Below are 144,179 nucleotides of genomic sequence, written 5' to 3'. Positions count from 1 at the left end.
CAGCTAAGTTCTTGGAGAGAACTAGCTCTTGTATCAAACTTAAGGCTCACTAAATTTGTTTGATTTCTCTGAGCCTTGGTTCATAGACTTGTGACTAAATCTCCATTAAGCTATTTTTTAAACCTTACTACATAGTCTTTTACTTGCAGTACTAGCAACACTACTAAAAACCCCGTGCACCTGGATGAGATAAGAAAAGGATTAGGGCAATATGAGAAACGAAATAGGGAGCTTTGTTAATACAAACAAGAGTAAATGTAAACTGTGTACATTGAATAGGGGTTTGGATTTCTTAGGCAAGAACGGTCCTTCAGGCAAGAGTGTCGCTACCACTTAACATGCACACCTCTCCACGTATCAATAAGGGCATATGCATAAGATTGGTTCGTGGTGAATAGAAATGGACGATGAATCTTAATGGGACCGATACTCCTTACAATACGATAATATACAGGGTGTGTCTAAAGTTTTACCAGCTTGCTCTGTAGGCCACGCAATGCATTGTTGCATAAATTGCCTAACTTGGCTAGAAATAATCGATGAGTCAATGTGTATTGTGGTTATGTTGTATGCTAATGCATGATGTTATTGCACAGTGTGCATGGCATGTATCACATCCATTTTTCGAAGTCTCTGATATTATCGAAATTCCCCGATATTATCTGTATCTCTAGCTCGGTGATACCGATAACATTGGTAGTATTGGAAATTCCAAGTATCGACTATGTATTGCTAAGTATCGCCAATATTTTTTAATGTGTAAATTCCAAAGGTCGCTTGTATCGCCAGTGTATCAATGATATTTTGATAATATTGCCAATGTATCAAGGATTATGGGTGCATGGTTATATGCAGTGTTCAAATTGTCGATGATAATATCACGATATTATTGTTATCACAACATGGGCAATATCGAGACCACAATCCTTCGTTTTCTTTCGAGTTGTCAATGATTTCTTGGCAAAATTTCGTGTTGTCGATATTCTGAAATATCTATGGATGTTTGGATGTAAGGTTGGATGGATAAACGGGACTGATGGGATGGTTGGACTGGTTTCTTACAATATAACACATGCTTTTAGGCCCTATTAAATGGAAACTTATTATGTCTGCATTCTTTTTGCATTTTTTTTTTTAAATTTCTAAATATGCAAATATTTGTATTTTAGCATGTTCTGAAGTTTCACTTAAAAATTCCACTGTTTTCCCCATCTTTCCCCACATTCCGGTTATCGGCCATCTCGATATTGTTTTTGTATCCCGGGCCAGCGAAATTTGTAGCAATACCGATACTTCAAACACTGATCACATTAGAAAGTATTTTGAAGTATTTGCTTTGATGCACTTTTGTAATCACATTTGCGAGTATTTTGTGTGGAGGGGTAACGCTTTTATTTACCCGATACTTGTAGCCTTTGTAAGACGGGCACTTTATAATCATATAAGAAACTTCCCATCTTTCATTGATACGCTTGTACTATGCTTTTGGTTCTTTTCTTGGATGCTACAACAAGCCTGTTTGTTTTGATGTAATTACATGTATTTTCACGTAATTTCTCTCAAATCAGCATTAAATGCATACATCAAACAACATCACATGCATTTGAAAGTGAAGAGGAGTTGCCGCGGATCAAATTTCATGATAATTCGAAGCCAAAGCTTGGTGGGCCCCACCATGATATTTGTGTGTGTGTTATATCCACTCCATCCATTCATTAGTACAGATCATTTTAGGGCATGGGCCCAAAAATGAGGCAGATTCAAAGATCAAGTGGACCACACTACATAAAATACTGGAGATTTAGCACGCTAACCATTTAAATGTCCTTCCCACAGTGTGGTCCACTTGAGCTTTGGATCTGTCTCATTTTTGGAGGCATACCCCAGAATGATCTGGCCAAATGAATGGACAATGTGGATAAAACATGTACATGATGGTGGGACTGATAGAGTCTGTATCGTTTTCCGTACCTAAAAGTTGCTGCTGTCAATGTCATACAGCATCCCTTCCACCGCAAATTCCTGTAGTATGTAATTAATGCTTAAAAAGTGCAAAATACACTGCGATTCCCCTGAAATGCATCCAACCAGCAGGCCCTAAATATCTAGTATTGGATATCACTACATGATTTCCCTATATAGACCAAAAATCTTTCGGTTGTGGAGTTTAGCATTTCCCTTTTGGTTATCTCTATTTGTTTGTTGGCATTGAGCCACTGACCTTGAATGCATCACCAATCATATAGGTCTTGCTTCAAAAATCTTTCAGTTGTGGAGTTTAGCATTTCCCTTTTGGTTCTTTCTATTTGTTTGTTGGCATTGAGCCACTGACCTTGAATGCATCACCAATCATATAGGTCTTGCTTTAGTGTTGTTTATTATGTTATGATCCAAATTACACTCTTATTAGTTTCAAATTTTAAAATAAATTTTTTACTTTGTATATCTGCAGTCTTGCTAGGACAAATAGTCCAGTGATATTCATTGGTACTGGAGAACACATGGATGAGTTTGAGGTTTTCGATGTGAAGCCCTTGGTCAGCTGTCTTTTAGGTCTGCTACTAGCCTACCAGGCCTGATTTCTATAATAACAAATTTTAAAAAGAAAATTTTAGTGTATATCTTCATACTATCATTCACATCCTTATTTTACTTAGAATATTTATGTTTCGCTTTTTTATTCTAATTAGGCATGGGTGATTGGTCTGGATATATGAACAAGATTCAAGATGTTGTGCCTATGGATCGACAGCCGAAACTTCTACAAAAACTTTCTCAAGGGAATTTTACTTCAGGAGTTATGTCTGAGCAATTCCAAAGCATGTCCAATATAGGTTCTACTGACCAGGTCTGTTATTAAAATCCTCTCTGTTCCTTCACCCTTGCTTGCTAACAGAGTGATTTGTCTGCTGTAATTTTTAATCTTGTGGCTTGTGATAGCGGCTCTTCATCCATTTACCCCCTAAGTTTTTCTTCAATGCTTTTATACTTTTTTGTGAATCTAAAATCTTGTAGAAAAACTTTTTACTGTAAATCAAACAGGCTACAGAAGATGTGGCAGCAATGACTTTCAATTAAATTTATGGTTTTAGAAGTAACAAGCCATGTGTTTTTTGTTTTCTATTTGCTTTCCGCACATCCTGAAATTGTTCAAGTTAAAATAGACTTTGAATTGCCACATTGTTTGTTTCTTGGTTGTCATTCCTGCTAAAAGGTATATCGATGCTATCTTCTAGCAACTAGATGATTGTTTGTTACTAATACTAGTCTTTATTGAAAATGTGTCACGTTTAGAAAAGACAGAAAATGATTCTCCCCAATATTGTTGTGTTGCTGCTGGAAGTTCCCACTGATAAAGAGCTGAATGTGTTCATTAATAGGCATTTTCATACTGCCTTTGTCCTTGCTCACGATTCTCAACCATTTCAAATAGTTCACCAGTTGTATGCCATTTTATGATGACACTTCAAACTGCGTTTCCCTTGTCTGAATACATTCGGTATTGGTTCCTCTAATTAAGCCATCATTCTCCTCATGTATTTAAAACCTTAGTATGGTTTTAAATCTGACAATTATGTTAGCCCTTCATAAAATTATTTAGTAGGGATAAGGACCAAATCCCCCTTAGCCTCTAGTTTCGAGACTGGCTGCTCTCGTTCTATTTCTGTTCTACCCCACACCCTAGGTTTAGTAAATAACCTGGCATGCGGTATCCCCAATGTTAATTTTTGTGTTCCGACTTGTTCTCTTTCGAAAATGCTTGTGTGACTAAGCATTTGATGTAGGACATGAAAATTAAATATGATATGCGAGATTTCAGGCTTAAGATCACGTTAGTTCAGAAACAATTACACAAATTCCATATCCCACATGAAAGTCTAAACATTCAATTAAGGGGAATCTATGCGGGTCCAGGCCTACACATGATAGGGCTGGATCAATAAAAATTATGAACCAAACAATACTCAAAGATAAGAAATAATCATCCACGCATGCATAGTAATCAGTCCCTAATCCAAGGGATTCAGAAATTTCAATTCGGGGAACCCTAGGGTAAGAAAATTGGCAAATAACTTAGGGAAAACGTAATCTAGGGCTAGGATTCATGAAAAACAGCTATGAGAAGATAAAAGAGGATAAAAACCTGAGCCAAAAGACGATCTCGCGTGTGGACAGCAACAATGGCCCAGACGGACAGGCTTGTGATCCCGGCCGCACGTGTGTGAGGCCCACTATTCAGAAAAAGGCCACCTTGGCCCTGGTCGGCCAGGGATGGTTTCCAAAACCCCCAAATCTCAGCTCGATCCGATGTACGGTTTGTGCGTGGTGCTCCGCCAAAGTTTTAGCTCGCCTGCGGGCTGAAATCTGGAAACCTGCTATAATGAAGAAATCTGATGCAACAAAAGAATGAATTCGAAGTACGGATAGTGGGGGAAGATAGAAAAAAAATGGAGGATGGGGGTGAATCGGGATCGATGTGGCTTCGCACCACGGTAGTTAGCCCTTCGAAAAGGGAGGGTTTCGCACCCACTTTTGAATTCTTCCACAACACACGAAGAGAGCAAAAAAATAAAGCAGATTTTTTTTATTAACTTTAATGAATCAAAAGAACTACAAGGGGTGTCTATTTATAGGGAAAATCCTATACCCCAAAACTCGCACTATGTGCGCAACGTATTACTTGGCGATGAAGTAAACTAAAATAAAAACCAAATAGAGAAATCTAAAGCGTTTATAATGTTCTAAATAATAACAATAAGCAAAACCTAAAATTTGAAATCAATCCGACGAGTGGGCCACGATCATGAGATCCCGTGATGGGATTTTCTTGATTATCGGGCCCAATCTTTTGAACCAAACTTCGTCTTCTAGGTAGGAGGCCCTCCCTCGACGTCGTCATCGAGATAGATCGATGGTGGGGCCCTCCTACTTTGTGCGTACGTGATTAGGTGAGGCGGCGTGCGTGCTCGTATGCGCGAGATGTCCCCATCAATTCTCCTCGGCTGCGAAGATTTCACCACTGGCGAAATAAAACTCCTGAACCACTCCAGGACGTCAAGATCAAGTCTCTGAAGCTCCTCCGCAATGAGCCACGTGCTGTCTTAAGCTGGGCGTGACTTTCACTTGACCAGGTACTTCTGAAACTTGCTGTCCGACTTTAAAACTATCTGATGGTCCAGGATATCCTCTATTTCCTCTCTGGGTATGTGAAGGTTAGGTATAGGAGGGAGTGACTGAGAAGAAATGTCAGGAAGAATAGGTATGGGAGGTAGAGGCTGAGAAAATGGGTTGGGACGGGTAGGTATGGGAGGTAGAGGTTGAGAAAATGGATCGGGACGGGTAGGTATGGGACGTAGAGGCTGGGAAAATGGGTCGGGAAGGGTAGGTATAGGACGTAGAAGTTGAGAAGATGGGTCAAGACAGGTAGGTATGGGAGGTAGAGGCTGGGAAAATGGGTCGGGACGGATAGGTATGGGAGGTAGAGGTTAGAAAAATGGGTCGGGATGGGTAGATATGGGACGTAGTAACTGGGAAGATGGGTCGGGACGGATAAGTATGGAAGGTAGAGGCTAGGAAAATGGGTCAGGAGGGGGCCATGGATCAATGCAAAGGTCTGATGAATCAGGATGGTTAGGCAAAAGGCTAGATAATGCATCAATGGCCCCTTGAAATGCAACTAGATCCTCCACATTAAATGTGGAACTATTTCCCATGGAGGGTGGAAGATTTGCCACATACGCATTGAGACCGTTTCGTTTTATAATTTTGATGGGTCCAGCACTACGCGCGTGTAACTTACGAACGGCCTTCGGAGGATACTGCTCGGGTCTAATGCGGACCATCACAAAGTCCCTTACATTGAATTCTTTGAAACATTTATGCTGGTCTGCAGAAAATTTGTAGTGTTCACTACTAGTAGTGATCTTCTGCCTGATTTCTTAATGCCATGAATGAATGTGATGCACAAAAGACTCTACAGGCTCTGACGGCCTATGGGACAATGACATAGGGACAAGATCAATAGGTTTCTCAGGTTTATAACCAGTAACGACTTCATAAGGACTGAGACCTGTGGACCTATCGACGGAACTATTAAACGTAAATTTGGCTATAGGTATTACAGTGTCCCATGTTCTTGTGTGCTCTATATCCCTCCTGGGGGGAGACTCATCCGGTAGATCATTAGGAAAGACATCACGAAACTCATCTACTACTGGAATGGCCTCAGTGGGTAACTCTATACTAGCCTCTGGGGCACTCTCTCTAGCCACAAGGCCGTATGTGTTATGCCACTCAAAATAGTGGTCTTGATGCCCCTGTTGGGGTGGGTGCACGGGTGCATGCCCATGACTGATTCCTTGGCCACCTTCATTCATTGGTCTATCCTCCTGGCCACCTGCCTGAGATTGGACATCTACCCCAATGCTGGGATTTGTCCTGGCGGAGGCCTTTAGTTGGGTAATGCGCGCATCAAATTGATCAAAGCGTTGGTCTATATAATGTTCATAGCACTTACCCAAATACTCGATTTGCTGGGACAACTTGTTCATTGACTCTAGCAGTTGCTCCATGTTTAGTGTAGGGTGCAAGCCAAAACCATGACCCGTACGTGTGGGCATACACTGGCTAACTCAACCTAAGGACTTTCTATGACGCTATATGCGTCTAAAAACTAAATGACCCTACGAGATTCTATATGAAGGAGACTACACACCGTTACGAAAATTCAGCTATATATATCAGGGACTGCGGTTTTCTAGCAGCTATATATGATGGACTGGATGCATGAATGACTCAAACAAACTAAACCCTAAATATGTGGTGAATTCCCCTACAAGAACCCTAGGCTCTTATACCAAATTGGATGCAGGACATGAAAATTAAATATGATATGCGAGATTTCAGACTTAAGATCACATTAGTTCAGAAACAATTACACAAATTCCATATCCCATATGAAAGTCTAAACATTCAATTAAGGAAAATTTGCTGGTCCAGGCCTACACATGATAGGGCTGGATCAATAAAAATTATGAACCAAACAATACTCAAAGATAAGAAATAATCATCCTCGCATGCATAGTAATCAATCCCTAATCCAAGGGATTCAGAAATTTTAATTCAGGGAACCCTATGGTAAGAAAATTGGCAAATAACTTAGGAAAAACGTAATCTAAGTCTAGGATTCATGAAAAACGGCTATGAGAGGATAAAAGAGGATAAAAACCTGAGCCAAAAGACGATCCCGCGTGTGGACAGCAACAATGGCCCAGACGGACGGGCGTGTGATCCCGGCCGCACATGTGTGGGGCCCACTATTCAGAAAAAGGCCACCTTGGCCCTGGTCGGCCAGGGATGGTCACCAAAACCCCCAAATCTCAGCTCGATCCGATGTACGGTTTGTGCATGGTGCTTTGCCGAAGTTTCAGCTCGCCTGCGGGCCGAAATCTGGAAACCTGCTGTAATGAAGAAATCTGATGCCACAAAAGGACGAATTCGAAGTATGGATTGTGGGGGAAGATGGAAAAAAAAAATGATGGAGGATGGGTGAATCAGGATCGATATGGCTTCGCACCATGGTAGTTAGCCCTTCGAAAAGGGAGGGCTTCGCACCCACTTTTGAATTCTTCCACAACTCACGAAGAGAGTAGAAAAATAAAACAGGATTTTTTTTTTATTAACTTCAATGAATCAAAAGAACTACGAGGGGTGCCTATTTATAGGGAAAATCCTATACTCCAAAACTCGCACCATGTGCGCAACCTATTACTTGGCGATGAAGTAAACTAAAATAAAAGCCAAACAGAGAAATCTAAAGCATTCACAATGTTCTAAATAATAACAATAAGCAAAACTTAAAATATGAAATCAATCCGACGAGTGGGCCACGATCATCAGATCCCATGATGGGCTTTTCTTGATTATCGAGCCCAATCTTTTGAACCAAACTTCGTCTTCTAGGTAGGAGGCCCTCCCTGGATGTTGTCATTAAGATAGATCGATGGTGGGGCCCTCCTACTCCGTGCGTACGTGCGTAGGTGAGGTGGCGTGCGTGCGCGTATACGCGAGATGTCCCCATCAGCATTGTAATGTGTAGTCATGACAATTTGTTGACGTGGATGGGGGGACTTCATATGGATGAGATCCACCTATTAGGTGGGCTGCCTTGTGTTTGGGGTGGGGCCCAAAAAGCAGGCCAATTCAAAACGTAGGTGGGCTGCACAATTGGGAACATTTGAGATGGGAATTTCCACCATTAAAATCATCTAAATTGTGTGTGGGGACCACCATGGTGAGTGTTTGCCATTCAACCCACTCATCTAATGCACCACACCAGGATGAATGGATTTTTAGAAAAGGACAAGAGTCATGTGTGCCACCACGTAAATTTAGATTTTTTAGGCATGATTTTTTACACCATTACCTATATTGTGGACCACCGAAGTCTTGTATTGGGCTGATTTTTAGGATCCATGGTGAAAATGTGGTAGCACATATAATGGACAGTGTGGATCTGATGGAAATTCTCCTCCACATGGTTGTTGGTAAGTTGTAGGCGGTGATCAAAATATTGGTATCGCGTTACGTATTGCATCCTTGGGATATAGATACGTATCGATTGTATCGGGAATTTATCACACGTTCTGGGAAACATTAGGGAAATGATTGAATTTCTCAATGAAACTTTAGAGACTGTTAAAAAGGACCTTAATACACACTTTTAAATCTTAACATCTCAAAAAAGAAGTGCACATACTAGGTTTCCTTTGTATAGGGTCTTAAGTTATGCATTGTCTGATTGAACTGAAGCAACTATATTCAAATTGAATGCATAACGTTTAGGGTGTATGTTATGATCATTTCATCAAACACTCCCAAATACTTCGAAATTAGTCTCAATTGACAGTTGGATGAAGGGGAATTTTGAAAAAAAAATAATATTTTAATAATATTTTACTAATTTTTAATTAAAAATGATTTTTATTTTTCAAAATTGACAATGACGTAACAAATCAGTAGATCAACCCTCATACATGCTTGATTTCATGTTTGGAGTGCAACATTGCAAGCAATTTGGGAGAAACTGGAAAATTTTTGAAAATTTCCCAAATCGGACCACTAACACTCAGATTTCGAAATTAGAGTTTACGTGATGATCTTTTCATCAAATACTCTTACAAACTTCGAAATTAGTCTCAATTGACAGCTGGTTGGAGGAAATTTTCAGAAAAAAACATGGAGAACATGAAAAACCAATGGATATCGAAATCAAAGCTCCATCTCCATTATTTTCATGCAAAACATGAAGAACCAATGGATTTGTAACCATTTGACACTGATTTAACATAATTTCAACAAAAAAATGGATTGGAAATTGAAAATGCTCACTGGATCGAACATGTGAGATATATCGGCACTACCTATTTGGTATCGTACAGGTGGGGGATACAAGATACATCGGCCGATATCTTTGATATTGATATTTAAAACATTGGTTGTTGGCACACCCTCAATATGACTATGCTTAGTCAACTAGTGCAACCAATTGGCTTCAATTTTGCTTTTCTTTCCCTTCTTGAGGTTTGCTTGAGTACTTCCCGACTTATTACAATAAGATATGCCAGGACACTATCGGTTGGATTTAGGCCTTTTTCAATGATACAAACCATTTATTAGATAGGGTTCCCCCTGTTTGTGGATGCCCAAAAAAAATAAAAATAAATAAAAATAAATCTCAAATTGAATTATTTCAATCCATTGATTATACAAAGGTTATGGTGACCATTAATGTTCAAATCAAAAGAGCCAAATTATCAAAAGCTGGAAATAATCAATACTATGAAACTATGTATCTATGGATTCCAACATCATGTGAATTTGTGGTTCCTTTTATCCCTATGTCCTCAGAGTGTGTGTGATTTGACAAGTTCTGAAAATAGCTTCTCCACCTTTCGTTGATCTCATTGACCTTGACTATTTTTACCCTCTATTCATCACTCTTAATGCATTTAACATGATCTACGTCCCTACTCTTATTGTCTCATTTTTGCAATTTGTAGACGTTTTTCTCACCTTCTCTTTCCCCCAATCTATTGTAACGATTATCTCAAGCCTTTGGTTTCGCCCCACTTAGCAATCTTTTTGGCATTCTTATATTGTTCAAAGTTTGCATCATTTCTAGTCCCTTGTCATACTTTGAAACATTAAGGTTTCTTGTTAATAGCGTTTGTGCATCGTCATTGCACTACCTACTTTCCTTCAATGATTGTCTTTCCCTTTTGACACTTCCTAAAACATCTTTTATCACTCTTCTAATGCACTCAACCATCCCATTCTACATAACATTTACTTCTTGACATTCCACTTTCCTTCTTCCATCAATTTATTAATGAAGAACATTGTTTTTCTCTTCTTTTAAATTCCACCACCTAGTTTTTGGATACCAATTAATTTCACTCCCTTTCTTCCATATATTAATATAAACATCCATAGCTAGTAACCCATGTTGTGCAATCAAAGAGTTTCCTTGTATAAACTTGCAATCGTTACATATTGATCGTTCTATCTTTTTAGTTTGAAAGAAATTTATTTGGCATTTTGGCTTGGTATATGATCCACTTTTCAAAGTTATTAAATGTTCATCTCTCTCTCTCTCTCTCACTCTCTATCTCTTCCTCCCCCTGTCTCTCTCTGAAAGATACTGATTTTATTCAATCTAAGAAAAAAAGGAAAATAAGGCAACAAGGAAAGGAAAAAAGAGAAATACAATTACAAATAAACAACCATTTAAGACACCCAATCCTAATACATAGGAAAACCCTTTCAATGAACCTTTAAGGAGAACATTTCATGTTTCAGAAGCTACAGTTATGCCTCTTGGACCCCCACGTGCCATGAACAAAAAGGATCAACAATTGAGTTAGGCATCACCAGTTGACTCCAAATGAAAGGACAACGTTGCGTCTTCTAGACTTCGCTCATGAAGATGCATTGAATAAAGAGATGGTCGACGGATTCAACATATAACATAGAAGGAAGATGTCAGGAAGGACCATAGCCCTTCTACAAAGGTTATCTATGGTTAAGAGCTAGTTCCTTTTGACAAGCCATGCAAAAGCCACCACTTTTGGGGGAGCACCAACACTCAGGGTGGGTGACCCATGTGATTTGGGGCCCACGGGGGAGGTCTCGTGTTCAAGACTCCTTACCAGAGGTGATTAATGTGCATTTCACACCGGGCTCGAGTGGGGTAGCCTGTAGAATGCAAGGACACACTCAAGGTGGGCGGCTCATGTGATTTGGGGCCCACGAAGGGGGTTGGGCCGAGGTCCTAAACCCATGAGATGTGGGGCCTGGGCTATGAGATAAAGGGATTAATTTGCCATACTCTAACAGTTCGAGCTTTTAGAGCAAGTGGTTAATTGTCCTGCATCAAATTGATATCAGAGCGGGAGGTCTCGTGTTCGAGACTCCTCACCAGGGGTGATTAATGCAGAGGCATTTTCACACTGGGCTCAAGTGGGTTTGCCTGTGGGATGCAGGGGCACACTCGGGTTGGGTGACCCATGTGATTTGGGGCCCACAGAGGGGGTTCGGCCGAGGTCCTAAACCCATGAGATGTGGGGCCTGGGCTATGAGATAAAGGGATTAATTCGTCATACTCTAACAGTTCAAGCTTTTAGAGCAAGTGGTTAATTGTCCTGCACTAGAGGCTGGGTCATTGGACGAGATATAAGAGAAGATGTTTTTCGATGGTGCATCAATTGCAGAATGTACAAGGCTTAGTTTTTCCAACTCCTGAGGGATCCGTTCTCTTTCAAGCTTCAATTATACAAACAAACAAACACTTAAGCTGAATATCAACGCTTTCATCCTTGGATTAAAACTAGCCCTTGAGATGGGTATTCGTGACTTAACAATTTTTGGAGATTCCGAGTTGGTTGGGCGCTAAATTTCTCTTCATTACAAAATGAGGCAGACAAATCTCTAAGAGTAGTGATCCGAAATAGGTTTAGAGAAGTGAATTTGACTCCGTCGAGGGGGAGATCAACAAGCTCATGTTTCATAATCCAATCGGAGAACCCTTGCATGCTACAAGTCACAGGGCTGGCATGAAGCTTTTTAAACACAAAGCAAACCATGTTGAAATCCCTAGTAACACACCAATGAAGGAGCCATTTGCTAATAAGAGTTGAGAGCTCATCCCATAAGAGAGTGTTGAGGGTCGGAAGGTTTGGTTTGTAATCTCCTGAGAGAACCCATTGAAAACCAAAAGAAACCCCGCAGAAGACCTTAAAGATGGAGAATTGACTCAAACAGGAATCTTCCTTGATCCAAAGTTAGTAGTCCTAAAGGATTTTGATTATGTAACCTGCAGATCCAACTGCATCAAGGGAGACCCAATCCACCCGCTTGTGCCCCCAGATAAACTCAACTATGACTTGATCTAAGGATTGAACCTTGGTTTCTTGGAGGACAATAAGGCGGGATTTTGACCACTTGTAGACATTTTTAATCAAGATACATTTAAGGGGACACGAAGGAGCCATTTGCTAATAAGACTAGAGAGCTCCTCCCATAGGAGAGTGCAGAGGGCTGGAAGGTTTGGTTTGTAATCTCCTAAGAGTACCCAACGAAAACTAGAAGAAACCCTGTGGAAGACCGCAAAGATGGAGAATCAACTCAAACAGGAATCTTCCTTGACCCAAAGTTAGGAGTCCCAAAGGATTGGGTATGCGACCTGCAAATCCAACTGCATTAAGGGAGACCCAATCCACCCCCTTGCACCCCCAGATAAACTCAACTATGACTTGATCTAAGGATTGAACATTGGTTTCTTAGAGGACAATAAGGTGGGATTTTGACCACTTGTAGACATTTTTAATCAGGATACATTTAAGGGGACACCTGAGCCCACGAATGTTCCAACTAAGAATCTTCATTAGGTAACTAGTCTAACTCCATGCCCTTTTCTTTCACACCTTGGAATGGCTACAACCATAACTAGCTAATACTCGCCAAGTTAATCAGTTCTTGACAACCCGTGGATGATAGGCGTCTATGGAGAATCTCATTGGATTCCATATGAAGGCCTCTCGCTTCCATCAGCTGGAATAAAGCAACTTAATCCTCATCCCTATCCCAAGAGACTGCCCTAAAGAGATGACCCACATGATATACGACATCTCGAATCCACCTCTTTACCCTGATAGCCACGACCAAACCTTCCAAAACCTCTAGAGAGAGATCCAAAGGATGATACAAACGGAAGGATGTTTGAAGAGGAGCCAAGGTCTCATCCATTCAAGTAGTTTCATCGATCGATGAAGGCCGAGGGAGAGCCATTTCCAAACGAGGGATAGGGGGAGTCATGGGAGGGAATAGTCACCAAGGCTAGACAATCAGAGTTGTCCAACAACTTGGACTGGAGAGGATCGACAAAGAAGATCGGCGATGGGAAGAGGAGTGGGGAGTATGGAATATTTCAGGGTTTGAAGAGGAGGGATATCCAAGGTCTCATCCATTTGAGCAGTTTGATCAATTGAACAATGTCGATGGAGAAGCCTTTCCCAAAGGGGGGGGGGAGGGGAGTCATGGGAGGGAATGGTCACCAAGGCTAGAGAATCAGAGTCTTCTAGTGACCTGGACTAGAGGGGATCGACAAAGAAGATTGGTGAAGGGATAGAGGAGGTGAGGGGGGGAGGAGTGAGGAGTATGGAATATTTTAGGGTTGGATGGGGAATAAGGAATGAGGTTGCATGCAGTGTTGTATAAGTAGACCATTTACCGTGGGTTGGATTAGAATGCAATAATTGGTAATGATCCATTTACCATCCCTAGAAGAGAAGTTTGGAAGAGTTTAACAAGTTGTTGGAAGCATCATTGATGGTTTATTGTTTAGAAAACCAGGGTATTATTAAGCAATGTTTTAAATATCAATGATATCGGCCGACATATCCCACGATCAATGTTCAAAATATCGGTATCGCTCAATGTATCACAACCTTGGGATACATATATGTATCGGTTATTGCACGGGATATATTGTTTGTATCACGTAATTTATCACACTTTTTGGGAAACATGGGGAAACATTAGGAAAAAGGTTGAATTTTTCATTGAAACTTCAAGGATTATTTTTAAAAAACACCTTAATACACACTTTTAAATAATAAAATCTCAAAAAAGAAGTGCACATAATATGTTTCCTTTGTATAGGGTCCCAAGCTATGCGCTGTCTGATTGAACTAAGGCAAATATATTCAAATATGATGCATAACATTTATAAATGTAGCAAGACATATATGAAAATACAACCAATGCATTCAACCATTTTTAAATGCAAAAGGTACAAAAAAGAATATATATATATATATATATATATTCAGGTGGACCATAATACAGGAAACGATGGTAATTAACCATTACAAACTTTTCATGGGCCACAAATGCTTTGGATCAAGTTGATATTTGTGTGGTCTCTTCATCCAGGTCTTTGTGGCCTTACCAACACGTTGGATGGCGAATAAAAATTATGGTGGACCCCATGATGTTTTAATGGTGGGGATTTAATCACTACTGTTAACAGTGTTGTGGTCCATCTAAGGCTTGGACCTACTTCATTTTTGGGATCATGCCCCAAAAATGAGCTTTAAAAATGGATGGACGACGTGGATGTAAGGCACATGCATTACAGTGGGCCCATAGTTTGGGATCCACTAAAATAAGGACGTTAATTCCCTGGATTGCCTAGCGAGGTGGCTACTGATAATGCTCTGTGTGCCCCACCATGATGTACGTGTCTTATCCGCGCCATCCATCCATTTTTCCAGACCATCTTATGGCATGAACCTAAAAATGAGACAGATTCAAATCCCATGTAGACCACGCCATAGGAAAGAGTGGTGATTGAACACTCATCGTTAGAACTTCTTAGGGCCACAAAAGTTTTGGATTAAGCTGATATTTGTGTTTTCTGTTCACATAAGCATGCATGACCTAATCAACAGTTTAGATGAAAAATAAACATCACAGTGAGCCCTAGGAAGTTTTTAATGGTGGACATTCAATCGCCACCGTTTTCTTGTGATGTGGTCCACTCGAGATTTGGATCTCCCTTGTTTTTGAGCTCATGCTCTATACTGATATGGAAAAATAGATGGACAGCTTGGATAAAACACACATATATCATGCAGGGCCCACATAGCACTACGCAATCTGCATCCCAAAACAGGGGCGCGAATTAGGTGTTACCCAAGTAACAGCTTAGTGGGTTTTACCCCTACATAGGGCCCACCTTGATGATGTGTTGTATATCAACACTGTCCATTCGTTTTTCCAGCCCATTTTAGGATGGGATACCAAAAATTATGCAAATCCAAATCTCAGCTGGACCACACCACAAGAAATAGTAGTGATTGAGTGCCTCACCATTAAAAAATCCAAAGGGCCCATCGTAAGGTTTTCGTAATGTTTATTTGCAATCCAACCTCTTGATAATGTCAAGAAGATATGGATGAATGAAAAATAGAAATATCAGATTGATCCAAACCTTTTATGGCCCAAAAAAAAAAGTTTTTGATGGTTATTCATCACTGTTTCTATTGGTATGGTCCACCTGAGATTTGGATTTTCTTACGAGTTAGGATCTCATCTTAAAATAAGATGGAAAAACAGATGGACGTTGTAGATATACTAAAAATACATCAAGGTGGTCCCCACACATCCGCTCTCCCAAAACAAGTTCATGTGTTGAGAACCTAGATGGGGCCCACCGTGATGTTTTTGATGAATCCATCCTGTCCATATGTTTGGCCTGATCATTTTAGGATATGGGTCCAAAACTGAGCTGGATTTAAGAGTGAAGTGAGCCACATGATAGGAAACAGTGGGGACTGAGAAACTACCGTTGAGCCATTTGTATGACCAGAAAAGTTTTGTATCAAGCTAAGCTTACCCCAGTGGGAATGACCTTATAAATGGTTTGAATGTCATATAAACATCAAGCTGGAGCCCAGATAGGTTTCGACGGTAGGAATTTCTTTCCCCAGTTTTCCCTCTCGTATGGCCCACTTGACTCTTAGATCTGTCTTAGTTTTGGCCGCATGTCCTTAAATGATCATGAAAAATGGATGGAAGGGGTGGATTCATCATAAAAGTCACAGTGGGCCCTGCATAGGTTTGGTATGGTCCATCAAAGGACGGGGTTCCAAAAATTATGCAGATCCAAATCACTGTTTCTAGTGGTATATTTGGATCTTCTTAGGGTTTTTTGTCACGTCCTAAAATGAGATGGAAAAACAGATGGATGGCATGGATATAAAAAATAAAATAAAATAAAATAAACATCAAGGCGGGCCCCACACAGTTAGGGTAACACCTCCTAAGCCATTCCTGGGATAACAACTAATCCACTCTCAGTCTGCGTTGCACAACGGATGAGTGATGTGAGTGGGACCCTGACCGTGGGCCCCATCATGATGTATGTGTTGTATCCACACCATCCATCCATTTAGAGATCATTTTGGGCATCGACTAAAGAATGGGGCCGATTCAAAGCTCAAGTGGACCCCACTACATGAAACAATGGGTACAATGACGCCCACCATTGAAACTTTAAACGTTCCTAGGGCCCATCATAATGTGTATTTGTGATCCAACCTGTTCATAAGTCCAGGTAGATATGGACTAAGGGAAAACACAAACTTTTGTGGCCCTCGAGAAGTTTTGCTACTCAATCCCCACTGTTTACTGTGATGGGGGCCACTTGAGCTTTGCATCTGCCCCATTCTTTGTCTCATGACCTAAATGGATATGTACAAACGTATGGACGGAATGGATATAAAATATATACATCAATGTGGGCCCCACCGTAAGGGTTTCACCGACCTAAATACACCAGAGACGCACCATATCCACTCCTTAGATAAAGAGAGAGTCGACGAAACCCTCCCGACTCGTTTTCTTCTCCGCAGGCTCTGAAAGGTGCTGCGATTTCTAATTGGTTCGAAAGCCCCAAAAATCTCGCTCGAATTCCATCAATTTTCCAAAACCCCAAAAACCTCTGTAGGAATCTGGTTTTTTCAGAGAATTCTATTCGGAAGTAAGAAGGGGGGGGGGGGGATCCTGCATGCTCGACGTTTGGCCCACCAAATTCGGTTGAAGATGACTACCTGATGCAAATCTTTAGTTAAGATATATATATATATATATATATATATATATATATATATAGATATATCGAATTTGTGGGGTATTAGAGAGGATTTTACCTCATACCACTGAAAACGATGCCTCCTTTATCGATAGAAGGGGTAGTTTGACTACAGAAAGATTCCATTTTTATTTTATTTTTTTATTTTTTTGCAAATGCATTCATGAAGGTGGTTGTTTTGGGATAATCTCGTTTACCCAATACACTTGATTCCTGTCTTGAGTTGTTCTGATTCCTTCCATCTTAGTAAAATTTTGTTAGTTACTTCTAAGAATAGTGTGTACATGGGTGCTACTCTGTTGTTCTATTGTCCTTATTTAGCTTAAATCTTGGTGGATTGACCTAAGGAGAAGTTGCATGGGTCCTCCAAAACTTCTCACTTTGTGCCAATTATAAAGGCCCCAAACAGTCGGTCTCTTTGAGTCGGTTAGGGCTTAAATTAAGATAGATGCCTACCTCCATTAAAGTGATTTTTACAACTAGTGGATTTTAGCTTTTACCTTTCATTAATTTTCAATTGCAAAGGAAGTATGAACACTGACTAGACTAAACTGTGTAACATTTGTTAATATTCCCATTTATTTTATTCAGCCATTTTGGGAAGATTACTTGGATATTTTATACATCCTAACCAATGTTTTAAATTGCGCGTGGTGTATTGCCTAGCGTTCAATCCTCTATAGTGTGTAGCGTAAGCTATATGATACATCTATTTTTGTTAAGTTAAAAAGTAAGGAAAATATGATAAATATTAAGAATAATGTTTTTAAAAAAAAAAAAAAAAATTTAAAAAAGAGCCTAAAAGAAGCTCAAGACAAGAAACAAGTCAACCACCACCATCATCATGTGGAGCAAGGTGTGCCGTAATGCTAGCGGTGGGCGCAATGATGGCCCCTCTACCTTTACGTGTAACGGCCATAACGGAGAGTGTAACAACAGATACACCCTGTAACAGTAATAAAAATAAATAAAAATAAGTGCCAAAAACTCCCGAAAATGTAGGAAAAAATCAGAAATATCTAGAGGATTCTAAATATGTATTCTTTTGTGGTTTTGAACATGTTTATGATGGTGTAACGGTCTACTGTTTGCTAAGAAAGCTGTCATGACGATGATTTTATTAACATGACAGGGTTAGATTGATCCCAAATTGGCTTAAAATTTTCAAGCAAGTCATGGCACTATCCCACTAATGCACATCCCTAAACATTTGACATATTCCCCCCAAGAAAATTTACCAAAAAATTGGACTTAAATTCATGTGAAAAATGTCACCGATTTAGGGAGCCACTCGAATGCCCCCAAATAGTTCTGAAATTCATGTACCGTGACATTCATCCACTAATGTGTATCCCTAAGCGTTTGACATCACTTACCCTAAGTGTGTGTGTGTGTGTGTGTGTGTGTGTGTGTGTGTGTGTGTGTATAAATTTGGGTGCATAGCGTTGTGAATTTGGGGGGCCACTCAAATGCCCCCCAAATCAGCCCCAAATTCATGCAAGCTATTAGACCCATCCCACTAATGCATATCCTTAACCTTTTGACATAATTGCCCCCAAAAATTTTAACAAAAATTGAACTTAAATACGGATGAACAGTGTCGCTAATTTGGGGCGGATTCAGCAGACCACTCGATGCCCCGAATCGGCCTCAAATTCATGCAATCTATTGGCACTCATCCTACTAATATAATTGGCCCCAGATTGGTGGACATTTATTGGATGGTGAAGAATGAAAAATATCCAATGGTCCTATTTCAAAAAATGAGTGTCGGCAAATGAGCGGTTAGGATTGTTCAAACAATTTCATTTTGGGATTATGGTTTTGCAACAACAGGTTTCATAATTTAATTGGTTAATTTTGAGTTAAGATATGCCGTGTGTACAATTTCTAGAGTGCAAAGGTATACCACCGAAGTTTCATTTTAGGAAAAGGTCTCAAGTTAAAGTGGTTGGACAACAAAGTACGGTCCACCCAGCAGAGAACTTCTAACTGGCTAAGTGCATGTGAAATCCCACCTTTCCAATAGATTTACCCTAAAATGAGGGTCACCTACTGCAAAAATCGACAATATATCTACTTGTCAAATGGGCTACACACAAAAAAGAAAAAAAAAAAAAAAGCCGTTGATAAATATAAAAGCACAAGTGTGGTCTACTCAATGGATGGATATATCTGATTTTTGCTAAAAAAGAAAAAAAGAAAAAAAAAGTGATCCTTGTGATGGGGCCCACCTACTGGATGGATTGGGTTTCTCACACACATAAAAGGTTGGAATTTATCTACTGATGGACTGTAACTTACAGTTGGAGGATTCAACCCCTGCAGTGTATGCTACAGTGGAAAGTTCGTTATTTTGGTGAGCTACATAGCAGTGTAGCTATGCTATTGGCGCTATTTAAAACATCGATCATAACAATGAGGGAGCCAGTTATGTAGACCCACTCCTGACTGCTAAATGCAACTGCCCTTTCCACTAGGACAAAATTTGTACAATGGCATACCAATAGTGGAAGGACTGGTGCACTTGGCCATCAAGAGCGGTTTGCCAATGGCATTTCCATAAAAATTATCTTCCGGTAGTTTTTGCTATCTTTCTTATATTATCAGCATCCCATATAAATTGTTAATGTCATAGCCTCCTTTTTGACATCCAAAAATGGTTTGCTGTGAAGAGATTTTAGATCAAGTCAGGGTTGAGATGGACGGGGGTATTGCCTTAGCTGGGGCTTAATTTCTGGGAGAAGGGCTAGGATGTTGGCGATGATTCTTGTCTACCCTACCATTTATTCTTTCAAAGAATTTGCTGTGAACTATGGAAAAAAAAAACAAGGGTGTATGGCTAATGTTTTCAGTATTGGTATCGATAGAGGTATCGCACCCTTGGGATACGGAAAAATATTGGGTATTGCATGGGAAGTATCAGATGTATTGCTTTTTTTGGGAAAACATTGGGAAATTGATTGAATTTTTCAACTTCAGGAATGTTAAAAAGGACATCATTACACAGTTTGAATTCATAAGATAATAAAAATCAAATGCATATAATAAGTTTTTATCATATAGGATGCTAAACCATTCACTGTCAAATAGAACTAGAAGTGATGCAACTGCATTAAAAATCAATTCATATAAAAGAAATCACTGATATTTCTACAATTTATTTCACTTAATAGCAGATCCAATGTACTAAATACCTACATTAAATATGTTCTACAATATGTGTTGCATTTATTTAAAAATATATTTTTTTGAATTATAATTTTTAAAAACTTAATTAGTTTTTGAAATTTTTTTTTTTTTTTTAAAATGTGGCTGATGTTAGGATCAATATACACTTCATCAATACAAAATATTACGCAGACATGACATCTCGTCATTCTACTTGTTTTCAAATAAATATATTTTTAATTAATTTTTTCAACCTCTAATTGCAAGCTAAATGAGTGAAATGAAGGAAATTTTAGATTTCCCAATTTCTCAAATTTTGAAAATTGGAGTTTATAACCCTTGATTGAACATACAAAACATGCAAAATTATAAATTATGAACTTCATTCCATTGATTTCCAAGGTGTTTAGATAAGAAACAGAACTTTTCAAATCTGCAAAAACTCACCAATTTGGGTTCCGGTGTACTCTCTTCAATCTCAATTTCTGCACCCAAATCCCTTGAGTGATCAAAATTTCTTAAGAATGTAATGAAAACAAAAAAATTCAAAGAAAACAATTTTTGGGGGGGAGGTTTGGCAATTTTCCCAATATTTTCGCATAGGTCATCACACTTAATGTATCATTGATACCTTGCGATACATAGCAGTACTTTATGATTGATACATTGCGAAACATAACAAAGTTTCCCAACTGGGGCCCAGTATCGTATCGGTACTGTGTGATATCGATAATATTGGCTGATATATAGGCCAAAAGTATTACTATCGCGAACACTGGATATGGAAGTCTGGTAAAAGAAAAAGAAAGTGCCAGTGGGTGCTACATGTTGCAATTCTCAGGTGATTATTCGCATGTGATATCTTCATCTTGTCCAGACAAAATATCTGTTCATAATATGATGGTGCTATATTGATATTTGCTCCCCACCACCCTTGTTTCTGTTGGAAGAGGACTTTCTCATCTGACTCCCTCTTTAATAACATTGCAGAGTTGGACAGCTCAAACCTGAAGCCTATGAACAACCCACAGATCCTGTGTATAGGGCAATGTTCTGATCATCCCAAGGAAGAAATGAAGGAGATGGAGCAGCAGAAGCCTGTCACCAAGAACATGAGCACAATTAAGAGCGTTAAGATTCCAAAGAAGGGTGAAACGATTGCATTGTACTAGAATATGAATGTGCAACACATGAGCGAAGTCCTTCCTCCTCAGTTTCTCAGGCAAATTGGTGGCATGGGTGGCCTTGTAAACTTGATGAAGTGAATGGCCCTGAAAGACATTAAAGGGATGGTTGGAGCATAGTTTACCTGTTACAGTTTGGCCAGTTCGATTTGAATTTGCAAGTGGTGGTTGTAGACAGTTCATTCGGGTAGAGACTCATTCAGTTTAATTTTTTGGTCACCAGAATTGGTTCTGTGATTCCTAGTTAGTGACCCATCTATAAAAAAACGTATTGTCAACCAATGTGTATGGATGATCATACACTGCCTAATTATCAATATTATCCGTAATCCAGAGGAAACACCACCATTTAAAAATTGACAAAGCTGGGCAAAATTGGGAAATGAATTCAATAACAATTTGGAGCCTGGAGCACAATGAAACAGCTGACTATTTCCTTGCCATGTGGTAGTTGCAATGCCTGCTGGTATATTGATGTTCATCTGGGACCTAGAATTTTGCTTTGGATTCTACCGTTTTTCTAATGCTCCTTCCACCATTAAAATTTAAAAAGAAAAAAAAAAAAAAGTTGGAGACTAGCGTGGCTCTTTGCCCTTGGGCAGGGGTTTGGGTAAGGTTGTCAATGGGTTGGGTTAGGGCTAGGCCAAGCCCTCTCCATGCCCAAGCCTGTTCTGGCCCGCCCTGTGCCAGGACAAAATAGTTTGGCCTGAGCCCAGCCTGTGATACATACACAGGGCTTTGCCCAAACCCTCTTCATTCAGAGAGAAGGAACTGGGCATGGGCCCACCTGAATAGCTCATGTTGGGGCTCACCGAACAATAGTATACTCACGTGAAAGCAGGGAGATGCTCATGGTGGGACTCACCCAACAATAACTCCGACGACAGATGTGAACTGAACCCCATGTTCTCAGCTGCATCACTATCATACATTCATCATCCAGCCATCCATGTGTACAGAGAAAAAGTAAAATCAATGCCCAGTTTGCCATTGCAGAACCGTCCAGTAGGGTAATGACCCACAAAATCCCTGCCGTAGGGTAGGAAGTCCACCTTCACAAGCGTTATGTTGTTGTTTCCCACATCTGTTAAATCTCCAAACACCATCAGTGCTGGTAACGTCCTTTGGCTACCATCTCCATAGAAATGAAGAGATCGGCTATCAAAGCTCCTTTCCCAAAACCCTTCTCTTTATTCTTCTTTCCTCTATGCGTGCAAGTCCTGAGATTTCCTGTTTTCTCTTTGTTTGTAATGTTGTTATTTGGAGGCGGTATTAACTCACATATCCTATTGCAGTTGACTTGGACTTGCCACTAGCCTAATAAATTTTAGCCTAAACCACATAATGGTTTTTAGCATCGGGGATGCTAAGTAAGGGTATCTGATGGAAAAGAAAGGGATTAGGCACCATTTTTTGCCTACACATTGTGGGGTCTCCACTTTACAGGATTTTAGAAATTTTAGAACATTCGGGAGAATTTTCACACTACTACATCCATCCATGTTTCACAAAACCATTGGGTTCGAGCAAGCAAAAAGTAAAAAGAAATTTATCTAGCCTTGTTGCTTTGGGCAGGCAAATAAAGGAAATGCAGATCTAGCCTTGCTTTGCAAAACCATGGGCTCTAAACAGGCAAATAGAATAAAGTGGAATACTAAACTTGATTCATAGAGCTAAGAGATCCAGGTAGACAACTAAGTAAAAGGAAAAAAGCAAGGAAAATGATATTGGTAGAAAAATCAAAGATAATATTGCAGGTGATTAGAGATGTGTGAAGTGGAATGCAATTTGAATTAATTGAGATGTGAGAAGGAAAATGAGAGACTAGAAATCTTTTTTTTTTTGTAATGCAAAAGGGATGCTAAGTATCCTCGATTTCATCCTTTCTTTGAGCTTTAGTAGTTTCTTATGCTATCCTTGCCTTCATGATTGGACAGTCTATCAGTGCTTGACAGGAGTTTTTGGACCCTCCAAAAACCTTAACACTTCTCCTTTTTCTGACTCTCTCTATTTCTTTGATCCCCTGACCCCCTTAATGGCAGCAACTGTGCGGGATTTATACCATTGGCCAATAGTTCTGTTCGACAAAAGTAAGATATGTATCGTTGGCCAATCGTTGGTTGATGGTTTGTTTTGTCCTTTTCCACAGTTGTTCCTCTTGTCCAGCAGATGCATAGGATTTTTGGTAGGTTTGGGGTTTGGCTAAGATCTACTTTGCTGGATTTGGGGTCTACCGATTGGGTCTGTTGGTTGTCTCCAGAAGGTGCCAAGTACTTTCTCTATTAGAATAGTTAGATTCTAGACGCTTTTTGAGCCACTTAGCGACAATTTTATCAGAGTAGGACGTAATTCGAGTTTTGAGAGAGTCCGGATCAGCCAGGATTTGATTTTTCAGGTTCTGAATCGGCCAATTAGGTTTATTGGTCATTTTTAGGATGTGTTAGGGACCTTTCCCACTAGACCTATTCGAGTTTTCAACGCTCACTAGGTTTACTAGAAATAATTTAATCGACCTGCTGAAGTTCCAAGAGTCATTTTTTCTCATTTCGGATGGAGTGTCTATGAATGGCCCTCTTTAGTAGAAGTTGCGACCAATCAAATGCCAAAGCTGGTGGACACCTTACTCTCTATGCTAGCTATAAATACAGTGTAATGCCATTCGGACTGTGCAATGCCCCTCTTTGCTTACCGAAGAATGCCATTCGGACTGTGTAATATCCCTGTCACCTTTCAGTGATGTATGATGAGTATTTTTTCTGACATTATGGGGCAATATCTAGAGGTCTTCATGGACGACTTCTCTGTCTTTGGTCCATCTTTCAGCGATTGCTTAGAGAATCTTAAATGTGTGATGAAAAGATGTGAAGAAAGGAATTTGGTACTCAATTGGAAAAAGTGTCATTTCATGATTCGTAAGGGAATTGTCCTTAGACATATCATCTCATCCAAAGGAATTGAGGTAGATAAGGTTAAAATTGATCTTATCTTTAACCTACCTCCACTCAAGAACATAGAGACATGCGATCCTTCTTAGGACATGCTGGTTTTTATAAGAGATTCGTAAAGGACTTTAGTCACCTCTCTCGTCCCTTATGTAATTTACTTCAAAAGGATGCACCATATGAGTGGACTGAGCAATGTCAGGAAGCTTTTTCTAAGCTCAAGGGCATGTTAACCACTGCACCTATTATGCAGCCACCCAACTGGATCCTTCCTTTTGAACTTATGTGCAACACGTCTAACTATGCTCTTGGGTGATTTTAGGCCAGAGAAATGAAAAGAAGCCCTATGTTATTCATTACGCAAGTAAAACTCTAAATCCGGCCCAAGTGAACTACTCTACTACGGAAAAGGAACTCTGAGTCGTAGTGTTCGCTTTGGACAAATTTAAGTCCTATTTGATTGGATTCAAGATCGTCATTTACACAGATCATGTGACACTTAATTATCTTCCTTCTAAGAATGATGTTAAGCCCCGCCTGATAAGATGGATCCTCCTACTCCAAGAATTTGATTTGGAAATAAAAGATAAAAAGAGAGTAGAGAACGTAGTGGCTGACCATCTTTCCTGCCTTGATCTCTCTGATTCTCTTGAGATGACACATATAAATGACATGTTCCCTGATGTAACGCCTCATGTTTTCAGGACCCGAGTATATGACTTGTTTCCCAAAAACATGAGTGTTAACCTTAAAGGATGGTTAAATTCACATTTTTTTTATCAGAGTAAGTAGATGAGAGTAGAGTGGATAAATCAACATAAGACCAAATCTTAAAGAGATGTGTGCCAGACAATAAACATCAAAGTGTCATCTCCTTCTGTCACTCTCAGGCCTGTGGTGGTCACTTTTCTGCTAAAAAAATCATGGCCAGATTCTGCAGTGTGGCTTTTACTAGCCCACCATGTTCAGGGACACTCATGAGTTTTGTAAAGCTTGTGAGCGTTGTCAGAAGTTGGGAGCATTGTCTCATCGAAATATAATGCCTCTGAACCCCATTCTGATCATTAAAGCATTTGATTGTTGGGGCATCGATTTCATGGGACCATTCCCCCAATCCTTTAAGAATTTATATATTTTGCTTGTCATAGACTATGTCACTAAATGGGTTGAAGTGATTTCGTGCCTGAACAATGACCATCAAACGGTCATTAAATTCTTAAAAGATAACATCATTTTCCGGCTCAGAACGCCTCGAGCCATCATTAGTGATGGGGGCTCACATTTTTGTAATAGGCCATTCGCGAACTTAATGAATAAATATGGCATCTCTCACAAGGTAAGTACTCCATACCACTCACAAACAAGTGGGTAAGCTGAGATTTTTAATAGAGAAATTAAACACACATTGGAAAAGACGGTTAACCCTAACCGTAAAGATTGGTTAATTCGATTGACCGATGCCTTATGGGCTTACCGTACTGCATTTAAAATCCCTATTGGAATGTTTCCCTTTAGACTTGTCTATGGGAAAGTTTGCCACTTGCCTGTGGAGTTGGAACATAGAGCCTACTGGGCGATTAAAAATTTGAATTTCGATTTGGACAACGCTGGCTCGCTATGCGTACGAGAACTCGAGAATTTATAAGGATAGGATGAAGGTATTTCGTAACCAACACATTCTTCAGAAATCATTCACACCAGGTCAAAAAGTCTTCTTGTATAATTCTCGGTAACATCTCTTTCCGAGTAAGCTTCGATCTCGTTGGACCGGCCCTTTCACTGTTACCAATGTTTATCCTCATAGGGCTGTCGAGATTCGGAATCCAAACAATGGCAATGATTTTAAAGAAAATAGACATCAATTAAAGCCATTTGTTGAGAAATTTAATTTAAAGGACATGTCTATACTTCTGAATGATCATGTTTATCAGGATTGATCTCCTAGTCTGACGGAGGTGTAGTTAAGATAGTTTGCTTCTGTCGTTTTAGGATAGTTTGCTTTCGCCTTTTTAGGTTAGTTTATTTTTTGTTAATTAACTCTTGTGTTAACCCAGCTTCACACTGAGATCCTTTGGAAAAAACTTCAAAATCTCTTTATTAGATACTATCTTTCCATCACTTCTCTTTCAATTACGTTGTCTCTTTTGTAAATCATGCTTATTTCTTTTGTATTAAGGGCAATGTAGATTTTAGGTTTGGGATGGGAGATTAGGTAAACTAATCAGTGTTTTCTCAGTTTTGAGCAAAATTTTTGAATTTTTTTCAATGTTTATCTGTTTGGAAAGTGACAAGTTGCGTATTTAAGACTATTTTGAGCATGAAAATAAGATAGAAACCGAATTTGGAATTGTTGGAGTGTGATCAACTAAGTAACTTATCACTTATGGTTCTTACATTCAATTGATTAGGAAGAAGTTCGAATATTATGACATCCAAATTGTTTTCGGTGAATAGTACTAGATTTTCTGATTGTTAGTATGATGATCATTGAAAGATATTGAGAACTGAGTCTGGAGAATTTTATCCGCCTTAAAAGAAGAAAAGAACCAGTTAAAAAATAGGAGATCGACAAAAAGAGTCATGTATGGTGAACAGATTGAAAATGTCTGAAAAAGAATGAACAATATGAAAGAAAAGAGAAAAGATGAAAAGATTAAATGAATACAAATGATCGTCGATATAAAATCAAAAACTGGAAAAAGAAGAAAAATGGGATAAGTTCGGAATCAGTACTTAAGTTTTCAACCAAACTTGAAGTGGTGAGCATGGCTAACATTTTGAAAAGATAGTATTTTCACGGAGCACGTTGAAAAACTTGATATACGAACTATGCTTTGACTTAATGAATAAAGAACTTATTTGATTGATTGCTTATATGGTTCGGCTCTAGGTTTTCAAAATCTCATTTTCTCATCTTTAATCTACTCATTCATTCTTGATCACACAAAAGATTGTTTTCTGAAAAGGGTTCAAATATTGCGCATTAAAGTTCATTTTTCGCATAATTTGCTCGGGACTAGAAAAATACTAGTTGAGGATTGTGTTAAAGGTCAAATATTGCATATTATCCCCCATTTATATCTTGATTTTATGAACATGATAATGCTTAATGTTCTATTTTACTTATGTTTATGTTGTAAGGTGAATTTAAGGTCTTGGATTGAAAGGGGTGCTAAAAGCATGGATTTGATGCTCAAGAATCACCAAGGCAACAGATGGATCTTAGGAGATCAAGATTGAAGAATTCAAATGTTAAAAATCTAAGAAAACCAAGTGAGGAATGAAAAGAATCAAGTATTTGAAGTGAATAAAAGGAATTCTGAAATTGTCCTGAAAACAAACATATTCCTGAAAGTGTCCTAAAGAAGCATATTCTGAAACTTTGGAAAATTCTGTGAAATTGCTCAAAGTGAAGTCTATTTTGGAAAACTGTGTAAATTTGAGGCGGTTTTGCAATCTATGCGGACAAGGCTATAAATATGGGTTTCCTATGAACTTTTAAGGATATTTAGGGTTTGTGGAGTGGAGCAAAAGCATAGAGAAGCCATCGCCAAAAGTTTTTCTTCCATTTCCTTAATTATTTTTATGCTTTTCTTAAGAGATTTTTAGTTCAATCATGTCTATGGTTGGCTAAACCTCTTAGTTAGGGATAAGAGGTGAAGCTTGTAGCGTGATGGGATGTTTCTATTGCTTTGATTCATGTTTATAGTGAACTCTTTTTTATTCTAGTTTGATTATAAGGAATACTTTCAGTTTTTAATGGTTTGTTGTGACTCAAATTACAATGGATTTGCGATAGCTTTGAGTATGTTCTTTTTATGTTTTGGGATTATGAATCTAGGAAATCCTGTTGTTCACCATCGTCCATTGGGCATGATTGGATGATAGAATCCTCCCTAACTTTCACAATTCTCTCAGATTAATTGTAGGATTGGTAAATCCTATTATAAGCCATTGTCTCATGGGCATGGTTTTGTGATGGAATCACTTCTAGTTCTCACACCGCTCTTCCATTGAGAATTAGGTCAAAGGAAGTTCAGATTTGATTTATTGAGATATCTTCCGGTTGAATAAGACGGGACTCTGATTCCAGTTGTGTTCGTAAATCAAGCATAGATCTCCCTGATCTCTACAAGTAGATCCTTGGAAACCCTAGTTTCCCACCTTTGAATTTCTTAAGTTTCTCATTAAATCTCTCACAATTACTCTTTATACTTATAGATTTAGGTTTTCATCTTTTTCTAGTTCTTCTTCTAGTTGCTTTCAAATTACTCGCGAGATTAGTCCCTGTGGATTCGACTTCGGTCTCACCGAGATTATTACTGCATCGTGACCCTACACTTGGGGTTGTGAACAGATAACCAGTGTTCGAATTATCTCCGATATTATCTTTATCTCCGGCTTAGCGATACCGATAACACTGGTAGCGATATTGAGAACGCTAATAGTATAAAAAATTTCAGGTATTAGCAATGTATCACTAAGTATCGCCAACGTATCAATATCGCTAATGTAATCGCCGATATTTCCAACTATGTAAATTCTAGGTCTCTTGTATTGCTATGGCATCAATATTGCCAATATTTTCAACTATATAAATTCTAGGTAATGCTTGTATCATAAGTGTATTGACGATATTTCAATAGTAAATTTTTATTTCAAAATTTTTTCATAGGCACATGGTTGTATGTAGTGTTCAATTTGACATTGATAATATCTCGAATATTATTGATATCACAACATGCACAATATTGAGACCACAATCTTTCATTTTCTTTTCAATTGTTGATGATTTCTCGGTGAAATACCATGTGTTGTTGATATTTTACAATGTCGATGTATGTGTGGATGGAAGGTTGGATGGTTAAATATGTCGTATGGGATGGTTGGACTGATTTCTCACAACAATACATGCTTTTAAGGCCTAATTAAATTCAAACTTTCTATGTATGCATTCTTTTTGTAATTTTTTAATTTCTAAATAGGCAAATATGTCTATTTTAACATCTCCTGAAGATTCGCCGAAAATTTCACCGTTTTCCCCATATTTCCCTGCATTTCCGGTTATCAACAATATTACCAATGATATCGATATTGTTTCCGTATCCCTGGCCAACGAAACTTGTAGCGATACCGATACTTCAAACACTGCAGATAACCACTCCAAGAAAGAAATCGAAATTTTATGCTCAAAGATAGTGGTTACTAACTGGGTTATACAAAACAAATACAATTGCCCTATGAATCAAGCTAAACCTAATAAGGGTACTTGTAGTGATTGCTCCAAGTAAACCAGCTGGTAACCATGACCCTTTTTTTCTTAAACTCTTATACTTAATAATGGGTCAGTCACATCAAGAGGGAGCTCCATCATGAATAAGTGAGCAAGGAAAAACTCTTAAGTGTGGATTAACCAAAGATGTTGGTCAAAGGGCTTGAACTCAATTTACCTTTTTGCTCAAGGATTTATGTAAAAACTTGGAGATTAATGAGGATAATGCATGCATTATAGGAAAACTTGATAATCATTTCATTACTCCATTTAAGTCTCATATGTTAGGTATCATATTTGTTTTTAGAATCAACACCAATAATCACTCAAAAAAATTTGATAGCGCTTGGACCATAATTTTTTATCTTCATAAAACAACTAGCACTTGATGCATATAAATTTAGAAATCTTCGATCATCTAATGGAAAATATGCAATCTAATATGGTTTGTAGTCCATTTGCACTAACTATAATATCCAAGGATATATGGCCTTAATTTTTTTTTAAAACATGTGTATATGTTAAAAAAAATTGTGTTTTTGTTTCTCCTATAAATTTTGATTGGATGTACAGCTGATAAAAGTATATGTACATCCCAGATAATATGTCAAAGCATACTGAACTGGTAAATCTTATCTAAAAAGACTGATTCGATGGAATCGAACTGATATTCGATGGAATTAAAGGGTACTCGATGGGATCAAAAGTACCTCGATAACATCGAAAATTCACCATACCTCGCTGACCTAATTAGACACTTTTCGATAACATTGAAAGTGTTTTGATGACATTAAAGGTCATTCCTTGATGGCATCGAACATACTTCGATGACATCGAAGTATTGGGAGCTATATATACTGCGCGGACGGGATTTTTCATTTTCCATCTGCCCTCTATGTTAGTTCGTCTCCCGACTTTCCCTTGGAGCTCCGGTGACCGCTTTGCATTCCATCCCTCTTACAAGTGAGCCCCAAGATGAAGACTATGAGACCAAGAACTCAACCAAGAAGAAGTTCAAGAGCTCCACATAGGTAAACAAAACCTCTCTTCCCTAACCAAACCCTTAAGGTATATGACCTGATTAAACTTAGTCTTGCCCACAACGATTTTCAAAATATCCTTAGTAAGCTTAGTTTTAATCACTTAGAGTATTAGAGAAAAAAAACATAAACTATATAGGAAATATCACGATTACATTGATACGCATTCGAGGACAATTTCGATACAATTGAACATGGTTCGATTGCATCAAAAAATAGGCCCATACAGTCCAACAACAAAATGAACATAGGCTAGGTATTGTCAATTACATCGAATAAAGTTCGATGACATCGAAATTCAAATTTCAATGGCATTGAACCCATTTCGATTAAATTAAATGAGGGCACTCCCTCTACAAATAAAATACTCTCTAAGTGTTCCTCGGTATAATCGAATGTTCTTCGATAACATCGAGAGTAAGTTATCGATGGCATCGAAGAATGTTCGATTACATCGAAATATAACACCAGTTTTGTCTAGCAAGCTATCAAGGAATACCAACATTTTCAATCACAGTGAAGACCCCTTGATGTCATCGAACTTCAAAATTCGATAGCATCGAAGGTTTAATTGATTGTATCGAAAAAGGGGACAAAACCTTTCAACAACCAAAGGAAAATTTTTCTAAAGAAATCCGATGGGATCAAAACACGCCTTATTGATATCGAAGTGCACGTCGATGAAATCGAAGGGTGCTCGATAAGATTGAACAAAATCTATTCTACACGCAAATGAATCTCTTAGTGTATGTAGTCGATGCAATTGAAGAAGGCTCGATGACATCGAACTTCAAATTTCGATGGAATCAAAGACCATTCGATAACATCAACAATGTCAGATTTCTACCCATTTTTTACCGTTGGGATTCAACTTTATATAAACCCACGAGTTGCTTCTTGGAAAGATGAGCAAGATTTGAAGAGATTTTGAGAGAGTTATTATAATTGTTAATACCCTCATCCTCAAGCCCTCTTTCCCATAAGAGTTCATCATTCAATCCATATCACATGTATTTATTGTCATCTTCTTTACTTCGATTGAATTATGAACTCTGGCATTCATTGAGTTTCCATTAGCACTCTTTAATGGTAAATCACTGTGTTGAAACTCTTGAATGCTTAGCTCATGGGAATCTTCTCTAAACTCTAAAGACAAATCATTTATTAAAGAAGAACAAACCAACAACCTCATAGCATTGATTGGAGCATCGAACAGACGGTTGCGATTCAAGGGAGCTGAAGACTCGTCATCAACAAGAAGATCGTCTTCAACATGTGCTGAAAAGGGGCTCACTCACTTACAAGTAAGTATAAGAGTTTAAAGAGTTTGAAGCCTTTTCCTTGTGTAAGATTTGGTTTCAGAGTTTGTTCGCAAACTTGCTAAGACCTTTTGTAGGCCTCTGATGGGATAATACGTATAGTGTCTTTGTGTAGGACCTATTGCCTTGTGTAATCATAGTATGTTTGCCTTGTGTAGGCATAGTGAGTTGCCTTGTGTAGGCTTGTAAGGTTGTCTTACCTCTCGATTGCGAGTGAGATGGATTTGGTGGAGGAGAATGGGCGAGGCTAAGGCTTGATTGAAGGGAACTCATCAAGAACAATCCAAGATCTCCCTCCTCTTTCTCTCATTCTCTTCTCTTTCTCTATTTCTCTCTTTCTTTCTAGGGTAAATTCGTATGGGGAAAGGGGGTGTGAAATGAAATGGTATTTATAATGCCAAATGTTCCACAAATGGCTCTAAATAGCTATTTATTTATTGGAGGGGGTTATTTCCAACCAATGGGACCCGCTGGGAGGTGTACGGGTCAATCTAAGTCATGTGATAAGTGTCTCAATAGGAGATCTATATTTGGACACAACCATTTGATGATCAGACATGCTGATTAACCGGAAAGGCCCTAACTTGATCGATGGTCATGGATGATCAATCGAGGCCGTGGCTATACGGATATGTGTGGGGAAATCTCTTTAGTCGTCACCCCAACTTTAGTTGTGAATTGACAGTTCGAAAGTTACAACTTTGTGAAAGAACAAAAGGACTAGTTTCACTTAAGTTTCAAATTTTCATATAAGGTATTCGCACAACCCAAGCACTCGCCTTACGAGTCCAAGTTAAGTTATTCGGGGCGCGATCTCGGCTCGATATCCCATGAGGACGTCAAGCCTGCTAAGACGAACGTCTTTATATAGTCTCAGGTTTAGTGCCCCACTAATGAGCGGTATAAAGCTTGTTCAAATAATCAGGGGCATTTCTGAAATGAATTGGGTAACGAGATTTGTTACATGAAATGATTAGGGTCTAGGTTAGCTAAGTTCATAGTGTGACTTATTCGCAACTAGCAAAAATGACGATTCAATCATAATCACTCTAAACCATTGGTTCTTAGGCTAAAAGGATAGCTGGTTCATTTCGGTTTGTTAATTAGGATCTGACCACTAGTTATCTCAGATTTTAGTAGGTCTTTATTTAGTTGTTGTTGTCTTGATTAGTTAGCGATATGTTGGCTAGATTTGGGCTTTGTGTGAGTAAATCATGTGGCTAAACTCGGTGTTTAAGTGATCGGCCGAATTTGTTGGCTTCCTACGGTTGATTAATCTGATTTGTATAATTCTTTATTTGTACCACCCGCATATAGGCTAATATCGAGTGTTAATGGTCAGTAAGTGACGGTATAAGTTAATTATAATGAAAATTTCAAAGGTTTTTAGAAATCCAAAATAGCGAAAATTTGGGAGGATGGACTGTCCGTGGAACGCCCCGGATACTGATACTCTATCGGAAATATTCGACATTCCAACCTAGAAAAGAAAAGCGAAAAAGAAAGAAAGGAAGAGGAATTGGCCGGAGGGAGGAAAATGAGAAGAATTTTCGACTTACAGAAAATCGCCTACTCCGGTAGTTAAGGAGAGTAACAGAGGCATGGAGGAAGCAAATGAAATTGGGTTCGGAGGACCCCTCCAATTTATAATCTCCTCGACTGTGACATTGATTGCTTGCATTCATGCCTCCCTCTACGTGGCATCTACCTGTTCGTGGGATTGACCCGACTATAGAGGCAGAACCACATGTCCGCACTTACATGCCGAAAACCGAATAGGCGTCGTTTCGGCCCATGTCTCCTCGAGCGAACCGTCACGATCATTATTGGATCCGCCTTGATTCCCACACCTTCTGCCTTTCCCTTTTCCACCATAATGATGAATGTTCCTCGACCTCTCGACCTCCAAAGCGCAAGACCTTACACTCGAGTGTCAGCCCAAGTCCATCTACTTCCCGAGCTCTTGAAATGTGCTCGGAAGTAAGGGGGATACTGTTACCGGTAAAGTTTGGCTAACCAAGTAACCAGGATGAGAGAGAAAACAAAGCATGTGAAGGAAGGTGAGCTTGGGTATGATTGCCGAGCACGACCTCCATGAACACGTCGAGCACCAACCACCAACAATGACCTCGGCCTTGGCTGATGTCTTGCTATCCCGACCAACAAATGACTTTAAGGTATCGAACTGACCTCAGAGGTAAATCTCGATCATGATCGACAATTCAGCTCGGTCCACAGGACCTCTGTTGATCTGGTTTAAAGGTCGACCTTGGCCATCAATATCCTCAGATGCCAACCACTTGGAGATGTTCTTATTAAGGAAACCTCTCCCCGAATATATGTTTCCCTGAGATCTTCACCAAGGATCTCGGGAAAATACGCTTGATACATCCGGAATGATATCTACTATGTGATATGCATCCACCCAAGCAAAGATACTATCATATAGGCAACTAGTTCCAAACGACTATAAATGTAGACCACACCTATGGTAGAAGGTACACACAAGTATCCTTAATCCCACTAAATCTATAAAGCTTGCACTAACTTAGGCATTGGAGGGTCCCCTGTCATAGTCAAGGTCTCCATGGTCATTCGATTTTGTAGGTACACACCAGTTTCAAGGAAGACCAAATTTATGCATCAACAAGTTTCATGTTCTACATTGACATGTAAAACAGATGGAGAGGGAAGCAGTTTACGTGGTGTGTTCACGTTACCAAGTTATATAACCCACCATGATTTACTAGTTATATTCAAATCATGTGTCCATGTAGTGAAATTGTCCTGGGCTTGAGATAAAAAATGGGATAGATCCAAATCTCAAATGGCTTGAGATAAAAAATGGGATAGATCCAAATCTCAAGTGGACCATACAACAGGAAGCGTGGAGATCGAACGTCTCCATTGAAAACTTTATGGTGAAAAAGTTCTGGATCAATCCGATATTTGTTTTACCTTCGTTCAAGTTCGTGTGGTATTTTGAACAGGTTGGATGGCAAAGAAACATATTGGTGGCCATGGGAAGGTTCCAACAGTGGGAATCATAGTCTCTAGTGCTCTCTCTGGTGTGATCCACTTCAGCTTTGGATCGGGGTCATTTTTGGCCCAACGCCTTAAAATGATCTTTAGACGGTGCAAATATAATACAAAGATCATTTTGAGGCACACAGAATTTGATGACGTCAACACACTACTGAGGCTGGTGGCGTGTGTCACACATCCAATGAGGGGACGCGGAGTAGCTACTGACAGGTTGAGTAGCCATACTTGCTCCACCATGATGTATGTGTTGTATCCACACCATCCATCCATTTAGAGATAGAATTTTAGGGCACGTTCCAAAGAATGAGTCAAATCCAAAGCCGCAGTGGACCCCACCACAGAAAAGAGTAGGGAGAGTGACGCCCACCATTGAAACCTTCCTAAGGTCCACCATGATGATTATTTGAGGTCCAACCTGTTCATGTGTTAATGCATATATGAAAGAAGGTAAAACACAAGTATCATCTTGATCCAAAACTTTTGTTGCCATTAGAAGTTTTTAATGGTGGTCGCCACTCTCCCTCTTCTTTTCTGTAGTGGGTCCACTTGAGCTTTGTATCTGACTCATTCTTTGGATAGTTCTCTAATATGAAATCTCTAATATGAAATCTCTGAATGTATGAACGGTGTAAATACAGAACATACGTAATGGTGGGTCCACAAAGCTTGGTGACGTCACTTCAGTAGCTCTCGCTACTCAACCTGTAAGTAGATGGACGCGGATTTCCTGCGAAAGCCTTTCGCACGAAGTTCCTGCACAAGATTCTGTGTGGGGTCCACTACGATGTTTGTGAGAAAGCCACTCCGTCCATCCGTTTTTGGAGTTCATTTTAGGATATGCCACCAAAAACGAGGAGGATCAAACACTCAAGTGGGCTACACGAGAGGAAACAGTGGGGATTTAGTGACCATTGTTGAAACATTTATATGGCCACAAAAGTTTGGACGCGGATTTCCTGCGAAAGCCTTTCGCACGAAGTTCCTGCGCAAGATTCTGTGTGGGGTCCACTACGATATTTGTGAGAAAGCCACTCTGTCCATCCATTTTTGGAGTTCATTTTAGGATATGCCACCAAAAACGAGGAGGATCAAACACTCAAGTGGGCTACACGAGAGGAAACAGTGGGGATTTAGTGACCACTGTTGAAACATTTATATGGCCACAAAAGTTTTGTATCGGTTTAATTTCTTGGTCTTTTCACTTCATCTTAGTGAAAATGACCTTATAAACGGTTTGGATGGAATATAAACATCAAGGTAGATCCTGGGAAGGTTTCAACGGTAGGAATTCCTTTCCCCACTGTTTCATCTAGTATGGCTCACTTGAGTTTTGGATCCTAATAGTTTTTGGTCTCCTGTCCTAAAATGAGTTCAAAAAACGGATGGACGGGTTGGATTTCTAACAAACATCACAGTGGGCCCCATCCAGAATCTTTGCGTAGGAACTTCGTGCGAAAGGCTTTCGCAGGAAATCCGCGTCCTAAGTAGATAATCCGCGTCCCCTGTGAGGAGGAAACGGATTGGCTACTCCCATGTCGGTGCTCTGTGGGCCCCACAATGATGTATATGTTTCATCCATTCCGTTCATGCAATTTTATAGATCATTTTAGTGCTTGATAAAGAATGAGAGGGATATAAATTTCATGTGGACCATACCACAAGAAAATAATAGTGATTGGATATCCACCATTAAAATCCTCCTGAGGCCCACTGTACTTTTTATTTGACATCCAATACGTTAATTAGGTCATACAGGCAAGATGAAGGGAAACAAGAAAAATAAGCTTGATCCAAAACTTTTACAGCTCACAAAAGGTTTTTAATGGTCGATGCTCATTTAAAACTGTTTACTGTAATGTGGCCCACGTGAGATTGGGATATAGCTTATTTTTTGTCCCATGCTATAAAATGATCTGAAAAAAATAGATAAATGGCATGGATGAAACACATACATCATGATAGGGCCCACAGAGCACCGACCACCAGCCCTTGGCTGGTGGCAGGAGGGTAGCCAATCCATTTCACGTGGAGATAGTTGACTTCTCACAATTGTAAGGGTGCAAACAGAAACGGATTGGCTACTCCCCTGACACCAACCAATGGCTGGTGGTCGTTGCTATTTGGGCCCTATAGTGATGTATCCGTTTCATCGATGCCATCCATCTATTTTTACAGATTATTTTACAGTATGAGTCTAAAAATGAGGTATATCCAAATCTCAAGTGGACCACATTATAGGAAACAGTTTTGAACGAGGGTTGACCATAAAAAACATTTTGGGTGCCATAAAAGTTTTGGATCAATCTGGTCTTTATTTTTTCTCTTCATCTGGGCCTTTATGACCTAATCAACAGATTGGATGTCAAAAAAATAGTATAGTGGTCTTATATCCCTCTCATTTTTAGAATCAAGATATAAAATAATCGGTAAAAATGGATGAACGGAATAGATGAAACACATGCATCATAGTAGGCCCCACAAAGCACTGACCACCAGCCAGGGGGCTGGTGGCAGGGGGAGTACCCAATCCGTTTCCATTGGCTACTCCCCTGCCATGGAAATGACCGGCTACTCCCCTGCCACCAGCCAATGGCCAGTGGGTGATCTATGGGCCTCACTATGATGTATGTGTTTCATCAATGCCATTCTTCTATTTTTCTAAATCATTTTATGACAAGAGCCCAAAAATGAGGTATATCCCAATCTAAAGTGGACCACATTACAGGAAACAGTGTTGATTGAACGTTGACTATTAAAAACTTTTTAGGACCATAAAAGTTTTGGATGGAGCAGATCTTTGTTTTTTTTCCCTTCATCTAGGTTCGTATGACATAATCAACAGATTGGATGTCAAATAAACAGTACAATGGGCCCTAGGAGGATTTTAATGGTGAATATCCAATCACTATTACTTTCATGTGATGTGGTCCACCTGAGATTTATATCCCTCTCATTTATGAGATCAAGACCTAAAATGAACGGCATGGATGAAAGACATAGTTTATATTGGGGCCCGCAAAGCACCGACCACCAGCCACCGGGCTAATGGCGGGGGGTGAGGATTTGTTGGTGTACCACACACCTGTGATACACCTGATGAGTTGACGTCGGCAAATTCTGTGGGTCCTATCATGAGGCATGTATTATATCCAAACCATCCATTGATTTGGCGATCACATCTTAAGGCTTGAGCCAAAAAATAATATATATCTAAAGATCAAGTGGACCACACTGCATAAAGCAGTGCGGGATTGAACGTATACCATTGAAACCCTTTTGGGGTTACAGAAGTTTTGGATCAATATGATATTTGCTTTTCCTATTCATTCTGTTTTTGTGATCTTAAGAACAGATCGGATGGAAAATATCTGTTATGCGGGCCCCACGAATGTTTTAATGATGAAAATCAGTATCCCGCTGCTATATGTGTGTGGTCCAGTTGAGATTTGGATATGATTCAGTTTTTGATTCATGCTCTAAAATATCTCAAAAAATGGATGAACGGTGTGGATATTATAGATACATCATTTTGTAGCCAATGTAACTATGATATCCTCTGAACCGTTCGTACAACTAGCAGCTCGAGGAGCCTCTGCCCTCGTCCTCGCACGTACACGGGACGCGGATTTCCTGAGAAAGCCTTTCGCACTAAGTCCCTGAACTGGGAACTTATGTGGGGCCCACCGTGATTTTGTGAGACATCCACCCGCCCATCTGTTTCGTGAGCTCATTTTAGGACATAGATAAGAAAATGAGCCAGATCAAATACTAAAGTGGGCTGAAAAGGTGATAATTGAACGTCCACAGTTAAAATATTAGTGGGGCCGCAGAAGTTTTGAATCAGGATAATACTTGTTGTTTCAGTTCATCCCAACAGGAATGACGTTATTAACGGTATGGATGGCATGTAAACATCACTTTCAACCTTAGAGAGGTTTCAACGGTATGAATTTCCCTACCCTCCTTTTCCTCTGGTGCGGTCCAATTGAGTCTTTTATCCTGCTCACTTTTAAACTCTAATACTAAAATGATCCCACAAAACGGATGGACGGGTGGATGTCTCACAAACATCATCATGGCCCCACCTACGTTTTCAGCGCGGGAACTACCTGCGAAAGGCTTTCGCAGTAAATCCTCGTCCCACGACACGTACCCACACGTGGTACACCAGCCAATCCGCTTCCAAGATTTTGAGCGCAAGAACTTCCCATCGCAGGTATTCGGCGTAACCGTCTCTCCGTGCGCAGGTTAGCTGTCCACACAAAAAAATCGTAACCCTCAACTTCTTTCGATATTACAATTATGCCATTCATCTTATTCAAAACGAGCCTGTCTATTTCAGACACGAAACAACGGGAGAACAGAGAGAGAAACAAGGATCAGATAGAAAAATTGAGACGAAATTACATCGGTAAAATCTCTCTTTCTTTTCTAAGCAATCTTTGCTTAGTTTATATGACGTTGAATAGATGATCGTCTTCCTTTTTCGTATTTGATTTGATTCAAGTTGGAAGGTTGTGCTCTCAAGCCAATGGGTTCTATTATTAGAATGTGGGTCCCACGCCTCAGAATCATAACAGGACTCTATGTAAACTGGAAAGAGGCTGGGCCATATCATCCGATCAACGGATATGGAATAGACGAGTCATATTGATTACAATAGAAAAGATCTAATCCTTGACGTGGAACGTCCATCACGTGGGACCCACCCTAATGCCTTGCCCTCTCAAAATCACTTCGATCTGATGGGTCTAGCCATCAGATTACTGATGTGAAAATGTACCTGCATTACATGTGGGCCCCACTTTGATGCACATTCCTCTCAATTCGCTTTGATGGGATGAGCCTAACCATTAGACTAGTGGTATCGTAAATGGAAAATCCATATTGAGGTGACTAGAGAGGTCTAAGCATTGATGTGGATCATCCATCATGTGGGGCTGATCTTTGATTGCCCATCCCTCTCAAATCGTTTTGATCGGATGATAAAACCATCCTATTAGTGGTTTGGGAAATGTATGGTCCATAATAAGGTGGTTAGAGAGGTCTAAACATTTACATGGACCATCCATAATGTGGGTCTACCTTTGATTGCCCATCCCTCATAAGTCACTTGATCATCTCTGGTAGATGTTTGGGGAATGGACAGTCTATATTGAGGTGGTAAAATCAAATGGGGCAATTTACATAGTAAAGTGTTTCGTCATTGGTAAGCATGAGAATGGGTTGGGCTGCCCGAATACCGGGCCATGCAAAAAAGATATGGGCCCGACCCGGCCCCTAGGCCCTAGTGTATATAGTAGGTTATGAATCTTATGATTCATGAATGTGCTGTATTGTAGAGACTAGTTTGATACTCTGCAAAGTGTGCTAGCTGGTAAACAGGCACATATACATTACTTAGATTCTATTTATGATTTTAATAAGATTTGTTTATGATTTTGTTTTTTTGGGTTTTGACATACAACACCCTTCACTTTGGCCCAAACAACCACCCTGAAAGAACTATGTAATAGTTGTTTTAGTTGATTGTTCACCACAGAAAAATACCTCTTTACCCTTAAGTTGGGAGAGGGCAGGGTTAGGCTTGGGGTTTCAGAGAAGAGATGTTAAGGTTAGGTTTAGAATTTTGGGATTTGGTAGGGCAGTAACATTGTCATTTATTAAAAAAATTACTGACCTAATCACCATTAGTTTTTTCCATTGAAAAAATTAAGAGTAGGGTGTTTTTTGGCTATCTTTGAAAAATGAAAGGTGTCACTTGGGAAAATGCATAAAGGAGGATGTTGTGTATCTATGGGCCATAATAGAGGGCTATTTGGAAAATCCATATTGAGGTGACTAGAGAGGTCTGAGCATTGATTTGGATCATCCATCATGTGGGGCTGATCTTTGATTGCCCATCCCTCTCAAGTCACTTTGATCGTATGATAAAACCATCCGATTAGTGGTTTGGGAAATGTATGGTCCATAATAAGGTGGTTAGAGAGGTCTAAACATTTACGCGGACCACCCATAATGTGAGTCTACCTTTGATTGCCCATCCCTCGTAAGTCACTTGATCATCTTTGATAGATGTTTGGGGAATGGACAGTCTATATTGAGGTGGTAAAATCAAATGGGACAATTTACATAGTAAAGTGTTTCGTCATTGGTAAGCATGAGAATGGGTTGGGCTGCCCAAATACCGCGCCATGCAAAAAAATATAGGCCCGACCCGGCCCCTTAGGCCCTAGTGTATATAGTAGGTTATGATTCATGAATGCGCTGTATTGTAGAGACTAGTTTGATACTCTGCAAAGTGTGCTAGTTGGTAAACAGGCACATATACATTACTTAGATTCTATTTATGATTTTAATAAGATCTGTTTATGATTTTGTTTTTTTGGGTTTTGACATACAACACCCTTCACTTTTGGCCCAAAGAACCACCCTATGATTATAGAACCATTGGCAAAGCTTGACAGAACTATGTAATAGTCGTTTTAGTTGATTGTTGACCACAGAAAGATACCTTTTTACCCTTAAGTTGGGAGAGGGCAGGGTTAGGCTTGGGGTTTCAGAGAAGAGATGTTGAGGTTAGGTTTAGAATTTTGGGATTTGGTAGGGCAGTAATGTTGTCATTTATTAAAAAATTTGCTGATCTAATCATCATTAGTTTTTCCATTGAAAAAATTAAGAGTAGGGTGTTTTTTTGCTATCTTTGAAAAATGAAAGGTGTCACTTGGGAAAATGCACAAAGGAGGATGTTGTTTATGTATGTGCCATAATAGAGGGCTATTTGGAAAATCCATATTGAGGTGACTAGAGAGGTCTAAGCATTGATGTGGATCATCCATCATGTGGGGCTGATCTTTGATTGCCCATCCCTCTCAAATCACTTTGATCGGGTGATAAAACCCTCTGATTAGTGGTTTGGGAAATGTATGGTCCATAATAAGGTGGTTAGAGAGGTCTAAACATTTACATGGACCATCCATAATGTGGGTCTACCTTTGATTGCCCATCCCTCGTAAGTCACTTGATCAGATGATTATATCATTTGATAGATGTATGGGGAATGGACAATCTATATTGAGGTGGTAAAATCAAATGGGGCAATTTACATAGTAAAGTGTTTTGTCATTGGTAAGCATGAGAATGGGTTGGGCTGCCTGAATACCGGGCCATGCAAAAAAAATATAGGCCCGACCCGGCCCTTAGGCCCTAGTGTATATAGTAGGTTATCATTCATGAATGTGCTGTCTTGTAGAGACTGGTTTGACACTTTGCAAAGTGTGCTAGCTGGTAAACAGGCACATATACATTACTTAGATTCTATTTATGATTTTAATAAGATTTGTTTATGATTTTGTTTTTTTGGTTTTTGACATACAACACCCTTCACTTTTGGCCCAAATAACCACCCTATGATTATATAACCATTGGCAAAGCTTGACAGAACTATGTAATAGTTCCTTTAGTTGATTGTTGACCACAGAAAAATACCTTTTTACCCTTAAGTTGGGAGAGGGCAGGGTTAGGCTTGGGGTTTCAGAGAAGAGATGTTAAGGTTAGGTTTAGAATTTTGGGATTTGGTAGGGCAGTAATGTTGTCATTTATTAAAAAAATTGCTGACCTAATCATCATTTGTTTTTCCATTGAAAAAATTAAGAGTAGGGTGTTTTTTGGCTATCTTTGAAAAATGAAAGGTGTCACTTGGGAAAATGCATAAAGGGGGATGTTGTTTATCTATGGGATCTGCCTATATATATATATATATATATATAAAATCTGGCCCAACCTTGTCAGCCGGAGCCCAACTCGGCCCTCAAGGGCATAGCCTCTTTAGCCCATTAGGGTTGGACCAGGCCCGAAGGCCTCTTTCACCCATTGGGTCAAGGCTTATGGCTCTAGGGTTGGACCAGGGCCAGGGTCTTTTTATCCTATTAGGCTAGGCATAGGGCTCTAAAGTTGGCCATGGCCCAATCTCGGCATGGCCCTAGCTTGGCCCATTGCTACCGTTAATCATTGGGGTGGCAATGATTCATTAACGCACCGTAGTGTATATACTAGTATTAATTCTTTGCAGAGTGCGATAACTGATACATGAGCACTTATATTCTGTTTATTATTTTATAAGATTATGTTTATGATTTTGTTTTTCAGGTTTTGGCATAGAGAACCCTCTCTTTCAGCCCAAAGACAAATACCGCCTTCCTTACGCCTTTCCTCAAATAACTCCTTTTATCTTCTATTCTCAATCCAAAACCATCCGGTGATTAATATCCATTGGCAAAATGTGATAGAACCATGTCATAGTTGTTTTTGTTGACTGTTAACCATGGAAAAAGACCCTTTTACCCTTAAGTTGGGAGGGAAGGGTTAGGCTTTAAGGTTAGGTTGGAGTTTTGAGGATTTGGTAGAAGGCTAATATTGTCATTAAAAAAAAAAGAAACTGCCAACCTTGCATGGTTAGTTTTTCCATTGAAAAAAAATAATAGTAGGATGGTTTTTTACATTTGAAAAACGGAAGGTGTTATTACTCGGGAAAACGAAGGGAGGATGTTGTTTCTCTTTGGGCCTAAATAGAGGGTGTTATGCATCAAAACCTCCTCTTTTTTTTTTCATTCTATTTGCCTCCTCCTTTTTTTCATTCTCTATGCCTTAGTTTTTTCCCCCCTGTAACTTTCATTTTAACTTATAGGGCCCGCCTTGATCCATCCCAACCCCGTTTGCCCTAGCCCAGCCTGGCCATCAAGGGTCAAGGCCTCTTTAGCCCATTAGGGCTAGAGCTAAGGGATCTAGGGCTGGGCTGGGCTAGAGCCATTTTAGCTCGTCAAGGCTAGGGCGTAAAGCTCTAGGGTTGGACCGGGGTTGGGGCCTCTTTAGTCTATTAGGGCCAGGGTTTAGGTCTAAAGCTAGACCAAGGCTAATCATAGCCCAGCCCTAGTTTGACCCATTGCCACCCCAACTTACTGGGGAAGGTATGATTTTATTTTATTTTTTCTGTTTTACATTTATAAAGGTAAGTGAGAAAACTATTACATAGGAAAGTTGGTGCAAAAAAAGTGCCTAAATCTGATTTACCAAATCAAATAGGATTTACATATGTAAATGGCATGCAAATAAACGTCTCAAGTAAATGGCGTGCAAAACACCGTGCTGATTTGTTGAGTAATACCCCGGCTCTTTATTAAATAACCAGATCACTCTTGCTTCTCTCTCTCTCTCTCTCTCTCTCTCTCTCTCTCTCTCTCTCTCTCTCTCTCCCTCCCTCCCTTCCTCCCTCCCTCCCTCCCTCCCCCTCTCTCTCTTGCTCTCTGGAATTTTATGAATTGCCACCCTTTTTTTAGCCTCCTTAGACCTAACCACCCTAAAAAAAAGTTCTTTAGATGTCAACACCCACATTTTGAGGGGTCTCCCCATCAATTTCAACTCATGACTATTAGCCTTTTCTAAACATATTGAAAATATCCCTAGGAAGTGGTTGCCATTCAATTTTTCCAGATAAAATTCGGCCCACATTATTAATAAATTAGTGAGGTGAGACAAAGGATCTAATTATTTTGAAGGGTGGTCCATCTGATTAACAAATTAGTTCTATCAAAAGTGGGCACCCACCTGATTTTTGTCCAATCAGCCCTACCCATTAAAAGTATGAGCGATCCTTTTTTAAATAAACAATTGCCCATGAATTGGAGGATAAGATTGTGTCATCAACTTAATTTTGGATTGTCTTACGATAGTGGCTCCCATGAGTTAGTTGGTTCAGCTTGAGTTAACATATTACATGTATATGATATCTGAGTGTCTGTGTATCGAGTGTCATACACAGTCGAGTATCAAAATGTAAAGACTGCCCTTACGCCTCTCTCTCTCTCTCAAATCATTTTCTCCCTCTTTCATGAACCCTCCTCTCTCAAGCACATACGAACCCTCCATGTCATTTGACAGCCCCTGCATCATCGCCAAATAGATTAGATTTTGCTGAATCGAGCCATTGAGTTAAAATCCCCAAATAAGGGTTTGCTAAATTGGGTCAGTGATTTAAAATACCAAGTTGGGTGATTTGGGCTACAGATGAAAAGTCCCAAACTAATTATGGTTTACTGAATTGGGCAATTCGTTCAAAAATTTCAAATTGGGTGATTTGGGTTGTTGATTATAACATCATTTAATAAAGACATGAAGAAATTAGGAAATCCTAAATGAAAATAAAATTCTATGATGGAAACCAATGTTCAAAAATCAAAGATATAATGAACGGAATTGATGTAACCTAACGTTTGAGAGAGAGAGAGAGAGAGAGAGAGAGAGAGAGAGAGAGAGAGAGAGAGACACCAGTTGCTGCCGGCTGATACTACAAGGAGAGCTGCCATTGTTGCTGTCAATGACAACACTGGTGAAGTTGCGAGATAGAGAGTTATTTATTTATTTATTTAAATTTAAATTTTATTTTATGAATCTGCGATATGTTTTCTGGCTTTGGTTTTGAATAAATGTAGACAAATTTGCAACCAAATTTCCCTTTCTGGGCGTTTCGTTAATTGTAAAAGATACATTTCAAGCTATGAAATATCACAAGCCTTTAATTAGTCTTTAAGAGAAAATCCTTAATTAGAAGGGAAAACCTAATATATGATCAATGCACGTGCAATTTACTATGTAGTGTGTTGAAGAGTGTTGATGATGAATCTATAGCTGCAGTAGTGCAGCAGTTGAAAGTCATCTCTGTAGCCATTTGGGCTTCAAGGAGGCTTATTAGCTATTGGGCATTAGGCTTGTCATTTGCCATTGGGCGTCAAGATAGTCCAATTAGCATAGTGTGTTGAAATCATCCATGTAGCCACGAAATTTAAGATGGTTGTTATCCACAAAGTGTAAGTCCTTTGTAGCTACGAGGCATTGAGAGTGAATGTCTCTTTAGCTATAGCATCGACAGTTGAGTTTGGTTGAAACTAGAGAGGAATCTGGCATGAGCACAAAAGCTAGTATGGTGCCTAGTGCCATTGACATTGGCAATGCATGGAGCATTGCCTTTTAAGTGTGGCACTGGCAGAGTAGCCCGTTGTGACTAAAGAAAGAGTGTTACAACTTCTGGATGAACGGTTCATATGGATGTCAAATCTGGTGTAGTGTCTGGTGCCATTGACCCGTAGAGAGGCGAAGTTGGTGTGGCGCCTGGCGCTAATGACCTCATAATGCATGGAGCATCACTTATTATGGGGTACAACGCTGGAGTGCTACCCTAAAGATGCAACTGGTGTTTAAACTGTGCTTAGAGGGGATTGATGTAGTTTGCACTATTCTTAGAGGGGTAGAATAGTGTAGCGCCATTGTGGATTTTCCTATGGCTTTGGACCACAGGTCTTTGCCAATGGCAGAGGAACAAGCCTCAATACCTAGTAGTGCATGGTGCTACATGTTTTCCGGGTGGGCAGTGGCGCAAAGTGTGGCACTACCGTCTTTGAGCAGGCAAAGGTAAGACATCTCAATGCCTGTTAGTTCATGGCGATGCTGGTCTTTGAATAGGTTGAGGCACAAGTCTCATTGTCTAGTAGCGCATGGCGCCACTTTTTTTTAATTAGGTAGAGATTGGTGCCTCTATACCTTGTTGGTGAGGGCAAAGAGATGACTCTCAATGGCAATGGTATATGGCACCAGTCCTTAATACCTAGAGACTAGCACCTCTATACTTTGTGAGTTAGGAAGATGGATGACCTTTTGTGCCTTGTAGTGCATGTTGCTACTAGTTCTGGATGAACAAAGGCTAGTGCCTTATGGTGACAAAGGGAATGACCCTTGATGCCTCGTTGCATGTGTGGAGCTACTTGTATTGAATGGGAAGATGTTAGAACCTTGATGCCTACTAGCACATGGTGAAATCTGTGTTAAGTTGGGTAGAGGTTGGCACCTAATGACCCCATGATGGGATAATGCAAACTTGGCTAAGCTAGGCTTACCTATGGAAGGAGAGAGATTTGTACCAAAATTCCTGGATGTGAGTCTCTGTCCCAAATCATACCAAATTGAATGAATGCTCATTCTCCTTGGAGTGGAGGACTGTAGGGGTATTTATAGACCTTTGACAACTAGTATTTCTAATTTGCTGTCCAAAAGAGTTTCTTACTGATGTCGCGCATTCCTATTGGACAGAGGGGACATGTGGTGCTTATTTATTAGTTGTTAGATACAGATCTCTGGATTGGACAAGAGCTGGCGACGAAATGCGTCTCGCTTGAACTGATTTCTGTCAGGCGCCAACATGTTGCTGGTGCTAGGCCTGGCGATTGGCACGCTAGCGCCATGGCTGAGAGGTGTGGAGCCATTATGAGCCAGATTCATAGAGCATGGTTTGCTGCATCTTTGAGTTGAGGTAGCTTCGGCACTATGGTGCTGTTGGCACTTGGAGACTGGTGCCACTTATCATAGTGATGGTGCACCCTGTTAACTTATTCCCTAGGGCTGAAGCGCTTTTAAAAGATTCATGTTTGTATAAAGAGGTGTGCGTGCGTGTGTGTACATATACATATAGATATACATATACATGTGTGTGTGTGCGTGCGTGCGCATATACGTATAGATACACACACACACACAAACACACACACATATACACGTGCGTGCGTGTATGTGTGTGCGCGCGCGCACGCATGTACGTATAGATACACACACACACACATATACATACACAAACACACACACACACACACATGCTCACACAAGACTATTTGTAGATCCAACTAGTTATCTTGATTTAAAGTGTAATTAATAATTTGGAGAGTAATTAATGTTGATAAATGTGCAAGTAGTTATTTCAAGTCGCTATGGAAAAGGGACCAGCGGCTGAGTTGGTGTTAATGTGAAATCCATGCTAACCATAAGGTGCGTCACCCCATGTTAGACCCAGGGCCTAGAAATCAATCCCATCCGTGGTTTAGATGGACCATATGATTGAAAACAGTGTATGGGACAACTCACCATCCAAATTGTTTCCCTTGGTGTGACTCACCTGAATCAAGTATGGGCTTGATTTTTGGTCTCCAATCCTAAATTTTAGTGTGACAGCTAGTAGTTGGAGTGGATTGCATATAATCATCAAGGTGCACTAGTAAAAATCAAAGGTGGACACTTTTTCCCAATTGTTTCTCTTGGTTTGGCCCACCTGAGTCACGGGTCTGCCTACTTTTTTGGCTCTAGGTATACCATAGGATTACACATCAATGGATGGATTAGATCTCATATACACATCACTTTAGGCCCCATAAAAAATCAAAGGCAGCTCCTGTAAAATTAAAAAATGAAGGACAACATATGTAAAATTCTTTAAAAAAAAAAAAAAAAAAAAAAAAACAAAGTCTTCATCCAATGGGTTGGACTATAGGTTGAGGTCCAACTAGTACTAACTTCCAACCTTCCATGTGTACGTGACATCCAACCTACTGAATAGGTTGGCCACATCACGAGCACCATCTTTTAGAAAATGCATACACAGAATCCACTCATTAAGTGGACCACACTTGTGTTTCGCCATTTGCGCAATGTTTCACCTGAATCAAGTATGTGTTTTATCCACATTGTCCATCCATTTTGCCAGATCATTTTAGGAAATGAGCCCAAAAATGAGGCTGATCCAAAGCTCAAGTGGACCACACCATAGGAAGCCATGGACAATGACGCCCATCATTGAAGCCTTTCTGGGGCCACCACGATGTTTATTTGCTATTCAACCTTGTTCATAAGGTCATGTAGACCTGAATGAAGGGAAAACACAAATATAAGCTTGATTGCCCCTATGAAGTTTTCAATGGTAGGTGTTCAACGTTGTTTCTTGTGGTGTGGCCTAGTTGAGCTTTGGATATGCCTCATGTTTTGGCTTATGCCCTAAAATGATCTGGAAAAATGGATGAACATCGTGGATAAAACACATACATCATGGTGGGGCCCACAGAGATCTACCATGTATATATAGTACCAAGGTCGGTGCTATGTTTTACACTACACAATCCGATTTCTTTCCGAATATATCATTGTATTCTTGGAACTAGTGCAAGATAGAAGCCCGCCTATGATTTTTATTGGGCCCATAGTGATTTGCATGTGAGATCCACTCTGACCATTAGATGTGTAATCTCGTGCTGGGCCCATGACCAGAAAATCAAGTTGATCAATGATTCAGGTGGGGCACACCAAGGGAAATAGTTGGGAGAGAGACATCCACCCCTGATTTTTATAGGGGCCACTGTGATGGCTATGTAAAATCCACTCAATCATAAGATGCCACACCAAAATCTAGGCATGCGGCCCAAAAATCCAGCTCATACGTGATTCAGGTGGGCCATGTCAAGGGAAATAGTTGGGAGGATGAGCTTTTCCCAGTGTATTGTTTCCAATTGTGTGGTCCACCTGAACCACATATGGCGTTGATTTTCGGGCCCCAGGTCTAACATGGAGTGACACACCTGATGGTTTGGGTGGATTTCATATTAACACTATGGTGGGGCCCACTAGAGCTGCCAAACCTTTTAGCATATTTAACATTAATTATTCTCTTACAACAATTATTAACATTAATAACTCTCTAAGTAGATGGACTAGTTGTGTGTGAGCAAGGGTGGTCCTTGCTAAGGTTGTGTATGGCGCATGACATGCAAGCACTCAAATATTATACATGTGTAATATATTAACCCAAGTTAAACTAACTCGTGGAACTTCCTATCTCTAAGTAATAGTCTCAGAATTAGGTTGATGAGACAATCCTAGCCTCTGATTAACTGAGTATTGTTCATTGAATTAGGCTGTTGGATCATACTTTTAATAGGTAGGGTTTATCAATTGAAAATTAAGTGGGAGACCACTTTTGATGGATCTGATGTGTTAATTAGGTGGGCCACCCTTCAGAATGGTTAGATCCTTCATTTCACATATCTTGTTTATTGATAAGGTGGCTTGGATGTTGTTGGCAAAAATTTGATGTTCACCACTTCTTAGGGGGCTGATGTTTGAAGAAATTCTTTATGTAGTTGATGTGGACATCAGTGGTGCACCCTTTAGAGTGTACTAGATGAAGAGTCGTCGCCAATAGAGTACTGGAGTGGAGGAATTGATGTGGATGGACTCCGGGTCCATCGGACACATTTTCTGACACGTAATGAGCACAGGAGCGCCATGATTGCACTCTGCCTGTAGGCCCATGGGGCGGATTTCACACCCTATCGTACGGGTGTTTTTAATTTTAGGCTTTTTTTTTTTTTTTCTTTTGTTCTTTTCCTTGTTTTCAGGGGCTTTAGTATAATTTTTTTTATTTTTAAATTTTTTTAAACTTTTTCGTCTTTTTTTTATTTTTTCTTGTTTTCAAGGGCTTTAGTGCACTTTTACTTTTTCCATGGTTTATATATACATTGTGAGAAACCCTATTTTATATTATTGAATGAATAGAGATTCATATGTTATTTCCTCTTTTATCAAGAGATTAAGGTTTCAGGATTGGCCCTTGGGTGTTTAGGATTCCACCCGGTTTTCAAATTTCCTTCTTTCCAGATCTTCGAGGTGCAGGAAAAGGTAAGTATCAACGGTATCGTCTTCCTTTCTTTGATACCATAAAATTCATACTCCCTTCTCATCTCGAACCCATCTCTCTTCTTCATCTATTTCGTTCCTCTCTGGGTTTCCCTTTTAGTTTGAACGGAAAAGAGGGATGAGTAGTTAGGAAAATCGTATCCCAACTTGATTGTGGACTGGCTTATGCTAGATCTGGGATATCCTCATATCCATATGTCCTCCATTTTTTACTGTTTACGTGATTTTATGCTTAGGGGCGTGATCCTGACGGGATGATTTTAACTCTGTATTGAGATTTGCTTTATCGACGTGATTGATAACAGTTTAATTGTTTCGTTTTATTATTTGAATATCTTCAACCTGATTATACATGCATTTGTGGTTAGGTCATCACATGTCCTTGCATCAGTTTTGGTATCAGAGCCTAGATTTTAACATAGGTCAACTCGACCTGTGTATTGACTCTACGAAGTGACATATTTTGTTGAGTTTAGTTAGCCCTTTTCCTAGGTTTTGTTGAGTCCCCATATAGATCTATGCCATATAAGATAGTTGTGTTACATTGGTATCAAAATCATTTACCACTTTTCGCACATAGCTCTAGGACCCTTCACTTTTCATTCCTGGTGTATGCCCACACGCACAGGTCATGGATTTGGTCTCCATTATGCCATGGACTCCGATCAATTTACCAAGGCTATGGAGGGCCTAACTAAGAGAATTGATCAACAGTTTCGAACATTGAGGGATGAGATCGTGCATCAGTTTGCGCATCAGGATGGTGAGTTCACGCATCTAAAGGAGAGTTTTACACGCTTAGAGGTTGGTGCTCCAACTGCCAATGTAGGTGGTGCCTAGGCGATCCCCGACACTGGGGTTGTTGATCAGTCCCAAGTTGTAGGCCTTAATCTGCCTAGGGATGGTTTGAGCCTGGCAACGGACATGATAGGGTATATCCATTACCACCCATACAATCGTGATCCTGTTCTTCCCACCCAATGGGAGGGCCATGGTGGGGTGCATCTTCAACAACCTCAGAGATACCATGAACACGAGGACCCTGTCGGTAGGGTCATGAAGGGCATCAAGGTTGACGCTCCTAGTTTTGATGGGAGATTGGACCCCAAAGTTTTTTTGACTGGTTAGCAGACATGGACCTCTTCTTTGAGTGACATGGTCTGCTAGACCCACGACGGGTCGGGTTTGCCAAGATGAAATTGGTGGGCAAGGCAAAACTATATTGGGGAAATGTAGAGCATCGCTGCGAGCGATCTAGAAAGGGTCCAATTCTCTTTTTGATTGAGATGAAAGAGTTGTTGCGAGAGAAATATGCTCCCCTTTCTTACAGGCAGAGACTGTTGGATTAATGACACATTTTGCGCCAAGGATCCATGACGATGATGGAATACATCGTCAAGTTTGATGGATATATAATGAGGTGCTATGTGGATGACGACCGTGCCGTGGTTCTCTCCCGTTTCCGTATGGGCCTCAGGCCTGAGCTTCAGCGGGAGCTCATGCTTCACATGATCACCAGTCTAGAACATGCTTACCAGGTGGTGCAGGAACTGGAGGACTATGTGCGCCAGTCCAATGTTAGGGGGATTGATTTTCGACCTACTATGCCTAGAATAGCTTTGCAGGGAGTGAGATCCCAGGTCGAAAATCAACCCAGAGCTCAACCTGGTACCCAACCAGTCAATAGAAATTGAAGTAACCACATGGCTGGACCAAGAACTAGGCCTGCGATGCTAGGGTAGTGTTGCCATTGTGGTGGCATGGGTCACATCGATGCTGAGTGTTCGAATAAGGGTGGGCACATTGCCTTTGTTTCCGAATACTCCACAAGAAGTGACAAATAAAGTCGATGGTGACCAGGATGATGGGGAGATCATTATCCCCTCCCTTGAACCGGCTAGTGATGCCGAGGATGATACTGTGGAGACAATCCCACTTGCAATGGCGTGGTGCGCCTTGACCTAGATGAATGAAAGCAAGGATTGGCGCAAAACTATCATTTTCCACACTTACGCTAAGTGTGGAGAAAAGAGCTGCAAAGTGATCATAGACAGCGCGAGCTGTGAAAATGTAGTTTCCCCAGTTACTTTGAGTCGCCTGGGGTTAAAGCCAGTCCCTCACCCCAACCCATACAGAGTTTCTTGGGTGGATGCGACATCCCTCCCTGTGACCCAACGATGCCTTGTTCCGATTGAGTTTGGACCAATCAAGGACAAGTTGTGGTGTGATGTGGTCATGATGGACGTTGGTCATCTTATATTAGGAAGGCTATGGCTCTATGATAAAGATGTCACAATATTCGGGCTTACGAATAATTGTGTGTTTAAGCATGAAGGAAAGAAGCTTGTCTTGAGCTCGCTCCCTCCCAAATTGACCACATGAGCGAAAGATGTTGTCCCTAGGCAGTCCTAAGAGTCAAAAGGCGCCTTAATCGAAGTCTCTCCACATCATAGATGCTAAGGAGTTTGAGAGAGAGACTAGGTGGAGACTATGGTGTATGACCTACTGACTAGGGAGAGTACACCCGAGATTGCTATGGGGATACCCCAGGAGGCTTGTCTAGTCCTAGGGGAGTTTCGGGATGTCTTCCCTGAGGACCTTCTAAACAAGCTTCCACCGATGCGAGACATTCAACATGCAATAGATCTCGTCCCAGGGGCGACCTTACCAAACCTCCCTCACTACAGATTGAACCCCACCGAGCATGCTGAGTTGAAGAGGCAGGTGGATGAATTGCTTTAAAAGGGATTCATTCGCGAGAGTCTGAGCTCTTGCGCCATCCCCGTGCGCCGTGCTCATGCTTCCTATGCCTAAGAAAGATGGCATGTGGTGCATGTGTGTTGATAGTAGAGCCATAAACAAGATCACTGTCAAGTATCGGTTTCCCATCCCGAGGCTTGATGACATGCTTGACATGATGGCCACCTCTACTATCTTTTCGAAAATTGATCTCAAGAGTGGTTATCACCAAATTTGTGTTCTCCTAGGAGATGAATGGAAGACTGCCTTCAAGGCCAAGGACGGGCTGTATGAGCGGTTGGTTATGCCCTTCGGGTTAACCAATGCCCCAAGTACGTTTATGAGGGTGATGACCCAGGTGCGACCCTTTATGGGCAAGTTTTTAGTTGTGTACTTCGATGATATCCTCCTCTACAATACGCTCCCCAGCCAGCACATTGAGCACTTGAGACAGGTCTGCAACGCTTTGCACGTAGAAAAGCTCTATGCAAACTTCAAGAAGTGTTCCTTCTTGATCTCCCGAGTTATCTTCCTGGGGTTCGTTGTATCGTCAGAGGATATGTCTGCAGACATTGAGAAAGTTAAGGCCATTGTTAATTGGCCTGAGTTGCATACCATATACTACGTGTGAAGCTTTCATGGCCTAGTTACGTTCTATCAGCATTTCATCTGTGGATTTAACTCGATTATGGCTCCATCATAGATTGCATATGAAATGGGGAGTTTCAATGGACTAAAGCCGTGGCGCGCGCTTTCTCAGAAATTAAGAAGAAGATGACAGAAGCGCCAGTCATGTGGCTACCTGACTTTACCAAAGTCTTTGAGGTAGCATGTGATGCATCGGGAATTGCCTTAGGTGGAGTGTTAAGCCAAGAGGGACATCCTGTGGCCTTTTTTAGTGATAAGCTCAATGAGGCTAAACAACGCTACTCCACTTATGATAAGGAGTTCTATGTGGTTGTGCAATCATTGTGCCATTGGAGGCATTATTTATTACCACAAGAATTTGACCTGTTCTCTGATCATGAGGCCTTGAAATATTTGAGCTCTTAAAAGAAGTTGAGTCTTAGGTATGCCAAGTGGGCACAACTTCTTTAAGAGTACACGTTTGTGCTTAAGTGCAAGGCCGAAAAAGAGGATAAGGTTACTGATGCGTTTAGTCGTCGTGTGATGATGTTGCGGTCCATGAGTATTGAAGTTACAGGCTTTGAGCAACTTAAGGGTAAATACTCTAACTGTCCTGATTTTGGGATCATTTATGCGTCATTGTCTAGTAATCCGCCCTCGAGGAGTGCAAAGTTCATCCTTACAGATGGATATCTTTTTAGAAGGGATAAGCTCTGTATCCCACGCACATCCCTCTATGATTTTCTAGTTTGGAAGCTACATGCCGGAGGGATGATAGGTCACATTGGTCGAGATAAAACAATTTCCCTTGTGTTTGATCATTTCTATTGGCCTAATCTCCAGTGAGATGTGGCTAAGATTGTAGCGCAGTGTTGGACATGTCAAATGGCGAAGCAGAGGAAACAAAATACAGGTTTATATACTCCTTTGCCAGTTCCACATGCTCCGTGGCAAGATGTCAATATGGACTTCATGCTTGGGCTTCCCAAGACTATTTGTAAGCACGATTTCATACTCGTGGTTGTTGATCGATTTTCTAAGATGACCCATTTCCTACCCTGTTATATGACCTCAGATGCCTCCCACGTTGCTAAGTTATTCTTTTAGGAGGTTGTGTGACTTCATGGAGTACCTAGATCCATCGTGTCTGACAGAGATACTAGGTTCACTAGTTATTTTTGGAAGACTCTGGGATCTTTTAGGTATGAGGCTCCAGTTTTCATTAGCATACCATTCCTCGTCGGATGGTTAAATAGAGGTAGTGAACCGTAGCCTAGGGAGTTTGTTGAGATGTTTGGTTAGAGACCACCACAGGACCTGGGGCATTGTTCTTCCTACAACAGAGTTCACATATAATTCTTCAGTAAACAGGTCCATAGGAATGAGCTTGTTCGAAATTGTTTTAGGTCTTAGACACCGAGCTCCCATAGATTTGATCTGCCTGGCTACCCCACATCGTCCTTCAGAGTTATTAGAGTCTTTTGCCCAGCATATACATGCATTGCATAGTGAGATCAGGAGGAAGATTAATTCAAGTAATGAACATTATAAACTTTCTACTGACACTCATAGGAGATTTAGGGAATTTCAACCTGGAGATGACATCGTGGTTCGTATTAGGTCTAATCGCTTTCCACCTTTATCCGTGAAGAAGCTTCATGCCTGTAGCATAGGCCCACATAAAATTGTGAAAAGGTTGGGGTCTAATGCTTATGTTGGGGATATCCCTGCTACCATGGGCATCAGTTCCACATTTAATGTGGAAGATCTAGTTCTCTATCATGAGCCATCACCTCTATCTACTGGTTCCCCTGCTTCTTCCGAGACCCCCCCTATATATGGACCTTGGCCACAACCTGACCTTCCTGTACCCATCTTACCTCATCTTCCACCTTCACCGCGAATAGACGAGATAGAGGAAATTTTGGACTCCGAGGCGGTTTCCACTCGCTCCGGGGGTTTTCAGAAATTCCTAGTCAAAATGGAGGAATAAGCCCATTATAGATAACTCTTGGATCATAGAGATAGAGCTGCAGCACATCAACCTCGATTCGCTCGAGAGATACAGGAGTTCACTTTTGCCAGTGGCTAATTCTTTCTACCCGGGGAGAATTGATGCGGACATCAATGGTGTACCCTTTAGAGTGTACCAGAGGAGGAGGCGTCGCTCACAGAGTATCGAAGTGGAGGAGTTGATGTAGATGGATGCTAGTTCAATCAGACTCATTTTCTGACACGCTATCAGTGTAGGAATGCCATGACTGCACTCTGACCGCAGGCTCATGGGGCGGATTTCACACCCTATCGTATGGGTGTTTTTAGTTTAGGTGTTTTCCTTGTTTTCAGGGGATTTAGTGCACTTTTTTTTTTTTTTTTTTTTTAACTTTTTCGTTTTTTTGTTATTTTTCATTGTTTTTAGGGGCTCTAGTGCACTTTTACTTTTTCCATGGTTTATATATACATTGTGAGAAACCCTATTTTATATTATTGAATGGATAGAGATTCGTATGTTTTCTTCTTCTTTTATCAAGATATTAGGGTTTCAGGATTGACCCTTGGGTGTTGAGGATTCCACCTAGTTCTCAATTTTCCTTCTTTCCAGATCTTCGAGGTGCAGGAAAAGGTAAGTATCAACCCTCTTCCTTTCTTTGATGCCCTAAAATTCATGCCCCCTTCTCATCTCGAACCCAACTCTCTTCTTCATCTCTTTCGTTCCTTTCTGGATTTCCTTTTTGGTTTGAACGGAAAAGAGGGATGGCTAGTCAGGAAAATCATATCCCAACTTGTCTATGGACTGGCTTATGCTAGATCTAGGATATCCTCATATCCCTAGGTCATCCCTTTTTACTGTTTATGTGATTTTATGCTAAGGGGCATGATCCTGACAGGATGATTTCAACTCTGTGTTGAGATTTGCTTTATTGACGTGCTTGATAACAATTTAATTGTTTCGTTTTATTATTTGAATATCTTCAACCTGATTATACATGCATTTATGGTTAGGTCATCACATGCCCTTGCATCAGTAGTTCTGCCTAATTAGGCCAAAAAAATGGGTGGTAGTTCATAAAATGACTTACTTTTCTCCATCACGCATTCACATTTATGTGGGAATTTTATTTGCATGGGATCTGCTGAGTTGTCTTGTGGAATGTGATGTCTTTGATGAAATGCGGAGGTAGTTGATGAATTAGTTGACTAGAAACGAATTCCTTTGCTTATTGTCGAACACTGATTGTACATGTATTTGTAGAGGTTACAGATACCATATTGAGAAAGAGTTACAATTGTAATTTGTACAAGCACTAAGATTAGATTAGGAGATCTTTGTCATAATCTTGAGTTGATTTGGAGGAAATCTTCGCATCATCTTGAGGTGATGAGTTGGTGGATATGGTTGTATCTTTAGCATTTCCTCACAAAGTAGAGCAGGGAAATGGGTTGGACTGATCAAATTGCTTCATATGAGAGAATTTTTATGTCGAGAAGGCCTTCGTGAATAATTGGCAACTTGATTAGCACTGGACAAGTATAGGATGTCAACATCTCCATTTGTCACTCATTCTCTAATGTAGTGAAAATCAATTTCAATATGCTTCGTTCTAGCATGAGAAACTATATTTGTTGCTAGATAAATGGCACTAATATCACAATACAACGTTATTGGAGCTGTCATGAAAACAGCGTCTGTGCTACATTAAGAAACTGTGTTTTGTTTCTTGGCACTCTAACAAATCAGATTTTCTCCATAGTATATTGAGAATCCAGTGGAGTGTTTGTCATCAGGGCATACAGCCCAATCTCTAACAACCTAGTCTCAACAGCATGATATTGTCCGCTTTGCCCATGGGGCTCACGGTTTTGTTGTTGTTGTGCAGCATGCCAACAACACAGTGAACTGAGATCCATTCTCCGGTCTCACCCACAAACGATAAACAAGAAGAAATATAAGCTAGAAAAGAATCAAAGCAATCCAAACAAACCACAAGACAAGATATATGTGGAAAAACCTCAACAAGGGTAAAAAACCACGAATGCAAACTTCCACTATGAAGAAAAACGAAGATTACAAGGCAATATACTAACCTCTCCCTTGGAAGTACAGAGAAAACCTTTTGCCCACACCTTGGAATAACTCTCATTATATCTAGAAAAGCCCTAGGAACCCCTATTTATAGTTTAGGCAACTCCCCTTTCGCACCCTTACGAAAACCGACTCCAAAATCCGCAGTCCGCATCAAATCCGGAGACGAATCTACGTACCTCGACTGGTCGAGCAGGTTGCTCGAATGGTCGAGCGGACCCTCGACTGGTCGAGCATGGACCTCGACCGGTCAAGCACCTCGGAACCCAAAACTTGATGCTCGCTGGACTTTGAGTCGAGCAGTCCTCGAGTAGTCGAGTGGGCCACTCGACCGGTCGAGCAAGGCACTCGACTGGTTGAGCGGCCCCTAGATGTGGCTCCACATCTCAATAGTTCTCGGGGTTGCCCCCAAAACACGTTATACTATTAAAGACTTCACCCCACGTATAATCATCACAACTTCAGACGATGCTTCCGATGTGGGACAAGGTTCCACCTTTCACTGTGTGCATAGTAGCCTGCCAGCACAATAGCCTGTCAGCCACACAGTAGTCTGCCAACCACCTGGGGTCCCCCCACATGCGCGCCTGCCCACATATGCCTGCCCACATGTGACCGTCATGACGGGGCGTCACAAGATCCCCCACCGAGGGCAGAGCCATCCTCGGCTCTGATACCATTTGTAACAGCCCAGTCTCAACAGTATAATGTTGTCCGCTTTGCCCACGGGGCTCATGGTTTTGTTCTCGGGGTTGCCCCCAAAACGCGTTATACTATTAAAGACTTCATCCCACATATAACCATCATAACTTCAGACAACGCTTCCAATGTGGGACAAGGTTTCACCTTTCACTATGTGTACAGTAACCCGCCAGCATAGTAGCCTACCAACCACACAGTAGCCTGCCAACCACATGCGCGCCTGCCCACATATGCCCGCCCACATGTGAGCACAGTGACGGGGCGTCACATAGTCAACATCTTAGTAGTGTATAATGTTGTTGAGCTAGCATATTTGAAGCATGAGTCATGTCTAAGAGAACCTTTTGTTGGGAATTTTAGAAAGATGAAGCGTAAAACCTTTCAAACTTCAATTATAATCACATTATGATCTACTTGGCATCTACATGATATCAAAATTTTCAAAAGGAATGAACCTAGGGTTGAGATCATACTTTCAATTTATGCCCTGTCTGAAAGGGTGGAAGCCCAATGCCGCCTCTTCAAAGTAGAAGGTCTCTCCTTGATCTATTTCCAGGCAAGGAATGCCTTGAAAGCCTTCTCACACCCACACTAAAGGGCTATGAATGTGAGAAAGAACTTGACCCAGTCCACCAGATGGGTTACACGAGGGATGAATGAGACAGAAGGGAGGATGAGGAGAGGACCTCTCTCTTCTTCTTCTATTTCTTTTTCTTCTTCCTTTTTCTCTTTGGGTAGGGATGTTCAAGATTTCTTTTTAGTTTCTCCTTTGGAAGTAGTATCTAGTTATAAGGGGTTCCTACTTTCATGTGAAGCACTAGTATGGTGCTCCAAACCTCTACAAACTTCGGTTGCCCCACATCATCAAAATTATGTAATCCTACCCATCCATGTGCCCAAATTGACCTGAATCCTTCTACTATCTGTGGTGTCCATCCTTGGCCTAGAATCCCATACAATCACAACTGCACAAGTGGTGGACCACTAAGAGCAACTGTCGGATATCCATAGTTTGATCAAAACACTTTTAGCAGTGAAAACAAAAGACCCATGGTTGAAAAAGTTCAAGAAATCTTTTGAAATCTTTTAAGAGGGCTGTCTAGCTTTATAATACTCAATTAATGGTCCAATTGACAGGATCCACCCATAATAATTAAGTCCCAGAAGACTAGTGGATTCCTTGTTGGTGGATGTAAGGCTTCCACTACATCCTATGTAAGCAACGAATGTAACCACAAATAATTGTCTCAAGCCCCACAACATTAGGACCAAGAAGTCCTCTTTTGACCTCACTAAGGATTAATCAAAGCTAACACATGATCAAGTCAATCCAATCCATGCATGATGGGCCTCTCCGTTAAGAGATTTGATATGATCCCCCAATTGGAACGTCTAATCAGGCTCAACATAGGTGCTCGTAAACAAGTGAACATTCATACTTCTGTGTGGAGAAAGGTGATGGAAACAAGATGCCCAATGGTGGAGATTAATCCAACCCAACTCATCGTTTGTCCACGTCCACTATGCATAGATAACCACAAAACTAACCCCGGGATGCCCAAACCCGATGGAGTGGTCATGGAATTTAGGATACTTGAGAATTAAGGTGCCACAATTCCTCCCTTGTCATGATGGTCATCACTCGACTTCATTCTTTCCCCTTGGAGAGATTCCATAAGGAATCCCTGTAACTTGCTATGCATAGTTCCATACACAATCAATGATGAGAAAAAAAGTATATTTCATTCAACTAAGTGATAATAAATAAACAAGATCCATCAGAATATATCATTGGCATTTTAGGTACACATCTAACACCTTTGAGATGTCATAGTATTCTTTTAACTACTACAAGGTGTGGAAGCCTTGGAGCATGCATGTATTGATACACCAATTTGACGGCAAAGGCAATGTTTTAGAGTTACCATGGATGGCCAATGAATAAAAAAATTCCCTATGCTGGAAGATCCAAGCCATAGATTATTTAACCTTTTATTTGTTGAATTGGTATTGTTTCTGTATTTTCCTTTTTGGCTGTTTGTTTGTTGGCTACCTATTGGAAATTTTAGGATTATTCCATCTGAGAAAGTTTGGTGCTGGACTCATTCGCAGTGGGGCCTGTAAATAATATCAACAGTTTGGATCACTTAGGCTGTTAGACTCATTTGTAAAAACTGAACCCACTCTGCCTGAGCATTGCTTAATAACACTATTTCCCAATAATGGCCATTTTAATGATAGAAGTTTGGTTTGGTTATGGTTGGTCTTTCTTTTCTTGCGATGGTGGGGTCCTTTCTTGGCCTTCTTCTGTGGTTAATTTTTTTGAGCTTTTGTTTTGGGGTGTTGTCTATGGTGGGGCCTTTTCTTCACTTGCTTTGTTGTGTTTTCTTTCATCATCATCATCATCTCATCATCTAAGCGCAACTAACTGGAGTCGGTTACATGAATCCTTTTGCGCCATCTACTCTATCAAGAACTATATCCACAGTTAAACCATAGGTCAAGTTTTTTCTTACCACCTCCACCCTTGTCCTTTTGGGCCGTCCCCTTGCCCTTTTAGAGCCTTCAACTTGAACCAACTCCTAACCAAAACAGTTCTTGGTCTTGGTTGCACATGAACAAACCATCTAAGTCTACTTTCCTTCCTCTTATTACCTATTGGTCAACTCTACTCCATATTTAGATGCAGTGGACTGCAGGAAGCATTGATGCACTAGTGCCCATGACTTAATTCTACTCATGAATAAATCCCTTCTCTCATGAAATGTTGTTAGCATTCTGGAAAACACAGTATATACAAACCAGATTACAATATGTATGCAATATAAGATAATTTTTGGGCAAGAGGAAGGAGAAATAGGAAAGTAGCACTGATTCAAATCAGTCACGTTTTTTTTTTTTTTTTTGGAATTTGCGGTAGAGACAAATTTCTCTATATGGAGCCCCAAACACTTAATTTTTTTTTTTTTTTCATTTCCATCGCCAAAGAGGGCACCAACCTGCAAAAAATACATCATCTAAGCCTTATCCCAACTTTTGGGGTCGGTTATACAAAACATATTCCACCATTCCACTTTATAAGGTCATATCCTCAGTTGAACTACATGTCACCAAATTCCATGCTACCTCCACACATCCCCTTGGACCTTCCCCTTGTCTCTTTAAGCCTTGGACTTGAGCTAAGTTGCTCCTTCAAACGGTGAAGTTCTTGGTCTCATTTACTTGCGATTTCCGATGTACACTTCATTCCTCTTGTGATTATACAAATGAAAGATTTAAACCTTTAAGAGAATGAAAAGATAAGATGAAAAAAAAAAAGTGAAGAGAATGGGGAAATGAAAAAACATGAATTCTCTCTCATGGCTCCTCCTTATTTTATTACAAGGTAATCTTAAGAAAATGACAGAAATACCCCCACACTTGTAATTTAACCAAATACACCGAAAATACCCCTAAAGCTCAACACTCCCCCTCAAGTTGGTGCAAAAATATTTAACATGCTCAACTTGCTTAAGGTTTCAAGCAATCTAGCTTTGCAAAGTCCTCTAGTAAGAATGTTTACCAACTGAAGTTGTGTAGAAATATAAGGAGTACAAATTAGTCCATCGCATAGCTTCTCCTTTATGAAATGTCGGTCCACCTTGATGTGCTTGGTGCAATCATGCTAGACAGGATTATGAGCAATACTGGCAGCGTTATTGTCAGATTGCCACAATATAGGTGCATTTTTCCTGGAGTGTTGTATCCCAACTCTGATAACAAAGATCGAAGCCATAATAGCTCACATACACCATAAGCCATGGATCTAAATTCTGCTTTTCAATTAGATCTTGCCACAACAGACTGTTTCTTACTCCTCCAGTTGAGTAAGTTCCCCCCAACTAAGAAGCAATACTCAAAAGTCGATCATCTGTCAGTAACTAAATCGACCCAATTTGCATTCGTATAGGCTTCAACTCTTAGGTGACCATGCCTAGTAAACAAAATTCCTTTTCCAAGAGATTATTTTAGATATTCAAGAATCCGATGAGCTGCCTCCAAGAGTGTAGCTCTTGGATTATGCATGAACTGACTAATAACACTCACTGCACAAGGACTATCTGGCCAAGTAAGAGACAAGTAAATTAGTCAGTGTACTAACCTTTTAAACTGCCCTGCATCAACTAATTGTTGACCATTCTCATCATTCAATCTATCATTTTGTTCAATTAGAGTATCTGCTGGCTTTGCTCCAAGGTTACTTGTCTCTTTCAGAATGTTTAGGACATACTTTCTTTGAGAGATAAAGATGCATCACTTTGAACATGCTACCTTTATCCTAAGAAAATACTTTAGTTTGCCTAGATCCTTAATCTCAAACTCCTTTCCAAGGTACCTCTCGAGTTTCAGAATCTCCTCCTCATCATCTCTAGTTACCACTATATCATCTACATAAACAATGAGAGCCATTGTCTTCCCCTTGGATCATCTGATGAATAAAGTCTGATTTGCTTGACTTCGTGTGTAGCCAACCCTTTTTAATGCATTACTGAAGCACTCAAACCATGTTCTAGGTGACTGTTTGAGACCATATAAGGCCTTCTTCAGCTTGCAAACTTTTCCTTCGGTATTAGAATACAAAAAATCCAGAGGTATCCTCATATATACCTCCTCCAAATAACTGTGAAGAAAGGCATTTTTCACGTCCAACTCATAAAGTGGCTACGTCAAATTTGCAACCATAGACAAAAGTACTCGTATAGAGCTCATCTTTGCTACTAGTGCAAAAGTCTCTTGATAGTCAATACTGTATGTCTACATGTGGCCTTTGACAACTAGGCATGCCTTATATTTGTCCACAGATCCATCTGGTTTGTATTTCCACAGTGTACACCCTCTTACACCTCACTAGATGCTTCCCTCTAAGAAGGTCTACGTAGTCCAATGTTCCATTCTTTTCTAGAGCTTTCATCTTCTCCATGGATATGAATGTCGGTATCGAATCGGCCGATACGACCATATCATATCTGTATCGACACGATAGGATACGTGGTACGGGATTGTATTGGCCCAATACGAAAAAACTGACTCTTGTTGGCCCGATACGTGATACAGGGCATATCGGCACCGATACGGCTGATACATGCAAATACGCCCATAAAAGTCCAATTTTGTTTTTTTTTTTTTTTCAAAATTTCACTCATGTCTCCTCCTCCTCCTCCTCTTCTTCTTCTTCTTCTTCTTTTTTTAATTTTTTTTAAAATTTTAATATTTAAACTATGAAAGAAGCTTAAAAACTCATTTTAGGCTAGATCTCGACTTATTTTGGGATCAAAACAAATGATTTGAATAGGATTAGACAAATCAAAGCGCAGTGGACCATTACAGGAAAAATCGGAAAGAAAGGTAAAGCTTCACCTTCTTTTTTCCTATTTCCATCTTCTTTTTGTTGTATTTCAACGTAATGGTCCATAGTTCACCAAATCATGCTTGATTTGTGTTCAATTAGGTCCCATTTAGTTGACCTTCAACAAGTCAAATTGATGCACAACATTCTCATCAAAGAGTGGTCTGATATACCATTGAATACATGGTCAAAACACACACACAAAAAAAAAAGAAGACAGATTCTTGGATCTCTCTCTCTCTCTCTCTCTCTCTCTCTCTCTCTCTCTCTCTCTCTCTCTCTCTAATTTTCTGATATTTTTTCCACATTTTTTTTGCCTAAAAAAAACTCTGACCGATACGGGCTGATATAACCTTGATACCGATATGCAACGCTGTATGGTATCATTTTTCCACTGGCCTGATACGCTGACTGATTCTGACATTCAGAAGCAAAGAAAATGGAAGCCAGGAAAGGACGATAAGATGGTGAAAGAGACTGATAAGAAACAGACTCTGTCTTGGGATGTTGACTACAAGAATGTTTACCTTTTCAAATAGCAATAGGAAGATTCAGATCATTAGTACTATCAACAACATGAACAAGATTAGGAGAAGAAGATGTGATGATGGGAGTAGTAGTATTATCTGCATCCAAGGAAGAACTTCCCTGGGGTAGCTGGCCCTCCTATGGTTTTTCCTCTGGCTTCCTCCTCATGTAAACTTGTAACTCTTTAGCCAGCACACTCGTATCTTGTAAGCTAATAGTATCGCTAGAGTATGAATCCTGTAAGCTAATTGTACCACTAGAGTAAAAAACATACAGTGATACACGAACATGAAGAAACAACGAGTCAGTCCTCTTTTCACCAACACTCTCCCCCTGAAGAGAGGGACCACGAGAAGCGAAGCAAGGAATAGATTCATGAAATGTAACATCCATGGACATAAATGACATCGAGAAGTAGGGAAATAGCACCAATATCCCTTTTGAGAGTCAGAGTACCCAAGGAATACACACTTGAGACCTTTCGGATCAAGTTTAGTGCGTAATTGTTTATGAATATGGACAAAACACACACAACCAAAGACTCTAGAAGGGATTGGAAATAATGGACAACCAGGGATAAGGACCTGAACAGGAGATTTAAAGCCAAGAACACAAGAAGGCATGAGATTTATGAGGAAAGATGCAGTGAGAATAGCATCGGAAAAAAGTCTTTTGGACATTCATGCCAAATAATAATGCTCTTGTCACTTCCAGGAGGTGGCGGTTCTTTTGCTTTGCCACTCCATTTTGTTCCGGTGTACCAATACAAGTAGTTTGGTGTTCAATACCATGATTACTTAAATATGATAAGTGCAAAATAAATATACTCCTCCCTGTTATGAGAATGAAGAATTTTGATATGAGAATCAAACCGATTACAAACCATCTTATATATTTTTTTTTGAAGGATGGAAAACACTTAATCTTTAGATTTCATAAGATAAACCTAGGTGTCGTGGGTTCAATCATCAACAAAAGAAACAAAATAGCGATAACCAATAAGAGAAGTAGTGGGAGAGGGTCCTCAAACATCATAATGAAAAATAGAAAAAGGTGCAATGCTTTTATTAGAACTCTATGGATAAAAAACTATGACATCATTTTGTAAGTTCACACGCTTCACATCGTAACTCAACAGAACTAGAACTATAACCAAATAATTCGGGAAACAATTTTTTTTCTAGATAGGAAAATGATGAATGTCCAAAACGAAAGTGCCAATGAAAAAGCTAGTCTTTATTGCTACTACTACAACTACTACTGGCAATGCAGGATTGATGTGCCACAGTCTAAGGTGACAAGTCTTGACTCTTGAGAAGGAATAAGCCATTAGATTCCTAGCCACTTTAATCACCCTCCTTGAATGTAGATCCTGGAACACACAGGGCGTGGGAAAAAAAGGTTACACTACAATTCAAGGATTTTGTGATACTACTAATAGACAACAAATTAGAGACGAGATTTGGGACATGTACATTGAAGAAAGGGGCAAATTGTAATAAATAGAGACATTCCCTTTTCGACAATAGAAGACATTAATAACTTTAATTTTTTCTTTTTTCAGAGTAAATAGAATATCTAGAAAAAACAGAAGACAGACCTATCATGTGATTTGAGGCACTGGAATCAATGATCCATGACCAATGTTTTAAATAGCGAATAGCGTGTGGCGTAGCGTTCACCCCTCTGAAGTGTGAGGCGTAAGCTACATAGCATGTAGCATAAGCTACATGCTACATCTAGATTTTTAACTAAGGTCATGATATTCACCAAATTAGATTGATTAATAATGAAGTTTTAACAAAATTTCATGATATTTGATGCAACCAAACACAACCTAAAGTAATAGGTGAGAGTAATCATTAAGTATAAGGGTAAAGAAAGAGCAACAAAACTGATTTAATACTATACTATTACTAATATCATTTTTACTAAAAGATTGAAAAGATTGATTAATTCTTGTTGAAAATAGAAAAATGTAACAATCATTGAAAACATTAATTGATTTTAATGTTGTAGTGAAAATAACTTGCAATCTAGGCTACATAACGTGTAGCCTAGTCTATGTAGTGTGTAGCGTATGAAAATTATCATGTAGTGCAGGCTACATGTGACTTAAGCTATTTTCATGAGCTACATAGCGTTAAGGCTAAGCTATGCTACGTAGCGTAAGCTACACGCTATGTAACATAGCTATTTAAAACATTGTCCATGACAGAGAAGTGGATGAAGAAAATGTATCAATGTAGAATGCAGACACACTTGTACCTATGTGAGCAGATGCTGAGGTTGATGAATTTTCACACAGGCACTCAGACTCATCTTCTGATACATAGACCATCCTAGGTAAGAGATTAACCCCCATAGAGGTTTCAATAGGAGTAGATTGTGAGTTGGGAGTGGTGATACCAGTGGATGTGGACCCTTCTTTAGTAGATTCTATGTTGACTGAAGATGTACCCCTTTTACGATTGTATCTATGTGGTCAACGTATAATTTCTCAACAATGCTCTCTGTCTTGCCCAGTATTTCCATAGTGCGTGCACTTCAAATCCTTTCTCTTTGGTAGGCTTCTTCTCACCTTCCTTATTTGCCCTATGGAAACTAGCACTCGATGCAAGGGTTGATTTCTCTACAGTCGCATTATTATATTGTTGTGTTAAGGCCAACCTACTCTCCTCACTCTAGATGCGTGCATATACTTGACTCAAAGAGGGCAACTGATCTCGTCCAAGTAATTGTATTATGATCAACTTGAATTTTGGATTAAGACCAAATAGAAAATTGATAATGTGATTCCTCTCAACCCTTATACATCACAACTTCTTTAGTGCACACTGGTTCATATGGATCATAGAAATCTAACTCTTCCCACATACGCCTCAAAGTTGCAAAGTACCGGGTGAAAATGAGCAATGTACGGTCGTAGTTTATAAATATAAGCAAAGTTTTGCACTAAGAATAAGTTTGGGCTGTAATATCCCAAATATCTTTGGTGGTTCTCATAAACATAAACCCATTACTCACATCTAGCTCCATAAAATTGACCAAAAAGGCCATAATTGAAAATTTCTATGCTTCCAACTTATCATGAGAGGGATTAGTGATAGCTGGTTCCTTTGTTTTTCTTGTCAAATATCTAAGTTTGCCTCTTCCCCTAATAAACATCTTCACTGCCTGTGGTCATTGTAAATAATTAGGGCCACTTAACTTCACCGTCATCATTTGTATTTCCAAATTATCTAGGGATGGACCTCTAGTGGAATGTGAATTAACCTCAGTATTACTGTTGTTCGACATCCCTACAGACGAACAACGTCAATTCAACTGACAAAAAAGATTTTTTGTTATCTCAAATGATGCTTTTGGGCTCTTTTCAGGCTTAGGTACACACCAATTTTCCCCCCACAAATTACTCTGAAAGACAACAAAGCGGTGTTCACAAATCCAAATACTTCAAAAAACTATCAAATTAATGTGGAAGTAGAGCAGCTTTTTTTTTTTTTTTTTTTACACACGCACCCGACCCACACACCCACGCACGCCATAGTGGGATTTCACCACCTATGGGTTTCGAACCCAAGACCTCATGTTGAAACTCCTTAGAGTCTACCACAGAGGCAAGGACTGGAACCCAGAAGTAGAGCAGCTATGAATCTGAGTCTATTCCATACACCTCCAACAAAAAAAAAAAAAAAAGCCCAAAAAACCCTAGGTGAAGTCACTCCCTATGGTAGAAAATTTGTGATTTCTGTCTCCACAGTGATTTGATCAACATGAGACCACTCCCAATCAACTTTAATTTTAAAAAAAAACTGATCCAAACAGTACTAACCTTGAATCTGAAAATCATCTTGTAGGGTCGCAGTCATCCAATTTGTTTCGAAACCCACATTTTTCAAACTGCCTTGAAACACCATTAGATAGCTTCAAAAAAATATGGAAAAAAAATCACCCAAAACCATGATAAATCAAAACGATCCAGGCGGTTGTGGTTTTGTTCCGATCTACTGCCCCGACCATATGGTTGTCAATGTCAACAGTACGGTCATATGACGTCAGCACCTACAGACAACACTTGGAGTTGTCTTTGATCCTTCTTTGTTAAACCCCTATGATGATCTTGATTCTCTAATACTAAGATGAAAGAATAAAACCTTTGAAAGAATGAATGAAAAGATGAGAAGAAGAAAAAAATGAAGAGAATGGGGTAAATGACAAAACATGAATACTCTCTCATGTCTCCTCCTTATTTTGTTAGAAGGTCTTATCAGAAGAATATGACAGAAATATCCCCACACACATAATTTAACCAAATACACCCAAAATACCTTACAACTTAACATTTACAATTTGATTCGATTTCCAAAAGATTGACTGTCTCAAAAAAAAAAAAAAAGAAGAAAGAAAGAAATAAATAAATAAAGAAAGAAAAGAAAAGAAAAGAAAAGAAAGGAAAAAAAGAAAAAAAAAAAAAAAAAAAAAGAGGAGAAAAGAGAGTTGGATACTTGGATCAACCTACATTGGCCCACTCAAAACCAATACGGCTGATGCTGGCATACAACCATGAAGTCTCCCTTTCGAAATTCTCTTCTAATTGTCTCTCATTTTTCCACTTCTTTCTTCACTTCAAACATAGGCGAAGCTTAGAAAGTCATTTCACATTGGTGACTAAAGCACAAGATTTGATTGGTATATGACAAATTGAAGCAGAATGGACCATTTTGGGAAAAATCAGAAGAAGGGGTAAACCATTGCTTCTTCTTCTTCTTCTTCTTCTTTTCCATTTTGTAATCTTCCTTTTAAAATGGGGCCTAGTCCATTAAACCATGCTTGATTTGTGTTTGATTATGGCCTGTTGGGCCTAGCAGGTCAAGTCGACACACAACATTCTTATCAGGTAATTGTCTAATGCACCATTAAATGCAATGTTAAAAAGACAAAAAAGTGATACTCTAGCATTTTTTATTTTTATTTTTTTATTTTTTTTTTTTGTACTTTTCCTATTTTCTGAATAAATTTTCAATTTGTTTTTGGGGCTAAAGTGGGCTTGTATCTTCCGCCATGTGTCCGATATGGTCTAGCACGCCTTGTATCATATCAATCTTGGGCCCAGCCAATACATCTATTGAGCCCGAAACAAAACCTTGCTTGGGCCCTGATTTTGAACTAGTCAATCTGGGCCTGGTTGGCTTGGGTCCTAATTTTTGAGTTGGTCTAGCGGGGAATATTTGAAATTGCAGGGTGTGGGTTCTTTCATTGACAACCCTAGACGTATCTCCTTGTTTAGAAATGCCTACTGTATAACTGCATTTGTAGGAGTTCATGTTTCATAACTAGCTGCTTGTAATTGGCTTTGACAATATTGGTTCCACTCAATATGCTCTCAAATCTCTAGATTTAAATTGGGTGAAATTGGTTGAAGATGCAAGACATGCATATTCATAATGTGTGGTTCCACTAATGTGGAACAAACACTCCAAGTGGCTATATGAAATTCTACTTCAGTGAAAGCTCGGGAAATCCTGGTCCTTTGGCATTTGGATGGTCTTGATGAATGATGGCTGATACAAGGGAGATCAAAATGGCTCTTAATTTTTTTAGTGGACCTTTAGGCAACAACAATCTAGTTGTAGCCTTGTAGGCAGTGTTTGAAATATCGGTATCACATTACATATCGCATCCTTGGGATATAGATATGTATCGGTTATCGTACAGGATATATCGTTTGTATCGGGTAATTTATCACACTTTTTGGGAAACATGGGAAAACATTGGGAAAATGATTGAATTTTTCAATGAAACTTCAGGGATTGTTAAAAAAGACCTTAATACACACTTTTAAATCATAACATCTCAAAAAAAAGTGCACATAATAGGTTAAGCTTTGTGTTGTCTGATTGAACTAATGCAACCATTTTGAAATTGAATGCATAACATTTAGAGTGTATGTGATGATCATTTCATCAAACACTCTTAAATACTTCGAAATTAATCTCAAATGATAGCTAGTTGAAGGGAGATTTCGAAAAAAAATAAATATTTCAATAAATTTTTTTATTAAAATGATTTTTATTTTCTGAAAATTGACAAGGACTTAACAAGTCAGTAAATCAGCCCTCATACATGCTTGATTTCATGTTTGGAGTGCAACTTTATATGCAATTTGGGAGAAATTTCAAAAATTTCCCAAATTTCCTCAAATCGGACCACCTACACTTCGAAATTAGAGTGTATATAATGATCATTTTATCAAATACTCAAAATACTTCGAAATTAGTTTCAATTGACAGCTGGTTGAAGGAAATTTTCAAAAAAAAAAAACATTGAGAACATGAAGAACCAATGGATTTGTAACCATTTGACACTGATTTTGTAAACCGAGAGGAGCTGAAAGCTTTTGTGTATATGAGACAACCCAAAGGGGTTGAATATATAGAGATTACAGCATCTATACAAGGAAAGAAATAAAATCAGAATCATCTACCTATGGAAACCAACTATATAAGGTATGCTAGCTATACAAGGCATATTTCAGTCTGTCTAACATCCCCCCTCAAACTAATGCGGGTCATCAACAAGTAATAGTTTGCCAACGAGAAATGAGTGACGTGCAGAAGTTAGGGACTCGGTGAGAATGTCTGCAATCTGATCATGGGATGCAACATGTGGTAGAGAAATGAGCCCAGACTGAAATTTCTCACGGATAAAGTGACAGTCAACTTCAATATGCTTCGTCCGTTCATGAAAAACCGGGTTAGAGGCAATCTGAATGGCACTGAGATTATCAACATGGAGTGGAGTAGGATTCTGCACAGGAATGCCCAAGTCGAAAAGAAGTCCACGTAACCAAACAAGCTCATTACACGCAGCAGACATCGCCCGATACTCGGCTTCTGTGCTTGATTTGGAAACAGTGGCCTGCTTCTTACACTTCCAAGAGATGAGAGAAGTGCCGAGAAAAACACAGTAGCCAGTGGTAGATCTTCGTGTGAGAGCGCAACCAGCGCAATCAGCATCTGAATAAGCACGAAGGTTCAGAGTCGCCGTGGAGGAGAAGAACAGTGATCGATCTAGAGTTCCACGTAGGTACTGTTTGATGCGTAACATCGTAGTCATATGAAGAGTCCGAGGAGCAGAAACAAACTGACTGACGACTTGGACAACGTAGGCAATATCAAGGCGAGTCATAGTTAAGTAAACCAGACTCTCAACTAAACAGCGGTATAAGTCAGGCTGTACAAGTAGATCACCATCGTCGCGGCCATAATGAACGTTAAGTTCTGAGGGAGTCTGCACTGTTTTTTGATCTGTCAATGATGCCAAAGCGAGAAGATCCTTGGCATATTTACGCTGGCTGACCAGGATCCCACGTTTAGAATGTGAAATTTCAAGCCCAAGAAAGTATGTGAGATGGCCAAGGTCTTTCATCTTGAAGGAGGATTGCAGAACTTCCTTTAAAGCCGAGATGCCCGTAGCACCGCTACCAGTCAGGAGGAGGTCGTCAACATAGACCAGAACAATGACAATTCCGTGAGCAGTGATGCGCAAAAATAAGGATGGGTCATGACCACTTTGAGTAAAGCCAGCACCCGTAACAACATCGTGAAAGCGTTGGAACCATGCCCGAGGTGCCTGTTTGAGGCCGTACAAGGCTTTCTTTAGGCGGCATACCTTATTGTCAGGGATTAAAGAGCCAGGAGGAGGTTTCAAATATACGGTTTCTTGGAGATCTCTATGGAGAAAGGCATTTTTCACATCCATCTGAGCGAGTGGCCATGAGCAAACAGAAGATATAGCCAGAAGAGTACGAACAGTTTTCATCTTGGCCACGGGAGCGAAAGTCTCATCATAATCAATTTCGTATTCCTGTTTGCATCCCTGAGCGACAAGTCGAGCCTTATATCGATCCAATAATCCATCAGACTTGAGCTTGACAGAATAAATCCATTTGCTACCAATTAGCTGTTGGTCAGCAAGTCAAGTGACAATGTCCTACGTATGATTATCATCCAATGTTGTAAGTTATTCTGCCATAGCCTTCTTCCAACAATCATGAGTGGCTGCCTGAGAGTATGAAGTAGGAATAGAAACGGTATCCAGAGTAGCATTCATGGCAGACATAGAGCATATCAACCAATCAGGCGCTCGATGTTCACGAGCGGAACGACGTATCGAGGTAAGTTCGGGATCTGCAACAGGTACAGTAGGTTCGGGTTGAGTAATAGGTGGTGGATCTGTATGTGGTCGACGTGAGTAAACCTGCAACGGATGAGGGAGAGTACTTAAGGTAAACGGAATTTCTGGAAAGGCAGTTAGACCAGGAGAGTTTGGAGTGTGCGGAGGAGGAAGAGATGAATGAAAAGCAATGTATTCAAGAAAAACAGCATGTCGTGAAACCCAAACACGACGAGAAACTGGATCATAACATCGAAAACCCTTCTAAGTTTCCCCAAATCCCAAGTACATACATTTGACTGATTTTAGAGATAGTTTGTTACGTTCACGTGAAGCCAGGTGAACATAACAGATACAACCAAAAACACGAAATGTGGAATATGCAGGAGGTAAGCCGGTGAGAACAGAGTAAGGAGATTTACTGTTCAGAACTTTGGTTGGCATCCGGTTAATCAAGTAGACGGAATGTAACATTGCTTCCGCCCAGAAAGAACGAGGAACACTCATAGCTGTCATCAGGGTGTTGGCAGTTTCAACAATATGACGATTTTTTCTTTTAGCCACCCCGTTCTGTTGTAGAGTATCAGAACAGGTGGTTTGATGAATAATCCCATGCCCTTGAAGAAATGTACGAAAATCAATTGAGAGATATTCCCCCCTGAGTCAGCGCGGAGAGTTTGAACTGAAACCCGAAATTGAGTCTCCACCATAGAGTGAAATAACTTGAATTTTTTAAAAACCTGTGACTTCGATTGCAGAAAGTAAATCCAAGTGTAACGTATGAAATCATCAATGAATATAACATAGTATCGTAACCCAGAAAGAGACATAATTGGTGAAGGACCCCAGACATCCGTATGCACAAGTTCAAACATAGAAGATGATTTTGTAGTACTTAGGGAAAATGGAACACACTTACTTTTTGAAAGACAACAGGAAGAACAAGAATAATCCAAATCATTTTTATTAAGAGAAATATTCCCTAACATGTCAGACGAAATTAACTGAAGTAACCGATCGGAATGTAGATGACCCAGGCGAAAGTGCCATAGTTTCCACAATTTATTTGCCGAAGAAATATCTGATGAAGAAGGAGAAAAGAAACAACGAGCCGAACTGACAGATGGATCAAAATCCAGTACGTACAGAGGACCATGCTGCCTACCCCTCCCAAGTACCTTCCCCGTCGCCAGATCCTGCACAAAACAACAGTTGGGAAGAAATATGACTAAGCAGTTATTGGATGTGAGTTGACCAACTGAAATTAAATTGGAGGAGAGGTTAGGGACATGAAACACATCACGAAGGGTGAACTGGCGATGAGCAGAAGGAGAGAAAGTCAATGATCCAACAGACTGAATAGGTAGTCTAGTGCCATCCGCAGTAGAAATAGCCTGATTGCCGGTGTAGGGACGAATGTCATGAAGATGGGATACAGCATTGGTCATATGATTGGAAGCACCCGAATCGAAGAACCATGTAGAAGATGGGGATATACCTGACATACCGGCCGCAGAAAGGGCCTCAACGATTTGCTGGAGCATCGCAGGAGTCAACGAAGATGAAAGACCTTCAGCAGAAACAATAGATGTAGAATCACTAACAGTCGGCTCAGAAGAAATAGTGGCAGCAGTAGCAGAAAGAGCACGACCACGGGCACGACCACGACCATCACGTCCACGGCCTGAAGAAGATGTATATGCACGTGTACGACAGTCTTGAATACCATGACTAGTTCGTCAACAATAAGCGCACCATTCTTTGCATTGAGCGACAACATGACCCACCTTGTTGCAGCCGCGACAAGTTAAAGGAGAGGAGCCACGTGTTGGTGTAGTGGTGGACACAGCAAGCACCATATCAGATGATCCCGGAGTTGAGGAAGGAAGTGATTGAACTTTCAGTCGTTGTTCCTCAGCCAATAGATCATTAATAACCGAATTCAATGAAGGAGTAGGGCTACGGTTCAAGAGAGCAGCCCGACAATGCTCGAATTCCGGACGCAGTTTCATAAGAAATTGGCGAACTTGCGCACTCTCGCGCATAGTTTGGAAAATCCTAAAGTCATTAGGAAATATTGGATCCATCAAGGCCATCTCAGTCCAAATTGTGACAATTTTAGAATAAAATGATTGAATACTGTCGTCACCTTGAGTAAGGTTAACGAGATCCTGTTCCAAACGATATGACCAGGCCGCATTACTTTGTTGATAAATTGTCTGAAGATGCTCCCACATTGCCTTAGCCGTGCGATGAGGTGTGAGGTCAGCAGCAATGGACCGATCGACCGAATCGAGAATCCAGGTAATAATCCGTCCATTGTTCATTTTCGAATCAGCCAATTTATCGGCATCCGTGGAAGTGGGAATAGTAACAGATCCATCAATTAGTCCCCACAAACCACGACCCTTGAGGAAGTTCTGAAAATGGATGGCCCATAACGAATAGTTGGTACCATCAAAACTACACCTTGGGGCCTCTGTACGTGATGAGTTCTTGTCCATTGATCGGAATTAATATAAAGCACGTAAAGAGTTGCAGCAGAAGAATGTTTTAGGTGTACCGTACAGTAGGAGATACCCAAGGGGTAGCAGTATCTGGATCTGGCGGAATAGGAACAATAACATGAGCTCTGGATCTGGAAAATGTAGATCTGGATCTGGCAAAATTGTAACAGCAATAGTGGATCTGGATCTGGATAAGCGAGATCTGGCGACGCAGCAGCAATAGCAACAGATCTGGATGGGGTTGCTGGAACTCGAAGCGAACGAGTAATAGAGGTGACTAAGCGACGCTGGACGAGCAGAGGGGCGATCAGACGAGCAGGGGGTGGTCGGATCTGCAACAAGGGGCAGTCGGACGAGCAAGGAGTGGTCGGATCTGCAACAGGGGGTGCGGGACGAGCAATAGAGGGCTGGATGAGCAGAGGGATGGTCGGACGACGCAGCAGGGGTGGCCGGACGACGCAGGGGTGGTCGGATCTGACAGGTGGTGTCGGATTTGGATCAGTGAAGCTCTAATACCATGTAAACCGAGAGGAGCTGAAAGCTTTTGTGTATATGAGACAACCCAAAGGGGTTGAATATATAGAGATTACAGCATCTATACAAGGAAAGAAATAAAATCAGAATCATCTACCTATGGAAACCAACTATATAAGGTATGCTAGCTATACAAGGCATATTTCAGTCTGTCTAACAGATTTAACATAATTCAACAAAAAAAGGATCAGAAATTGAAAATACTCACCGGATCGAACATGTGGGATATATCGGCACTACTTGTGTACTTCATATCACACGGGTGGGATACAAGATATATCGTCGGATATATCGGCCGATATTGTCGATATTTAAAACATTGCTTGTAGGAACCTTCTACGCATGTGCTACTCCTGCATTTGCTTCCTAGCTTTTTTCTACACTCTCTAACATTTGGAAACAAACCGTTCTGCATTCCCTGCTGACCATCACACTTTGTGCAACTAAGATTGAGGAGCATAATGTAGTGGGCTAGGCTCCAAGAAGGATCCCATATCTTCTCATCCTCCAACAATGGCAATTTTATTGTTGAAGGCAATTATGGCAATGCCGCCAACTTGGTGCTTCTAGCTAAGTGAAGCCCCTGAAGGCTTTCTTTAATCATATATGAAATTCAGAAGTTAGCTTCTATATTGAAGGCATGTTTCCCATTTTGTAATGCAGACAGATGATATTGTCAGTACTTGCTAAAGAGGAGTGACAAGAGGGTCAAAGATTGTCTGCTCTGCTTTGCCTTCTTCTTGTCTTTTAATTTTGTAGTCCTTTCTTTTGTTTTTATCACAGTCACGTCTATTGATTAAAATAAACACAAACTCATAGGAAAAATATCCAGGTTGATAGGCTTCTTATCTTAAAATTCTTTGTTCTGCTTGAGCTGTAAAAACAATGGATGTGTCTGGTCCTGCCAACATGCTTTTTTCCTTCTGTATTTTAAACTGGTTGCATTGGTTAAAGATGCAGGACATGCATCACATAGATGTTAATCTTCAATGATTAGTTTAGAAATTTAGGTCTGTCAATGGCCAGGCCCGGGACAAGCAAACTAAAAAAATTTATAGCTTGAGGCTGACTAGTTCAAGATATGGCCCAAACCAAGGCTTAGCCCATTGACAGCCCTATATAGAATACATACTTCTAGTTATGGAGACTTTCTATAGATTGGTAAACACTTTTATCTTTAATTCAGGGTTGTGTAAAATCGATGGATGGGCTTGGGCAGGAGGTCAAGACAGACACTACAAGGGAAACTTCTACAAAATCAGTATTTGTGAACTCAGAACCGATGAGGGAGGAGCAAGTGCAGAAAGCCATCAAGTTCTTATCTCATTCGAAAACCAGGGGTTCTCTAGTTATCTACTGGCGTTCTTTCCTTGAAAAACATGGATTAACGAAAGAAGAGATATATGAAGCCTTTCGTCGTGTAACTGTAAGCAAGTCATTCTTTTTTTGACACTTTGTTTCTATACATATCCTTTGTGTTTGGCATTGTGCATGGAAGAGGCCCTGAAAATCAGCTGCCATTAGATGTTCCTAACCACCCATTTGTATCCTTTTTAAACATGAAAAATTGGTTGCAAATTGTCCATTTTCATCGGATGGAGAAATACCGGGGATGGACCATCCCATGATGATGACCACCAAATCAGTGACTTAGATTACCAAAGGTGTGTCCCTCCTATGCATTGAGTTGAACCTAAAAACACTGTTTCTTTTGATTGATAATACTGTAATACCTCAAAATTCTTGTTGAGAATGCATTTACCAAGTTTGTATGCTTGGCTCTCTGATCAGTTCCTATGCTTGGAAATTTTGAGTTTCTTCTTCTCAAAACACACCTTGCTGCTTGAGTATTGACCACACCTGATATTTTGCAATATCTCACAATGACACAAAATATCACATGATATTGGTGGTTTATCTTGTGATACAGGGGAATCTTTATATTCCCCTTGTATCTTGTATTGGGCCTATGCAAGGCTGATACATGGAACACTGCATAGACCTGAATGTTGTACATAATGTTGGTGAATTTCTGTAAGACAAGAACTATTATCCTCTGGCAGAGTGTGATGGATGATATGCAAACACATGGAAAATACTTGGAAATTACACACATGTCATTCAGGTAATTCAAATTATGGGTTCCAGTTTAGATGTATTGTGAACCAAAGATTACATTTATGTGTGATTATCAACTTGGAGGATCAGATGGTGAAAAATTAAAAGTATCCAATTATCCTATTTCAACAAACAAATGTCCACAAACTAGAAGTTAGGATCGTTCAACAGATCTGATTTTGGGACTATGACTTAGCAAGAGTGGGTTTTACAATTTAGTTGGGTTAATTTGAGTTAATGTATGACAACTGTACAATGAGTACCTCTATATTGTGTAATACTCTGCCGATATCAAAAGAGTTTATTCTTGTGTAAGATTATCAACTGTAGATGAAAAGGAAGGATACATGTTTTTCATTTGCTAGGTCTTATGCTACACTTCTGCTGAAGACTGTTAATTCCTTCTAGTTCTCGTAGTCACATTTTCACTTTATTTTTATTTCTTTATTTTTTTAATTCTCTCCAAGCCAGTGAAAAGCACCTTAGATTTGGAAGTGTGCTTTACAGATTCACGGACAGAAAATGTCCTCGCATTTTTGTTGTGTAAAAAGTACACTTTGAATTTCATCTTTAATGATGATGACTTTTTCGTGTAAGATCATAAATTTGCTGACCCAATAAGGCTTAGGTGATGATGATATATGACCATCAACTGTAGTTAAAAAAAAAAAGGAGGATCCCCATTTTCAGATTCAGGTTTGATGTCACACGTTTGTTGAAGACCATGAATGCTTTTGAGTTCACTCAATCTTACCTTTCCTCATTATGCATTATCAAGCTTCTTATGCTTGGTACTTTTTTTTTTCTTCTTCTTTTTTGCAGGGGAGTAAAATAAATATTGGATTGAGAAATGTACATCTCTCTATCCTAAAAGTGCAGAGCTGGTGGAAGAGACTGGTGAAGTCTGATGAAAACCCTGCTCTGTACATCAAGGTCGACTGGAACAAGTGTGGTGGAGATAAAGCAGAGTCTATCAAGTGTATGTATATCTAAGTACTTGACGTAAATTAGTTTGTTATATTGGACATGTTGGGATTCTTATTGACTCGTTGAGAAGTGCACATTATGGAATCTTTAACGTTGATAGAGGAACAAAGGTTATAAAAGAGTGGATAGGATGTGATCATTCCACAGGCTATTGCATCTGGAAGAAAGCTGAACATGTGGCTGACAATGAGATAGACCTCTTCATGGAATGCACAAAACTGTATTAGTGTAAATTTAAACCTGTTTTGACTCATTGCAAATGTTTGGCATGAAATAGTCCAATGGGTCCACAAACTCCACAATAGGTAAGAGAGTTAGCGTGTAGGAAAATAGAGAAAAACTTAAAGCTTCAGAGTCTTGTGAGGACATCTAGAAAAAGTCATTGCACATGGATGATGCAAGACATGAGATTTAAATGTGATATGCAAGATTTCAAGCTTAGATCATACCAATTCAGAAACAATTGCACAAATTCCACATCCCACATGAAAATCCAAACATTCAATTAAAGGGGAATCTATGCGGGTCCAGGCCTACACAGGCTAGGACTGGACCAATAAAAACTATAAGTCAAACGATCTCAAAGGGACATAGAAATCAACCACTCATGCATAGCAAATTGTCTCTAATCCAAGGGATTCCCTAATTTCAATTCAAGGAATCCTAGGGTGAAAAAAAAGGCAAATAAATTAGGGCTAATGCAAACTAAGGCTAGGGTTTAGGAAATAGGAATGAAAAGAGGAAAACCCGGAGAAAGCTCCTACTCGCAGATGGTGAACTAGGGCTGACGCACGTGCGTGGGTGGGCTGGCCGCACGTGTGATGGAAGCCTGCCTCTCCAAAGTGACACCTAGGCCTTGGTCGGCTAGGGGAGACTTACAATCCCTCCAAGTTTGATAACGATCCGACATAAGGTCGAGGCGTAGTACTCTGCCGAAGTTTCAACCCTCCTATAGGTCCAGATTGGGAGAGGGTAGGGGCGGATGGGGATAGATGTGGCTTCACACCACGTAGTTAGCCCTTCGAAAAGGGAGGGCTTCGCACCCACTTTTAAATTCTTCCACAACTCACTAAGAGAGCAGAAAAATAAAGCAGGAATTTTTATTAAGCTTCAATCAATGAAAAGAACTACCAAGGGTGCCTATTTATAGGGAAAAACCTATACCCCAAAAACTCGCACCATGTGCATAACTTGTTACTTGGCGATGAAGTAAACTAAAATAAAAACCAAACAAAGAAATCTAAAGCATTCACGATATTCTAAATAATAACAATAAGCAAAACCTAAAATATGAAATCAATCTAACAAGTGGGCCACGATCATGAGATCTCATGATGGGCTTTTTTTGACTATCTGGCCCACTTTTTTGAACCAAAACTTGTCTTCTAGGTAGGAGGCCCTCCCTGGATATTGTCATCGAGCTAGATTGATGGTGGGATCCTCCTTCTGCGTACGTACGTGTTGCGCAGCACGCCAACAACGCAGTGAACTGAGATCCAATCTCAAGTCTCACCCACAAACGATAAACAAGAAGAAATATAATCTAGAAAAAACTCAAAGCATTCCAAACAAACCACAAGACAAGATATACGTGGAAAAACCCCAACAAGGGTAAAAAACCACGGATGCAAACTTCCACTATGAAGAAAAACGAAGATTACAAGGCAATATACTAACCTCTCCTTTGGAAGTACATAGAAAACCCTTTGCCCACACCTTAGAATTATTTCTCATACCCTAGAAAAGCCCTAGGGACACCTATTTATAGTTTAGGCAACTTCCCTTTCTCATCCCTGCGAAAACCGAATCAAATTTCCGCAGTTCGCATCAAATCTGGAAATGAATTTGCGTAACCTCGATTAGTCGTGTAGACTGCACGACCGGTCGAGCGGACCCCTCAACCGGTCGAGCATGGCCCACGACCGGTCGAGCACCTCGGAACCCAATATTTGATGCTTGCTGGACTTTGAGTCAAGCCAGTCCAAACTGCTCACGACTGGTCGAGTGGGTTGCTCAACCCTCAGATGTGGCTCCACATCTCAACAATCTCTCACTTAGAGACACATCGCCATAAACCTTCGTCTTTTACATCCGGAGTGCATCGTCTCCCCGTCTTCAAGCCTGAAGACCAATCAAAGCTGAACAAAGCTTCAGCTTCTCCCGTGTGACCACCTTGGTCAGCATATCCGCAGGATTCTCACTTGTATGAATCTTCTCCAGAGCAATCGATCCATCTTCCAGTAACGAACGTATGAAGTGAGATCTGATGGCAATATGCTTGGTCCTTGAATGAAAGGCTGAATTCTTAGCTAAGTGTATTGCACTCTGACTGTCACTGTATAGCTTGCAATCTGCTTGCTTCTTACCCAATTCTTCTATGAAACCTTGCATCCACACCATCTCCTTGCATGCTTCTATAGTTGCAACATATTCTACTTCTGTCGTACTAATAGATACTATCTTCTGTAACTGAGAGACCCAACTGACTGCAGCACTACCCAGAGAAAAAACATAACCTGTAGTGCTTCTTCTGCTGTCGATATCTCCTGCCAAAACTGAATCCACGTAGCCTTGTAACTTGATCTCCGATCCACCATAACACAGCCCTACATCCTTAGTACATACCAGGTATCTAAGGATCCACTTCACAGCTTCCCAGTGTTCCTTTCCGGGGTTGTTCATGAACCTGCTAACAACTCCCACTGCTTGAGCAATGTCTGGTCTCATGCTCACCATAGCATACCTGAGACTCCCTATAGCTGACGCGTATGGGACTTTAGTCATGTAGTCTCGTTCCTCCTGCGTCTTTGCACCTTGCTCCTTAGATAGCTTGAAGTGGTTGGCTAATGGAGTGCTAATCGGCTTAGCACCTCCCATATCGAATAGATCAAGTACCTTGGCTATATATTCTGCCTGTGACAAAACCAGTTTCTTGTTTTCCCTGTCACACTTTATCCTCATGCCTAGGATTTGTTTTGCTGCTCCTAAATTCTTCATGATAAATTCTCTAGATAGTTGTCTTTTGAGATCTGAGATGTCCTTCATGCTTGAACCGGCCACAAGCATATCATCAACGTACAGAAGAAGGATGATGTACGACGTATCAAACTTCTTCAAATAACAACATTGGTCTGCATGACATCTCTTAAAACCGTTTCCCGATATGAAACTGTCAAACTTCTTGTACCACTGCCTCAGGGCCTGCTTCAGGCCATATAGACTATTTTTCAGTCTACACACCTTGTTCTCCTTTCCTGGTGCCACGTATCCTGTCGTCTGATGCATATATATCTCTTGTTCAAGGTCCCCATGAAGAAAGGCTGTCTTAACATCTAACTGCTCTAGATGTAAGTCCTATGTAGCCACTATACTCAAGACCATACGAATCGTAGACATTTTCACCACAGGTGAAAATATTTCACTAAAATCGATACCTGCCTTTTGTTGAAACCCTTTCACAACCAATCTGGCCTTGTACCGTTTCGAACTAGAGCTGGACACGAGCAGAGTATGCTTAGTTACTTGCTCGACTCGACTCGGAATTACTCGACTCGACTCGACTCATCATGAGTTAGAGCCGAGTACGGTCGGTTTTTTAAGATTCGTTTTGATTTCGAGTAGAGTATGAGTAGGGCGGTACTCAACTCGTGTACCCGTATATATAACCCGCCCGAAAAAATAAACCCTACCCTCTCCATTCGTTTTCAACTTTCAAGCAGCCCGCCGAAACCCTATTCTTGCCCGTTCGAAAAAATCTCTCTCTCTCTCTCTCTCTCTCCTTCCTCACCCAGCGGCGAGCGCCCATCCCTCTTCTTCCCTCTCTCTCTCTCTGTCCCCTGTCCCCTGTCCGGCGGTGCTAGACCCTGCCGCTCGTCCCTGCGGCCTGCCCGGTGCCCTTGTTCGGTGCCGCAGCTCGTCCCTACTAGTCGTCCGGTGCCGTAACTTGTCCCTGCCACTCGTCCGTCATCCTTGCCCTACACGCACAGTGCCGGTCGTTCCTGCCCAGCTCGCCTAGTAATCTGTGGTGTTGATTTTTATTTTTTATTTTTATAAATTGTTAATATATGTCAGAAATTGATTTATTTTTTTTTAGAATATTGTGTGGTGTTGATTTTTTATTATTATTATTATTTTGTATAAATTGTTAATATATGTCAGAAATTGATATCAATATCATATATTAATATTGCTAATATATGTCAGAAATTGTTAATATATGTTAATATGTTAATATATGTCAGAAATTGTTAATATGTTAATATAGCTAATATATGTTAAAATTGTTAATATATGTTAATATAGAAATATGTTAATATGTTAATATAGCTAATAATATATGTTAAAATTGTTAATATATGTTAATATAGCTATTAGCTAATATATGTTAAAATTGTTTAATATAGCTAACATATGTTAACATTGTTAATATATGTTAATATATGTTAATATAGAAATTGTTAATATGTTAATATGTTAATATAGGCTATAGCTAATAATATATGTTACTTTGTTAGTATTGAATGCTACCACTTTAAGATGCCTTTAGTTTTCATTTTTATATTTTGTTATTAGTTAGCTAAATGATGAATGTCAATTTCAGCATGCTCCTTTGTTTGCATAGATATGAATTATTTGTATTGTTCTAGTTGTAGTATAAGATAATCAGTTGCCCATTTGAGGATTTATATATTGCCAGACATAGATTCAGTGTGTTCTTGGATGCATAGAAATTTTCAAATTGTTCCTTTTTGGACAGTTCAGGGTTAGATAGATTGTAATGTCTTCATTTATTCTAATTTAAATGCATATGCCTGTCCTAGCTTCGTCTCTCCTTTTTCTCTCTGGATATATTTTATGTATTTATTTCCGTCGTCAAATATCCACATTTTGTGTTGATGATTGACATGAGGATCAAATACAAGATTAATATATTCTAGAGAGATAAGGGGAGATACTGCCGGAACTTCGGTGTAGCATTTAAATTGAAAAATGAAGGCATTACAATCTATCCAACCTTGAATGGGTGACTGATTTAGATAGTTAAGTAAGTATGCCCATCTAGCGGTCTAGCCATCTAGGTATAGGTGTATAATCGTATAACATATCGAGAACTTTATTTTATAGATGACTAGTCAAGACGAAAGCCCAAATACCCCTGGAATGGGTGCATCAGCCACATCTCCTCTAATCGTAGAGGGAGACACAGATACGTCAGCTGCATGCAAAGGGAAGAAGAAAAGATCAGCAGTGTGGGATGATTTCGAAGATGTGACAGTTAACGGTGTACGGAAGATAAAGTGTAATCACTGCAAATGGTTATTCAACAAGATTCCAGGAGGATTTACGACACATCTAAATAGACATTTGAAGACGTGTCCTAAGAGACCAAGACTCCCTCCTCCCGACCAACAGTTACTGCCATTTACGAAGTCAGAAGGGGACGACTCCCAAGGCGTGGTGTCCACTCATAAGTTTGACAAAGAGAAGTTAAATGAGTGGTATGCTAGATTAGTGATTCTGGAAGAAAAACCTTTCAGAATGATAGAAAGTAAAGGATTTAAGGCTTTCTGTCAATTCCTTAACCCTCGTGCCGAGAATGTCTCTCACGTCACAATGCAGAGAGAGTGCATGAAGATGTACACAAAGGAGAAGATGAAACTGAAAGAAGTTTTGGCTTCAGTGTCCAGAATAGCTTTGACTTCTGATTTATGGACGACGTCTAATCAAAGAAAAGGATACCTTTCATTAACCGCTCACTATGTCGATAAGGATTGGAAACTATGCAAGAGAATTTTGGACTTCCGCAACCTTCCTCTTTCACATACTGGTTTACTTATTTCAGATTGCATCTACAGTTGTCTAGAAGGCTGGGGCATTGAAAAGAAAATTTTAGCAATAACTTTAGACAATGCTTCAGCAAATGACAGTGTCATTTCATGCTTACGTAACAAGTTCAGGGTTACAGAAAATTTATTTTTTAAAGAAAAAATATTCCAGGTCGGATGTTGTGCCCATATTGTAAATTTGATTATACAAGAAGGGTTGAAAGAAATTGACAACACTATAGAGAACATAAAAGAGCATGAAATATATAGGGGGTCGCCATCGAGACTGAGTGTATGAAATGACATAATCCAACGTTTGAATGTGCCATCTAACAAAACGTTAAAGTTGGATATCTATACACGTTGGAACTCGACCTATGAAATGTTAAAAACGACAATTGAATTACAGCTTGCATTTCCTAAATACGCGACGCGTGACAAAACGTATTCTTGGTTGTCGAGCACAGATGATTGGGCCAAAGCAACACAAGTTCACACATTTCTCAAAATTTTCTACGATTGCACGAAGAGTTTTTCTAGGAATCAGTATCCAATCGCGAATTTGTTTCTTCCATCTCTTTGGAAGATTAAGGATGCTCTACAGAAAAATGCTAGTGTGGGTCCAGATTTCATACGCCAGATGACAGTTGGTATAAAGACGAAGTTCGATAAATACTGAGACGAATGTCATCTGTTGATGTCCTTGGTAGTTGTTCTTGATCTTCGTTGTAATATGGGGTTAGTTAGCTTTATTTTCATGAAGCTTTATTCTACTGAAAGAGTGGCAGCAAAGACGTCTAAGATTCGTCAAGCCCTTGAAGATTTGTACAAATCGTATGTTAATACTTTACCTGCAGTGGGTGTTGAAGAAAGTAGAGATGCGGATATTTCTATACCTGGTAATCCAGATGTGCTAAATGAATACATATCATACTTGGCACAAGTACAAATGAGAGTTGATACTAAGGAATCAGAGCTAGAAATGTACCTCAAGGAGCTAATCGTAGTGCGATCCGAATTTGACGTGTTGGAATGGTGGAAGATGAGGGTTAGTGAATCAAAATACCCTACATTATCTGTGATGGCACAGGACATATTATCAATACCAATTTCAACGGTGGCATCAGAATCCGCATTCAACACAGGGAGCAAGGTTGTGAGCAAGTATCGAAGCTCACTTTCGCTAAATACAGTTGAAGCGTTGATTTGTACACAAGATTGGTTGCGCCTGATATAGGGAGGAGATATGAATGATGATGATGATGATGAGGAGGAGATTAAGATTCGTGACGAGTCTCTACCTGTAGATCAGTAATTATTTTCAGTTTTTCAATTCTTTTTGGTTGAAAGGTGAATGATCTGTAATATTATTTCACTGCAACTGCAAACATGAAAGTGTTGGTCCTTTTGAAATGTGGTTTGGAAGACTTTGAATCTTTAATATTTATTTACATATGCCTGTTCATTTGCTTTTATTTTTGAATTTTGACACATTTATATTGCTTTCTTTTGTTCCCATATCAAGTTCAAATTATTTATCAATATTTTGATTTTTTTTATTAAAAAATGAGTGTAGATATGTCGTCATCTGACCCATCGACAAACATTTGAGACTACGATTCCCTAGTTGAATCACCACCAAGGTCTAGAAAAACAAAGATTAAGTGTGGTTTGTGTGGCACAAAGTTTGTGAACATGATTAATCGCTTTCACTTACACTTGTCATGTCGAGGTGTTGATGCAAAACCATGCCCCAATGCCCCTAAGGATGTCCAAATTCTTTTTCGAGCCCTCTTAGATTCGAATAGAAAACATTCCACTCCATCCAAACCTTTTGCTTCTGGATCTAGTACACGAATGACATCCACAAAAGATGCAGAGGAGGAAGCCAGATTAAAAGCTTTAGAGGAAGAACAATTCTAACTCGCCTTATAACACAGTATGGAAGATGTTTCTAGACTTCAGCGATATTCGAGTCAAAAACAACACGATGTTTAAGCAAAGTCGAGTATGACAAACAAGAAGAAGAAAAAGAGTAACAAATTCAAAATTTTGACCCGTCTCAGTGAATTTTATAAGGCATTGGGTACTACATACAATTCTTCACATAAAGAAAGTTTGAAAAATCTAGTTCAAAATATAAAAGAGCACAAAGGAAATATCTCTTCGCCTTATGACTCAGAGGAAGTGAACCAATATGTATATGAAAAAATAGATAGTAGTTCTGATGGATCAGATGACAATATAGGAAGGTACTCCTCTTATGGAGGTTATTAGTTATAAATTGTCATTTTGAACAATATAATGTAAATATGTTAATGTAATTATCAAAGTTTTTTAGTCATAAATTATGTGCATTTTATATATTTTATTGCTACATTCAACTTCAAATTTCAATTGACAATCGAATTGAAATTCAAATGAATCTCAATTTATAACTCGAACTTGGTTCAAAGCTCGATTTCGTTGCTCGAAAACCTTACTCGAATTGGGCTCAAATTCAGACTCGGACTCGAACTCGCCTCGAAAACTCGAACTCGACTCGACTCGATTTCTGCTCGTACTCGGCTTGTACTCGGGCGAGTAGAGCACAAGTAGGGAATCCATGCTTGATGGCCGAGCAGAGCCGAGTACGAGTAGGACTCGAGCATTAAGAGCCGAGTACGAGTAGGGCGAAACTCGGCTCGGCTCAGCTCGACTCGTGTACAGCTCTATTTCAAACCAGCGTGCTCCTCCTTCAGTCTGTAAACCCACTTGTTATGAAGAGCTTTCTTACCCTTGGGTAGAGTAACTAGCTCCCATGTAACAATAGACTCAAGAGAGTCTATCTCATCATCCATAGCCTGCTCCCACTTAACCCGTGTATCCGACTGTAATGCCTCTTCAAAATACTTTGGTTCACCATTATCTGTCAGCAGTAGATAATGTAAGGAGGGTGAGTATCGGACCGTGGGTCTCCTCTCCTAAGTAGACCTCCTCACAACCGGTGTATGCGGCTCTGCCTCATAATGCTCCTATGCATGATCATCCTGAGGTATTGTAGCACCCATGTCCGGTAACTCTTCCAACTCTACGAATTCCTTTTTCTCGGCCTTATTTTCTTACACACTGTCCTTATGCATCACTTTTTCATTGAAGACTACATCCTTGCTTCTGATGATTTTCCTGTTTTCTGCATTCCAAAACCTGTAGCCAAAATCATGCTGTCTGTAGCCTATAAACGTGCACCTCCTGGACTTCGCATCCAGCTTGTTTCTGTGCTCTGCATCAATGTGAACATATGAAGTACAACCGAAAACTCTGATATGTGCAAGGTTCACTTCTTTCCCAGTCCACATTTCTTCTGGTAGGCCACCATCCAATGGTGCTGAGGGACTTCTATTGATGAGATATGCGGCAATATTCACAACATCTGCCCAAAAGGTCCTGGGCAACCCTGCATGTAACCTCATGCTCCTGGCGCGCTTAAGGATGGTCTTGTTAATGCGCTCAGCCACACCATTCTGCTGCGGTGTCCCTGGAATCGTTTTCTGATGTTTGATTCCATTTGCTGCACAATACTTCTCAAATTTCTTATCACAGTACTCTCCCCCATTATCAGATTTGAGACATTTTACTGTTTTACTTGTCTCGTTTTCTACCATAACTTTTCACTTCTTAAATACATCAAATACATCAGATTTATGTTTTAAGAAATAGACCCACAGTTTTCTACTAGCATCATCAATAAAGGAAACAAAATAACGTGAGCCACCAAGAGATAATACCTGTACCGGTCCCAACACATCAGTGTGTATAAGCTCCAACAGATGCGTCTTTGGAGCGCGTCCCGTCTTCTTAAAGCTTACCCTCTTCTGCTTGCCATACACGCAGTCCTCGTAGAATTCCAAGTCAATAGACTTCAGCCCTGATAGCTTCCCTTTTGACAATAGCACTTTCATCCCTTTCCCACTCATATGTCCCAACCTCTGATGCCATAACTGCCCATTCACTCTAGTTGATGCGACTGCGAGTGAACTATACGATCCTGAAGTCACGTACAAAGTACATTCCTTCTTGCCTTGAGATATCACCAAGGCACCTTTTGTGATCTTTCAGGAATCACTGGTGAATGTTGTCACATAATCGGTATCGTCCAACTGCTCCACTGAGATCAAGTTACGTTTCAAACTCGGTACATGTCTGACATCCTTCAATTTCAAAGCCGTTCCGTCTTTCTGATTTACATGAACATACCCCTTTCCAACAATACTGCACAGCTCATCATCACTCAGGTAGACTCTCCCGAAGTCATCTGATACATAATTACGCAGAACTTCCTTACATGAAGTGGTATTAAACGAAGCACCCGAGTCTATAAACCAAGACTCATTCCTCGCATCAAGAGACAAGATCAATGCCTCTATGTCACTCTCCTCAGATAGATTCACTGAATCCTTCCCGCCTTGAGAGCTTCCTTCTTGTTTCTTGAGCGCCCTGCAATCATGTTTCATGTGCCCCTTCTTGCCGCAATGCCAACACCCGTCTTTGTCTTTCGGTCCCTTGGACTTCTTCCTCAACTTTAAACGCCCGTGTTTATTGCCTCCTTTGTTCAGCAATCTTCCTCTTCCTTCAACGTTTAGAGCATTCCTTGAATCGCCTGAAACTCCTGATGTCTTTCTTCTAGATTCTTCGCTGAGAATTAGACTGGCCACATCATCAAATTTCAGCTTTGTTGACCCTGAGGAATTGCTCACAGCAATCACCAAACCATCCCAACTGTCTGGCAAACTGGACAAGATCAATAACACCCTGACCTCATCCTCAAAAATAATGCCAACAGATTCCAACTGGCTCGTGACTATATTGAACTCGTTTAGATGTTCAGTCACGCTCCCACCATCTGACATCTTCATGTTGAATAGTTGTTTCATAAGATGAACCTTGTTGGATGTTGAGGGTTTTTCATACATGGTGGCTAGGGCTTCCATTAATTCTTTTGTGGTTTTCATCTTGGATATATTGAAGGCGACGCTCTTAGACAAAGAGAGTCAGATCGTTCCTAAAGCCTTCCGATCCAATAAAAACCATTCATCATCTGTCATCTTCTTTGGTTTCTTCTCTTTTCCTCCTAGAGGAATATGGAGGTCCTTCTGATACAGATAATCCTCCATCTGCATCTTCCAGAAGGCAAAGTTTGAACCATCAAACTTCTCAATTCTAGTCTTCCCTTCTTCTGTCATCACTCCTTAATAGAACTAAACCAATAGCTTTGATACCAGTTGTTGTGCAGTACGCCAACAACGCAGTGAACCGAGATCCAATCTCAAGTCTCACCCACAAATGATAAACAAGAAGAAATATAAACTAGAAAAAAATTAAAGCATTCCAAACAAACCACAAGACAAGAAATACGTAGATAAACCCCAACAAAGGTAAAAAACCACGGATACAAACTTCCACTATGAAGAAAAATGAAGATTACAAGGAAATATACTAACCTCTCCTTTGGAAGTACATAGAAAACCCTTTGCCCAAACCTTAGAATTATTTCCCATACCCTAGAAAAGCCATAGGGACACCTATTTATAGTTTAGGCAACTTCCCTTTCGCACCCTTGCGAAAACTGACTCAAATTTCCACAGTCCGCATCAAATCCGGAAACGAATCTGCGTAACCTCGACTGGTCGTGCAGACTGCACAACAGGTCGAGCGGACCCCTCGACCGGTCCAGCATGGGCCACGACCGGTCAAGCACCTTGGAACCCAAAATTTGATGTTTGCTGGACTTTGAGTCGATCCAGTCCACGACTGCTCACGACTGTCGAGTGGGGTACTCGACCGGTCGAGCATGGGCCACGACCGGTCGAGCAGCCCCCAGATGTGGCTCCACATCTCAATAGTACGTGCGTAGGGGTGGTGGTGTGCGTGCATGTGTAGGCAGCGTGCGGGCGTGCGTGTGCACAATGTTCTCATCAATGGAACTATTGAGATGCCGATGAAAGCCAGCTTTGGGGTAGCGTAACTCATAGAGTTTCTGAGTGTGGGGCTGATTCTCAAGCTAAAAGTTTGAATCTGTAAGAAAATAGAGACAAACTCAAAAGCTTTAGAGCCTTGTGGGGACCTCTAGCAAAGGTCGTTGTACATTGGATTATCAAGATGCCACTATTGAGAAGCCAACCTTCCTAAATAAGAGCCAACTTTTTGGGTAGAGGAAGAATGGAGTTTCTGAGCATTGAGCCATTCTTAAGCTATCAGTGACATGGACATTTTTGGTGTTACGCTCAAATCTATTTGAGGAAATTGACTGGACTTAGACGTCTACTTTTTGAGTGGTAATGTTAATTTATTAGCCCCAGATAAAAGAAGCACAAGCTGCTGAAAGGAGGGGAACGGGATGGTGAGAGTAATGATGGGGACATCACATGCACACGCACGCCCCCCCTACGCATGTACACAAGGAGGGCCCCACCATTGATCTGGATCGATGACAACGTCCAGGGAAGGCCTCCTTGTAAGCCCCGTATCCTAATTAACCCTCTGTATGTTTCGTTTTCGATATCGGCATGTTTCTGACGGACCGAATTTATGAGTTTTAATCGTTACCCTATTTTTCTTTCACAATAACCCGAGACTTGTACCTTAACGACCGCTCGGGCGCTACGATTCCAACACTGCGCAACACGCCCCATTTCGACCCTCAAATTAGAAGTTACAATGTTGGCACAATCCGAGATGGGCTGCACAATGCACGCGGGCTTTGCTTGCACAAATCCCAATGTTGTCTAATTAACACATCAACCCATCAATCAATCAAGCAACCCATCAACCCATCAATCAATCAAGCAACCATCAATCCGTCACTCTCTCTCTCTCCTTCCCTAAAGTTAAAGCCTACACCCCTACCCTACTAAAGCCATCATTACTCTCAACTTTTCTTTCCATTTTTACCCCTCTATCTTCCCATTATTCCCTCCCTATCCTAAAATCGCTACCACAAAAACTCCCTAACTGTTCACTCCCCAAGTGCAGGGTTGTGAAGTAGTAATAAACTCGGTGAGACCAAGGTCAAATCCCAAGGGACTGATACTTGTACGTTACCTGAAACTAGGTAGAAATAGAACTAGCCTAAGATGAAATCTAAATCGAATGGAATTTAGGGAATAATTGTGAAATAATTATGTAAAACTTAAGAGAAATCAGAGATAAGAAACTAGGGATTCAGAGGATCCACTTGTAGAGATCAGGGAGATCTTATGCCTGCTTCAAGAATCATGGAAATTAAACTGAACTTCCTCTGATATAATTTTAAAGAGATGAAAGGTATATGAATTAGAATGGATTCCATCACCAGACCATGCCCATGAGACAGAGTAAACAACAGAATTAAACTAATTACTAACCAATCAACATGCTATGAAGGTTAGGAAGGGTACCGTCATCCGACCATGCCCAGGAGACGATGGTGAACAACAGGGCTTCCTGACGTCATAAACATAAAAAAGGATAGGAATATGCTCAAAGCTATCGCAGACCCATTGTAATTTCAGTCACAACAGACCATTAAAAACTAAAAACATTCCCATTAATAAACTAAAATCCACATCAGTTCAGTATAAACAAAAAGCACAAGCGAAAGATTCCCCCATCAGACTACAAGCTTCACCTCTTAGCCCTAGCTAAGAGGTTTAGCCTGATCTAAACATGATTAGGCTAAATCTCTATTAAACAAAAAGAAGAAAGAAAAGGAAAAGAAAAGGAAAAGGAAACAAATCTTCTACTCTCTCTCTTCCACGTCCAAAAAGCTTGGCTGCCCTCCAGATTCAATGCCCTCCTCCACGTTTTGGAACTCTTTTTATAGCTGCTGGAGTGGCTGGAATGGTGGAAATCGGATTTGGAAAGCTATCGCATGCGCAACGAAAGCCTTTCCGCAGCCAAGTTCGGGGCTTCAAGAATCGCCATTTTCCTCGCTCAAATTCCAAAGAAACACCGTCCCTTAGGACTTTCTTGGGTCCTCTACATGATGGACAGTTCAGATCGTCGAAAATATCGTGATTTGGGCCATGCAACTCCCCGGAAATTCCGGTTTTCATGGACGCACGCTATTCGCACGTCATCGTGCTGACATGTTCGGTGGGCCCCGCAGTGATGCTTTTGATGAAATCCACCCCGCTAATTAGATTCCTCTCAAAATTTTGGTCAGAATGGACTGGTTTTTTGTCGAGTTTTGATGCAGTCCACTACTGTTTTTCTTCCGCCGTTCAGCCTGCGTTCTCTGACAATTCACGTGCGTACACGTGCATGGGACCAAAAGGCGAGCTTGGTGAGGGTTGTAGCTACCCCCTTGATGCAATGGACGATTCAGATCATCGAACCAGATGATGAGTAGAGCCCACTAGCCAAAACCAGATGGACAGCGTCTGTCCGCTGTCCCTACATAAGAAGAAGACGGGTCAACCCGTCTTTGACCGGGCTGACCGTCTAGTGCACGGCCGGTGCGTATACACTATGTACACGCACTGTATATGTAGGGTCCACTGTGATGTTCGTGAGACATCCGCTCCGTCCATTTGATGTGTCACTCCATTTAAGGCGTTGAGAACAAAATTGAAGCATTTTCAAATACCAGGCGGGCCCCAAATCACTGATTTATGGGCTGATCTGTCCGTTGGGTCACTTCTAGAGGGATCCAATGGCTAAAATTTGACGTGTACGGTTAGTTTTTGGTCCTCGAGCCATGTATGAAGTTTCGAGCCGAACAGATGATGGAAACCCAGTGATCTTGCATTTTGGCTGACTTTCAGGCCGCTTGAGCTTCAGTTTCTCAATTTTCGCGGATCCCTGGCGTGTAATTCCGTCGATCTTGGTCCCCTGGAGTCCGTCCCTTGCCTTTGGTGTCATCAGAGCGTTAAATCTATGCTTTATCATCCTTTTTCAGTCTAAGCTCGTAAGTACACTCTGCATCACAAACACGATTAAATCAACCATTAAACAGTATTATGCTTGTAGATCTAGGTAATAACTGGGGTCTAATATGCAATATTTGACCCTCAACACTAACTCCCTCTCATTTCTACCATTTTCTAGCAAGTGTGGAGAGGGATTAAGAGAGAGAAAAATATTAGAAAGATTAAGGAGAAATTAAGAGAGAACGAGGGAAACGAAATAAAGATTAGGGAGAGATTAAGAGAAGAAAGAGAGCTTGTTAGAGTATTAGAAAAGATCAAGAGAGTAAGGGTAAGAGAACAGAGAAAAGAGTGATTAGAGGAGATTAGGGGTGAAGAGGAGCGTGGTGGGTCATTCGATCGCCAATCCCAGAGGATCCAACCGTCCATTCTTCGAGGTGAGTGCATGGGAGGGTCAAAACCCTCCCTTTCTTTGTGATTTCTCTATTTTAGTGGGCCCATAAGGGTGGGACCCACTTTGATCATGTACTGAGTAGTGGTGGACCCCATAGTCGAGGGGGGCCACCCGATGGCCGGATCTATTTCCTTTCCCTTCCTTTCCATTTCTTTTCTTATTCTCATGGTGTTGTGGGACCCACAAGTGGGCCACGCTATTGGAGAGCGTTGTCCCGCACGTTATCATAGCATGGACCACCTTATGTGGCCCAATGTGATATTTATTTTCTTTTTAAACCAATTGATTGTGTAAGCACACTTGGATGGTGAAAATACACCAAATGAATGTGATCCAAAGCTCCTTGGCCCTACCATGAGTTTGACATTCAAATGGATTAAGTGGATTTCCTAGGTGGGCCCTACCTCACCCTTAAATCACAAAAGAGGAAGAGGGGTAGTGGCACCATGTCCCAAGACACAACAATGTCCAGAAACATGTCTCTGTCTCTGCCACCATTCACCTTCCAAAGCCACCATGTGGGCTTATCTCGTGGGCCCCATCATGATGTGTGTGTGTGTGTGTATACCATCCATCCAATTTGCCTTCTCATTTTAGGCGTAGAGCTAAAAAATGAAGATAATCCGAATCCCAGGTGGGCCATACTACAAATGCTAAGGGGTTGTGTTACCCACATCATTTCTTACTTCACAGGGGAGGTTTAGAGTGAGTTTTCACTCGTAGGACCCATATTGATGTATTTCTTAGATCCACACCATCCATCCATCCATCTGCTGGCTCATTTTAGCTGTGGAGCGCAAAAATCTAGCCGACCCAACCATCAGGTGGACTACACCACAACCAACGGTGAGAGCGGGAGCACTCCCTCACATCAGCCAGGCGTACGTAGGGTGAGGTCGTTCCAACCATGGACCCCACCTTGGTGTATTTGTTTAATCCATGCTGTCCACCACCTTCCCCATGTCGTTTTAGGTTATGAGTCGAAAAATGAGACAAATCTGAGTTCTTAGTGGACCACACCGACGGAAACAAAGTCCTAGAGAGGAGATAGAGGATATTCTGGACCATCAGATAATATCCACGTCGAACGGCGGGTTTTAGAAGTAGCTGGTTAAGTGGCAGTCACGCCCAGCTTCAGACAGTACGTGGCTCACTGAGAAGGAGCTTCAGAGACTTGATCCTGACATCTTGAAGCGGTTCAAGAGTTTTGTTTCGCTAGTGGCAAAATCTTCGCAGCCGGGGAGAGTTGATAGGGACATCACGCACACACGCACGCCCCTCTACGCACGTGCGCAAGGAGGAGGGCCCCACCATCGATCTGGATTGATGACGATGTCCAGGGAGGGCCTCTTAGTTAGAGGACTGCATTTCGGTTCGTTAGAGTGGACCCGATAGTCATGTGAATCCCACCATGGGTTCTCATGATCGTGGCCCACTATTCTAATTAATCTAGTACTTTGGGTTTTGCTTATTATTGTTATTAGGAATCATGAATGGTTTAGATTACTTTGATTAGTTGTTATTTTTTTTATTACTTCGTCTCTAAGTAATAGGTTGCGCACATGGCGTGAGTTTTGGAGTATAGGATTTTATTATAAATAGTCACCCCTTTTAGTCTTTTTTTCTCAATGAAGATTAATAAAATTGCTGCGTTTTTCTGCTCCTCTAAATTCCTGAGTTGTGGAAATTCAATTGGGTGCGAAACCCTCCCTTCCTTGAAGGGTTGACTACTGTGGTGCGAAGCCACACCTATCTCGATTCGTCCCCACCTTCTTCCATCCATATTTTTCTTCTCCTACAAGCATTCAATCTGCAAATCCATCAATATTTGCAAGCGCTTTTCTCTCTACAGCAGATTTCCAGAATCTAACCCTATAGGAGGGCTGAAACTTCGGCGGAGCACCACACATTAACCGTGCATCGGATCGAGTTGAGATTTGGAGGTTTTGGAGTCCATCCCTAGTCGACCAGGGCCAAGGTGTCTTTTCTCTGAATAGTGGGCCCCACACACGTGCGGCTGGGATCACACGCACGTGCGTCTGGGTCATTGCTGCTGTCCACACGTGCGACACTTGTCTGGTTCATCTCTCTCATATCTTTCACTCCTCTTTCACCCAAAATCCCTAAACCTAACCCTAAATTACTCAAATCCCCAATTTTATGCCCTTTCTTCAACCTCAGGGTTCCCTGAATTGAAATTTTTATATCCCTTGGATTGGGAATTATTTCTGTGCATGTGTGGATGAATTTACCCTCCTTTGATTGTTGTTTGGTCTGTAATTTTGATTGATCCGGCCCTAGCATGTGTAGGCCTAGATCCGCATAAGATTCCCCTTGATTGAGTGTTTGAACTTTTGTGTGGGATGTGGAATTTTGTGTAATTGTTTCTGAACTAGTGTGATCTAGAACCTGAAAATCTTACACATCATACCTGAATTTCATATCCTGCATTGAGTAAGGTGTGCTGTAACAACAATTATGTAATGGTAACAGTGCCAATTGTTACGTGTTACGAGGTCATAATGGCCGTAATGGCTGTTGCAAAGTAAATGAACTATGTCGACCTCGTAATGGCCCTTTACAGGGTTGATACCATTTTTATTTTTATTTTTTCAAAAAAAAGGGGGTAAAAAAGAGACCGTAATGTCGTTACGAGGGCCGTAATGTGAAAGACTACTTAGATGGGTGGGCTTGCAGGATCCGACGGTCTACACGATATTGAGACCTTCGCAAAAGCCAAAGATGGATGGTGAACGTCCAGTCGTCTGCTTAACCACTATTGTAGTAGAGATTTGATCACCCCTATGATTCAACGGATAAGTTAGCCTTGGATTATGATTTATGGCTTAGCTCATATAAGAGATGGCTTGATGGACAAAATTTGATAAAACACTCTTTTTCCCTATTCTCTCTTTGGTATTTGAAAGTACTGATGCCGTCTACGAGGGATCTCTATCCCAATTTAAAGCGAAGGGTTGAGGAGTTTGGATGAGACTAGGAATTATCCCCTCTCATCCAATCTCACCCCATCCCAAGCTCATCTACAATTGAATTCAATTTTGAATTCTTATTTACATTCAAAATTTAGTATTCAACTTGAACATCCTAGAGAAACCGGAAAGAGGGTATAGAAGAGAAACTTGAGTGGGGCACATCCACTAGTGGTTGTCCACAAGTGGACCCCATGGGCCCATGTCCAACATCTCTCACTCGGTGTCGGATTAACTGGAACACCATTGTCTTCTCATAGGTGTTTGAGTACTAAGTGACTACATAATAACACTCAATAACCTAAGCTTTACAATGCCTGTCCTAATCTGCATTACCACACCAGATGATATTGACTCCTAATTTGGAAATCGGATTGCGTACTAAGTTACTCAGTACACATCGTAGTGAGTAAACTTTGTTGGGCCTACTGTGAATGTATGTCATTTATCCACGTCGTCGATCCGTTTTTCCAAATCATTTAAGGGGTTGAGACCAAAATGCAAGCATATACAAAGCTTAAGTGGACCATACCATAGGAAACAATGGGAATAATGATTTCCACCGTTGAAACCTTGCTAGGCCCCACAGTGATGTTTATTTGTCATCCAACCTATTCATAAGATTTAAAAATAAAAAATAAAAAATAAAAAATAAAAACATGGATGAAAGGAAAAAACAAATATAAGCTTGATCCAAAACTTTAGTGGCCCTCAAGAATTTTTCAACAGTAGACATTCAATTCACACTGTTTCCCATGGTGTCGTCCATTTGAGCTTTGGATATACTTCATTTTTTGGCTCAAGTCCTAAAATTATTTGGTAAAATGGGTGGAAGGAGTGGATAAGATATATAAATTAATCTTTATGTAAAAGGTCCCAACACGTGGTTACAATTTACATCGTAAAGTAGGCAATACTAGGCATATGTTTGGTCTACAATATGCGAGTCGTCTCAGATGAGGTACGACTCATCTCATATCCTCACGATTTGGCTTTTATTTAAGTTTTAACATTGATTGCATAGAGGAGTAATGAAGCAATTATGTTATTCAACTTGCCAATCTCATTTTCAAATTTTTAAAACTGAAGTCTGGTACGACTGGCATGTATCCTCATTCTCTATTATTTACAATAGAAGGCGGTTCACACCTCAACATATGAACATTACCTTGATATTACCTCTCTTATATATTCAGGATTGGTCAACCCGTGCGAGTGGGTGACCAGCCTACCAATAAAGTTAGAGATTGTACATGATCTCGATACAAATGCTGATGATCTACACACCTAGTCAATAATAGTGCTCAATATTGATTAAGAAGAATGTATTATTCATAAAATGTATATGATACAATTGTATGACTGATGCTCTCTTCAATACCATCTACCTGATGTGAACCTGAAATAGATCTCTAGCTATAGGCTTTGTCATAGGATCAACCAACATCTCATAGGTGGGAATGTAACCTAGGGTGACCTATCTCTTACTTGATTACGGATGTAATGATACTTGATTGCAACATGCTTGGACTTTTGATGGTGTTTGGGGTCCTTCACCAAGTCAATGACAGAGGTGTTGTCTATTATCAACGATATAGGCTCACGAATGCTCGATACAACTCCCAGACCTTGTAAGAATTTGTGAAACGATATACACTGTTAAACCGCAACACAAGCAATACGCTCGACCTCCATAGGTGAAAGGGTTGTGGATGTCTGTTCCTTGTTCAGCCATGAGATAACTCCCCTCCGAGCAATAAGACATCCTAAAGTAGACTTTCCCTTATTAGTGTCACTACTCAGGTGGCATCTGAATATCCTTTAAGCTCAAGATTTGTGCCTTCATAGCACAGAATCAAGTCATTGGTAGGGTTGCTAATGAGACTGTCGCAGGTTACTCTTGTAACGGTTGGCTATGCCAACTGCATTACCTGCATAAGTAATATCCGGTCAAGTGTAAAGCATAGCATACATTAAGCTACCTACTACGCTCGTGTAAGGTACTTAGGGTATAACCAATTTCTTAGCTTCATCCTGGTGACATGATTTCCTATCTAGCTTAGTAGTTTTCTTCATAAAGGTTTCAACAACTTTTGAATTGTCCATCCTAAACTGCTCTAGGATCTTCTGTATGTAGGTGGCTTGAGATAAGCTTAAGAATCTCCTACGAGGCTAATACGGTCTCTAATGATCTTTACTCCAAGAATAAAGTTGGCTTCACCAAGATATTTTGTCTCGAGGTTCAAGAAAAGCTCATCTTTTGTCATCATCAATAGTTACAGATCATTACCAACTTGTAGGATATCATCTATATATAGAGATGGTATCAAAAAAGATCTTCCAGATCACTTCATATATACAAAATGATCTTCTTGACTCATTCCGAACTCAAAAGTGGTGATGGCTAAGTGGAATCTCACGTGCTAGTCTTGAAGATTACTTCAACCCATATATAGATTTCAACAATTTGCAAATTTAAGTTCTTTTTGTCAATATGTCCCATGGGTTGTTGCATGTATATGTTTTTATCCGAGTTACCATTTAAGCATGTAATCTTTACATCCATTTGCTATAACTCTAAACTTGTGATAATAGACCAAACCATGTGGATTAAGGAGAATTTTGTAATAAGTGGAAAAGTCTCTTCGTAATCAACTCGCCGTGCTTTGTACTTGTCCATTGTACCATCTACCTTTATTTTGATCTTTAGTATCCACTTGTTACCTATCGCTTTGCAATTAGAAGGTAGATCTACAAGTTCTTAAACTTTATTCGTATCCATGGAGGTGGTCTCATCATCCATGACAGTAACCCAATCAGTCGAATTTGGAGACAACAATGTATCCTGATAAGAATCAGGTTCACCATCATCAATCACAATGCAAAAGTATGACTCACCCTTGATATCTAAGTATCTTTGGGGAATCAATTCTCTTTCGCTTCAACATAATTCAAGAGCTTGTTGAGATATTCTCCTACTATCCTGATGAACTATAAGAGCATCTCCATTGTGAGAAGCGAAGCTCCCATTCTCCTAAGATACATCGGGAATTTCAAAAAGTTCTATTACAACTTTCTACTTCTTTCGAGTAGGCTATCTGTCTTCGACAAAGGTCACGTCTCAAGATTCTATCTCAGTCCATATCCACAGCCCATGCAGCGAAGAGTAGCAGAGTATTGGCAGTTGATACATCTGAAACTCCATGAAGTGTCATGGTTTTGTTGGTCTAGTATTTTTGGTATAAAGCAGTGGGCAAATCATCCCTCTTACTTTTTCTAGTCTGCTTCTGTACCACATGCTAGTATGTTCACCATTCACGCATGTGAGATCCAAGCCTTTCATAAGTTAGGCCATCCATGTAGATGTCCTTGCCCATAAAGCAGGCCGATTTGCTCATCAGGTGAGCTACACAATGTACAGAAGAAGTGGGCTAACAATAGAATTGCCAAATGTGCACATTAAACATGCATTTGTGGCCTGCTAGATGAGCGGACTGCCCTTATTTTTTTGGCCAGGGCATCGAGACGATGGGGTCTGCTCCTGTTGTACATTAGATGAGTGTGCTGATGAGCACATTGGATCACATATATACATGGCCATGAGTGCATTGGTGAGTCCCGTTTGCATCTATCTGCCATCATGGTGTATTGAAATAGCTGCCCACTCAATCTTCATGAATCTATCAATATTTTCTTCTATTGCTAACAGATGGCCTGTTGAAACTTGAAATCAGCCACAGATACGAAGCCCCAAGTTCCTGCTCAAACTCCACAGCCTGCAGCAGCTCCTATCAGTGGTGATTTTGCAGTCTCAACCTTGCAGCGTCCAAGATTTCAGTTGTCACATGCTGTTCTTGCCGCAGTTCTTGCTGCTTCAGGTGCTGGAAGTGTTATGCTCTTCAAGGTATCAGAAGGCCACTACTGTCTATTGTTTCCATATAGTCAAATCCCCAGTAATTTTGTATGACGATTAGTGTAGTCAAAGACGTTCCAGGTGCATGCCTAGGTGTTTTGGCCTGTTGCCCTTGCCTGGGTCCTGGTTGAGGCATTTTCTTTAGGTGTGTGCCTAGCACTTGGCGCCTTGGTGCACCTGAAGCACCTGCGGGTTTTTATGTGAATTTTTTGGGTACCTCATACGTATGGTTTTTTTTTTAGTATTTTACTGCCCAATAAGGGTGGAAATTTTTATTTTTTTAAAGGGTTTTTAAACCCAATTTCAACAATTTTTCTCATTTCTTTTGATATTAAAGCTTGAGATATTTCTCGTTTCTTTTTCTTCTTGATTTCTTTCTTTTAATACCATGTCAAGATTGTCACATTGATCTTCCTAAAAGCAATTTGAGCTTTTGTTGGTGCTATCCAAGATAATTTAAGGTAATTTGAGGACTAGGGGAAAATAGGAAAATTTAAGTTAGAGGAATTGGGGATTTGGAAAAACTAGATTATAGGGTTTTGCAATTTTGGGATTTTGGCAAAACTGTAGTCTTGGATTGGTGAATTTGGGGGATCGGCGGAAAATGGAGAACTTAGGGCTACGATTTTGGGAAATTGAGAAATTAGAATTTAGACTTGGGGAATTTAAGGAAAATTAGGGATGTGCCTAGAATCTCTAGGTTTTAGCCTAGATGCACCTAGGCATTTTGAGCACTATAGGGGCAGGTCGACCTGTTGCCTTCAACTACACTGATGACAATGTCAACCTATTAACAGCATAAATCTTTCTTTTTTTTTTTCAAAGTTTTCTTGGGTTGGATTCATATTTCATGTACATGTGAGGGACACCCGAGACATATTTCAGATTGCTTCGATGTTTCATGTTTGTTTAGGCAAATCCTGCTGAGCTCACATGCACGTTTATGGGAAATGCAAGCCATGCATTTGATGGGTCACTGTGGAACATGCATTTATGAAAGTATGGAATGCTTTAAAGGATTTGTCAGCAGTCCACATTCAATCTAAGTCTGTGCCCATCTTATAACATATTCCTTGAACAGAATGTTGTTGTTTCGAGGCTGAAATCCTGGATTCTTAAAGTTGTAACGAAAGAAGATGGTTCTGAAAAGAAAGAAAACGCAAGGCCGACTTTGACTGAAGAAGCCGTAGCAGCTTTAAAAGAACTTGCAGCAGCTGCAAAAGACGCTGCAGCATCAACAAGAGCTGCTGCTGGAGCTACTTCTGATGTAGCCAAAGCTTGTCAAGAAATGCTGAGAAATTCAAAAAATAAAGGTCGGTCAAATGAAAAAACTTTAAACCTGATAATTTCTGCTATAATTTCCCTTAAAAATTCCCTTTTCCTTTGTTTTGAGTTTGTTATACTTACAGGTGGTATTGTGTGATCCTCAGCTGAAGAATATGTGTAGTATCATCTTTGGGTTGAGTGATCCACATATGCTCAGGTCAAGGATTGTGGAATTCAATTTGTTATAGATGAATGCTGATATTCAACAACATTTGTTTTCCATCGCTCCCTTCTCAGAGGGGAAGTACCCTGAAGCGTTAGTGGAGCAACTTGTCCTATTAGTGGCTGCAAACTGTAAATTTGTTTTATTGGTTTTCTTACGTTTGGTTCAACCAAAAATAATTCTTTCTTGGCATCTCTACTTGTTCATAATAAAGTGTCATGTTATTGAAATCTATTATTCGATTTAACATTGTCAGAACTCACTGTTTATCAGTGACGGTAAGAAGGCATGTGGGATGCATCACCTTCAGAATGTGATCGTAAATCATTTCATCTGGAGGGGTTTGCTAGCCCCACATGCACCTTTACATTTGGCACATGTGCCAACCGGCATGTGTGCGGGATATGAGTAATGCATAAGGTGGGCCCCTGCTTTCAAGATGACCTGGCGCTAACATCAGGCCAATCCACTCTTCAGGCAAGTCAAACATGTGCGCTGAATTCGGAACATTGTCTTCGTACAGGCGTGCCTTCCTGATGATTGGTTGAGGCTGACTTTTGTACCAGATAATGCAGTGGAACTCACCTTATGCACTGGTCATAAATCCCCCACATTGCCAACTTGCCTTGTGTGAAGGTGAGAGATTCAGTGATTTGTTGATTCTGCATTAGGTATGCAACTATTCACGTCTAATCTTTCCTGTCATTGGTTTTTCTCCCAATTCCAGTGATTTTCAGTGGCTGTCATTTCTGTGCTATTTATTTTACTGTCTTGCACACATCTCTCCAAATGAGAACTTTCTTTGGGATAATGAGAATGACAGAATCCATATTTTCCTATAAGAGGAATCATTGAGAGTGAATAGTATCCTTATGTGCAAGTACATAGAAGCGGGTCCATCATTTGCTGAATATGACCGACCGTCAATCCAAAGGTCCCCAATTTGGATGCTGGAGGAGAATCTCCCAGATTGAAAATGGTTACCATTTGAACATTGGGGCCCATCAGTTCAACAATCTGGAACACTGAAAACGTCAGGACACTATTCACTTCCCCATAGTTCCTCTTCTTATAACTTTTCTTTGAGAGATGTTTCTACTAACCCTGTCATTAATAACAGGGACACTAATAGTCCTAGTTACCGACTAGTTGATTCTATATGGTCTTTTTTCAGTGCCGAGTATCAACACAAGGAGAGTCTTCCATGCTGACCAAGTAGATCCTGAGCCCTCTGTTATGGCGTTGAAGGTGAAGTAGGAGTATCTTAATGTCTCTATGTAATTTCTGACAAACTAACAGAAAAGATGGAGATGCCACCAGTACTGTCTATGTTAGCAATCAACCATTGAATATCTGTACGAGAGGTACACATTCACACAATCCAAACTATCTGTACGAGAGGTACACATTCACACAATCCAAACTTTGCATCTGTTGAGCCCTATGGGATGCGCATGTGCCAAATTTCACGGAGGTTGGGTGATCCTAACTAGTTATTGGAGCACTCTTTAAGGATTAAAAATTGGCGGATTGGAAAAAGCCCAGCCAACAGTCAATGTTCTGTGGGAAAAAATCCTTCAGTAGATGACCAGTGTCATCTGGGGGTGCAACTTTTGGCATATGACCTATCCATGGGAGGGCACAATAGGCGAACTGTCCAAAGCATGGTTGAATGTGGACATTTTGTCTTATTTCTCTTTTTAACTGTCAATTTTGTAGGCCACAAATCAAAAGGTCACAATTGTCCTATTGAGGAGATTTTGGGACATGATGCATCCACAGTGAGGCCCAAAGACCAGGGTTTTTTTTTTTCTAACTTGATTACCGAACTATGGGCCTACTAGTTAGAACTGAAACCAGCATATACTGAGCTGTGTAACTAACAGATCCTCTTTCACTTCTAGAAAATAGCTCGAGGAATGCTTAATACAAGAGACCCTTCTGTGCATTATCTTTAGAGTTATGGAGTGCGGGAACAAATGGTCTCTTGTTATAATAATTCCTCCAACTATATTCTTAAGAGTAAACAGGAATAAAGACTGAGAAACTTGGGGGCCCTGTTTCATCAGGAAGTGAATAGTTCCCCGATGCACCCAGTCCATACCAATGTTTTAAATAGCGAATAGCGTGTAGCATAGCGTTCACCTCTTTGAAGTATGAGGCGTAAGCTACATAGCGTGTAGCATAAGCTACAGGTTACTTCTAGATTTTTAATCAAATTTGCATGTGGTTGCACCAATTCATGATTATAATGAAATTAACAAAATTTCATCATATTTGGTGTAACCAAATGCAGCCTAAAGTAATAGGAAAGGGCAATGATTAAATATAAAGGTAAAAAAGGAGCAATGAAATTGATTTAATATTGTTACTTATATTATTTTGCTAAAAGCATTGAAAAGATCAAGTCATTTCTATTGAAAATAGGAATTTGTAACCAATCATTGAAAACATCGATTTTCATGTTGTAGTAAAAAATAACTTTTAATGTGAGCCACGTAGTGTATAGCATAGTCTATGTAGCATGTAGTGTATGCAAATTATCATGTAACATAGGCTACATGAGACTTAAGCTATTTTCATGAGCTACATAGCGTTAAGGCTAAGCTACACTACGTAGTGTAAACTACACGCTACATAGTATAGCTATAAACATTGGTCCATACAAATGGAGTCCGTGGTTCCCTAATGGTAATGTTGTGATGGGCTCCACTGTTGATGGGGCAGCTCCAATATTAATCCAGACTAGAGGACCTTAACCATTCTTAACGGTCTGTTTTTAGGTCACTGATCAAAGGCTTAGGATCTTCCAACTTGGAGTTTTTCTTGGGAATCCATCATGCATGATAGCTTCCATCAGATCGACAAACTGATCACAATACCATGCACCTTGCATGGACTGATGCATTGGATAGGTATGATTTTTCATGAAGATTAGTGTAAGATCTCATTTTGATGTGAGGGGTTTCTCGAAGCGAAAATGTAAAGCAATGTATGTTAGAGGGGTTTCTCGAGACGATTTCCGAGGTTATCGTAAAGGCAACTTTAGAAGGGCTTGGAGTGAGATTTCTAGTGGCATTAGTGATTATGAGAATGAAGATTCAAAGGAAGCTCGAGGGCGCACCTCTAAAGGGAGCTCTAGGGAAGGTTCTAGAGGATACTCCATAGATGCATTGAGAAATTTGGAGAGCGGGGGAGTTCGAGATTTCTCCAGAGACCAGAATAGAGTGATTGCGAGGGGGTGAGAGAATAATACTAGGTTGAATTGGAATTGTGGTAAATCTTCTCTCTGTAGGAGAGGTTCCTAGTCTAGGGGGACAGGTTCTAGGATGGGTAAAAGGCCGACTGGTATATCTTCCAGGAGTAGGGGATTGAGGAGAAGTAAGGGGTGAGAAGTAAGGATTAGTCCAAAGGTAAAGGGCTTGCATTCGTAAGGTTGAAAGGGACGGCTGACTCTGATCGGGATGTGGATGGAGGGGAATGGATTCCAATGGCAAAAGGTAGGAAGAGAGAACAAACGAGAGATAATAGGTCAGGAGGAGAGTCCTTAAAGAAATTGTCGACTATCTTTGTTAACCAATTCCCTGAGGAGTGGATGGAGATTAATTTCTTCCGGGTATTTAGACATTTTGGTAAGGTGAGGTAGGTGGTTATACTTAGGGTCAAATGGTCTTCTTACATTCAGGGGTTCGCCTTTGTTAGGATTGATAACGAAGAGGAGCTTCATAAAGCTATTGAAGTAATGAAACGTAATATCGTAAGGAAGTCGGTGCCCAGATAGCCCTCTTCGGGTTGATGGTGGTGAATAAGTAGGGGAAAGAGGGTAAGGGTAGGAAGGGTGGTCGGCATCCTAAGGGTAGAGTGGCTTTCAGAATTTTGACTATTCTAGCAAGATTGGGTGTTGAGGGAAGTTTCCACGGAAGGGGTTCAATATCCTTCAAGGAGGTCATAGTGAGGGATCCTCCCCCTGCGGGTTGTTCCTCCAATTAGGTCCAGTTTCAAGTGATTTCTCCCTTTAAGGAATCTTCTCTGGCCCCTAGTCTCAAGTTCATTTCTATCAATGGTTCCAAGGTTAGAGTTCTCCTTCAAGTCATAGAAAAAGGTTGGTCCACTTTGCAATGGATCTTAGTTGTGACAATGTAGGTGGGTTACTCAGTCTTTGATTTTGATTTATTGGCTTATCCATTCTTTCAACTTGTTGGAGGAGAACTTCCTTCTCTGGAAATTGTCTGAGAATGTTTTTTGGGTGTCCCTCCAACCTTCAAAGAACATTGATCAAGTCATTCTTACCAATCAAGTATGTCGGAGTGGTCCAATTCTTTCACTCTGTGTCGGCTGGTTGTTATTCGGATGTTCAAATATTTGGTTCCATCTATATGATCACCCCTTAGAGCTTTGGTCCAAAGAGGCGTAGGTGGTTATTGGCTCTTGTATAGGGGAGGGGACTAGTGTTGATGATGCTACTTTGAGGCGGAAGGAACTTAGATGGGCCAGGATCTATGTGCGGATTAAAATTTCAGCATTAGTTTTGTCTTTCATTCCTGTTTTGGAAGGGGAGGTGAAATTCTCTATTAGGGTGGTTTGTATGGAAGGTTCGGGGTGTTTTTTGGTAGTTACTCCCCTTAGAATTCGTGGTGATAGGCCGGAGAGAGTGTTTCCTTTGTTGGGGTGATTTGCAAATGATGTTGGTCCCGCGGCACCGCTCTCCCACGAACCACTTGATCCTTCGAGATGATCGTCTACGGTGAGATCTATTTTCCTAGTTTGCATGACTCCCACTTAATCAGCGGTGAGAACATTGCTCCAGGATTCTTCCATCTTTCCCTTTGAGAGACAGCCAGTGCCTTCTCTCTCCACCTTTCTATCAAGATCTTTTGTATCCTGACCTTGAAATGACTTGCGTCAGAGGTGGGCCTACTTTGTGGAGGGTTACGATTTCCCCTTAGATGGGCATATGATGTTTTCTGTAACGGTAAAAGTGGTTGTAACGGCCACCACCGTTACATTTACTATATGGGTTGCAACGGCTGTTACGGCCCCCATAACGGCCATTACAGTCTCTTTTTTATTAGAAGGAAAAAACTCGAAAAACCTGTATCTGGCCCATAATGTTGAATTTTTTATTTTTATTTTTCAAAAAACCTATATCTGCCCCGTAACAAACCATTACTGGGCTATTATGGCCTTTATAAGGGGTGTAACGGGCCTTTAATGATGGTTACATGTCATTTTTTTGCATAACGGTTGTTACAACCTTTACGACCTCGTAATGTGTAATGGTTTCCACCGTTACCTTTACATAATGGCCTTTACAGTCACGTAACGGCCTTTACGGCACACCATGGGCCCATTTAATGTTCGGGCACGGATGTTGCCATGTCAGTTTGGTGGCATCCTTACTACCAATGCCCTTCATGTCTTGAGTGAGGAGAATTAGCCACACGTTGTTTTTTTTTATTATAGAACCTCTGGAGGAGGACAAGTGGACATGAGAAGATTTGCACCGGATCCTCAAGCATTAATTAAAGGCATTGTCTCAAGCAGTGAGGTGTATACGTGTCATTGCAAGAGGGTGAGTACGCCACCTTCTGATGTCGAGGCCTTTGCGGACTAGACACATAATAGCCAAGCTAATGGTGACGGTATGTTGACAATGGTACATTTTTGCATTTATGGGTCTAAGGACGAGTGCTATTCCACTGTTAGAACAGTCATTTAGAGCCTTAGAACAGTCATTGAGAGCCTTACGCATCTCTATCGGCTCTGATGAGGATAGTGGATTGCAGAGAAATGATCTCTTTTGCTTTTATGATGGACGGGGGTCTTTTTTAATTGAGGAGAGAAGTTATGATGCCTCTGGTAGTTCTAATGACACATGTATGGCCTCCCTAGTATCTTCGCTGGCTAGTATGGGGACTTGGGAGTTGAAGCTAGGTGTCATTTCCTTTTCGTTTGCCCGTGTGGATAACTTAGGTAGGTTTGCTCATGTGGGCAAATCATTCATTCCTCCCATGTGTGGCTCTCTTCCTTATTCCCCCATTTCCCTTATTCATTTGTAGTCCTTTCATACCCCGGTTTCCTCTGCCTTTCCTTTTCGTCAAGGGTCTCCTTCTCGGGTCAATCTTGGAATGTCTAAGGGAGTTAGTCATTCGAGGATCTATGATGCAGGACAATTAACCACTTTCTCTAAAAGCTCGAACTTTTAGAGCAAGTGGTTAATTGTCCTGCGTCAAATTGGTATTAGAGCGGGAGGTCTCGGGTTCGAGACTCCTCACCGGGGGTGATTAATGCAGGGGGAATTTCACACCGAACTCGAGTGGGGTTGCCTGTGGGATGCAGGGGCACACTCGAGGTGGGCGGCCCGTGTGAGGCGGGTGGCTCGTGAGAGGCGGGCCCCACCCATGTGATGCGGGTGGGTCATGTGAGGCGGTACCCATGTGATTTGGGGCCTACGAGGGGGCTTCGACTGAGGTCCTAACCCATGAGATGTGGGGCTTGGGCAGGACAATTGACCACTTACTCTAAAAGCTCTAACTGTTAGAGCATGGCGAATCAATTCATTTTTCTCATAGCCCAGGCCCCACATCTCATGGGTTAGGACCTCGGTCGAACCCCCCTCGTGGGCCCCAAATCATATGGGTACCGCCTCACACAAGCCACCCGAATCACACGGGTGGGGCCCACCTCTCACGAGCCACCCGCCTCACACGGGCCACCCACCTCGAGTGTGCCCCTGCATCCCATAGGCAACCCCACTCTAGCCAGATGTGAAAATGCCCCTGCATTAATCAATGGTTCTCTCGTTCTAGATCCTTTTTCTTTAGATGTTCCTGAACCTTTTCAATGGGGGTGGTTTTGATCCTATTGAGTGCGAGCTTCCTGGTCCTCGTGTTTATGATAATGCTTTGGATATTCCTCCCCTTCAATCCACCTTCTCTTTGGAGGATATTTGTATTCCTCCTAGTAATCTTCTCTCCCCAGTCCTTTCTCACACAAGTGTGGAGCTGTTAGGGATAGTGGTAGGTTAGGGAGGCTATTTGCCATGTTAGTAGGCAGCTTGGAGCGGTATTTGGAGACATATGAGGATTATGTGGCCCTCTTGCAGCTTATGGAATAGAGAGGTATAAGGCTTTTGTCAGGGGAAGTTCAAAGGAGATCCTCAAGGTGTAGTAAGGAATTTAGGGAGCTTATTAATTTGGGGGTTGACCTGGTTGGCCATCTCAATGTGTTTCCTCATAGTGAGAGGAGGGGGATGGGTTAGATTGATTGTCCAGTGAATATCCTTTCATGGAATGTTTGTGGACTCAATTTCCCTCAGAAGCGTGTCATGGTCAAGTTGGTCTATAAGCAGTCAAAAGTCAGTATTATTGTTATTTAAGAGTTCAAGCTCCAGTATGTTGATAGGGGTATTATGGAGATTTTTTTGTTAATATTGTTTTCTAGGAGATCTCTTATTTGAAATGGATGTTTTCTTAGGTCTATTGTTCGAACCATCTATGATCGATGACAGCTTTCATGGTGTGCTAGGAGGGATTTTAACATCGCCCGTTTTGCTCACGAGAAACTTCATGGGGTTGTGTCTTTGTTGATTAGGTCCTCAGTCATAATATGGTGGACATCCTGATGGGAAGTGTTAGGTTTATTTGGTCTAATGGTCAAGCTTCCCCTGCTATGTCATTATTGGATAGGTTCCTAGTTTCTCTAGACTGGTTGCAAAAGCTTCCTTTATCCTGTTAGAGAGATCTTCCCAGGCCTGTGTCAGATCATTGTCATGTCTTGTTGGAGGTGAAAAAAACCCAAGCCTTTCATATTCGAGTTGGTGTGGTTGGAGGTTGAAGGCTTTCAAACCATAGTCGTTAAGTGGTGATCTTCCTTCAAATTTGAGGGTTGTGTGGGTTTCAAGTTATTCAAAAAGCTAAAGTTGTTAAAGGCTAAACTTTTTACTTGGAAGCAAGAAGTCTTTGGCCTTAGGGAGCTCAAGATGGATTCGTTGTTAAATGATATCCAGGCACTGGATATTAAGGAGGATGGAGGTCTACTAACAGAATCTAAGGGTGCCACCAAAGATAAGTTATCCTTTGGTTATCTGTCTAGGGTGAAAGAGGTGATCAAGTGGCACCAACGCTCGCGAGCTATTCTGCCAAAAGATGGTAATAAAAGCACCAATTTTTTTCATGGGATAGCTAGCGCTAGGGCTACTACCAATTGTATCTGCTTGTTTGTTGTCGATGTTTCCATGTTGGTTGACAAGGGTCTTATCGAAAAGGCTAGTGTTAAGTTTTATGAAGTCTTGCTTTTGGATGATGGTATCGAGAGGCTTAATCTTGATAATCACGCTTTTGATTCTATTTCCTTAGAAGAGGCTAAGGCTTTTGCGGTCCCCGTACAGATCGAGGAAATCAAGGAAGCTGTGTGGGATTTGGGGAGGGATAAAGGTTGGGTCCAGATGGCTTCCCAATAGTCTTCTTCCAATAGTAGAGAATGGTTTAATCATTATAATGTGAAGAAAAGAGGAGAAATTGAGAGAGGAGGAGAGTTTGGGAAAGATGTTGTGTTAGGCTATCTTGCCCTAACACAATATTTTATTATAATAGAGCATATAGTACACCGCAGGAAAAGAGGAAAGTGTGCAAATGAACTTACACCAAAAAGGGCCACTACACTATACACTAGCATTCTCTATACTCCCCCTCAAGTTGGAGCATAGATGTTGATCATGCCTAACTTGTCACGAACACGATGAAGAGCATCTCGACTTAAGGACTTTGTAAGAACATCAACAAGTTGATCCCTAGATCGAACAAAAGGAGTGACGATTTCCTTAGAAGCTACTTTCTCCCGAATAAAGTGACAGTCGACCTCAATATGCTTGCTTCGCTCGTGGAAAACCGGGTTACGAACAATATGGATGGCCACTTGGTTGTCACAATGAAGAGGAACATGATCCGAATGAGGAAAGTCAAGTTCTTCAAGAAGGTTGCGAAGCCACACGAGCTCACACATCGCATGAGCCATATCACGATATTCCGCTTTAAGCGAGGACCAAGCAACAACTGGTTGCTTTTTGCTCTTCCATGTTATAAGATTGCCACCTAGGAAGGTAGCCGGATGTAGAGCGGCGATCATAAGTACTACCTACACAATCAGCATCGGAATAGCCAGAAAGATGAAGATGACCATGTAACTGAAAGTGGTGGCCAAACCTGGGGCTGATTTTAGATACCGAAGTATGAGGTAAACAGCCGTGAGATGAGAAGTACGGAGAGCTTGCATGAATTGGCTAACAACGCCCACCACAAATGAGAGATCTGGGCAAGTAATAATCAGGTAAATAAGTCGGCCTACAAGTCGTTGATACATCCCGGGATCAGTAAGGAGAGCACCATCATCTGGTCGAAGCTTCTGCGAAGTATCCATAGGAGCGGTGGCAGGCTTGCACCCTAACATGTCGGTCTCCATGAGAAGATCGAGCGCATATTTTCGTTGTGACAAGACCAATCTGGATAATGAGTGGCCAACTTCAATTCCAAGGAAGTAGCAAAGAGGACCAAGGTCCTTGATCTCAAACTCAGTCTTCAAAAATTCTTTGACCTCTTTCATTCCAACCGAATCACTATGGGACAGAAAAATATCGTCCACATTGACAATGAGAACCATGATGCCCGTCGATCGACAACATATAAAGAGAGAATGATTTGCATGACTACGAACAAAGCCAAACTCCAAGAGAGCCTGATTGAATTTTTCGAACCATGCACATGGGGATTGTTTGAGTCCATAAAGAGCCTTCTTCAATCGACATACAAGCGCAGGGTTGTGAGAAGCAACAAAGCGAGGAGGTTGATGCATGTAAACTTCCTCTGCAAGGTCCCCATGGAGAAATGCATTCTTAACATCAAGTTGAAACAAGGGTCATGATAAATTAACAGCCAAGGAGATCACAACGCGAATCGAATTAAACTTAGCCACCAGAGAGAATGTCTCGAAGTAATCCACACCATGAGTCTGTGTGTAACCCTTAGCAGCAAGACGGGCTTTATAGCAATCAATGGAGCCATCTGGAAGAAACTTGATCGTATAAACCCATCTACACCCAACAGGTTTATGCCCTAAAGGAAGTGGCACAAGGTCCCAATTATGATTTTTCTCAAGAGCAGACATTTCTTCTATCATCGCCTTCGTCCAGTCAGGACTTTGAAGAGCATGTGAGAGAGACCGATGAATAGTCTGTGATGAAAGGGAAGCTGCAAACGACTGAAAAGACGGTGAAAGATGATCATATGAAATGAAATTACTAATGGGGTGTTGAGTACAAGATCGTGACCCTTTGCGTAAGGCAATAAAGAGATCTAAACTCGAGGTAGGAGAGTCACCTGAGCCAACATCCAAAGTGAGCAGAAGAGTGGATGACTGAGCATATGAAGATTGATCTCGACGATGATACACTCACAAAGGCTTAGGCTCACCCAAATCACCAACAAGATACTGAGCGGAGGGGAGAAGAGTTTCCCCATGATCACTAGTAGAAAGAGGAAGAGGATAAGAGTTATACTCCCCCTAACTCGTAAGAGGATCACAGAGAGATCGGCCTGGAGTTGAGAAAAAAGAAATATCCTCAAAGAAAGTTACATCGGCAGAGACATATTTCTTATGAGTCAATGGGTCAAAGCATTTACACCCTTTCTGACTCTGAGTATACCCTAGAAAGACACATTTAATTGCCCCGCGGCTAAGTGTATCATTACTTCCATCCAAAATTTGAACAAAGTATGTGTAACCAAAAACTTTAGGTAGTAAAGGAAATGGATTATCATGAGGATACAATATAGTAAATGAATATTTGTAAGACAGGATACGTGAGGGTATACGATTAATAAGAAAAGTAGCATTTAGAAGAGCATCGCCCCAAAAATGTTTAGGTAGGTGCATACCAAGTAGAAGGGTGCGAGCAACTTCAAGAAGATGACGATTCTTTTGTTCTGTAATACCATTTTGTTGAGATGTGCGGGCACACGACGTCCTAGACAAAATACCATGTTCCTCCAAGAAAGACAGAAAGGCATTAGACATGTATTCCCCTCCCCCCCATTATCAGAATGGAGGGTTTTGATGGAACATTGAAATTAAGTGCACACTTCATGATAAAACACTTTAAACGCATCAAACACTTCACTTTTAGATTTCAAAAGATAAATCCAAGTAATGCGTGAATAATCATCAATAAAGGTAACAAAATATCTAAATCCAAAAGTAGAGGTAACTGGAGCTGGTCCCCAAACATTCGAGTGAACCAAAACAAAAGGTTGAGATTTCTTTCCAGAAGAACTAGGAGGAAACGTAGCACGATGATGTTTAGAAAATTCACAAATATCACAACATAATGGTTTAGTGACAGATAAGGAGGAAAACAAAATTCGCAATCTAGCTATTGATGGGTGGCCTAAGTGGCAGTGCCACTAAGTCATGTACTCTCGATCTAGAGAAAGTGCACTAGAAGTGGCAACGAGTGTATTATCGAGAAGATAAACGCCTCCTTGCTCATGCCCCCTGCTAATCACTCTCTTCGTTTGTAGGTTCTGAAACAAACAATAAGAAGGGAAGAAGGTAATGGAACAATTTAATGATTTAGTAAGAAAGCTAACAAACAATAAGTTTAATGGAAAATGAGGCACATGTAAGACTGAGGACAGAGACAAGGAAGAAGAAAGAGGGGTGGAACCAATCCCATAGATGGAAGTTTGGGTTCCATCTGCAACTGTGACATACTGTGTCTCATATGGGAGAAGGAGAATAAGAGGAAAAGAATTGAGACTTACCAGTCATATGGGAGGAAGCTCCAGAGTCTATGACTCAGGAGGTAGGAGAGGATGACGCAAGAAGAGCAGTACCTGACTGGGCCAAAGGTGCGTGAGATGGCTCAGGAATATCATGAATGTGAAGCCGCATAAGGGCATCATATACAGCCCGAGAAATGATAAGAGACTCCCCTGATGTAGATTGCTCAGCTGTCGGGGTGGAAGACTGTGTCTCAGGGGCAATTGTGGATGCAACAGAAGTAGCAGCATATGTAGGACGACCATGTATCTGCCAACAATAATCAATAGTATGATTAGTTCCACCGCAATGTGAGCAAATGCGAGAACCATCACGTCCTCGTCCACGTGCACCACGACCACGAAGACTATGACTACGATCTCCCTCGCGGCCTCTACCACGACCACCAAAACCAGAAATACGCCCTAAACTCAAGGATGGTACCCGAAGGCCAAGAGAGGACTGATCGCCAGCAAGATGTGCTGAATGCTCTGGTGGCACAAATGAATGAGAAGGAAGAGTAGAGACAGTAGCACGCTGACACATGGCATAGACTGTCGTCAATGGGGGAAGAGGATCTTACATTACAACCCGATCTCGAACATGAAGATAATCAAAATTCAACCCAGCTAGGAACTGCATGATACAAGTATCATCCAACTGCTTATGAGCATGTTCATGATCCTCTTTACATTTGGAAGGAAAAGGCTGATACATATCCAACTCATCCCACATACCCTGAAGCGTCGAATAGCAATCTTTTAATGTTCTTGAGTTTTGCTGGAACCAACAATTTCTTGAATAAGCTGGAATACACGTGAAAAATTTTGAGATTCCGAGAACATATTATGAAGCGTATCCCAAATGCCTTTAGCCGAGGATAAAAACATCACTGAGTGGCTAATTGAGGAATCCATACTATTTAACAACCATACAATAATTCGATAATTCTCCTTTGTCCAAGACTTGTAGGTAACATCTGTAGAGCTTGGGGGATCATCCAAAATATACAACAACTTCTCACGGGCTCCTAAGAACACTTTTACAGATTGTGCCTATTGAAGATAGTTGTCACCATTGTTGTCAAATGCAATCGCATATGCGCATACTGTTGATAAAATCACATATGCCATGATGGCATATGCGATCCTGGCAAGTATGCCATGGCATACTTTTATATTCGATCGCATATGCGAGTATGCAATCGCATACTGCATATGCGATCGCATATTTCCCAATAGCGAAGAGCGGAAGATTTTTTTTATATATTTTTTCAAATTAGAGAACTTTTGCCTATAAATAGGCACTCATATCCCCTCCATTTTTACTATTCTTTACTCCAAAGCTCTAAATCTCTTACTCTTTCTCTCTTACACCTCTTTCTTTCTTACTCTAATCTCTCTGCAATTATTTCAATTATGTTTATTTTTTGCATTTTATAAGTTGTGCTTACTTTTTGTAAATTAAGTTGTAAGTTGTTTCAAGTTATCCATTTATCATTAAAATTTCTTTGTTCGAAGCTTATAATAATTAGTTATCTTTTAATGTAGCTTGGTAATTGTTTTGTTAAAATTTATATAATATAATATAAGTAATTAAATATATCACTTAATGAAACACTCAAACTATAATGAAATAAGTAAAATAACCCAATCCAATCATGTGTACCAATTAGATGAGTTTTTCCTTTTTTCTTCTTTTTTTAATAGAATTTTTAGATTTAAAAATAATAATAATAATAATAATAAATGCCATGGCATATGCGATTGTGCGATCGCATATGCGAACAACATATGTTGATTGCATGCAATCGCATATACGATTTGACAACATTGGTTGTTACCATTCAACTTAGTGGAGGTAATCTGCAAGGGGTTAGATTCAACAGACCCTATGCCAAGAGATAAGGGCCCTTTGTTAGCCATAGGAGAGTCCAAGAGAGATAAACCTATGCCAAGAGAGGCCCTATGCCAAGAAGAATTGATTCAAATAACTCTATCTCACTCAATCTTTCAAGATAATAAGATATAAACCTCCAACAAATAGCAATCATCCAAAATAACATGAAACGCAGTAAAAAATGGCTCAACCGAGTGAAAAACGGCCCAGCCGCATGTCCATTTGAGGTTAAAACCCTCTCAAACATGGATCTTAGGTAAAAACTCCTCCCTGGGTAGCTTGGGAGGGAGATTTCGGTCCATCTTGAGCAAAGAAACCAAAGAAAAGCTTACCAATTTGAGGTAGATCGAAGAAAAATGGAAAAGGGGCCTGATTTTTTAATTTCTCTATTTTGCCTAAAATACCATGAAAGAAGGTCCAAAAAATTATGAAAAAATCATGACAAATCTTCTAAAATCAAGATCTATCAAACCCCTAAACTTTTAGCTCAAACGGAGTCTATGCATTCATACAATGCTGACGTCAGCCGTACAGCTGCTGACGTTAGCAATGTGACGTGTCGCCTCTCAATTTGCGGAATGCCTGGATCTATGCTCTGATACCAAGTAGAGAATGGTTTGATGATTATAATGTGAAGAAAAGAGGAGAAATTGAGAGAGAAGAAGTAGGAGAGTTTGAGAAAGATGTTGTGTTAGGCTATCTTGCCCTAACACACAATATTTTATTATAATAGAGCATATAGTACACCACAGGAGGAGGAAAGTGTGCAAATGCACTTAAACCAAAAAGGGCCACTACGCTATACACTAGCATTCTCTATACCAATCTTTATGGGATCTTGCCAAACTAGATTTGCTAGCTTTTGCTGTAGAATTCTCTGATTCGAGTGGCATTGCGATTGAGCTGGGCCATTCTTTCTTGGCCCTTATTTCCAAACTGGAAGTGCGAATTGCCTTGAGAATTTCAAACCCATTAGTCTTATCGGGAGTCCTCATAATCAAAAAAAATCTTAGCCAAAGAATCAGGTTGGTTCTCCCTAAGGTGCTTTCGCTCTTGCGGAGTGCTTTTATAGCTTGGAGATAGATCCCCAATAGCGCCCTCATTGCACATTCAATTCTTGACTCAAGGAGGGGGAGGTAGGGTATAATTTGCATATTGGATCTTGAAAAAGACTTATGATCATGTGGAGTTGTCCTTCTTAGATTAGATGTTGGATCATCTAGGTTTTGGGGTTAAGTGGAGGAAATGGATTTAGTCATGTGTTTCTTCTCCTAAATGCTCAGTGCTGATTAACGGATCTCCATGTAGTTTTTTTTTTTTTTTTAAGCTTCTCAAGGCCTTCATCAAGGGGATCCTCTTTCTCTATTCCTATTTGTATTGGTGGTTGAAGCCCTGAGTAAGATGTTAGTTAAGGGTCAAGCTGAGGGTATTTTTAGAGGCTTTCATGTGGAAAATTCTCCTTAGGTGATTAACTATCTTCTGTTGCAGATGATACCCTCTTATTCTGTAAGGCTTCTGAGTGTATGGTGGCTAATTTGTGGATCGATATCAGGTGGTTCGAAATGGTTTCAGGCCTTAATATTAACCTTGCTAAGAGTTAGCTTTTGGGTAGCAATATCTCTTGGGATGAGGTGTCTCTTTTAGCTAATGTCTTTGGGTGTTAGGCTAGTTCATACCCTTCGTCCTATCTGGGCCTTCCTTTGTGTTTGGGTAACAGGGTGGTTGAGAGAATGGAGAGGAAGCCTTCTCCTTGAAAAAATAAGCTTCTCTCCCTTGGTGGTAGGATTACCATCATTAAAGCTTCCCTCTCTAATCTCCTTATCTATTTCTTATCTCTGTTTCAGGGCCCTAAGTCTGTGTTTTCGCGGATTGACAGGCTTAGGAGGGATTTCCTGTGGCAAGGGGTTGCTTCCACTAGGAAATTTCACTTGCTTAATTAGAAAGAGGTTTATGTTGTTAAGCAAATGGGTCTTTTCCTGTGAAGGAAGCCACAGCTGCCAAATGTGCTTCCTCCCCTAGGGATTGGTTGATCAGAGATTAGTCCCTCTATAGGGTTTCCTTTTTGTGGAAGTCGGTGGCTCGTGTTGCTCTGTTGGTAACATAGGGTCAGAGTTTCACTATTGTGAAGGGTCTAGGGTTAGATTATGGGAGGATATGTGGAGATTCTTCTCTTCAATCAACCTTCCCTGCCCTGGCCAATTTCTGTCCAGCAGTCGATATCTCTGTTGCTAGTTGTTTTTCTGCTCCGGATTCCAGAGGAGTGTGGCTTCCCCCTTGTCGCTGGAACTAGAGTGATTTGGAATTCGATTATCTGTTAGGCCTTTTGTCTCGTTTGCAGGGGATTTTCCTTGCACTGGGAGTGAAGGACTCACTCATGTGGCACTTCAGCGCGTCTAGAACTTTTTCTATGCATTCGTTCTACTCGGTGTTGTCCCAATCCGAGCCAAGAGATGTCAGAAGCCATGCGACTTCCATTTGTTCCTACGGAGCTCCACCAAAAATCATGGCCTCTGCATGGTGGGAGGAATATGATTCCCACAATTGACAATTTGCACAAAAGTTCTTTGGTGCTTCCCAATGCTTGTCCTCTCTCCTCATGTGCTGAGGAGTCTGTTGACCATATTTTCATCCACTGTTCCTTTTCCCATGTGGCAGGGCTTGGAGCTACCAGATGAAGGATTGCTTTGCTTGCTCTCTTATGGTCCATTTGGATTGAAAGAAACAATCGCTACTACTGTAATTTGGAAGGTTCTGCTGTCGGTGTTGATAATCGAATGGATTTGTATAGTGGGGAGTGGGCTTCCTAAGTTGTATGTGGGGCTTTGGGGTAAGCAGGGCAGGGCGGGGCGGGGTGGGGTGGGGCCTCTGTTGTATTTTTTTGTTTTCCTTTTCCTCCCCTTTGGTTTTCCTTCCCCACCCCCCCCTTTGGTTTTCATTTTTTGGTCTTTGCCCTCAATAATATTGCATCATCTTTTAATTTAATTTTTTTTTAAAAGCCCATTTTTATGCAAATAGAACAATCAATTTTTCAAGTTGAAAAACCGGAGAAAGGTGCATGCATCAAATACGATGGGTGCAAATATCATTTCCCTAACAAAAGGCTATTTACTGCTTGTCAGTTTCAAATTTTATCTTTGTATAAATAGATTGAACCTACCAAGTTCTAAATCTACTCATTAGAGAGATTTTGGATCCTACTCTGTTCAGTGTGTGAGATCCAAGCTGTTTATTAGGTGGGTCTCACCATGTATGTGTCTTGGCCTGAAAATCAGGACACTTCAGGAAGCAGGGTTGCCTGTGAAAGGCTTCCCCACTCTTTGAATTTTGATTTACTTCATAACCCCTGTGATCTATTACATGGTTCATTTTCACAGTATCAGGTGTATATATATTATGAGGTACTGTATATATCTGCCTGAACTACTGGCATGTTTTATTTGGGACAGCACTCCATACAGGGGGCCACCTCAGTGGTCCAGATTTCTCATCTGAGGCCTTGCCGTGGATGGAAAAGGAGTAAAGATTTCCTCCACAGAGCAATCCCTGCCATCTGATAGGTGGACTTACTGTTTGATAGAGTTTAAGCTAGTTATTCAGTGGCTAGGATCATCCATTGGAGTCTCCTTTCAGCACTGACCATATGCTGGCCCTGGATGATCAGTCTAGATTCCTGAAAGGTGGGATCTACCCTGGATGATCAGTCTAGATTTCTGAAAGGTGGGACCTGCGTTTGTGTAATGCTGTGCCAAATAACAGATGCCAGTGATGTCTGGCTGGGAATTACGTATTTCTTCATGTTATTCACCAACCATATAACAAAGCCTGTCCATTTTAGAATATAAGATCATCGGCTGTTTAATCCTTAAAATTATGTTGTGGTTCGTCGACGATCTAAATGCCATGGGCTGTCAGGAGCTAGCAAAGGCAAAAGTCATGGATAGCTTACATGTACATGGATTGGAGCTTTGCTAAGCCCACAGAAACCTTTGTGCACATGGCCACACGACAACTGAGGATCTGCGCCGGATATCTGAGCTATGCATCAGGTAGGCTCCACCATGTAGACGACCTGACCCAAAAATCAAACTAGCCTGGCCACACATGTATGTTGAATATGGATTGTTTTACTTCTTTTAGACCATGCATTTTATATGTATGTGTGTAGCCCACTCAGGCCCACCTGATGCATTGCTCAGTGTCTGATACGCTCTGTCACATGTGGAAGCTTATGTGTGCTTAGTAAAGCTTAGCCACCTATTTTACTAATAGGTGCCTAATTCTCTTTATCATCTTTCATGTGTGTGCTTAGTAAAGCTCCATGCTTTTGCCAAATAGGTGGCTAATTTTCTTCACCATCTCTTCTTTCTAACAGAGTGAGGAAAGTGGAAATGATGAAACACGGAAGCCCAGGCAACCATCTAACCTGGCAGTTTTACTGCGGGTCGAGGGATTACTGAAGAATTTAAATGACGAACTGAGTGATAGAGAAGAATCAAGGTATGCAGATAATATTCTGACTTTATTTGTTTTTTCTCATATTTGTATAGGTGACTTGCATAAAACTTTAGACCTTGCTTTACATAAAAATCATTAAAGGAAAAAGACCTTGCTTTATACACCTCATTTTTTGTCGCAAATCCTAAAATCAACTCGCAAAACGGATGGACCGGTGAATTTTTCACAACATCTAAGTGTGCCCCACCCACCATCCTTGTGCAGGAATTTCCTGCCGAAGGCTTTGGCATGAAATCCACGTAGAGTAACAGTCTGCTTTAAGCATCTTAAAATCGGGGTTTTTTTAATCTCATTCTTAGGGTTAATGCAACAATAGAAACTGTTGGTCTTCTTCTAAAAGAAAATGGTGATGTTGGAATTTTCAATGGCCGTGCATGCTGGAGGAAAATGTACATTGGGCATTGCCTCTTGGAGATAGTGTGTCGTGAACTTGCTGTACTGGTCAAATCAACTAAGGACATGAACTATCTCAAAGAGAGCGACTGAATCTGCAGCCACATCCTACCAAGAAATTCAGACATGTCTCCTTTTGGAGAGTGTTGAAAACAGGTGTGGCTTTTCAAATCTTCGCTGAGTTATTCTATTTGAGTATTTCTTTTTAAATGGTATTCAACAGTTTTGAGATATGTCTTCTATGGCATCGGAAAATTCCTTGATTGATAGTAAGCATGTTCTTTTAGAAACTTTTGATGGGCATCAATTAAAATGTGGGTTGAAGATGCTCTACCACATGACTCTGTGTGGCTTATGTAATAAATTTGTCAAAGCTCTTGGATTTGCATGAACCAGAGGAATTTGTCAGTCATCATAAGTAGGATGAAGATAACTACCTTAGTGGTACACTCACAAGTTTCAAGTACCCATTGCGGTGAAAAACCACTGTGGTGTGTGTGGGGTGTGTGTAAAAAAACGTAGGATGAAGATAACTACCTACCTTTGCGAAAAATTTATACCGGTGCACTATTAAATCGATTATATGATGTATTTTGTGATTACGGTGCGTTTGAACTTGTTAGCCCATGAGATCATCCCTTTAGATCATCTCTAAAGGGATTAAATGGATGAATTATTTCAAATGACGATGGTTAAAAGTTGCCTCGATCCTGAAAAGATTTTGAGAACTCCCTTTGTCATAGAACCAAGAAGCTATCCATGGAAAGCCTTATTGTGTGTATTCAGGAAAAAATAAATAAATAAAGAGGTATAAAAGGAAGTTTCGAATTCATCCCCAATAGGCTGGATCAGGGCCTTTTTCTGTGAGTCTTGATGGGCATGAGAGTTTATTTTGCTTGTTAATTCTTTTTTAAGCACGTTTGATATTTTTGGGTTGCAGCCCACTTTAATAAGACCGTTTCCATTGCAAGATACATGTACTTGATGCCTGGGCACGCCAACAGTATGGTACAGACGGTTTTATGCTTCTTAAAATTAAGTGTTTTTCTCTTGTTCATAGGGCTAATGCGGATAAGGGAGAAGAAGGAAGCTGAAGAGGAAAAGAGAGATGCTTAGGAGATAAGTCACATACATCGTCTCATGAGCCTAGGCTTTATTCATATACGAGATAAAAAGGAGCATAGGCCTGGAGACAGCCAAGCCCACAAAAAAAAAAAAACATATATATACCCACACACTACTATTTTCTATACTCCCTCTCAAACTGGGCATGTATATTTTGTATACCGAGCTTATTACAAATTTGCTCTCCCATATTCCGAATTAACACCTCTGTAAAAAATGTTTCCCAGCTGGTACTTTGGCTAAACATTTTTGGTGACGGACAATATCTTTAGATGTGACCTCTCAAATAAAGTATCAGTCCACCTTTATATGTTTTGTCCTTTCATGAAATATTGGGTTATTTGCAATGTGGATAGCGGTCTAATTATTGCAATAAACCATAGGAGATGTGTAAAAAAGATTAATTTCTTGGTGAAGAGACCTCACTCAGATCATTTCAAAAACAGCATGGCCCATGGCCTTATATTCGGCCTTAGCGTTGGACCTGGCCACAATGTTCTGTTACACCATGTCACAAGATTACCTCTTATAAAGTACAATATCCTAAATGGATTACCTATCAATCATAGAGCCAGCCCAATCCACATGCATATGGGTCGAGTTGAAGGTGATTATTGGACGATAAAACAATCCTTGTCCAGAGGTTCCTTTCAAATAGTACAAAATACAAACCACCGCCTCTTAATGTTGTACTCTGGGCTGATGCATCTATCGACTAGTTTGCCATATCTGGCCCAGTTACTATAAGATAGATTAATTTCTTAATTAGTCAACAATATCTTTTGGATTCTTCTAAAAAGTCCCCTTGGTCATTTGCTAATTTACCATTCAGCTCTATTGGAGTGTCAGAGGATTTGCATATTTCTGTCTTTTCCAAGAGATGCAGATTATACTTCCAATAGTTTAGAGTAATCTTAGTAGTTGAGCGTGCCGCCTCTATTATAAGGAAGTACCTCAAAGTACCTGGTTCCCCAGTCTGGAACTGCTATTGAATATGCTGTTTGACATTAACAGTTCCAATTACATCATTGTCTGTGACTATGATGTCGATCAATACAAATAATCAAAATCGTTATTTATTTTACGCTTCACTTCACAAAAAAGGAGCGGTCCACATGACATTGATGAAAGCCAATATGGATAAGAGATTCATTGAGCTTCTCAAGCCACACGTGTAGTGATTGCTTCAGCCTATATATTGCCTTTTAAAGTTTACAAATGTTTCCCCTCTCCCTCCAAGTAACAAAACTTGGGTGCTACTCCATGTAAACTTTCTCCGATAAATCACCATGTAAGAGGACCTTCTTCATGTCCAGTTGACGTAGTGGCCAAGACCTGTTAGCTGCAATGGAGACCAACAATTGCACCGAGTTTGGCTTAGCCATAAGAGAGAATGTCTCATAATCCAACTCGATTGTCTGTGTATAACATTTCACCACGTGATGAGCCTTTAGTCTGACCAGAGTCTCATCCTGTTGGTATTTAATCCTAAAGACCCATCAACAACCTACCGTACATTTTTCAGGTGGTAAGGGAATCAATGTCCAAGTGCTAGTAAAATGCATCACCTGCATTTCGTCTTCCATGACCTGCTGCCAACTACGGTTAACTAAGGTATCTTGGTACGAACACATGATTAGACAAAGATAGAGTAAATGATTTGAAATAGGGAGAGGGATGCTATTATGAAATAAAGTCTTATATAGGATGCAATGTACAAGTGTTGCGCCTCATCTGTTTATAAGTGCAAGTACCTTTCTTGATGACCATTAGAAGATGAAAATCAAAATTTGTGGGAGACGAATCAACCAGGGTGAGGGGTGTAACAGCCCAGATTGTTGCCACTTAGGATTCCAAAAGTCTTTGTAAAGTTTATTGCTAGAATTATTTTACTCCATCACTTAGTGGTCTTTAATTCGTGATCCTAACGAAAACACAAGTATTACCATTAAAGGAACCATGCAAATTCAATTAGACATCCTTGGGAACCCATTGAATATACATGATCACCTAAATCTTAGGGCTAGCCTTGAGATCTAATTATCTAAAGCCCTGATCTAGCTGATATATAACTTACTAATCAAGATAACTGTAACTAAATGAAGATCCACTTAAAGCTAAGTTAACTAATGGTTTAGATCTTGACTATCCCACACACCTAAACCAAATTGACATAATCACTCTTCTAGCCAAAAATCAATGATTTACGATTATTAGGACTAAATCACCATTTTTATTAATTACGAATAGGTCACGCTATGAACTTAGCTAATAAAAACTCTAATCATCGTGTATAAGAAATCTTGTTGCTTAATTCATTTAAAAAATGCCTTGATTATCCAAACAAGCACTAGAACGCTCATTAGTGGGCTACTAAATTCGAAACTATATAAAGATGTTTATCGTAGCAGGCTTGACGTCCATCCTGGGAGATCGAGCCGAGATCGTGTTTCAAATCGTTTAACTTGAGCTTACAAGGCAAGTGCATGAGATGTACATATACCTTTGAAATTTATTAGGAACTTAAGTTATTTATCCTTATCTGAATCTTGATGAAGTTATGGCTTTTGGACCGTTATATTATGACTAAACTAAAGATATCAATGTAGGATATTAACCTTACCATATTTGTATAGCTACAACCACGATCAACCATCAATAGTCGTTGACCTAAAATAAGACCGTAATCGTTGATCGACGCATCCAGATGTCGGAACAGCCACACTCTTACGTAGATCCCCAATAAAGTCACATATTTCGTGACTTAGATCAATGCATGCATTTTCCTATGGGCCATGATAGTGAAGATTAACCTCCTAAAGGTTTAATACCCTTAACCCTTGGCCATGGGGCCATTTGCACTATTTCTAGTGTCTTAAATGAGTTGTTTTTGGGCAGCCCTTCACCCCACACGAATTCGTGCCCCAGAGAGGAGAGAAGAGAAGAAGAAGAGAAAGAAAAAGAGAGGGAGAGAGAGAGAGAGAGAGAGAGAGAGAGAGAGAGATGGTGGGTGAGTGCTTGTGAGGTTTAACATCTTCTTACCTTCTCCCCTTCAAAAAAAGCCCTAGCTACTTTCGGATCCTTCCATCAACAATAGGAGGTAAGGATTGAGTCATTCTTCCTAATCAAAGTCTTTTTAAGTTAAACCATATATATCTCACAATGGCTTTGGTATTTGATTAGGTACCGGTGGTTTTTTGGTAAACCCTAACCCTAGAAGTACCATAAACCGAGGAAAATCCTCCTAAGGTGCAGGCTATTCTCATAGGTTTACATTTATCAACCCTTAAGGGTGATATACTATGATCCCTTTTGATTCAGTAGGAACCCTTAAGTCAATTAGGCCCTAAATGCTTTACCCTAGAAATCTTTGATTTTGATAGAATTGGTAGCTAACATGTATGATGAAACGCTTGCTCATTTTAATGTTAACCTTGTTGGTGATTGATTAAAGTTTGTGATGATAATGGTAGATTTCAAGGATATTTAATGCGTTTATAGCCTTGAACATGTTCCTCGCAAATTTTGTTGTGACTTGATTATGGATATTTGCAAATTCCGATTGATGTTGCCTTAAGCTACAGTGTTTTGTTTGAGCTAAGCTTGAGATCCCTGTAAATGTCAAATAAATACTATATCATTGATTTGTCATATTCTATAAACTAGGTTATGTATAAAGAGGTCGAGCCTTGTTAAACCTTGACATGAGGGATGGTTGTCAAATTGGGCCATCCCAACTCATGTCGCTGATCGAGGTGGAACTCGAGCGATCGGTAGTAGTTGGAACTACATGGAATGCTTGCACCCAATGCCGGTCTATCCAGGGTTCCCCTTGGATAATCAGATTAATCCATTGCGTGGCTCGATCGCATATATGACCAATGTTTATGACACAATATGGAATCTAGGATACCCTTTTACTAACAAATGGGGTTCATTCATAACCATTAGTGCGATACAATTTAACAAGTCTTGAGGGTTGGACATGGTGGTATGGAATACCATGTCTGAGCTATCGGCCTACGATGGGGCAACGGGCCTACCACATCGGCAAAATATTGGGTGATGAAGCCCGCCATGTTGGTGAAACATTAGGTGATGAGCCTTCCGGTAGTAATCGTCGAGCACCAAGGAATGCTACGACCCTATCATGATGATGATGTTATGGGCAGTGTGCCTTCTCCATACTTAGGTCGGATGATGACCTTTGCCCTAGTCATGGTTGTCCCTTGGCGATTAGCCCTACTGTCAATCTGATAAAGTTATAGGAACTTAGTGGTAATGAAACCTAAAGTAAATCAAGGGATACTAGTACTACAACGAACCACGTGATCTAGATAGAGACCCAAGATTCGACTGCGGTATCCCTGCTTCGCCAACCGGTTGTTTGACTTGAATATTAATAAATAGCTGGCTAATCATGCATTGCATAACATTTGTTGGGTTGTGCTGCTGACCAACCATTGCGCATATGTTGACGTCCTCGCTAGTGATATCATTGATATGGTTTGATATTGGTATTATTGATCATAGACCATGCATACGCATTTCATGTCATTCATGCATTTAAATATATATATATATATAAAAAAAACCAAAGATAAGGTTTGTGTGTTTTGAAATGCCATCATCGCCTATGCATGTATCTGTTTGATAACATGTAAAATTTTGGTTAATAGTAGCATTGAGTTGATCACTCACTTCCACTTGGGACTGTTTTAAAAAACCAATTAGACAATATTATTGATGCAAGTACCACCAGGGTTTCATATGTGTAGGCATAGATCGGCTTGCTTCATCGCCGATGTTTTTTAGGGCATTGGGCGATAACAAAAAAACCTTACAGCTTATTCGTTTGGGCATGTATTTTATCGGAGTCTCTAGTTGGATGGACTCCGCGGTTTGGTTTTGTTAAATGTATATTATGGTTTACACAATCCCCATTTGGACTTACACTACTTTTGGAATCGTATAATTTGAATGTTAGCCATATATTTCTAGGTTTGGTTATCGCTGCTTAACTTTTGATGCAACTGATTTAAAACTACTTTGATTATTGATGATGTGAAAATGTTAACCAAATCGCGCGGGGATGCACGTGGAACCTGCTCATGTGCACTTTTACTAGGTTCATGCCCGAGAACTCGAGACCAGAGTCTTTATACTCGGATGCCGATCTTTTTTTTACACACACCCACACCACACACATTCACCCACCCACCCACTCTCTCTCTCTCTCTCTCTCTCTCTCTCTCTCTCTCTCTCTCACACACACACACACACACACACACCACATGGGCTCTCAATCCCATGATCTCATTGTTAAAACAGATTATGTCTACCACCGAGCCATGGTGCAAGACCCTATAGCGTAGGATTTATTTTATCTAATTAGTTACCACTTTTGTGAAGAAATGCAATACACCTAAACACTTAAAGAAGAACAGAGAATGATTCCTTGCTAGGGAAGAAAATAGAGAAAGGCTTACACTTATGTAGTACAGAGGATGGTTGAAGATTTATAAGAAAACAAACTAATATAACTATATAGTTCCCAAGATATTTAGGGACATTCATATGTGTTATTAGAGATCGAGTCACTTACAATAAATGCCCATTTTTCCTCTCAGTGACACTACTATTCTATTCTATTGTTGTGTATATAGTCATCATATTTGATGTATGATGCCAAAAGAAGATATATAAGTCTAAAAGTGACTAGACAAATACTCAAGAGTATTATCAAAATATGTTATTTAATTCAATGAGTCCCTGACATATAAACATAGAGGAATGTAGTACAATGCAATTCGATTGTGGGACCCATCATAAGAATCCTCATTTGTAGTAACATAAAATTTCTACAATATAACAATATATAGATGGCAAGATCATACCTACACGTGATGCACAACACGAAGGAAATGTCTGTGATGCTAATTTGTTGATGACGATCTCATAAACCAAGGAGTCTCTCCCTGATCTTTCCTAATATCGAATAATCAAGATATCCGAACATCAAATCATCTGTTAGGTGTCGAGGAAGACTTATACCATCCACAAAAGTGTACCACAAGTGAGGATAATATAAAAGGGTAGAGTAGATCTTTACTCTATTTCAAAATTTCTTTCTTTTTCCTCAAATGTCCTATGGGTTGAGGATGTCTGGAGCTAGCTCCTCCTTCTCCTCTATGATAGGATCATATAAATATAGAGGGTTTAGGATTTTAAGGGTGCAACTGGCGTGGTGCTTTGCCACCCAATGGACTTCGATATAATCTACTATGAAGGAAACCCAATCTGCCTCATCCATGCATATACTCATGATTCAATCTCTTATTGACTCATACAAGAATTAACGGTTCTTCATGGAAGTATCCAGCTAGCTGTGTCTACTTTATTAATCCCTACATGGACCTTGTAGGAAGAGCCAAAGTCGGCCAATTAAGATCGTGTTCCTTACACATCCTCAGTTATAAGGATCAAACTATCTATCATGCATAATTAAGTCCTAATCTCACGGTCACAGTCCAAGATAATGGTGTCCAAATTATTGACTTGATCTTGATCCACCTATCACGCAATGAAATTTTGAACCCTAGTATAGTGGCCCAAATCCCAAGTTCCAATGTATGAATCTAATTCAAGCATAAGTTCTTGTAATTTCATTCTACACACCACACAATTAAACTAACTTAACTACTTTATTAAACCATAACTCAATTCAAACTTAAATTTAAAATTCAAATATCAGTCTAAGTAATCTACTTTTACCTTTTTTTTTCTTTTTTTTTTTTCTTTTTACACACACACTCACGCCGTAGTGGGTTTTCACCACCTATGATCTACTTTTACCTGATTCTGACTAAAAGAACATCTCACTAATGTCTTATTACATCAACTTGTAGTGAAAATAAAACTTAAACTACCGATGATGCTTCAGTAAAAATATTCGTTCAAGTACTCGACGTCTCCTATAAACTTGCACCTGTTGTTTGTTTTTGGTGAGCTAGAGGCCTAGTGAGATCGTATTCATCCTAATTAAATTCTAAGAAAAGTTAAGATAGTTTTATAAAGTGGAAATTAAATAGGATAGAGATATATCTAAGTTTACCCTAAAATATCATGCATAACTATGATGCCAATGTTGTAAATGCATGATGTATAAGCAAGTTAATTCCATCCGGTTTAATTAAGTAGGATTGTTTCTTTTCACAACTCGCATGGTGCGAGGTGTATACTTATATTCCAAATCTCATTGGCATTGACATTAGGAACCTTTCACAATCCTAACATGCTCACCTAATTGGTCAAGTGTTGTGGCAATCCTGACATGTTCTCAAGTGAGTTATTCTCACACATTCACCTATCAATCCCATACGATATTGACATTAGGAACCTTTCGCAATCCTGACATGCTCATCTAATCAGTGTGCGTTGCGGCAATCCTAACATGAACACAAATGTGCAATCCTGACATACTCATATATTTGACGTCTGGATCTTGCACGACACTGACATTAGAAACTTTTTGCAATCCTAACATGCTCACCTAACTAGGGTGCGTTGTAACAATCTTGACATGCACGCAAATGAGCCATCATCGCATGCCCACAGATTTGTCGTCCAAAAAGAAAAATAAATCTAAAATTTTAATTTAACTCCAATCCTTTCAAGTTCATGTGCTTAATTCATTCATCAAGCACTTTCAATGTAGAGTCAATAACAAACTTCAAGCACACCATGCATGTAATGAATGTAATGTTCGAGAATATACAACTCTAGCAGTAAATCATGGTGAGATCAATTTAAGATGTATATTCTAACAACAATCAAGAGTATAATCTAAAGTAATGATTTAGGAACATTAAGTAATCCAACTATCTTTCCCAACTTTAGTTGGGTTAGGTGGTTGTTTGTACCCTATCCGGCCGACTCCTATCTTCGGTTATTTGGGATCAAACATGTGTGAGTTGTACGTACACATGTTCAATGGTCGCAGGATTTTTTGCAGATATGTACGATTGCATTTCAAAAGAAGGCAACAATGTATCAATTGCATTAAAAGTGATCGACATAGGTGCAACTGCGTTTGAGTGGCTAAGCAGCAAGTAGCCAATGGGTAAGTTTACACGATTGCCGGACAAGTGTCTGACCATTAATTCCAGCCGTATATGTTTGAAAAACGTTTCTGACCATTGATCATTAATTCCAGTTGTTTCTGGTCACCGGATCAGAAGTTCTGACTGTGCGATCATCATGGCCTGTCCGTTTTCGGACCGTTGTGGCTTTCAAGGCAACTAGCCGTTTTCAAAAATGGCTGAACGTTTCGAATTTAAGATCTGACTGTTCTCAGTCGCCTATAAAGCCCTGACTATTTTAGACCCATCGCACCATCTCACGACGGTTCGCGTAAGGTCGCGAGGGAGCAACTACTCTGCGATATGATGCACACGTGCGAAGTGCAAAGCGCACCACTATAGCCACACTACCCTCACCCATGCTTGAGCACGCATGTGTTCTAGTGCTACGCAACCCAAGCATCACAATCTCCAAAACATCCAAGTAAGAAGACTACACACACATCCACATATAAACCTCAAAAACTTTTCTGCCATTTCTGATGTGGGACTAAAGGCACACACCGCACTTTTTAATTTGAAATTCCAGAAAACCGTTTTAGCGGCAAATTCCTGAAATTTTGAAATTTTGAATATTTTTTCAAAAAAACACAAAGTTCAACATATAAACGGTTGGGAATGGTGGAGAATTTCCTCCTAAATTCGCAAGAGAACCCTTCTCTGACCCAGAGAGAAGAATCAGAAAGATTTCTGTTCTTGACATCATGCGAGCGCGCTGGAGTTTTTTTTTGTCCTTTTTTTCTTTTCTTTTCTTTTCTTTTTACAAATTGAAGTTTGTAGGCAAAGAACTAATCTGATGAACGGTTCAGATCATTAGATACGGACTGTTAGGCTGATGGGTTGCATTCATTGATTCCAGAACCTATCTCTGGTTACCATGAAGAAGGAATAAGGGCACGGAATAATCGTATTATTTTTGTGATTTGCGGCTAGGGCCGTAAATGGGCGACGATTGGTGGCTAGGCCTGTAAATGGGCCACGTACCCAATGGGTGATGCAAGGAAGGACGTGAGGTCGAGCACCGTCTTCCTCAAGAGGATAACTATTCTGAATCCACAAAACTTCTCTAGACTCCTCACAGAGACTTTTCAAATCCACGAGGAAAGAAAGCAAGAAAATAGAAATAAATTCTAATAAATTCGAAATTGATTGATGAATGAATAAAAATGAGTTCACAACCCTTTAAATAGAGGTACCAAGCAATGAGAAAGAAATCAGAATCAAAATACAACTAAAACTCCTAGAATTCGTGATTTGCTATAAATAGTAAACTTACTATTTATAGACGGTCGTGATGTCTACTAGTGCGCAAGGTTTTCGGCCAAAAATAGTAAGTGTCCTATTTGGCTTCACCAAGTTGTTCTCCTAATTTTTCTAAACTCTTTTCACCTTAGACGCAACTCCTAAAGCCCAACGAATGAAGAGTTATAATCAAACTAAAACTTACTATTTATAGTAAAAATGAAATTAAAATAGGGAAACGACCGTCAATCTAGTGGTATTTCACAAATCCGGCTTGGGTAACCGAGCATAGCGGGGTTGGTTGGCTAAAGTAGCTCGTTCTACTCCAAAATCATATATTTTATGTCTGATAACTCATTCCAGATTGCGAGATATGCCCGATTTAAGGTCCGATGGTCTGGATCACTTCTGTCGTCAACTGGGCCTTTTCTGATCCATCTTGGCCATATAACTGTTCGCGACCTGCTCTACATCAATGGGTTACCATACTTCACCTGTTTGTTAGATGGCACGGATTTGGGTCAAGAACAAACCCAATTACTTAAATGAGTCTGGGCGAGATTTCCTTTTATCCGTGGTTGGAACTCATTTTAAGCATATCTAAATATCAGGATGATGATTGAACGCTTACTATTAAAAACTTCCCAAGGCCCGTTGTAAGCAGATCCATAACCATCCACGCTTTACACTCTAAGCTTATGGAGAAGGTTCGCGCAAAGTAGATTAGGTGCAGACCCGCTTCACCGAAGATGGTGCGGCACTTGCCGTAGGGCCCACCTTGATTCATATATTCTAAATCCATGCTACCCATCCGTTTTTCCACAAGATTTTAGGGCATGACCTCAAAAATATGCATATCTGAACCTTAGGCAGACCACACTGTAGTAAATTGTGGTAATTCAGCATTAAAAGCATTTAGATTGTAGTTGTACACTGGCCAAATCAAGTGGAGATTGGCCTAGCTTGACCAGCAGGTTACCTCAACTTGAACTTGGCTTGGCTCAATCTTCTAGCCCAATTGGCTAGCGCGACTTATCTTAGTTACAACTCAAGTCAGCTTGAGCCGAGTTCAAGTTCAGGCTGATAAGCTGAGTTCGAGTTTAGATTTTAGAGTTTATAATATTTTATATAATATATTATAATATATATAATATATAATATATAATATATTTAAATATTTATAAAATATTTAAATTAAGTTAACCTGATCTGGTTGAATCGATTCGAACTGAGTCAAGTTCTAAGTCGAGTTGAGTTAAGCTTGGACTTGGCTTAAAACTTTTCCCAGCTAAAAAAATCAGCTTAATTTGGCTCGAATCCAGTTTCAAGTTGAGTCCAGTCAAACTTTTTCTGAGTCGAGTTAAGCAAATTAACCGAGCTAATTCAGTTCATGTGCCCACCATAATGTTTGCATGATGTGTTGCTATCCTAGTCCGTACCATTCCTTAAGATCCTGCGGTCCTTCCGATCGAATTTCGACGACTTGCAACCTGTAACTGGTGTTTGTACGTGACCCTAAGTCACATCCTGTATATCTCTTTCGGCTCGACTTGAGACTTGTACCCTAGCGACCGCGTCGTCGCCGCGGTTCTAACGCCCTGTCTTGCGCACCTATGCGATACCCGGGCCAGGAGTTATGGGCCCACGTTGATTTCGAGAAAATGCCACATGTTGCAAATCCTAAGAAGAGAATCTCTACAATCTATCAAATCAATCCCATCAATCAATCAAGTACAACACTCATCCCTCTCTTACCAACAAGGCATGACAACCCATACCTCTCTCATCTAAAGTCAACTCTCTCTCTCTACCCATTCTTTCCTTACACCCATCACCATCCCTCTCTCCCATCCATCACTCTCTCTCTCTCTCTCTCTCTCTCTCTCTCTCTCTCTCTCTCTCTCTCTCTCTTCTCTCTTCACTCCCAAGCTACCAAGAGAGGTGGACGTCCAAGCATTCCCAAGGAGAGAGAGCTGTGTGTGTGGCCCACTTCCTACCCCAAGATCCCTCATCCTAGCCCTCCAACCTTCATCATCTTTCATCAAAGGGAAAGACAAGGAGTTTAAGAGTTCAAGGAGCCAAGAAGGAGCGAAATCGGTGGGTGATCTTGGGACTTTTACCGTTGATTTTCATTTGAGGGCCCACTTGTGATGGGATCCATTTTGATGTATGCATTGTAAGAAAGGAAGGCCCATAGTAGCGGGGTCCCTCCCCTCCATCACGTTTCTCCTCCCTCTTTTTCTCTCTCTCACCCATGCAACTGTTTCTAGCACGGTGGCCCACCTAATGGGTTCACGAGATCTTTAATTGGAAGAGACATCTACAAAATCAGATCATCTGATGGACGGGTTGGATATTGCACATGCGGTCCACAATTATTAGCTTGATTTAATCAGTGGGCCACATGTACGTGGACCCACCTGATGTGTGTGTGCAATCCACACCATCCAACAAATCTAGACGTGGGACATGTGGGACCCACATGCCATATGGGTTGCATCCACATCGTCCGTCCGTATGGACCCACGTGATGAATGTCATATCCTCACCGTCCAACAGGTTTGGACGGTGGGAAATGCTGATATCAGCTTGATAGTGGGGTGGCCCACCCACGTGGGAGTCACCTGATGTATATTTGGTCCACCGTCCATTAGGCAGGATGGTGGGACCCCACCATTATATATGTGTTTTATTCAGCCATCCGTCCAGGACGTGGCCCACCCTACACGTGTGGGTGGGACCCTCCTTGATGTATATATTCTGTAGATGGACGGTGTGATGCACGTGTGATATGGGTTTTATCCCAGCCGTCTGTCTGTTCTGGACGGGCAGGACCCACCTTGATGTATTTATTCTATATCCACTCCGTCCATTCGTGCAGGGCCCACCTTGATGACACGTGTGGTCACTGGATGTGGGGCCCACCTGGACAACGTGCTACCTCCAGCACTTTGGGCCCACCATGCTGATTGGCTGGTGTACCTCACACCCAACTACTTAGTTGATGTATTGACGTCAGTAAGTTATGTGGGTCCCACCATATATTCAGCTACTGTATTGATATCAGCAGGGTTTGATCATGAGGTGTGTCATCTACACCGTCCAACCACTTGGGAGATCGTCTAATGGCATTAGAATGAGATAGATCTAAATTTCAGGTGGGACCCACCTTGATGTATATGTTTTATATCCAAACCGTTCATCTACGGGTCCCACCAGTAGCAAAATTTGCTGTTGTATCTAATGTCAGCAAGTTCTGTGGGTCCCGCGTGATGTATGTGTTACATCCAAACCGTCCATACGGTGGGCCAGCAGTAGATAGCTATTGTCTGACGTTAGCAGGTCTGTGGACCTGTCTATGAGATATGTGTTAAATCCAAACCATCTATTAGGTGGACCACACTGCAAAAATTAGCAGAGGATTGAACGCCTACCATTGAAACCTGTTTAGGGTTCCAGGAACTCTGGATCAATATGAAATTTGTTTTTCCTCTTAATTCAGGCCTTTGTGACCTTATGAACGGATTGGATGGAAAATAAACATTATGGTGGGCCCTGAAAATTTTAAATGGTGAAAATCATTATCTCCAATACTATTTGTGGTATGGTCCAGATGATCTTTCGATATGATTCATTTTTTTGAAAAATGCTCTAAATGATCTCTAAAAATAGATGAATGGTGTAGATAGTCCAGTTAGGACTGTGGGTCCCACTTGATGTATATGAGGCCCATGTGATACGGCCCACTTGATGTATATGAGGCCAATGTGATGCGGCCCACTTGATGTATATGAGGCCCATGTGATGCGGCCCACTTGATGTATATGAGGCCCATATGTGAGGCCCATTATGTAGTATGTGAGGCCCATTATGTAGTATGTGAGGCCATGGGCCCCACTATATGTTTGGCCCCATGAGGGCCACTCCTTAGGAGTAATGTTAGTTGAAGGTCCACATTGATGGGCAATGATGGTTAAATGTCCACATTGTGACCTTCCCTTAGGCCTCGTTAGGCCCATTCTTGATATGAGTAGGCCGTCTAGGCCCATCCTTGATATGAGGAGAGTACATCATCATCATATATCATGCTTAATATAGCTCCACGATCCAAGCCCATGCACATCATATGTATACTTGATATGAGGAGTGATTGATCATAGCACATGCCATTGGACGAATTATTATGGGACTCCCTGAGAGACGAAGTTACCCCACATGAGCGTGCGGTACGCGCAGGTTTGATACATGACTGGATGGTATGACTCATTCATTTCACATTTTGGGATATGACTACCGTACACCCTATCGATATCAGGGTCGTAGCCTCCACATACATATCGTGGATGGCCGGATGAGACACTGAATTTTTTTTTCTATATGGGGTGTTATAGATGTTCCTGGGTGAAAGTCCCTAAACCTCCATGGCCAGGAGACGCTCTAACATCTAGACCGAATGGATACACAAGCACCCAAGTGCCGAATACCAGTAGGTCGCGTCTCCCACTGTGTCGTGGTCAGTTGGAAGGGGGTGTGGCCTTACCCGTCTGAGGGTAGGGGGCATAGCTAGGCTGAGTTTGACCAACTCGTAAATGGGTCCGCTATCGGCATGCCAGGTAGATATTGGCTGACTACTGGCCAGGCGGATGGTGAGGTCTCTTCCACTTGCATGGTTGCGCGTCCAGTGGGGGGCGATCTATGTAAAGTGTACTAGACCCCAGTGATGATCCCAGAGATGTATGGTACTGACATATAGACTTATTAAGTAGGAATTGCATACTCAGTATTTTACTCATTCATTCATTCATTCACTATCCACTCGGGCTGGTGGTGCGCAACTAATTTTTATGTGTATCTTCGTAATAGCCAGAATTTCGGTTGGGGCGCGCGACCAACCTGAGATCAGGAGTCTACCACATTGAGTCTGGCTATCCAAATTTAGGTATGGGACTGGTTTGGATAGAAGTCCCTTGTAATGGACACCATAGTCTGCGATACTACGTACTATCATCCGGAATTCACACTCCAACTTGGTCATTTCATTCTCACCACATATTGCATTACATCCACGGCATATGGTGTTTTGGGTTGCTATGTTTCTGCATTTATATGGCTTAAATGAGGTTGACGGTATTCGTAGACTCGTTAGGATTTGCATATTGCATTGTGTCCTCAGTATATGATATTTGGCTTACTATGTCTCCGCATTGCATAGCTGATCTACATTGCTTCCTCAATATCTGATGTTGACTTATTATGTTTTTTGCATCGCATAGCCTGGATAAGGCTGATGGAATTTATGGACTTACCAGCAGTTTCTGCATTACCCTGATATTGCATTCTTGGCACTTACCTTGCGCACACACTTACACCACCCTTTAAGCTTTTTATAAGCTTATGCATAATAGATGCATGCAGGTGGCATTAGGTTGTAGCAGCGTTGAGCTTGGAGCGTGCAGATGTCTTCTGAAGCTTTGATTTTCGATATATGTATTTTCCTTTCAGCACTGTTTTCAAATGTTTATATTAGTGGATATGTGATGATGATGTTGCCTTTGTGATTTGGGTAAACTTGTGGTTATGCTTATTACGATATAAATGTACGTTGAAAAATCCTCCTTGTAGGATCCCAGGATTGAAATCTGGCGTATGGGTGCTGGGAGCCGAGAATGGGGTACTACGAAGGCTATCGGTACCGGATTCGGTGATCGAAAATTTTGTGAGCCCGGTTTCCGAGTTTGGGGCATGACACTATTTAACCTTTTAATCAAGTCACACCATCTTGGAATGAAAGGCAAAAATAAATATCACCTTGATACAAAACTTTCGTGGCCCATAATAACTTTTTAATGATCAATCACCGTTGTTTCTTATGTTATGGTCCACCTGAATTTGGATCTATTTCAGTTGTGTGCTCATGTCCTAAAATGGCCTAGAACAATGGATGAACTGTGTCAAGGTGGGCCCCACGTTAAGGGTTGCACTGCTTAGGTGGGGCTCTGCCGCACGAGAGCTGATTAAGTAATAGCTTAGTGGGTGTTATCATAACTGTGTGGGGCCCACCCCAAACCTTAATTTATTTTTTGAATGATTATTAAAAAACTTTGTGTGGGCCACAAAAGCTTCCAACCAAGTTGATCTTTCTATTTTCCCTTCATTCGGTACTTCTTTACATTAACAACATGTTGGATGGAAAATAAACATCACGAAATCCTTAAAATGGGCCCTTTCTAATTTTTAATGGTGAGGAATTCAATCACCATGGTTTCCTATGGTGTGGTCCACTTCATATTTGGATCTTCTTAAGTTTTGGTATCATGACCTAAAATGGGCTGGAAAAATGGATGGACGGCATGGATATACAACACGTCATCAAGGTGGGCCCTACAATAAGGGTAACACCCATTAGAATACCCGAGTAACATGTAATCCATTCCCTGCAACGCCAAATTCGATCTAATAAAGGATGTTGATTGCCACTGCACAGTTCTACCCTCAGAAGCGGGGGAATTAATTAAAATAATCCTTAATTATGATATAATAAAAGCGTTGACATTAAAATTTGAGTTCATATCTCTTTTAGCCCTCCGAGCACCTTTTAGCTTTTCGAATGATGAAAATGCTCCTCTGTCAGTCATCCTCTCATATGGTGGTAGCTTTTCGCAGAAATCAAGAAGGCTGCCTGAGAATGGGGGTGTGGACCTCAATAAATAAATGACTTGGGCCACCTCTCAGTTGATTTGATCTGTTCACTTTAATTAGACAGTTGTGAACCCATGGCAAAGTCATTTTTTTAAAAAAAATAATAAATAATTAATTAAAGGCATTTGTGGCCCATAGTTGCATGAGCAATGTGCATTAATTTTGAACTGTTTCATTGGTGTGGTCCATTCGTGTCGAGTTTTTCCCTTAAACTTGGGCAGATGTCATGAAATTAAAATTTATTCCATTTGGACAACTTGGATCTACCATAAGACTATCCAGTGGGCCCTACATAGGGTTTCATGTGGGGTTCAAAAGGTAAGGGCCTTGCGTAGCAAGGCTATTTGGCCTTTTCTTTCTCTTTCCTTTTAATTCATCAAAGCATGTGACCACACGAAGAGTTGAATCACCCACGTCAATCTAATGGGCCCCGCTATGGATTGGTTAAAAGAGGTGGGGCCCTTACCACAAGAAGCCACTTGGTATTCTTTGGCACATATTATTTATTTTTTTATGAAAGGGGACTACACGAAGAGCCAAAGCTTCTTTGACTGTTCGTAGTTGTACGAAAGGATTCCACACTATCCGAGTGATCTCGAAAAACTCTATCCAAGCTCCGTTGAAGAAAGGGGGTTGTGGTTGGGTGGTTTCGTTCCCTTGTAATGTGCTGTGGTGGTTCTGCACCCTTTAAAGTTTTTTTTTGTTTTTTTTTTGTATGAATTGTTGGATATTCACGAACCCCAAGTGCAAGGTTGCGATATAGTAATAACTCGATAAGAACGAGGTCAAATCCACAGGGAATGGGAAACACCGCCTAGAACTAATATAAGTCTAATAGTTTGTCTGGGTTTTTAATCCATGAGATAAAAGGAGTTTTAAACATAAAGAAAAAAGACTAAGGATCCAGGAATCCACTTATGGCAATCACAATATCAATTTTACTGATTCAACGATTATAACTCAATTGGAATCGAAGTCCTATTCTATCCAATTGGAAGATAGAGTGGTTAAACCAATCATAAATAATATTAGAATATGAATTCAATTGAACAATTCTCTCATAAAGCACTCAGATGTCAATCGCAGGGAATTAAAAGCGTCTATAACACCCTTAGGTGACCATAGATCAATCAATTATATAGATTAAATCATTCTCTAAATCAAGGCTAAACAATTTGTTAAATCAAAGCATTTATTGTACTTGGAGTGCACAACAAATCCAGAAATATGCAACTCAAAAAGTTTAAAGTAAAATTCAAATCTACTCAATCTAATATCATAATTTCAACCACTGTTTGCTAAATTAAAAAAACTAAATAATGTAATGAACTACAAGCCTCATCCCTTAGCCTTACCTAAGAGATTAATATGGTTAATAACCTAAAAGAAAAACAAAAGAAAGACAAACTAGAATTGAGAAGTTAATGAAGAAGAATGACTTTGTAAAGACTCCACCACCCATTGGTCTCTTTCCCAAGCTCTAATTCAAGCTTAGAAAGTTCTAAAACATCCCTTTATATAGGCTTTGAATGCACCAACTTTGAATTTACTCACTTTTGTTATGCTTCGGTTGCACCGAATTTCACTTCGGTCACATCAAATTACACCTGAAAAATCTATGGAGAATCTGTCTGCCTTAAGTCTCACAGAAGTTGTCTTAGGCAGGACCGAAGTTAGCTTCAGTTGGACTAAAGGTGAGCCGAATTAATTTTAAAACTCACAATTTCTTTTTGGACTAATTTGTGCACTTCTGGTCAGATCAAAGGTCAAGCTGAATAGTCTGTTTTTTCTCTTTTGGGACTTGTGATTTCGCCAATCTTTTCTCTATCCTTTGCACTTGGTTTTCTTGAATATTTGGCATGTGAATTCTTTATTAATGACCTCCAAATCTCCAATTCTCCATTATCTTCTTTTGAGCTCTAAATCCATCCTTTTAATTACACATTCATCTTTAGGTCTAAAACCACCTTATATGATGAAAACATACATAATTATATCGCATTAATACTTAAATGCTAGGAAAGCTAATGCAATTGAATGGATAAATATGCAATATTTAGGTCTCGACATTGGAGTCTCTGAAAGGGAGGAAGATTTGGCTTTTGTATAAATGGTGGAGAATATGGTGGTCCTATATAGGTTTTTTCCTTTGTAAAAGCTTAGCCAATGAGGATCACCAATACACACTATGGTTCATGATACACACTGTCGATTACCAATATTGAGTGTGGATCATTGATATTCGTAGGGATCACCGTTATAACATAGTTAATATCAACAATCCTGAGTGTATATTGGCGATCCTCAGTGTATGTTAGTGATCCATAGTGTATGGATTGCCAATGTCCACTTGCATTAAATACGCCATTATTCACTTGCATTGTATACTTTCTAACCATCAACCCTTTGGAATCTAATGCTTTTAACTTTTTAATTATCTTCCATTAAGTAATCTCTTTCATTACGGCTTCCACTGATGCTTGTCGTGTCATTACTTTCATGGTTTCTATTTTTCGGTTAGATTTGTTGGATCGTTTTACAATTGGTTCGAGCCATTCTTCAATAATTCTGAGAGGCACAACAATTTTACATTATAATGTCACAATGACATTATTCTCATCAAGCTCTCTAGGAACAACTCAGAGAACTACGGGAAGACATTATTTGCTCCCAAGCTACAGTAGATGCCCTTCGCATAGATCACTATAATGCCCCGCGTGATGTTCGTTTGTTCGTTCTCTACGGTCATTCACATATTTAGATGTCAAATCATAAGAGAAGACTACCTTGTAAAACTGCAATGATGTCTTCATGAAGTCAAAATTCCACTCCAGGAAGCCCCGCATGTAACACTAGTAATGTCTAAATTAATGAAAGAGATCGAATATCTCTTATGCTTTAAAGAAGAGCCCTATGCAAGTTTACTTGGCCGATATGAAAAGGAAGAGGTTGAAATAGTTTCATAAATGGAGCAATTATTACAGACTATTGTGGTCTTAACTGTCTGCACCTCTCGATATAAGTTGTTACGAAATAAACCAAATTAAGATGTCTTTTCTTTTGTACATATAGTCTTCTAATCATCCTTCTATATATACTCTTCCCACCATCCTCTTGTATATGCATTCGCCACACTTTTGTCTTTGAAGCCTTGGATTGAAAGAGGTTAGAAGAAATGATAGCAAACTTATAATTGACTGTTAATCACCAATGCACACTAAGGAGCGCCGATACACACTCTGAATTGTTGATACTACCTATGGATCGTAGTTATTCTCGTGCATTAAATGTGTCATACGCCATGCAGCCACCGAAACCCTTCATGAAAGGAAAATTAAACTTGGAGAACTAAACCCCCTAATGCACCATGCAACCACCCAAACCCTTCGTGAAAGAAAAAAAAATTAACTTGGAGAAGCAAACCCCCTACATGCAACCCTCATTAATCTCATCCTTCCAATTGATGTCTTATGATTTTCAGTGTCTTTTCTCCTTATATATGCTTTTTAACTATCAACCCTCCTTAATCACATCCTTACAGCCTTGTAATGTTCTTGCAATAATTCTTGCAATAATTAATCTTATAACCATCGACCCTCTTTATGGATTCCAAAGCTGCTTGTCATGTCATTACCTTCACGATTTCTATCTTTCAATTAGATTTATTGTCTCTGAGTTGTGCAAAAAGGGATGTAGAGATTGTCGCACATTTGCAAGAACTCCATCCCTTTGAAGATTCGGACATTCTTACGTGGGAAGTTGCCACCATTTTATGAATGGTTCAAGCCATTCCTGTAGGATTCGAAGAAGCTCGTCAATTTTACATTCTAATGACATAATGGCTTCATTTTCATCTAATTCTTTAGGATCAACTTAGACAAGTGTAAGAACACATTAACAACGACCAAGCCACTATAAAGACCCTTCGAGAGAAATACCATATGCTGGGCTATCTGTCCTACAACTCTATAGCCTTAAAAAGAGTTAGTGACATTAAATCATAAGAAAAGGTCGTAATGCAGAACTTTAAGGTTGTTTTCACAAAGTCGAAATTCAGCTTCAAGAAGCCTGACAAGTATAACGGGTAGTGGTCGAATTAATGGATTAGGACGAAGATCTCATAATCAGGTAAGTTACTTCCTTGCAAGAATACTTGCCTAGTATGAATAAGAAGAGGTCCTAACTGATTCATGGAGGGAGAATTTATCAACGTCTGTGGTGGTTTTAGCCAATTGGACCTCTCGATATGAGGCGGTTCTAATTCGGCTAAATTAAGATGTATTGTCTTTGATATATGTAGTCATCCTATCATTCTTTTAATGAACAAACCGTTATCCATCTTTTACTTTATATGCCACCAAACTTTATTTTTTGTTTCATGTTCTTTGGATCGCCTGTACACACCCTAGATCGTTGACAAACTCTGTGGATTACTAATACACATTGGATTGCTCATACACATTATGGAGCTATTCCTTCACCATATATAATGTGTATTCAACACCAACGACCCAACTCATCCGTAGTTCTCAAACTCGCATAGAAAATGCCACTGAACCACTTAACACATGAGATGGAAGAATCTTGTAATTCACTATGTATCACCGATATACGTTGTGGATCTCCAATCCACAGTGACTATCGATAATCTGCAGTGGTTATTGGTGATCGACAACGACTATCGATGATACAAAGTGAATATCACAATCCACATTGATTATTGGCAATCCATAGTGACTATTCGTGATCCACATAGACTATCGGCGATTCACAATGAATATTGACGATCCACGCTAACTATTGGCGATCCATACTGACTACCGGTGATCCACAGTGATTATAAGCGATCCATGTTGACTATCGACGATTTATAGTTATTATTGACGATCCACATTGACTATCGGTAATCCATAATCAATATTGCTCTATTGCAATATTCGTCCATTAAAATATTGCTCCATTATGACATTCTTCCCTTACAGCATTCATCTATTACAATAATCATCTATTTCAACATTCTTCAATTTCAAAGTTTCTCTAAATCAATCATCCATTTGAACATCATTCATCATAAAAAGAATAATTATATTAATAAATTAATAATTACAACACCCGATGCATACATTTTTTTTATCAAAATAATAAAGAATGGAAAAGCAGGTGAATGCACTCAATGTTCGAATTATCTCCGATATTACCTTTATCTCCAGCTCAGCGATACCAATAACACTAGTAGTGACAACGAGAACAGCTTGTGAAGCCAAATAGGACACCATTTTTTGGCCGAAAACCTTGCACACTAGTAGACATCACGACCGTCTATAAATAGTAAGTTTACTATTTATAATAAGTTACGAATTCTAGGAGTTTTAGTTATAGTTTGCTTCTGATTTCTCTCCCATTGCTTGGTATCCCTATTTAAAGGGTTGTAAACTTATTTATTTCATTCATCAATCAAATTATGAATTTATTAGAATTTATTTCTACTTTCTTGCTTTCTTTCCTCGTGAATTCGAGGAGTCTCTGTGAGTTGTCCAGAGAAGCTCCGTGGATTCGGAGTAGTTATCCTTGAGGAAGACGGTGATTGACCTCATCACGTTCATCCCTGCATCAATTGGTATCAAAGAGAGGATTCCCCTCAGGCCGATGGCAAACA

General features: G+C 40.3%; 1 protein-coding gene and 1 long non-coding RNA gene across 3 annotated transcripts; one reads left to right on the top strand and one right to left on the bottom strand.

Annotated features, from left to right (window-relative positions):
• The first annotated feature begins 39,524 nt into the window (after window positions 1–39,524).
• LOC131243591 (peroxisomal membrane protein PEX14-like) lies at window positions 39,525–122,751 on the top strand. 2 transcript variants are annotated; one of them, XM_058243055.1, is made up of 8 exons: window positions 39,525–39,599; window positions 77,221–77,460; window positions 78,975–79,131; window positions 101,028–101,197; window positions 102,288–102,519; window positions 102,770–102,826; window positions 103,870–103,943; window positions 120,781–122,751. In XM_058243055.1, exons 2-8 carry the CDS (start codon window positions 77,236–77,238, stop codon window positions 121,000–121,002), a joined length of 1,137 nt encoding a protein of 378 aa, XP_058099038.1. In that variant the 5' UTR covers window positions 39,525–39,599; window positions 77,221–77,235; the 3' UTR covers window positions 121,003–122,751. The 2 variants fall into 2 exon arrangements, with proteins under 2 accessions (XP_058099038.1, XP_058099039.1); XM_058243056.1 differs by lacking the exon at window positions 102,770–102,826 and having other exon boundaries at window positions 39,529–39,599.
• LOC131243593 (uncharacterized) lies at window positions 65,853–69,454 on the bottom strand. Its single transcript, XR_009170138.1, has 2 exons — window positions 68,651–69,454; window positions 65,853–66,187 (listed from the first exon to the last, which is right to left on the bottom strand). It is a non-coding gene; the product is annotated as an uncharacterized LOC131243593 (long non-coding RNA).
• Window positions 122,752–144,179: the final 21,428 nt, after the last annotated feature.

The sequence above is a fragment of the Magnolia sinica genome, chromosome 4 (assembly GCF_029962835.1).
Source record: "Magnolia sinica isolate HGM2019 chromosome 4, MsV1, whole genome shotgun sequence".
NCBI classification, from domain to species: domain Eukaryota; kingdom Viridiplantae; phylum Streptophyta; class Magnoliopsida; order Magnoliales; family Magnoliaceae; genus Magnolia; species Magnolia sinica.
Note: the sequence above shows the minus strand (reverse complement) of the source record. Positions and strands in the feature narration are given on the sequence as shown.

Coding starts and splice junctions, on each gene's coding strand:
- LOC131243591 (XM_058243055.1), top strand. CDS start 77,236: ATGGATGGGCTTGGGCAGGAGGTCAAGACAGACACTACAAGGGAAACT. Junction 77,461..78,974: donor AAGCCTTTCGTCGTGTAACT/GTAAGCAAGTCA, acceptor TCTTTTTTGCAG/GGGAGTAAAATAAATATTGG. Junction 101,198..102,287: donor GAAGTGTTATGCTCTTCAAG/GTATCAGAAGGC, acceptor TTCCTTGAACAG/AATGTTGTTGTTTCGAGGCT.